Source organism: Aulonocara stuartgranti (genome assembly GCF_965226115.1).
Source record: "Aulonocara stuartgranti genome assembly, chromosome: 8".
Lineage (NCBI taxonomy): Eukaryota > Metazoa > Chordata > Actinopteri > Cichliformes > Cichlidae > Aulonocara > Aulonocara stuartgranti.
Window position 1 is genome coordinate 10,201,842 of NC_138959.1, and position 123,913 is coordinate 10,325,754.

General features: G+C 40.7%; 5 protein-coding genes across 6 annotated transcripts; 3 read left to right on the forward strand and 2 right to left on the reverse strand.

Moving 5' to 3' along the window:
* Nucleotides 1–11,777: 11,777 nt before the first annotated feature.
* On the forward strand, nt 11,778–17,455 carry chac2 (ChaC, cation transport regulator homolog 2 (E. coli)). The gene is made up of 3 exons (XM_082544063.1): nt 11,778–12,122; nt 13,418–13,453; nt 15,582–17,455. The coding sequence occupies exons 1-3, from the start codon at nt 11,988–11,990 to the stop codon at nt 15,978–15,980; spliced, it is 570 nt and encodes a 189-aa protein (XP_082400189.1). The 5' UTR covers nt 11,778–11,987; the 3' UTR covers nt 15,981–17,455.
* Nucleotides 17,456–19,341: 1,886 nt separating this feature from the next.
* On the reverse strand, nt 19,342–73,971 carry psme4b (proteasome activator subunit 4b). Its single transcript, XM_082544317.1, has 47 exons — nt 72,867–73,971; nt 72,189–72,329; nt 69,894–70,010; nt 67,263–67,307; nt 66,918–67,067; nt 66,205–66,268; nt 65,589–65,663; nt 65,346–65,468; nt 65,157–65,249; nt 64,766–64,944; nt 61,755–61,841; nt 60,680–60,866; nt 60,204–60,293; nt 58,124–58,188; nt 57,792–57,942; nt 56,053–56,151; nt 55,679–55,748; nt 53,698–53,765; nt 52,988–53,191; nt 48,886–49,043; nt 48,519–48,614; nt 48,299–48,354; nt 48,108–48,164; nt 47,971–48,026; nt 47,770–47,868; nt 47,615–47,677; nt 47,240–47,335; nt 46,677–46,808; nt 44,547–44,756; nt 44,316–44,452; nt 43,640–43,693; nt 42,716–42,845; nt 40,065–40,146; nt 39,629–39,782; nt 39,089–39,155; nt 38,871–38,996; nt 38,471–38,623; nt 38,217–38,321; nt 37,167–37,258; nt 36,864–36,995; nt 36,466–36,668; nt 34,634–34,719; nt 34,333–34,461; nt 24,792–24,947; nt 23,723–23,861; nt 23,411–23,544; nt 19,342–20,601 (listed from the first exon to the last, which is right to left on the reverse strand). Exons 1-47 carry the CDS (start codon nt 73,070–73,072, stop codon nt 20,467–20,469), a joined length of 5,451 nt encoding a protein of 1,816 aa, XP_082400443.1. The 5' UTR covers nt 73,073–73,971; the 3' UTR covers nt 19,342–20,466.
* An 863-nt stretch (nt 73,972–74,834) lies between these two features.
* Nucleotides 74,835–89,418, forward strand: LOC309713271 (thrombospondin-2-like). The gene is made up of 22 exons (XM_082544786.1): nt 74,835–75,130; nt 75,308–75,500; nt 75,635–75,700; nt 75,809–75,945; nt 76,483–76,998; nt 77,594–77,687; nt 77,800–77,964; nt 78,205–78,381; nt 78,467–78,640; nt 78,950–79,080; nt 79,773–79,907; nt 79,990–80,208; nt 80,315–80,422; nt 80,517–80,676; nt 80,942–81,060; nt 82,024–82,258; nt 82,780–83,007; nt 83,096–83,226; nt 83,339–83,479; nt 83,661–83,758; nt 86,490–86,629; nt 89,049–89,418. Exons 3-22 carry the CDS (start codon nt 75,637–75,639, stop codon nt 89,054–89,056), a joined length of 3,180 nt encoding a protein of 1,059 aa, XP_082400912.1. The 5' UTR covers nt 74,835–75,130; nt 75,308–75,500; nt 75,635–75,636; the 3' UTR covers nt 89,057–89,418.
* A 275-nt stretch (nt 89,419–89,693) lies between these two features.
* On the forward strand, nt 89,694–96,092 carry LOC309712397 (potassium channel subfamily K member 1-like). The gene is made up of 3 exons (XM_082543128.1): nt 89,694–90,464; nt 92,301–92,705; nt 94,463–96,092. The coding sequence occupies exons 1-3, from the start codon at nt 90,113–90,115 to the stop codon at nt 94,765–94,767; spliced, it is 1,062 nt and encodes a 353-aa protein (XP_082399254.1). The 5' UTR covers nt 89,694–90,112; the 3' UTR covers nt 94,768–96,092.
* A 195-nt stretch (nt 96,093–96,287) lies between these two features.
* entpd1 (ectonucleoside triphosphate diphosphohydrolase 1) lies at nt 96,288–118,713 on the reverse strand. 2 transcript variants are annotated; one of them, XM_082543126.1, is made up of 10 exons: nt 118,497–118,713; nt 107,630–107,757; nt 107,123–107,240; nt 103,691–103,841; nt 103,197–103,356; nt 102,874–103,077; nt 102,453–102,710; nt 100,564–100,677; nt 100,288–100,425; nt 96,288–97,789 (listed from the first exon to the last, which is right to left on the reverse strand). In XM_082543126.1, the coding sequence occupies exons 1-10, from the start codon at nt 118,510–118,512 to the stop codon at nt 97,580–97,582; spliced, it is 1,497 nt and encodes a 498-aa protein (XP_082399252.1). In that variant the 5' UTR covers nt 118,513–118,713; the 3' UTR covers nt 96,288–97,579. The 2 variants fall into 2 exon arrangements, with proteins under 2 accessions (XP_082399252.1, XP_082399253.1); XM_082543127.1 differs by lacking the exon at nt 118,497–118,713 and adding an exon at nt 108,801–109,030.
* Nucleotides 118,714–123,913: the final 5,200 nt, after the last annotated feature.

The window sequence follows — 123,913 nt, forward strand, 5'->3', positions numbered from 1 at the left end:
GGGACTGTGTATGAAATCAACTGTATAATAAATAAATAATTTTATCCAGCCCCAAAAAACAAAGGTTTTCCGCACTGTGGCACGGCACAGGTCTCACTCGAACTTAGAGATTAAGCTATAGCTTTGAGTGCAACTCAAGGTACTTTAAGAATATCACTAGACTGACTGGACTGAATCTCCAAAAGTTGATTCTGTTCATCTGGACGTAGCGTTTTATGGGAGAAACGTTTCGTCACTCATCCAAGTGACTCCTTCGGTCTTCAGTCACTTGGATGAGTGACGAAACGTTTCTCCCACAAAACGCTACGTCCAGATGAACAGAATCAACTTTTGGAGATTTACTTTCCTGGATGATTGAGAATGCATCAAGATGACTGGACTGAAGTTTTATTTACATCATCTTTGGCAGAAAACATCTTGGATCTGTTCAGCAACGTCATTTACATGTATCGGATATGCTTCTTTGTAGTGTGAAGGAAATTCCTTGTTAATAAAAAGAGAAACGAATCAGCTCAAAATAGCTTAGTTCATCCATATCTTACTCCTTCACATAATTTGCTTTAGAACACTTTGCTCCCTTTCCCATCATCCTAGCCCAGACATGTAAATAGATTTCCGAGCCAGCTGTTTCTGACTGGAACATCCTGTTTTCCACGAAACCACTGGCCATGCAACATTAACAGATTGTTTAATATCACGTCACCTGCCAAGAGATCTAATGCCTGCCAAGACTTTGCAACATCGGCGCAGAACATTTCTTACAGATGTCCCCTATCAAAAAATATCTTTAGACAATAAACACAATCTAATAAAAAGTCAACACAAGCATGATGAACACTAAGATGTTGTTAAAACAAACAATTTGTGTATGACAGTAGTCCATCATCATATGCAGGGAGTATAAAAACACAAATGGGATGAGTGCAGAGCTGTTTTTTGTTGCTACTTGCTACAAATGTGCACAGTTTAAAATGTAAATGAAGAAAATGTTTAACTGTGCTGCTGTATTATGTGTTACCATCAGTCAAGGAGAAAAAGTAGGCTGTGTATTATCATTTTAAAATGCTCTTAGAATCAGTGTTAACCCTTAACCCAGAAGGGTTTTCAGTGTCATGGTAAATGCTCGGAAGTTATAGCAAAATCTGTAATATTTTTTTTGCACTAAATCAAAAGTAGACTCAATGGCCACTTCTTTAGGTACATCTATTGTGAGATCATTATATTATCTTATGCCATGTTAGCCCTTAATTAAAGATTGTGAAATCATTATGTAGTTTTAGTTTGCATTATTCTCCTGAATTAGAAGAAGGTGATAACTATTACATTTGTTAAATTGATTTGTATTGAATTAGACTGCTGATTTATTGTGAATGAATGATATTGTTTTATGATTCATTATACTGCTGAGGTATAAGAAATACTGTTTTCAGAGAGTCATCGCCTTACTTGTCTGATTAGAAAAGAACAGAACATACTGCACAGGAAGCCAAGGTCACAACTTAGGCGCCGTAAGAGAGAAAGAATGTGAATGTTTAGGTTTTTATGACTAGGTGGGGGCCAACAGAGGCTATAAGAGGTTGAGTAACCCGCCACCATTTTTGAGATTTGCTGTGACCCTCTTCATGCATGTCTCCCCATCTGGATGGTTTATGCTCATAAAGTGTTGAATTGTATGGAATAAAAGATTGTTGATTGAGCATTTATACACCGAGTATTGTCCTTCCTTCAGCCCAAAGATTAAAAGAATTGGGAGGATTTAACACTATTCAACCACTTGTTAAGGCAAATATTTAATCAGCCAAACTGCAACATGGCACCAACTGGTAAGATGTTCCAGAATGGAGAAGAACTTTGATTTGAATGACTGAAGGTGACATGGTTGTCAGTGCCAGATGGGCTGGTCTATTTCATAAACTGAAGACTTGCTGGGAATTTCCCCACACAAAAAGGGTAAAATATCCATTGAGGAACCTTTCTCTGGAAGAAAATGTCAGAAGCCAGAGATGAGAGGACAAACTGCTTGGAGCAGATAGTGTCATGGCACTAGGCCCGTGAACATGTGAACAAGTGTTTTGTATTTTTGTCCTGAGGTATTGGGTTTCATGTTTCAGGTTTCCATGTTCCATGGATCTAGTGTTTAGTTTTTCCTAGTTTAGTAATGTTAATTTAATCTTAGTCTCCCTTTGCCTTTTGTTTGCACTCTTCACTTCCCATCGTCTGCTACCACAGACCTGACATACAGAAAGGCAACAGTAACTCAAATAATCTTTATTCACAACCAAAGTATGTAGAAGAGCATCTCTCAACACACACGACACTGATTCTTACAGCAGTCCACTCCTGTCAGTTATGAAGAGCAAACTGAAGCTACAGTTCACATGATTTCACCAAAATTAGACAATACAAGACTGAAGAAAAGTCGCCTGGTCTGGTGAGTCTCGAATTCTGCCGTGATATTTGGACGGTAGGGTCAGAATCTGGTGTAAAAAACATGAAAGTATGGCTCCATCCTGGTTGCGGTATTGTTGCGGACCATGTCCATCCATCCTAGTAATTTTTTTTAACATAATGACACAACCTTTGCTGACACTGATATAGAGGTAAGGTGATATCACCTCTGCTTCTCTCTTTTCATGATCAGCATTTAGGGTTTTTTTTCTCTTAATAGAACTACTCGGAGTTGGAAAGAACTTTACATTAATTTTTTGAGAACGTGTTAACAGGCGCCTCTATCATCACATGGACCCCAAATACTTGCCTTTTGTTACTGATAAGACAAAGGAGAAAACAGCGCTCATCACCCATAAAACTTTTTCTTTATAGGCCTATAATCGTTTCTATTATTACATCTACAACGTTTGAAGACAGAGGGAGAATATCAGTAATGCCAATGCGAACATGATTCTCTCATTCTGTTGCTTTAATTAATCAATGCTTGTGCTGGTCCAACACTTTCATAAATTAGGTCTTTGCAGTCTCAGTGCAAAAAGTGAGTCAAAATAGATAATATTGACTCGGTAATAATGACTTCCTTATCTAACAGTCCTTCATATCATCATTATTAGCTGTTATACCCAGAATAGATTCACATTCTCGGGCAAGAACAACAGCTGTGATAGATGTGGCTGCATTCATTTCAGCATGAGCGTGTGAGAGAACTCTGACGAGTCATATGAGCAGTTCAGGATCAAACTGTCTCGAGATCTCGGAGCCCAAAACGGCCCATTCAACTCTGCTCTCTACATATAGTGGACTTTTCATGGCTCAGCAAGCCAATTCTTCACTTTGGCTGCTGAGATGGAGTCAGGGGTTCAAGAGCTTTTTTTGTGTGTGGAAAACCACTGATGCCAGAGTGAGTCAATATGGAGGAGACCTTTTGGATGCGTTTTGTAGACCTCAATCGCTGCAGGAGAGCAACTAAATATTGCAGGTTAGTTAGATGATCCTGCAGGTGGATGGTAGGAAGAAAAGGTTCAACTATCTGAAGAAATCTCTTTTCAAATCTCAACAAGCGAGAAAACGACACTTTAAAAAAAGCAACAGTGGTAGTGCATGTCTGCTCATTATGAGCAATAAAAGAAATAGTCTCTGTAGATAGGAAATTCAGAAGGGATCTTTTCTGGCTGATTGTTTGAGTTGGAAACAGCAATTTAAGTTGAGCTGCTCAATTATTCTGTCTTCTCCAGGATTTGATGGAAAAATGGGTCTAAAACAGTGAAACAGCTAGCAGACACATTGCTTTTATCATATACCTGTGTATAACATGGATGTTTGCACTAAATACTCGCATGACAAAATTATACTTTAGTGTCCAGAGGTTGTCATCAATATTGTCCCCGTAAGTTCATTTAAATGTCAAGCTATGTGTGCTTGGAATATATCCAAAGGGTTTTATATAAATGTGGAAACTTAAGACTGGGCAAATATTTATTTTTTTTTTGGACTGGGGGAAAGAAGGGGAGAAAGAAAGAGGGAAAGAGAAACAGCTGAGAAGAGGGACGGGGGAGAAGGGCAAAAAACAAAAACCAACGGAACGGGCAGAAAAAAAAAAGACAAAGAAATACATATATCAATCACCTGGATCACCTGCTGAGAAAGAAAAAAGAAAACAAGCAGAAGAGAACAAGAGTAATAGAGTAAACAACATCACAATGATATATGGGAATATGACAGTAAATACTAAATGTTAAACATTATTGTGCAGCACATAAGATCAACAGAACACAGTGTGCTTTGAGGTAGGAGCCAAAAAGGGTGTAGTTTGTGGGTGTGATCACCCGTGTGTACACCTGTGAGCATGGACGCGCTTGTTTTTTGTTTTTTTAAAAGGTTCCTTCATGTAATAATCTGCTAGAGGGTGTGGGGGGGCCACAGCCCCGTCCTCCAGGGCATGAAGCAGGTATGGAGGAGATCAAAACTCCAGACATCCAGAGGCCCCCAGAACACAAGAGACCAAGGAAGACCAACAGAGGGGCAGCCGCGCCACTGTCCCAGAAAGAGCTGAGGAGAGTCCCAGATGAGGGCTCACTCAGCAGCCACGGAGCAGAAGCCAGGGGGAGTTGCAGTGACGCGCCCGTGAGCTCCGCCGGCAGCCAGCCGTGCCTGAGTGACCGAGCCCCAGGCCGAGAGGCCGGGGGCACCCCACCTCCGAAGTGGCCCGAGCGAGCCCCAGGCTCCAGGCCTCGATAGGCGGCCGCCAAGGAGTGAGCCGGTGTGTACCTGGACGCCCATCCTCGGACACAAAGAACCACCAACGCACCGACGTCTGAGGGAGTCCGCCACTGGCAGGGGAAGTGGTGGTGGGGGGAGATAGGCCTCCAAACCTTGGAGGGCCTGAGATGTCCCCAGAGAGGTGGCGTCTGACACCCAACCTGACATATAGACACAGACATACAGGCACACACAGACACAAACATCCATTCCCACCCTCATGCTCTCATATGCACTTACTCCACACTCAACCAACGTGGAGACAGACACTCCCCAAAGGTACTCTACGAACCGGGTCTAGGTACCCTTGCCCCTGGAGGGGGGAACTGCACCCAGACCCAGGTGGTGTTACCCTTTTCCCTGCGGTGGGGGGAGGCAGACCGCCCCGACTCCGCAGCAGCAGGGAGGCCCCACACTCCAGACCGCAGTCGGACGGCCAACTCCTCCTCCTAGCCCCCCCGCTCCAGCAGGCCGCAGAGAATGGGGGTGAGAGAAGACTCCAAACCTCCCTCCACCCGCTCATTGTAGTGTTGATGCATGTGTGTTCTAAGGTGCATTTAAAACCCAGGAGGGCATGGAGCTACCTGCCAGAGAGCAGCAGGTAAGCGCATAGTCCCTCCTGCTAGCCCTCAATGTCTACGTGTATTTAAAATTGAGAGGTGGGCAACGACGCCAGGGGTGAGGTGTACACCCTGATGGTAATTTGGACTCCGTGTATCGTGCCCACCCCCAAGATCCTATATGTATGTGTAATGAGAGTGTGAGTAATGTGAATGTCTAAGTTGTGGGATAAAATTGAGGCAGAGGCAGCCAGAAGGGGACAGGGGGGGGTAGCCTCCTCTGCACCCTGGTGACATACCCCTACTCCAAGGTCCTGCATGTGTGGGTGGTTGCGGTGGAGCGGGAAGGGGGAGGCAGCTGGAGATGGGGAGGGAAGGAAGGGAGGGGCAAGTGATCCCTCCCTGGGGCCAGCTCCCCCGCTGACCCCAGTAGGCACCCCCATACTCCGCGACCCGCCAGGGAAAGGGGGCCCAGGCCCATCCAGACCGGGGCCCAGTGCAGCAGCGCCTCCCGGCCCCACAGAGCCCGGGACAGTCCACCCAACCCCACCACAGAGAAAACTGCACCCACCCCACCATCCAAATATTGTTAAGAGCTAACAGAAAGACTCTTTTTAGATCTGGGAATGATATTTGACTAGCATGAAAGATGTAAATTTTGGCTTTCCTTGAAAGAAGCTTGTAAACACAGTAAGGATATAACTTACTTGATTTGCCTTCTATCTGACAGCCAATGAAGGTAGTAGAACATTTTTGTAGTACAGTTTCTCTTTGCTTTCATTTTATTCCTTTTCTTTGTCAGGGCCCATTCACAGAAACATTGATCTCCTCAGAGAAAATAAGCCTTTTTTTTTTAAACCAGATTTACCCGCTAGCTAATTTCCATCTGCAGTCAGCAGACAGGTACACAGCTCCATACAGCTACACATGCAGTATAACACGTTTTATCAGCCACTCCTTAAAGCTGTAATTTTCTTAGAGGTTTTATCAATAAGTGAAAAAAAGAGTAGCTTTAGTAGTTCTGTTCATTTTTTCTTACTTACCTTACACTTCACCTTGCTATTAACTAGATTTGTCCCCTCGTGTCTTAAGAAGTGTCTTAATTCCACCTTTGGCATAGATTCAACAAGGTGCTAGGAGAGTGTTGGTGACTGTGAAGGCAATTTGAATCCAGTGAACTCATTGTTATGTTCAAAAAAACTAGTGTGAGATGACTTGATCTTTGTGACATGGCGCATTATCCTTCTGGAAGTAGCCATTGGAAGATGGGTTCAGTGTGGTCACAAAGAGATTAAGATGGTCAGCAGGAGTTTCTACTAAGAGGTCCAAAGTGCAAAGCCCAAAGTTATAACAATTGTTTGAATTACTTTTGCCTTTCTATAAGGTTGAAGTAGTCGTGCCATTCTCGCTTTCATCCAGAGAACAACATATTTTCTCTTTTTCGGACTATTCTTTGTGAACCTTAGAGATGGTTGTGTGGGGAAATCCCAGTAGATCAGACCATCAACTATGCCCCATTCAAAGTCACTCAAATAACCTTTCTTCCCAATTCTAATACTCGGTTTGAACTTCAGGAGGTCGTCTTGATCATGTCTACATACCTAAATGCATGGTGTTACTGTCACGAGAGTCAGGAGCTGAACTAGTGTATCTAATAAAGTGGGTAGTAAAATCACATTACCTCTACATTTAAGAAAATGATAAGAACAAATGACCAATGAAATTCACATGTTGGATTTCTTCAATTTGACACCAAAGAATGATTAAAAATATTTTTTTTTCTAGAAGAAAGACTAGACAGTTGTCAGGCATCTTAAAAACGCCTCTCGGCACTTATTTGGGCAGTAGTTTTGAAGGATTTATTTCATTTCAGAGCACCTATAGAAAAAACAGACAAATGTGAGCGAATGCCACATAAAAACTTTGCCCTGAAGTAAAGTTTAAAGAGCTTTGTATCCCATGGAAGATACAGTCCTACCACAACGTGCTGTTTTGGAATTTGCTCTTAAATTCCAGTTCAGAAATCTTCATCTCTCTCTTACAACATTGTTTATGTAAGTAATTCTCTCTCCCTAGTTAGAAAAAAACTGTTGGTAACTGGATGGTATATTTATTGTAAAAAAAATAAAAACTCTTGAGTGCAAATTAATAAAGCTGGCCAGAATCTCTCACACAGTATTAAAATCTCTTTGCTAGAACACACAAAATCAAAAGAAGTCCTGAATGCTGAGAGCTCCATTTAACAAAGAACAGCAGTGAAAGAGGCCTCTTAAATAGAAAGAAGCCTTGGCACAAAATACAAAGGACTAAGATGGCAACAGACACATTTTCCTGGATTTTTCGTCTGAACAAGAAAACCCACTCAGAGCTGGAAAGACAGTACGAGTAAATAGACCATGGGGAGCGTAACTCGTCTTAAAGGAGCACTCCTGTAATTTGGTGATGTGCCCCCCTAAAGCTGAGACACTCACAAGTCACAGATTTTTTTAAAAGTAAGTAAAACAGAGCCTCATATACAATATTCTAAATTTCAGTCCCCAATTCACCATGAGAAATGAATACAAATGCCCCAAAATTTCAACTGCCATGCTTTTATGATTTCTAACGCAAGCTTTCTAGTCAACAAGTCCTTCGAATTAAATGTCAAACTACATCATCAGTTCATAACCTACAGCAAAGAAAAGCTCTTTGTTCTGATATTTCCAAGGAAAGGATAACATCAGTAAATTAGGATTCACAGTGTATTGAACCTCTTTTACACGACTACAACATCAAATGTGAGGTCAGGGAAAAACTGGTGGTTATGAGGTTAAAGGAAACCAGTGCTCTCTGTCAGTTGTCAAGCATGATACAGTCTGATCCATCCACATAGATTCAACCTGATGTGGCATTATCTGATTTACCCCTTGGTGTGTTTGCTACATGTTTTTCAGTAGGGTTCATCATGTCAAGGAAACTGACCCAGGCAGGTTGAATTTTTGCGAGCGAGCACAATTTTGAGAGCAAAAAACCGATCAAATAACACAATTCTGATTCAAATGCAGTCTTCCAACGTGAAAGTGGGCTTGCAAAAATGAACAAAATTCAGAGGGAAATGATCGAGCAAAGAACTATCTTGCCCACCTCCCTGTCGAATAAACAGAATACTCTGCAGGAGGAGAACAGGAAGGTTTAGGAGCAGCTCTGCATTTGGAGAGGGAACACAAAGAGAGGAGGAGCACGGGGAGAAGGAGACTGAGAGGAAATGCTTGTCAGAGAAGAAGAAAGCCTAAGAGAATCAAATTGATGTAACGTGTATGGAGAAACTGGGAGAAGAAATAACACAGAGTGAAGCTGTGCATGCATAGCCACCTACATACCAGCACAGAATGATTGTTCTGCAATGATGACATATTTGCTTTGATTATCTTGTTGACATAATGAGTCTTTTGATTAAATCTGGAATAAAGGGTGGATTACTGTAGATTTAATTGATAAGATATGTAATGTTTATGCTCTGTACTAGAATGTGTTAAAGGGGAAAATGGGTTTCAGATTGGTACTGATTAGATAGAGGAACAGAACGTTTACACTAAACGCTATTTCCAGTCATTTCTCATGCGTTATCTTCACATTCGCTACAACATCTTTGTTTACCATCTACCAAACAGGACACAACAAATTCACCTAGAGAGGAAATGCATGTGTTTTCTTTAGTCGAGTAAATAAAACATGTTCTTCATTATGAAAAAAGAATTAGCTTCTTTTCTTAGAACACAAACACGATGCAGAACAAACTGTTTAGACTTGCCTAAATGTCTATGTTGTTTGTCACTGGAATACAAAGGTAACAAACAACGAGAACTAACACAAGTAAATATTTTCTACGGCACGTAGCTTTGCAGGTAATTGAATGTTTATTTATAATTTTTCCAGTGACTTCGGTTGGGCATCTTTACAGCTGTCTATCTCCAGTGCAGCACACGCAGCTCTCCCGTCAGGTCCTGGCATCTAACTCTAATAGGGAAGGCGTGATTATACGATGGAAATCAGCTGTGTTGGTCTTCCGCTGACACCAAACCCCGAACCCACTGCTCCACCCCTCCCCTGCTGCTGTGCCACAAACCACACCTCGCCACACTAATAAAAGTGTCAAAGATAGATACAGCATAGAGATACAGTTTGCAAGTTATTTGTGGCATTGATTCACAGTCGCCTTGTTGATGTCAAATATTAGAGGAGATTAGCTAGACTACTTTGAACTAAGAACTAAGAAGAATCTTAAATATCTTAAATATCTTAAATAGCCACTTGTTTTAACTGAGGAAAGCAGAAGAGCACCTCTGAACCTCGAAGCAAGTGGACTACATCAACAGCAGAAAACCACATGGGTGCTCACCAAAACTGGATAAAAGAACACTGAAAATATGGTAAATGGCCTGTATTTGTATAGCGCTTTACTAGTCCCTAAGGACCCCAAAGCACTTTTTGCAACCAGTCATCCACCCATTCACACACTGGTGATGGCAAGCTACATTGTAGCCACAGCCACCCTGGGGCACACTGACAGAGGCGAGGCTGCCGGACACTGGCGCCACCGGGCCCTCTGACCACCACCAGTAGGAAACGGGTGAAGTGTCTTGCCCAAGGACATAAGACTGTCCAAGCCGGGGCTCAAACCGGCAACCTTCCGATTACAAGGCGAACTCCCAACTCTTGAGCCACAATCGCCCCAAATATATGTTTGCTGTTGTGATGAATCTCCATTTCTCTGCAACATTTGGATAGTAGGGTCTGAACTTTCTGTAAGTAACATGAAAGCATAGATCAATCCGGTGGTGTAACGGTGTGGAGGATATTTTCTTGACAAAATTTGGACCCCTTAGTACCAATCAAGCATTGTTTAAACCCCACAGCCTGCCTAAGTATTGTAGCTAACTATACCCATCTCTTTATAATCACAATGTACCCATCGTCCGATAGCCGCTTCCATCTTGATAACACACCATGTGACAATCCAGTCCAGTCATCTCAAACTGATTTCTTGACCATGTCAGGGATATGAGCTAACAAATCTGCAGCAGCTGTGTGAAGCTATCATGTCATTATGGACTCACTGAGAGATATTTCCAGCACCTTGCTGAATCTGTGCCACAAAGAATTAGAGGCATTTTTGAAGTCAAAGAGGAGTCCATTCAATACTTCCAAGGAGTGCTTAAATCGCAGATGAGTGTAAATACCTCAATTCACATGGTGCATTTACAAAACAACATACTTTAATTATAAAAGTAAAAGATAACATGCGGGGGGCTAAAAAGCAAAAAGAATATGTTTTTGAGTAGATGGCAACAGGTTTTATGACCAACACAGTTACTGTTTCCATTTTTTTTTCCAGTTTAGAGCTGACTTCTGATCTTCTGTCACTCAGCGATCAGCTCAGCTACCCCAAGTTTGGCTTTGGTTTCTTGAATAAGGGTATCTAAATGGTGGATATTTCCTCAGCTACCACAGCTGGGGATTTCAGCTATTGAGCTGCATCTCCAAACTGGAGTCTCAGATAAAAGATTTGCTGACTAGCTGTTCTCAGAGGCAGGGGAATGAGCATGACATTAGAGACCATATTGCTGCTGTCCACTTAATTTGGTTCTGAATCAGTGCTCTCACGGCATACATGAAAGAAGCGTGCCATGACACACTGTGGGAAATAGAAACTCAGCACCCCCTGGTGTCAGGATGAAAGCCCTGTGTTATCTGTCCCAGCTCATGTTTGAAAAAAGGCCACACAAAAGAAGAAATGAGCTGAAAAGAAATCATGAGAGCCATAGCCTAAAATAAAATAATCTTGTAGGGGTTTAGGGTACATCGGGTAATAGGTGAACCCAACATTCGAGAAAAGACGAGATTTAAAAAAATAAAAATAAAGAAGGAAACAAAAGTTTTGTATGTTATTAAGAGTTAATTGTGACTTTTTTTTGACAAGAAAAGGTCACATTAACACATCCATTAATCGTTAACGTCCACGATTAATATCATACAATAGTAGACTAATCTAATAATATTTCTGTCTTGTTTGTTTTATTTTTTAGTTAAAAAAATAAAGTTTGTTGAAATAAATTGATGTGAACCTAAACTAAATTTATCCCACTGTACTGAACGGTAACAAGGAAGTCATGGACATATTCAAACTACTTATTACAAAATTATAATCTCTTGCTATTTAGACATACATCACGATGACAGCGTTTCTTGCTTATCTGTACCGTTTGGCCTAACTAAAACCAGCACAGAAATAGCTACAAACATCCGGAATTGTGGCTTCACCTTCAAATTAAAAGCAGGTGGCCCGAAAGCATTTGCAAGAAAGTGATACGGCATATGCTGTAAGCACAACACGGTGCGAAAAGAATGGGTATCATTTGATTCAACAACCGAAAAGTCATAATTTAGCTTTCTTGGCCAAAAATGTGCAGATTCTCCAGAATTGTCATTTAAACTGAAAGGTATTTAGTGGAAGTGAAGGAACTTACGTAATCCGTATTACTTGACAGTTTGTCCGCTGAACACGGAACCGGTGCTTCAAGCACGTTTTCCTGTTTTTAGATATCACCTTTACTCATACAGGTGAACACGTCAGCTTTTATAATGCTGTAGCTCTTGTTATAAGTCGTAGGCGTCGCGATTACAGGTGACTATTTCGTCCAGCTCACCCGTCCTTTTCTGTTAGCCTAACCTCTCATCATGTGGGTGTTCGGTTACGGCTCACTGATATGGAAAGTAGATTTTCCTTACGAGGAAAAGAGAATTGGGTACATAAAAGGCTTCAGTCGCCGGTTTTGGCAAGGCAGTACCGACCATCGAGGTGTACCGGGTAAGGTGAGTATACCTTGCTGGCTTTGGGAACTGATTCATAGCGGCCAGAATGAAAAAAGTACTACCTGATGCAATGTTGCTACAGTGTATTTTAGTGCACGGCAGACATTACTGAAGACACTTCACTTCGGCTTATATTATTACAAAGTTAACGCCTTTATGTCCTAACCTTTATTCCTTATAAATGGGCTAGATGTTGCCCTTTAATATTTAAATCCATGTTAGCAATATTCCCCCTAATATGGCGATTTATAGACTCCTGTAATCTTATATCGGATTAAAACCACAACTTTTCTTTGTTTGCCCAGCTTTAGAAAACGTATTCATTTTCTAATGTAATTCTAATTTTATCCACTCTTTTTCTCCTGGTCTGCCAAGCGCTGCCAATCAATACGTGTCCACCTCACAGTCTGGCAACCACTGCATTATAAAGTGTACAGGTGATATTATACAGTGGAGGAAATAATTGTTTGTTTTTCTGCTGAATTTGTAATTTTGATCACACACAACGGAATAAACAGTCTCGAACTGTTTACGGTGAGATGCAGAATATCAACCAGAAATTCAGAAGTAAAAGCTATAAATTCATTTGCATGTCATTGATTGAAAGAAGTATTTCATCGCCAAGCAAAACATGCCTTAGTACTTGGCAACTTGAAACTTCAGTTCCCCCCACAGATTTTCTATAGGGTGATTGATAATCTTTTTATTTCCTTCATTTCCAAATAATGTCACCAAAAGTTGTCACCTTCTCACCAAACCTACTGTTGATTGACTTGCAGTCCATTACAGCTTTGTGGAGGTTTACATTCTTATCCAGCTCTTAGGTCTTGCCTATGGAGGTAGAGAGGTTGGGATGGAAAAACCCGATTTTATGGACAAGCATGCTTTACAAATATAACTTGAAATCAAGCGCATCTGTAATCGATTGATTGTAATCTGTGTACCACATGAACACAGAATTCTGGCTAGATTATAGGAGATCAAATACTTATTTAACTCAGTGACATGCAAATCAATTTATAGTGTTTATGTAATATGCTTTTTTCCTGGACTTTTGGTTGATATTCTGTCTCTCTCCATTAAAATGAAACTACCATAAAAACCAATTAATGAAAATTTAACCAATTTCTCTGTAAGTGAGCAACATTACAAATTCAACAGGGGATCAAATAATTATTTCCCCCACCGTGCCTGTAACCTTTCAGAAAGATCCCATTTCCTGCAATATGTGTGCTAACCAACTTGCAATTTAATGACAAAGCCATTTATTATGTGTGTTTGTGTGTTCTTTGCAGCCTGGCCGGGTTGTGACACTCGTGGAGAATCCTGAGGTGAGTTATACCCCCTTTCTTAACATCAGGGTGCAATAACAATTTCTTTGTAGTGTGCCCATGACGTATTCCTTTATTAATCAGTCAGTATTAAAAAGTCTTTATGATGTCAGAAAGAAATAATTTGTGATTCCAACCACAAATTCAATTAATAGCTTGACAGATGAGCAGAACCATTCATTATCAAAAATTAATGGAAACGAAAGAAACGATAATAGAAAAGAAGAAATTATATTGGTCATATTCTTGATGTTTTTCCATAAATACGGACTACATACTCAAAATAGCCCCCATTTGTTTGTTCTTTCCTTCATTGACTGGTAACTTCATTACATAATAGGTACAAGACGTATGCCTTTATTGTAATCACTTTGATGTTTGCATTGCAGGAAGCAAACAAAATTACATGTTATTTACACAGTAATGAGAGATTATTACTACCTGAAGGTCATAATCCACCTACCTTGTTATGTATTCTTGTTTTATTGGCTATAATTAAGACAAGAGTTGGAGTGTGAAGGCGATCAGTGTACAAAGCTGCACAAATTGGATTCCACTTCAGAGAGAACTTTTTGTGTTCACTTACATGCATAGAAAGTGCTATACTTTAATTATAAACAGTTTTGCAGAGTTTCGTGCTTTTACAAGGCAGACAGGAGTGAAAACGGCGCAGGAAAGAAGACTGTCTATAAACCTCTTATAGACAGTACTGTACAAAAGTCTTGAGTGACCCCTCATTTTTTTTATGTTGCTAGGAAAATGGGAAAGAGACTTCTGGAATAGTTCTCCAGATGTCTAAAGATGTTTCAGAAGTCTTTTTTTTGGATGTTGGCTGCCTTTTGTTCTGTTCTCTGTCAAGGTGATCCCACTCTGCTTTAATAATCTTGAGGTCTAGGCTCTGGGGAGGCCAATCCATGTCTAATAGTGTTCCAGTGGCAGTCTGTTGCCAAATGCTTCCCAGATAGTGTTTTTATGTTGGATCAAAGTCTGACTGTACTTTTCAATGCTTATTATTACATAATTTTGATAAGATACCCAGTACCACTGGCTGAAATGCAGCCCCAAACCACAACTAAGCCGTGTTTCACAGATGCCAACAGATACTCAATGTTGTACCTCTCTCCTGACCATGTCTGTACTTACTAAAGGCAATTTGAACAATCCAGTTTCGGTGCGACAACCAAACAAATAAAATAAAACAACAATCTCTGAAAATGATCAACGACTGGAATGAAAATGAGTGAAAAAGCAGCCAATGTCTAGAAGGAAAAAGTTTGAAAGACTTCAGAAAGCCTGAAGAACTGTTGCTCAAGATGTCTTTAAAAAAGAACTTGAAAGTCTGACTTCTTAAAAGCAAAATGTCTAAAAATGAGGAGTGGCTTGAGGATTTTGCACAGTACTGTAGTATGAGTTGTGATGTAGTAAAGCATGGCAGGAATCCGTTTTTAGAATTGACTGATAAGTGTGATAAGTTTGAAATAAATGCTGAAAACTATCAATTATAGTTTCTTGAAGTCCAAGGTAAAGTCCTTGGATGTTTGCAAACATAAAATACAATAAGAAATACTCACAGCGTAGAAGCAAGAGAGTAATTGATTATAATAATTTTATGGGTGTGAGTATGGTTAGTGTTTTTGAACATAACATTGGTTATGTCAGTTATTTTTATTTTGACTTTTATTGTGACTTTAGACAAGGTGATTATATATCATCATTTATCAAATGTAAATACTAATACATTTACCGGACACTTTATTAAGGACATGGGCATTGGTAGTGGTTGGAACCCTTTTTGCACTGCCTTAATTCTTCAAGGCATACATTCAAAAGGGCTCTGGAAACATTCCTCTAACATTTTGGTCCACACTGACATATTTTCTCTGTTTTGAACTATTGTCTATAAACCCTAGAGGTCGTTGTGTGAGAAAATCCCAGTAGATCAGCAGTTTCTGAAATACTCAGACCAGTAAGTTTGAAATTCAGTAGGTATTCTTGTCTACCATGTCTACATTCTTAAATGCACTGAGATGCTGCCACCAATTAGATTTGTGTGAAGAAGCAGTTGAACAGGTGTACCTAAGAAAATGTCATCAGGTTATGGACCTCTAAGCCATTTTGCTTTCCTCAGGGGTGTGTTTGGGGTGTTGCCTACAAACTGCCGACTGGCCGGGAGGAAGAAGTGAAGCGCTACCTCGACTACCGAGAAAAAGGTGGTTATCAGGTCGTCACGGTGACCTTTCACCCCCGTCCATCACTCACTTGCTCGCCAAGCCAGACGCTGATCTACATCGGCTCCAAGGACAATCCCAACTACCTCGGCCCCGCACCCCTGGAGGAGATCGCCATTCAGATCATCAACTCTACCGGTCCAAGCGGGAAAAATACAGAGTACCTGTTTCAGCTGGCTGACGCCGTGAGGACTTTTCTGCCTGAGGACTCAGACACACATCTGTTTTCTCTTGAAACTTTAGTAAGAGAGAGGCTAGAAAACGGACAGAAAAATTCAGTAACAGCAGTTGATTTTTAAAAAATGTCTATATTGGGCTGGGTTCGTCACATGATCTCAGGGTTTAAGGTAAACTTGTCCAATAAAGATGTTTGTTACATGTAGGATGGGACATGTTGACCTCATTAGTTGACTAAATAATGTTATTTTGTTCAGGATTTCAGTGCAAATAAATATCCACTGAAAGCTGCTTCAAAGTAATAACACATAAACTGGTATAGAAAACATAAATTACCAAAAATGTACAGATCGCAAGTTAAGTTTCAATATAAATCCCTACAGAACAGTTTCAATATATATGGTTTAAATATAGGTATTTAATATCTGGCGTTGACTAGCCAAGATGAGAAAGAATTGCTAATGTTATTGCATATTAGTTATTAAACATTTAACACTCAAACCTGAGCTGCTTCATGTCTGGTTTAACGTTTATTAAATATAGAGCTAAAAGTCTTGAGCCAACCCTCATTTCTTTATATTTTGTTAAGAAAATGGGGAAATGGGTACAGCGATTTATTGAAATATGGAAATATACTATGGGATGTAAAAGCAGAGTATAATTCTATAAAGCTTGAAAGTCAATATTCAACATGACTGAACTCTTAGGCAAGCTCGTCATTTCTTTAAGCATTCTTCAGGAATAGTTCTCTGAGCTTGTTGAAGGACATTTAAAGCTCTTCTCTGGATGTTGGCTGCCTTTTGTTTTATTCTGTGTCAAGCTGATCTCACACTGCTAGAGGCCAGTCTAGCAGTGTGAGATCATTAAAATGAAGCTATTACCGCATGATGGATATGAGAATATATCAGATTTTTTTCCTATATCTTAAGACATGACTTTCAGATACTGTTTATCTGCTGTAGATATTTTGTCTTTTCTCCTCAAGTTGTCCAGTTTCCCTCAAACGATAGGACACACTGCACATTCATGACAAGCTATGCCAAGTTTTCAGCTAATAGCGCTTTGGAAATCACCTTGCTGGTGCTCTTTTATTCCTCTAAAAATGGTCAGGTACAAGGACTGGACTTAAAGTGAGTGAAAGAGCAGCCCATGTCCAAAGAACAAGGCTTTTAGAGAACTACTGCTCAAGCTCACTTTAAAGAATTTGAAGAAAATCTGGCTCCTTGGAAGTAAAATGTAAAGAAATTAGGGTTGGCACATGTTTTTTGCACACTCTAGCTCTAAGTTGGTTTCATAATCAGACACAAAAACAATGACAGATGCAGCTGCAAATTAAGTGCTAATTAACCTTTGTTAGCATGGTAAACACTGTAAACATTTCACTTTAGAACTTTAGAAACATCAGCACCGTTAGTACTGTCACCGTGAGCATGTTAATGTTAGTGTTCAGCTCAATGCACTGCTGTGACAAATGACAGCCTTTCATTGTCAGTGTAGGCTTTTCTTTTCTGTCTTGCTATGGTTAGTCTAATGTGTTCCTGAAGTATTCTACTGAACCGTTTATTAAAAAATAAAACCTTATTGCAATTAAAATATAATGACGCCCCAGTTATTTTTCCTTGTTTTTTTTTAGTAACTTTAATAAAATAAATCTAAAACTTGACAAATCGGTTGAAACGCTGTAATAAATACAGCTAAAAAAATTGTCCAATCTGGTAATGCAGCTTTTCTAAATACAGCCTATCTCTCTTCCTGCTATGATGAAGTAGTTGTCATGAAAATCACTTTAAGCAAACACACATTGTTTAGTCTAACCTTTACTTACTCTGTGTCAAGATTAGTAGTTCTAGCACAGGGGAGCCGGCATCGGCTGCTTCTCATTCTGCCTGCCTCCGTCTCAGCACAGTAAACACATCAAATTCAACACGACTGCATCAGAAAAACATCAACAAGCAGAATAAAAGAGTGACAGCTCGAACTGTGATTCCATCTTTAACACACACACACACACACACTCAGTGGGACACAAGTGGCTATTTCTTCTGCTACATCAACCTACCTTTGCTTACTTTACAGTCATAATGTTACAGTCTTTAGCGTACTGTGGACATAAAAAAATGAGTATCATCAGAAGCAATACTGAGGTAGGCTGCAGGTTTCAAACAATGCTCAGTTGGCACTAAGGGGCCCAAAGTGTGCCATGAAAATATCCCTCAAACCATTGCACCACCACCTGAACCCCTGATATAAGGCAGAATAGATCCAAGCTTTCATGTAGTTTACATTAGACCCTACTATCCAAAAAAGCAGAAAAAGACTCATCAGATCAGGCAATATTTCCAAACTTCTGCTGTCCAATTTTGGAGAGCCCATGCAAATTGTGGCCTCAATTTCCTCTTCTTAGATGACAGGAGTGGCACCTGGTGTGGTCTTCTGGTCCTGTAACCTATGGACTTCAAGGTCCGACGTGTTGTGTGTTCAGAGATGCTCTCCTCCTTACTGTGGTTGTACTGAGTTGTTATTTGAGTTACTATGTCTTCCTACCAGCTCAAAGCTGTCTCCTCTGACCTCTAGCATCAACAAAGCATTTTCACTGAGAGATCTGCTGCTCACTGGATATTTTGTTTTTGTACCTGTCTCTGTAAACCCTACAGATGGCTGTGTAGGGATTCCCAGTAGATCAGCAGTTTCTGAAATACTAAGACATACAACTATGTTCAGAGTCACTAAAATAACCATTTCCCCCCCCTGCTGGTTCTCAGTTTGAAATTCAGCAGTCCTTCTTGACCATGTCTGCATGCTAAACTCAGTTGCTGCCATGTGACTGGCTGATTAGATATTTATGTTAATAAGCTATTGAACAAGCGAACCTAATGAAGTAGCCAGTGAGTAAATATATCCTGATGGACTGGTGATCTGTCCACTGTTTACCCTCCTTCTCACCCAATTTAAAGCTAGAATAGGCTCTAGTCCCTCACAACCCTGACATAGATGAGGGGTTAAGAAAACAGATGGATAATTATTAATATGTAATCTATGAAAATAAGTCAAAACACAAAGTTTAGACACTTAAGTTTTTCGAGCATTCAACTGTAGAATATATTTCAAGTTTTAGCACTAAAAGCTTTTTGACATTGTGCATTCAAAAAAACAAAAAAACAAAAACCCTGCTCTTTTCATGTCTTAATCTAAATCTAAATGACTCCTGTGCGACATACAGGAACTTGTTAAAACTCAGACCTGAGATTTTACTAGGCTGCAGCAGTAAAAGGGGTCTAGCTACGCTGGTGCTAATGTGCACAGGCTCTAGTAACAGGGCGCAGTGGCACAAAACTATCCTCGCAAGAAGAAGCTTTTATGTTTGAGCTCTGCACAGAATGAAGTGTACTGCTATGTGACATGGCTGTACAGAGATAAACAGCTGGTGCTTTATACAGTCAGCCAACCCTGCAAACATGCAACACTCAAAAAGAAGCACCACACTTTACAAATAATGCATTTATTTCACAGGACACGGTAAATTCTCAGTGCAGAACTAATGCAGAACATGACAAAATGTGGCCTATAGAAATATGACACCATTGTTACTGCAGGTCACAGATTTTTATGATCTAATATGATATATACAATTTTTATTTCTTCTTTTTATTTATATAAATGATATAATTAATGTCAATATGAGGTATTATATATCATGAGTGCTTTAAGATAGCTTTATAAGTGTTGGATACAATATAGCTGTAGAAATACAACAACGATAATTTTTAGATTACAATTTCACAAATATTCTCTGAATATATTGCATACATCCATCCATTTGCTTATCCTTTTCAGGGTCGCGGGGGGCGCTGGAGCCTATCCCAGCTGTCATAGGGCAAGAGGCAGGGTACACCCTGGACAGGTCGCCAGTCTGTCGCAGGGCTAACACACAAGGACAGACAACCATTCACACTCACATTCACACCTAGTGGCAATTTGGATTATCCAATTAACCTATCCCCACAAGCTGCATGTCTTTGGACGGTGGGAGGAAGCCAGAGTACCCGGAGAGAACCCACGCAAACACGGGGAGAACATGCAAACTCCACACAGAAAGACCCCGGCCTGATGGTGGAATTGAACTCAGGACCTTCTTGCTGTGCGGCAACAGTGCTAACCACTGTGCCACCGTGCTGCCTATATTGCATACATTTATATATATTTATAATTTCACACATGAACATTATCATGAAGGAATGTCTTCCTTGTATTTAATAACGTGCACAAGTTAGAACTCTTTTAAAAGTACATACCGGAACAATGATGATTAGCAATAAAAAGACTTTCTCAATATAAACCAAACCTTTCCCTCTAAAGTGGCCACCTTTGACTAAAAATACCATGCTAGTTAAAAATTTGAAACCATTTTGCCCAGGATTGCTTACTTGCTGGGTTTAGTGAAGGCCAACGGTGGCAAGTGAGGTTCCAGCGGGAGAGCGCCCTGCTAGCATTATCAGATATTATTTTACAGGCTGCACAAGACTGGAGTTCCCAGCCGTTGTGTAATTAATTTCTCTGGTAGTGGTCCTACATGGCTTACGAAGACCTGGGAAGGCAGGAAATTTCTGTCTAGGCGTAATAACAGGGTGACACCAGCAGGTCTGTGAGCACGAGCAGCTGATCGTCAGTGAAGCACTGTCGATGCTCCTGCCAGTTGTCGTGGTGAGTACGCCGAAATTCTGACAAGGTCTTCTTCACCGTCATCTTTGGGTAAGAAAATCAAAATCATCATACATAAACATAATCTAGGTGAATGCAGTGTGCACATTTAGAAACAACACCACAAAACACAAGTGAGTTTATCAGCTTTACTGTATTTACTTTATTGGGTTTTTTCCTGCTGTCTTTCATCGAAAACATGGTGGATGCTCATATTAAACCTGTATGAAGACTGAAATCTCTATGATGCAATATTTTTTTCCAATCTTAGCTCTGTATGATATCCTACAGAGCTCTAGTGGCTGGCGCTTTGGCTGTGAACACATGAGACCTGTTCAAACTGCTGTTTTCATGTGAAGGGCAGCCAATCAGAACAAAAATGGCTTAAAGGAGGGAGGAAGGGACCTAAAAGAGTTTGTTTTACACAGAATATGAACTGAGATGCGGCAACAAGGCCACATATATGGTAAATATTTGGTAAATAAGTAATGATCTGAACTATGAATTATGCAAAGCTACTTTTTTAGCATCCGAGAATAAAAATAAACATACATCTTAAGTATCATTTTTAGAGCATGATTCATCACTGCACATTTGGTCCTCTACACGCTAACAAAGCTCAACATCCCATTCATGAAAAAATACAATTATCTGCCTCATTGCTAAAGCCCTGGTGATACATCAGCTGGCTGATATCGACCAATCACAGATAAACTGGTATCTGCTTTTTGTTGACCAATGAAGGTATCATGAAATTAGGGACACGATCACTTATTAGTCTTTTTAAAAGGACACAGCTCAGTCTTCATAATTAAAAAAAGACCAACGAGGGCAGTCTGATGGTACTTATTATTTTCAGAATTTCTATAAAACAAAAAAATTGACTAAAGTAGAAAAACGACGCAGATCAATCCATCATGAATAATAATCATTAGCTGCAGTCCACTAGTTAGGCGTTTGTATCATATTTAATTTAACAGGATTTTCAGCAGAGTGCTTTTACAGGTTTGGTATGACTAAAATGACTTAAAGGGAGCCAATGTTTCCTCCACTGCTGTGTGCATGTGGGAGAAAGAGAAATACCTGGTGTTCTCATGCCTTGATCTGAGTTCAGTTGAAGTGTTTACATATGCGCAAAAAATGCTGACTAATAGCTCTGAGTTGTTAAGAGGGCTGAAAGGGACCAAGTGTGAAAGCATCCTAGATTTTTATAGAACACAATGCAGAAAAACATGCCTGGGATCATATAGAAATGGTGCCTTCACACAACACATGCAACAGAGCATACATCCAAGTGTATTAACAAACAGTTACTTTATGAGTAGTTAATAATCTTCCCCTTTTCAATGCAAACAAGTATTTTTTATTAAAAAATATGCAGTATATAGCTCTATGTGGTATATGCAGTCTATATAACTGTTAACTGCTCTGTACCAGAGGCCTGAGAGTTTGTCCGCGTTTGTCTTTTTCCATACACTGGTATGTATAACAAAAAGGTAACAGAATAATTTTTAATCTGGCAACCACAGCAGGGAAAATAGGATTGTTATTTCTCAAGTGTGAATGTAAAGATATTTGGCTTCTAGATAAACAAGATGTAATGCATGATTCAAGGCCAAACTTTTATGTAAACTAATATACATGAGCCCAAAGTGTTGTGCTGTTTCTCGGTAGTGGAACAATTCCATTATAGTCTGTAGTAAAGTCCTGCAATAAAACGAATGTTGATAGCAACTGTTTTTCTTGCTTCATTTGTTTTGAACAGTGAACGCTCATACCCACCCTTGATTACAGCCACTATCTATTACAATGAAGCCTACACTTAAGTTTAAGTACATGAACTGCAAATTCAAAAGTTCCTGTTTTGGCTGGTAAATCCTCTATCTAGAGACACATAATGTAAAATGCAGATTAGCAGCTGAAAATATTTGCAGCAACGATCTAAACTGTTTACAATAATTAAAAACTAATTTGGAAAAATAATTTATTCATTGCACACTGTTAGAAACTGTTGTTTCTAGTTAGCTAAGAATGAAGTATAAAGTTATTTGGCCAAAGAAGGAAAGTCAGTAATTAATCTGATGATGATGAGATGATAAGAACACCTTCCTGACTTTTTTTTTTTTTTACATGTATTTTACTTGTATCTGTGATTACCTATGTATATGGATGTGGTTCACAGTAGTTTAGTGATTCTGCAGCAATCGTGCTAATTGGCAGCATGACTGTGAGGATGACACTGTGCGGAAAGTTGGTAGCCAAGTTTGCTAGTATAGACTGATAAGTTAGCACTCCGTTGACTTGCCAAACACTGACATCTCTGACTCCAAATAACCCCAAATGTGGGGCCACGATCCTACTTTGACACGTGAAAATATGAACACCAGGAGCTCATGGATACGGATATCATCATTATGGATATCTCCACCTTTTAAATACAGCCTATGATTTACAGTAACCAACATATGTGTCCTTTACTATAATGGGCAAAATATAATATTTCTACCAGATTCTATTTTTTTCCGACTAACCTTTCCGGTAACAGACATGTTAATCAATATTTTTACAAATACAATATTTTAACTGTATTTTATTGGATTTTCTTTCTCATCTTTTTCACTTTCCTATGGGAGAGGCACTAAACCATCGTCATCATTGGCTCCACACCACTATAATGTATTATTCAAACTCTGCTCTACGGATTACATTGTATGTATTCTTCATGCCTGAAGTAAGACCAAAGACACAATTTTCTCCTCAATTGGACAATGAAATTGTATTCTTTCAGCTCACACTGTTTTGAGCTAGATGTTTATATATGAGTGTGTGTGGTGGGGCTAATGCGTGCGCGCACCTCTATAGGCTGTGGGTCATTGAGATGGCTGCTCAGGTCCATCAATATCTGAGGCATCCAGTCTGGGACATCATAGGGGCTCGACAGGATGCACGCACTGAGGCCGAGCACTCCAGCATGGCGCCGCACTAAATCTACACACACACACACACACACACACACACACACACACACACAAAGGGAGAGTTGAAATAGCTCTTCGAATCTCAAGGTTCACATTTCCCCTGGGATAAGAAAGGGTAATAGGGCAAGTATTATTGTGATTGCCTCACTGTGCAATTGTGACGTGCACGGAAATGTGTGTGTGTGTACCTGTAGAGGCCAGCTCCCCTCGGGCCTTGGGGAGGGAAGTCTGACTCAGCGTCTGGAGCTGTGTCTGCAGACTGGAGTCCAGAGGGAAGAACTGGCACTGCAGTAAACCACTGAGGGTGGTGCATGCCATGTCCCTCACCTACAATGAGAAGGAGAAAGGCGGGACAGGAAGGAGAGAAAGAGGGAGGAAAAAACAGGTCCTTGAAGATCAGAACTGACAAATAAAGAGTGCTGTGGAGAACACGAGGCATTTTTAGAGGCAAGGAATGCATGTGCAATTTATTAAGGGAGGCGAGCCCAAGGAGATCGGTGAACAGCAAGGTACACGGGACAGATATAAGCAAAGGAAGGGGAGGAGGAGGAGGAGGGATAGATGCTGAGCTGAGCTGATGTAAAATTCAGTTGCAGAACATCACTGCCTTCCTGCATCACTTTGCATAAATTATGAATAAGCTCTGAGTGATGGTTGAGGCACTGTAACAGACAGTGATACGAGGACAAAGCATTAATCAACTCTACACTCACACAGTTAACAAAATATTAAGAGAAGGACCTGTGTTGGTAATTTAGACAATTCAATTGGAGTGCAGGGGTTATTGATTTTCACCTGTGCTGTACATCCAGATCAATAAACGTAGACAGTTTAAAGGGTTTAAAAGCAAGACAAGTGGGACATTGATTGCTCAAAAGCTGACATTACTCAATATTTCAAGAGACTTCTGTTCTCCGAGAACCAGTTGTAAAGCTTTTTTTTATTCGATTCAATAAATAAACATTAGTAAGTAATTTAGAGGATTTAAAGTCAAGACAAATAAACAATTATTTTGAGTTTAGCTTGAATCTTATTTTTAGATCGTCCAAGCTGCCACAGACAAAGAGATTTCAGGCAGCCACAGTACTCAATCAACATCCCTGTAACTACAGTGAGCACTGAGACAGACTGTTATTTTTAAGCAATAACTGTGAATGGAAAAGATGGATTAAGGTTTAGGTTAGAAAAGCAGCCCTTTATTATCTCCTGACAGAGATCCCAGGGGCTGTGTTAAACCAGCGCTTGTGAATACGTTACCTCAAGCTGCTCATCTAGCAGCAGCTGCATCACCAGTTTTCGAATGCGGAGAACCTCAGCGGGCACACTGAGCAGAGTAAACAAATTGTAGAAAACCATGATCTGGAGGTAGGTCAGCACTGAGAAGCGTGCATGCCATGACCTGCTGCCTGCCATCTAAGGAGAGAGGAGAGAAAGAAGGGATGAGATAATGAGAGACAAGTTGGAGTTTGTACTGATGCCCGAAAGGCCCTGAAGGTGATATATTGCTCATAAAAGATATATAAACTCGAGTACACAACATCTATATGTAATACTTTCTCTTTTCATGCAATTAAAATCTTTCAAGAAGCATCTGGATGACTCTGTGAGGCTGTGCCTGCGCAATATAAGTATGCCAACATATTCATAATCGCACATCTATTTCACTAAGTATAAATATACACAGAATGTGTATAAATAAGGGTATACCGTATACACCTACCATATTCTATACCACATTCTACACCACTTTGGTGCATTTGGTTACACTGTCTACATTTTAATGCAAAATAAAAACACAGATTGCAACAGAAGAAAGACATTTTGGAATCTGGTGCTGGCCATACCAGCAAAGACCTAATAAACAAACAAACGGGCTAATATATATCATATTTATGTTGTTTCCTGATGCTTCTCAGCTGGGGTTTACAAGATTTCACAAATATCTACTCGTTATCATCCAAATCAATGGTTATCATAATAAATATGTAAACAGGCATTCTTATCATGACTCTTGACCATCTGTATCCATAAACTAAAATATAACTTAATGAGGAAAAATTTTCATCCATCTGTCCATCCATCTGGGTTCAGGTTACCTGAGACAGCCACACCTCCCTCCCCGTAGCCACCTGATCCAGCTCTTCTGGGGGATACCAATTAATTCCTAGTAACCAGTAAAGTGACATAATGTCCTCAAGGCATCCTTGTTCTGCCTCCTGTCGGTGAGGCATATCCAGAACACTGACTCCTTTCGATGTGGAGGAGTTGTGGCTCTACTCCAAGTACCTTCTAAATGACCAAGGCCATCATCCTATCACTAAGGCTAAGGCTAGCCTCCCCTTTAAGGAAGCTCATTTCAGCTGCTTTTATCAGTGATGGATGTGCAGCCAAACATGAAGCAGCTAAGAAAAAAGGTTTAAAGCCTCATCTCAGGGCTAGTTTACCGTGCTGAGCTTTTTGTTTTACAAATCAGATTTGAGAGTTGTCAGCATGTACAAATAAATACTCCAGAGGGGTAGCCAAGATGGTAAGACATGCTTCAGTAAACTATGTAGGAGTGAATGGCATTAATATCGAATAAATTATTTCATTTATTAAAGGTAAATAAACCTTTTTCATGGCACTGTAGGCAGAACAGTACTTTTCTCAGTGTAGTGTATGTGCTTATAAACCTTAATAAATTAAAGCTCAGACCTGATGATGACTGCATGAAAAGTCAGTATTAGGGTTAGGTTACAAAACCTGCTACAATCGATTCTGAAAGTCTGTATCAAATTTCTGCTGCCTACAAATTACCATAAACAGTTGTTGATCTGCAACTTTTCATTGTTTGACACTGTTGATTACTGTATTTTAAAACTTAGACTCTTCCAGTCAGGACTCTCTGGGAGAGCAGTGGCATGGTTCTCAAACTACCTCAGTAACAGGACTCAGTGCATTAAATCTGACGGTCTATGTTCTGACTTTGTTACAGTGCACAACGGAGTGCCACAGTATTAGGTCCCCTTCTATTTATCATTTACGTAAACAATCTTAGTCTACATGTGCCAGATGCAAACTTGCACTTCTATGCTGATGATACAGTTATTTACAGCTGTGGTTCAACTCTTGTCCAAGCCATTGACTCCTTGCAGAAAGCCTTTTCTGCTGTCCAGCATTCATTACTTCAGCTTAAACTTTTTCTCAACGCAGACAAAACAAAGCTCATGTTGTTTTCTAAATCAAGGAGACGAGCCCAAACAATCCCATCAGTAACCACTCTTGAAGGTAATAAAATAGAGTTGGTTCACACCTATAAATATCTGGGAATCTTAATTGATGACTCGCTTACCTTCAAACCACATGTAGAGAATCTTGTGAAAAACCTGAAGTTAAAACTGAGATTTTATTTTCAAAATAAGTTGTGTTTCTCTTTTAATACAAAGAAGCGGCTTGTTGCTGCAACATTCTTGCCTGTGCTGGATTATGGTGATATTCTACAGTGGGGCAAAAAAGTATTTAGTCAGCCACCGATTGTGCAAGTTCCCCCACTTAAAATGATGACAGAGGTCAGTAATTTGCACCAGAGGTACACTTCAACTGTGAGAGACAGAATGTGAAAAAAAAATCCATGAATCCACATGGTAGGATTTGTAAAGAATTTATTCGTAAATCAGGGTGGAAAATAAGTATTTGGTCAATAACAAAAATACAACTCAATACTTTGTAACATAACCTTTGTTGGCAATAACAGAGGTCAAACGTTTACTATAGGTCTTTACCAGGTTTGCACACACAGTAGCTGGTATTTTGGCCCATTCCTCCATGCAGATCATCTCGAGAGCAGTGATGTTTTGGGGCTGTCGCCGAGCAACAGGGACTTTCAACTCCCGCCACAGATTTTCTATGGGGTTGAGGTCTGGAGACTGGCTAGGCCACTCCAGGACTTTCAAATGCTTCTTACGGAGCCACTCCTTTGTTGCCCGGGCGGTGTGTTTTGGATCATTGTCATGTTGGAAGACCCAGCCTCGTTTCATCTTCAAAGTTCTCACTGATGGAAGGAGGTTTTGGCTCAAAATCTCACGATACATGGCCCCATTCATTCTGTCCTTAACACGGATCAGTCGTCCTGTCCCCTTGGCAGAAAAACAGCCCCATAGCATGATGTTTCCACCCCCATGCTTCACAGTAGGTATGGTGTTCTTGGGATGCAACTCAGTATTCTTCTTCCTCCAAACACTACGAGTTGAGTTTATACCAAAAAGTTCTACTTTGGTTTCATCTGACCACATGACATTCTCCCAATCCTCTGCTGTATCATCCATGTGCTCTCTGGCAAACTTCAGAGGAGTTTGGAGTCTGACTGTTTGAGGCTGTGGACAGGTGTCTTTTATACAGATGATGAGTTCAAACAGGTGCCATTCATACAGGTAACGAGTGGGGGACAGAAAAGCTTCTTACAGAAGACGTTACAGGTCTGTGAGAGCCAGAGATTTTCCTTGTTTGAGGTGACCAAATACTTATTTTCCACCCTGATTTACGAATAAATTCTTTACAAATCCTACCATGTGAATTCATGGATTTTTTTTTCACATTCTGTCTCTCACAGTTGAAGTGTACCTCTGGTGCAAATTACTGACCTCTGTCATCATTTTAAGTGGGGGAACTTGCACAATCGGTGGCTGACTAAATACTTTTTTGCCCCACTGTATATATGAATGCTTCTGCTCAATGTCTTCGAATGGTTGATTCTGTGTATCATGCTTCTCTGAGGTTCATCACTAACTGTAAATTTCAGACTCACCACTGTGAGTTATACTCTCAGGTAGGATGGCCTGCTTTGGTAAGTCGGAGGAACTCTCATTTATACAGTTTTATATTTAAGGCAATACTTGGGTTGCTGCCTTCTTATATATGTTCCCTGCTTGTAATGAAACATGCTGGTCGGTATTCTCTTCGTCTGCATGGTTACTTATTGCTTTCTGTTCCATTTGCCCGAACTGAACTTGGTAAAAGAGCTTTTGTCCATTTAGCACCCTTGGCCTGGAACAAACTGCAGAAGGAATGGAAAATGACTGAATTCATTTCATTAAGTGCTTTTAAATCTAAACTACGAATCCTTGAGGCCAAGTCCATAACATGTAACTGTTTCAATTAGATTGATTGTCATTTTAACTGACTTTTTTATTTTTATTTGAATTTTATTGAATTTTATTTTTTATTTTATTCATATTCTTTCACTTATTGTTGCATGTGTGTTGTTGCTGCCTGTGTTTGAGTAATTTCTGTAACTGTGAGACATCTGCTGCTGCCTATCTTGGCCAGGTCTGTCACGGCCGGGCGGATCGCACACAGTAATTCGGCGTGCCCGTGTGGCGTGCTGGCTAGACCCAAGCGCGGCGAAGGCTAGCGGTGGGTTTGGAGCAGACACGCAGTTATTCTAGTAATGACCTGAGCACGAAGCGTGGCTTCGGAACGGTCGTTACAGACAGAGAGCGAGCGGAGCCGGGAAGAGGAAAAGGATTGAAAGGGGTTGTAACTCACAGTTGCTGGATCAGGCGGAGACTGATGTCGCAGAGTTTCGGAGCTCGTGACACGAGGATACTGATGTCTGAGCGGCGAACAGGTGGGTGGCGTCTCTCTTTTAACCCCGGCCCCGTGATCAGCTGATCACAGCCGATCACCGGCTGACAGGACCCCCCCCCCGAGGACCGGCACCCGACGGGCCAGGACGGCGGCGACGGAAATCCGAGATGAGGGAAGGATCCAAGATGAAGCGGGACGGCACCCAGGAGCGCTCATCAGGGCCGTAGCCAGCCCAGTCCACCAAATACTGGACCCCCCGGCCCCGGGGACGGGAGTCCAAGATCCGACGGACAGTGTAGACAGGACCCCCATCGACGATCCTGGGCGGGGGCGGGGCCCGGGAGGGGGGCGCCAGTGGGGAAGCGACGTGCCGCTTAAGCTGCGAGACGTGAAAAACCGGATGGACCTTCATGGCGGGCGGAAGCCGGAGACGGTAAGCCACGGGGTTGAGCCGGGCGGTGACTTCGTACGGGCCGACGAACCGGGGAGCGAGCTTCTTGGACTCGCCGCGCAGCCGTAGGTGCTTAGTGGAGAGCCAGACGCGGTCCCCCGGCTGGAAGGGGTGACCCGGGCGGTGGCGGCGACGATGCTGCCGGGTGTACAGAGCGTTGGCCCGGGAAATGGCAGCCCGCGCCTTGATCCAGGCCTGGCGACAGCGGCGGACCATCCGTTCAGCAGCCGGCACGTCGACCTCCGCTTCCTGATGGCTGAAGATAGGAGGTTGAAATCCATAACAGACCTCAAAGGGCGAGAGACCGGTGGCGGAAGAGATGTGAAGGTTATGAGACAACTCAGCCCACACCAGGTAACGAGGCCATAGCGACGGTTGGGCGGAGACGAAGCACCGTAAGAAGCGCCCCAACTGTTGATTGGTCCGTTCAACCTGCCCGTTGGTCTGAGGGTGATAGCCGGACGAGAGGCTGGGAGACGCTCCAATCAGGCGGCAGAAGGCCTTCCAGAACCTGGCGGTGAACTGTGGCCCCCGATCGGAGACTATGTCCTTGGGGAATCCGTGAAGCCGGACGACATGGTCCAGGAGGAGCTCGGCCGTCCGTTTGGCGGAGGGGAGGCCGGCCAGGGCGACCAGGTGCACCGCCTTAGAAAACCGGTCCACAAAGGTGAGGATGGTGTCAAGACCGTCCACAGATGGAAGGCCGGTAACAAAGTCAAGGCCGACATGGGACCAGGGACGTCTCGGCACCGGGAGAGGGTGAAGGTCGCCAGCGGGTGGCTGGGTGGAGGACTTGGCCCGAGCACAGGTGTCACAGGCGGAAACGAAGTCCCGGGCGTCCCGAGTCATGGAGGGCCACCAGAAGGCACGACGGAGGAGCTGGAGGGTTCTGTCGGGCCCTGGGTGACCAGAGAGCGGGGAGGAGTGAGCCCAGAGCAAGGCCTCCTGACGGCACCGGGATGGCACATAGAGCCGCCCAGCTGGGGTCTCCGGCGGAGGCGGTTCGGCGGTCAGGGCGTCCCGGATAGAGTCCTCCAAGGGCCACCGAAGGGGGGCAGCGAAACAATGAGACGGTAGGATAGGTCCAGGGTCTGACGTGAAGTCGTCCTGGGTGAACTGCCGGGAGAGGGCGTCTGCCTTGGTGTTCTTGGAGCCAGGGCGGTAGGCGAGGTGGAAGTTGTACGGTTCGAAGAATAAGGCCCAACGGGCCTGCCTTGGGTTGAGCTGCTTGGCAGAACGAATATGGATCAGGTTCTGGTGATCAGTCCAGATCAGAAACGGTTCTTTCGCTCCCAGGAGCCAATGCCGCCATTCTTCCAAGGCCCACTTGATGGCCAGGAGTTCCCGGTCGCCGACACCATACCGTCGCTGCGTGTCAGAGAACTTCCTTGAAAAATAGCAGCACGGGTGAAGTTTTCCATCCGGGCCGTGTTGAGAGAGGACGGCGCCAGCGCCAACATCGGAGGCATCCACCTCCACCACAAAATCTCCGGCAGGATCAGGGTGGAGCAGGACGGGAGCTGTAGCAAACCGACGGATAAGGTCTCGGAAGGCCAGTTTCGCACCAGGGGGGAGGCAGAAGGGCCTGGGCAGGTTAGCTGGTCTAATGAGGGATGTCAGTGGCGCGACAATGGTGCTGAAATTGCGGATAAAGCGCCGATAAAAATTGGCAAAGCCCAGGAAGCTCTGTAGCTGCTTAAGGCTGGAAGGCTGAGGCCACTGGGTCACGGCTTGGAGCTTTTGCGGGTCCATGGTCAGGCCATTGGAGGAGATGGTGAAGCCCAGGAAGGTAGTGGACCGTTGATGGAAGGCACACTTTTCCAGTTTGCAGAACAGCTGGTACTCGAGCAGCCTGCTTAGTACGGCCCGCACATGGCGAATATGGTCCACTTCGGTGCGGGAGTAGATCAGGATGTCATCCAGATAGGCAAACACCCATCGGCCCAGCATGTCCCGCAAGACATCGTTGATCAGGTGTTGGAAGACAGCAGGGCTGTTGCAGAGGCCGAAGGGCATCACCAGATACTCCCAGTGCCCGTTAGGGGTGATGAAGGCCGTCTTCCATTCGTCCCCTTCTCTAATCCGCACCAAATTGTAAGCGCTGCGTAGGTCTAGTTTGGTGAAGATGCAGGCCTGGGAGAGGGAATCGAGCGCGGTGGATAGCAGAGGAAGAGGATGGCGGTTCTTAACAGTGATTTTATTCAAGCCTCGGTAGTCTATACAGGGGCGAAGCCCGCCGTCTTTCTTCTTTACAAAGAAGAACCCCGCAGCTGCAGGGGAGGTAGAAGGGCGAATGAAGCCCTGTTGGAGAGCCTCAGCGACGTACTCCTCCATGGCTTTGTTCTCTGCGGTTGACAGCGAGAACAGGCGACCACGAGGAGGGACTGCTCCCGGGAGGAGCTCGATGGCCATGTCGTAGGAGCGATGAGGAGGGAGAGCGGAGGCTCGCCTCTTACTGAAGACCTCGGACAGGTCATGGTAAGCCGGAGGGATCCTATCCAGATCGACGGGCTCCGGGGGTGACGCCTCTTCTGACTTTGAGTCCTGTCCAGTCCGGAGGAGAAGGCAGCGGCGTGAACACTGGGGACCCCAGTCCAGGATCTGGCAGGAAGACCAGGAGACGTGGGGGTCATGTCGACGGAACCAGGGGTATCCGAGGATGAGAGGAGAGGAAGAGGCCGAGACTACTAGGAACCGGATCTCCTCCTGATGATCCCCGACAGACATGCGGACTGGCTGGGTCTGGAACTGGACCGGGTAGGGTTGGAGTGGTCGCCCGTCTACTGAGGTCACCGGGAGAAATCGGTCGACGGAAGTCAATGGGATGCGGAGCCGAGAGGCTAGTTTTTGGTCGATGAAGTTCTCGGCGGCTCCGGTGTCCAGGAGGGCTTCGGATGAGAGCTGTTGGTGTTTCAGGTGAAATGTGACCGGTAACAGAAAACGAGAGGGATCAGAGGAGTGGGAAGGGCCAGGTGGGACACCCCCGCAGTCTACCTGGCGTCGTCGTTTCCCGGCCGTAGCGGGCACTGGGGACGGCGGTGTCGAGCTGATCCACAGTAGGCGCAGAGGCCCTCACGCCAGCGTCTCTCTTTCTCCTCTTTGGGGAGTCCACCCAGCTGCATGGGCTCCTCGCTGGATGTGCTGCTTGGGCTAGCCGTGGCTCCATCAGAGGGGGGAGGAGGTCGCGACGACGTGGTCCGCTGAGGCTGGAAGGGTTTTAAGGCCCGAGGGGCATGGCGAGGCCGCGACATCACGCGTTGGTCGATCTTCAGGGCAAGGTCCACGGCCTCATCCAAGGTCTTTGGGGCCTCACGGCCGGCCATCTCGTCTCTGATGTAATCAGCCAGCCCCTCTAGAAAGATGGAGCGCAGAGAAGCATCTCCCCATTGAAGCTTAGCAGCCAGGGTGCGGAATCGGGAGGCGAAGTAACAGACTGGTCGGCCGCCCTGGCGTAGATGAAGCAGCTGTGACTCCACTTCCACTTCACTGCTGGGGGGAACGAAAGTCTTTTTTAACTCCTCCACAAACAGAGCATAGTCATTACACGCTGCAGACTTATTGTTGTAGAGAGCCGCGGCCCATTCCTGAGCCTGGCCAGACAAGAGAGAGGTGAGCATCGCCACTTTTGCACGGGCAGTGACGTATTTAGTGGGTTGACATTCAAACATCATGTCTAAGGTGGCGAGCAGTCCATCAGGCCGGCCGTCCACTCCGTTCCACTTGTCGGGTAGTCCGATCCGGGGTTCAGCGCTCACCGGCGCTGGCTGACGTTGCAGCGAGGTGACGGAAGAGGAAAGCTGGAGGACAGTTTCGGTGAGAGACTCCATCTTTGTGCTCATCCGATCCACCACACCGCGGAGATATAACACTTCGGCTTTCAGCCGTTCGAATTCCGCTGGGTCTACATGCGGCTCAGACATCCTGTCACGGCCGGGCGGATCGCACACAGTAATTCGGCGTGCCCGTGTGGCGTGCTGGCTAGACCCAAGCGCGGCGAAGGCTAGCGGTGGGTTTGGAGCAGACACGCAGTTATTCTAGTAATGACCTGAGCACGAAGCGTGGCTTCGGAACGGTCGTTACAGACAGAGAGCGAGCGGAGCCGGGAAGAGGAAAAGGATTGAAAGGGGTTGTAACTCACAGTTGCTGGATCAGGCGGAGACTGATGTCGCAGAGTTTCGGAGCTCGTGACACGAGGATACTGATGTCTGAGCGGCGAACAGGTGGGTGGCGTCTCTCTTTTAACCCCGGCCCCGTGATCAGCTGATCACAGCCGATCACCGGCTGACAAGGTCTCCCTCGAAAAAGAGGTTTTCAATCTCAATGGGATCTTCCTGGTTAAATAAAGGTTAATAAATAAATAAAATTGTGCACAGCACCAGATCCACATGATAACCTTTTGGTGTTCGATCAAAAATAAAACAAAGCAATAAAGTAAGGATTTCCCACCAAATGAAACTATTCCTTTAAAAAACTGTTTACACCCAGGACTTCCCAGAACATAAAAGATTTATGTTTAGGTGAAGGTGAAACTAAAAAAATGTTGCAATGCTTCCTCATCCCTTTGATGTGAAGGTAGTTTTAGAACCGCTATTTCACAACAGGGGTACCACTCACATAAAAACTCACCGCAGAAAATCTGCAAGCTAATTAAAATAGCATAGGTTGTTTTTAGTCTAACACAATACCTTGGGAGATTAGGCTTGGAACATTGACAGCAGGCAGGTGAGGCAGTTGTGAGTGTGTGCTTTTGCGAGTATTTCTGGATTTGTGTGTACATATTACCTCTTCCAGTGCAGCCAAAACCAGAGGGATGTGCTCAGGATACAGCAGGCCCTGAGACATGAGAGAGAGACACGTGCGCGCATCCTGCTTCATCTCATCATAGCTCTCATCAATCTCCACCGGGGCAATCTGCAGGGGGAGAGAGAAAACAGAGAGAGAGAGAGGGAGAGAGGTAGAAAGACAAGGAGCAACGCACCATTTTGAGTAAATGAAGAGAGAAATTGAGTTTAATGGGCAAGTAAGATTGAGTGGGTAATAATGCTGTGCTAGAACCTGTGTGTGTGTGCGTGTTTGTTCTTACCTTGAAGAGTAGAGGCAGGAGCTGTAGCTGCTGTTGAACAGGAGTGGTAAAGGTTCGCCCTGCACTCGTCATCAGCCATTTTAAGACTGCAAATAGCACATATATACACACATAAACACACAAGGAGAGTTTGAATTGCTGGCAAATGATAAAAAAACCCCACAGAACTGGAGCTGCGTGGCTCTGGTAATAAAACACAATCTATCATTATTTAGTATCTAATGACTTGTATAATTCCACAGCCAGATATTTGTCTGTATAATGGAGATTACAGTAATAACAGAAACCGAAAGAGCAGCAATGCACAAATACTGAGGCAAAAAAATGAGATCTAAATTCAGTCTGTGGCAAGCTACAAAAAAAAAAAAAACGAAGCAGGCGTGACTACTGTAATACAATAAAATCTGCAAAAATAGTTACAAAATCTTTAAGTTCAAATAACATTCTATCCTCAATCGCTAGGTAATTTTTATATGTAGAGGTTTGCATATGTGTCTCTCTATCTTTCACTGGAAAAACATTCTGCATAGGTATTAGTTTAAAGTATTTAACATTATAAAACTTTGCCAGTGGTGCCTATCCTCTTTCATCTAATGTAATCTATATAATGGTCTCAAGAATCATTTAATCACAAAAACCTCTCATGTTCAAAAGCATGTATTTTACCTCATTATAACTGAATGTGAATTACTATTTAGGGTTAGACAGTTGAGCTGACTGTGACTGTTAACTTTTTTCTATTTAAATGATTAATCTGCTACTTGAAGGTATTACTCCGTTAACATGTGATTTTCAGTAAATTAGAAAATTCATACACAATAATATAAATAATTGACCTTTGACCTCTGTGTTCATGTCGTCTGCCCACCTGCCTGCTCATTTTTATCTTTATGTTGAAATACCACTTTCATTTTTTAATCAGTAATTCTATTAGCGGTTTTAACTATTTTGATTATTAATTCACAACAATTAAACTGCTACTTTTAAGGTTTTCATACTTTCCTTAGATCGTTTCACGTATTTCTATTTCAGCTAGCTATTTACATTTTTATTAGTAACACCTTATATATGTTTTTAATCAATGCTGGTAACAATTGCAACTCTTTATCTGTTTTGTCTGGATAATACATTACTCAGCCATACAATTAACTAATAAATTCAATTGCTCACCTACATCACTTCAAATTTTGAATTTTTATTCTTTTCATTTCAGCAAGCTACTATCTTTGTAATCAAATTGTAGTTCATATTTATGTAGGTTGTGCCAACACAACACAGCTAGACTCAAAAATGGCAAATTCATACTTCTGACTCTTTGCTGCATTGTCTTTCCACTATAAATGTTATGCAGGAACACTCCTTCATCGAAAAGACAATTTGCTTCTGAATGCTTGAAATTTCATTTTGCCTGAATACAATTGGTTAAATTAGACTAGCCTCTATGACGAAAGCAAAATCAATATGAAATGTAGTTTAAATGACTTCCTCATGTGACCTGGACAAATTACATATTATACTAAAGAGACCTATCCAAATATTGAGTTGGACTCCTTTCCATAATTCCTTTTTGACATGCTTGAACACACACGGGCGAAATTTCCTATCGATCTACACCTCACTACCGTTTAAAATAAATTTGAAAGGTGAGATCAATGAAGAATCACAGCTTTTAATTTGGTCCATCTAGTTTTAGTATGACTGTCTATTTCACCAAGAGAACAAGCTTATATAGCAAGAGAGAGAGAGAGAGAGAGAGACATGCAGCCACTGTCTGTCCCTGGCCTTCCTGCCTAAAAGACACACAGTTTACTTCTTTTCATCCACATTCTGACCCGTCTTGAGTAGTTTGACAGCCTGGGTGCGCTCATCTGTCTCCTGGGTGTTCTCCTCGTGTACGTGGTTGTGGATCTCCGGCTCCGCTGTGAGGGGCTTGAGTCGCTCTAGGACCCGTGTGATGAATTCTGCCACATGGGGGGAGGTAGTGGGCCGGGTGTGGGGCAGAGCCACGTCTATCATGAAGATATAGGTCAGGACACTGGAGAGAAAAGAGCACAAAAAGGGTAAGGGAGCAGAAAGGGGAGAGATGAGAGGGAAATACAGTACGGGAGCAGATGAGACAGAGTTAGAGATAAATAACGAGCCTCTAATTTGAACAACCCAAACAGTACACACAAGCTAATGAGATTAACTCATTTAGACACAATTATGTAATGCAGAATAAGTTCTTCACCTGCCAATGCGCTCCCTGACATTTTTATACACCTGGGTGAGTTTGGGCTCCAGGTAGGCTAGCAGCCTGTGCAGCAGTTCAGAAACTCTCCACTGCTGCTGAGCCAGACCTCCCTGAAGCACATACAGCAAACTGACAGAGACAAAGAGAGGGGGCAGATGGAAGAATGGGGGGTCGTTGTGTTATTGCGGGCATGTCTGCTCAGCATACGTCAGCTCAGGTTACTACTGCAGCCTGAAATCAGAAACCTCTTAAATACTGCAAATACTTTGTATGCAGTTATCATGCACACACATACATTACCTGGCATCTCTGAATGAGCTGCCCTCTCCGCTGAGGGGGCTCTCCATCAGCAACTCAAACAGCCAGTGGAGTTTCCTGGGTTCTCTTCCCTCCTGTTGGACAGCATTCAATACGAACAAAAATAATTTTCATTGGCTTTTTATTGTTTTGTTTTTGCATAGTCATAATAAAAAAACTGGATAGCTCAGGTATAGCCTTATGCCCTCATTGTTCCAAACAGCACGTTTTATGCTCCAATAAGAAAAGGCAAGAACAGGTTATGGTAAGCAAAGCCGTTCTGTTTAATTCAAAGGAATGTGTAATGAATAACACAGTCAATAATGCAGCTAAATGGACTGTCATTTATACAAATACCTAATCAGCCAATCCAGTGCATTTAGGCATGTAGACATGATCAAGGTGACCTAGAGATCAATTTGATCAGAATGGGGGAGAAAGCTGATTCAACCATCTCTAGGGTTTACAGAGAATGGTCTGAAAAAGAGAAAATATCCAGTGAGCAGCAGCTTCTGGGAAAAAATGCTTTGTTGATGTCACAGGAGAACGGGCAGACTGCATTTCTTTCTACACTCTGGGCCCCTTAGTACCAGCTAAGCATCGCTTAAATACTGCAGCCTATCTGAGTACAGTCCTCTGCCTGGTGAGTATAAATGCTTAATAAACACAGATTTAGCAGACCTAATATCTAATATCTCAACTTGGTTTTACTTGTTAGGGTAGCATACTCGCATTAACACTAAACATAGTCAATCAGTTGTTTTCACATACAATGCATACAATAGTACAAATGTGAGCCAGCACTGCACTACCATAAAGGAACAATAATAGAATAGCAAGGAAGAGTTTGTGCTTTAAAAGGTGTCGTCAAGGCAAATCTGACAATTTTCACATGCTCTGTAGATTTTTAAAATATCAGCTTCTGAACATCTTATTTAGCAATTAAACAAAAAAATGTTTTTTTTTTTTGTTTAACAGGGCTTGTTATACTTTTTATAACAAGCCCTGAGTTATCTTCACTATAGTGGATTTGTATGCATGTGAGCAACTCACACAAGCAGTAGCGATGCAGGTTCCCCAGTCTGTGTAGGTTTCCACTGTGATGTTGGTTAATGCCGTCTTGATCAAAGGGCACAAAAGCTGCCATAACTTTTCCACCTGAGGCACACGCACACATACACAATAATGGAAGTTTTTATTAATATTGACTCTTCTTATCAAAAAGTGGTGCAGTGTGTACGTTTCTCACTGTGTGTGTGTGTGTGTGTGTGTGTGTGTGTGTGTGTGTGTGTGTGTGTGTCCAGTACCTTGCCGAAGCTCCAGTGTTTACTGCCTCTGATTAACCCTGCAGTAATCTCACACACACAGCGCTGGGAGCTCTCATGGGGGTCACTGGCAAGCTGCTCCAGGTGAGGCCGTAGTAATGGCAGGAATGCGTCACCATAGTTACGAAAGAGCCCCTGCCAATCAAGCATGAACATGTGAGTTTGTGTGTGTGTATTTTTACCAGGAAAAAAGGGAGAAAAAAGGAAAGCAGGGTTTTGTTTGACGCAAGTAAACCGCTGCATGATGGAGAAAAATGAATCACAAAAGTTGATGATAGAAAATGCAGCACTGTGGAGTTCGATTCAGCCTTGGCTAGTGTCATTATGCTGCGTCACTACTTTGTATAAGGTCTGTCAGATCGATTGAGGATGACAACTGCACCTTGAAGAGGAGAAAACGTCGAGGGTTGAAGCTGTCCTTTCCTTTCCGATCCTCCAGAGAGAGAAACTCGATCAGCTGATCAATAAATTCTGGGTCCGAGAAGTATTCAAAGATGATCTTTTCACCCTGTGTGACACACAAACACAGCCAAAATGTAATAATAGGTATAGAGAGGCTTCGCTGAATGATTCTGTGTGTGGCCCTGTATGAGCACGCACCTCACTCATCTCCTCGTATGGCAGGTCATCTTTTGGCTTTTCCGAAGATGCATAGATCATCATTTCTCTGAAAGGAGCAGGAGACAAAGAAGAGGCTGCGATGATTTATAGATAACAACACAAAGGAAAAATCTGGATAGACACATACTGTCTTCAAACAAGCAGCAAGGATAAATGAATGATTATAAAGTCAGTAGTCAGCAAGGCGTCTGAATACCAAGACAGAAGACAGGCACCCAGCGCTATACTTATACATCAATTCTTCTATCTAGGCCAGACAGTAAGTCGTTCCGTCAGCCTTATCTGGGACAGGCTGTGACAGAAGGCGAGTTCAACACCCTGCTAGTTATCCATCCACTCAGAGCCGCGTCATCCGGCACTTAGCCACACACGCATAAACGTGGTCACAACGCCACAAAGCCAAGCATCAAATCAACCACGCAGTTAAGTCAATCAGCTACTTAGCTCCTTGCAAGCAAGCAGTTAATCAGCCTTTCAGTTTCTACATCCAACGCCTCATCTCTCAGTCAGGGTCTTCACCTCGGCCACGAGTAGTATCCCCAGTGTGTCTTCTCCACAAAACACTGAGAGTCCCACTTTTCCTGAGTCAGAGGTAGGTTGTTGCTGTCGTACTGCAGCCAGCGATTTCCCTCCCGATCCCCCACGCACAGCCCATCAGTTTCCTCGATCCCACCTACAAATACAAAGCAATAACAGAAAGCACCCTTTACACTCATACACAAGAGTGCTATTAGTCTTATTTGTGGGGGAATGTGTGTTTGCGGTGGAAAGCTCTTGTGGTTTATAGCAATTTTTAAAGCAAATTTAGATGTTATTGTTTCAAAGTGGTTGATTTCAACTGATTATAACTATTATCTTATTAAAGTTTGAAACTAAAAATCCTGCTTTAGAAATAAACATGAAAGCTGAATAATGTAGTTGGTGGTTGATTGTGTGCATTTGAACATAAACTCACTGATATTTGATGGCTTTACGGCCACTTTCTTACTCAGTCGTTTCAGCTGCTTCAGGATACCAGCCATTGCCGAGACTGCAACCTAACAGGTGGGAAATATTACCCAAAACAAGAGTGAAACAAGTTTATCATCGTAAGTGTTGCCACAAACTGTAGTGACCCTACTTGACCTCTACAGGGAGACAGTTTTAGCCACAGTCACAGGGGATCCTTTAGGGCCAGTAAAAGTGCTGTGGGTATTAAAAAATGCTGACACTACCGGCAGTCGTTTGATAGCGAACTGGAGAACAGCCTGGTCTCAGTGTTGTAGCTAATCTTTGAATTGCTTCTGCTTTTTATGATAGTTTTTGTGTCTTAGCTCCATTAAATTGCACTTTTTGCACAAGTCTCTTTTTGCTTAGCTCACACTCTTTTCTTTTGTCTGCGCTGTTCAGTTATGCTTTGGAGAGGTATGACATTTTGCTCAATCACACACCTGAATACAAACAAATAACTGTAAAAGTGAAACTCTAGCTGTGTTTTCAATAAATTCTACACTTTGCATGAGCCGCTTTTACCGAGAAAAAAATAAATAAATAAAAAGAAATGGTTGTTGAATGTGCAGATGACTAGACTGCAGTGCAAAAATATATATAATCATAAGATCATTCATTACCTCTTTTTGCAGTCATTGTAACATTTTTAAATTTTCTCTTTTTTCATTATTAAAAAGGAAGAAGTATTTTGTCTATATTTTGGGTAAGTAGCAGTAACTGCAAACTGTGTTGCAAGTTGTGATTTGAAAGCACAACAGATTCTAACTGGATTTCAGTGACACTTGCAGGTATGTTTACATGCTGTTTAATGGTCTGCAGCTGAGCAATTAATTATGTATCCTGCAAATTGATGTGAGCACAGCGCTTTTACACAGCAAGTGTTCGGTTATCCAACAAGCTAATGAGCAGGACAAGAGAAGTTAAATAAAAAAGGGGATTTTAGCCAGAGCGCTAATGTGCGTTTTTCAAAACCTGCAGCTCTCACGTTGTGTAGCAACTGCTGTCTGGCTCAGTGTGACCACCTTCTGTGCTCGTGATCCTCTGCTGATCTCACAGCCTTATCTAGCATTTTATCCCATTATATGTGTATTTGTCAGTATTGATGAGCAAATTGATTCTTGACTCATGCCCAAAAACACAGTGTCTGGTCTAGGATTAAATCTGATTCCTCTTGTTTTTGTGTAGTTGCTTTTAGTCTTTGTGGCACTAATTTGCAAGCTGCTAAGAGAGGAACAAAGAACAAGAGATATTTTTCACTTATTCAGATTTCAGTGATAATATAATAAAAAAACAATTCAATTTTAAGTATTGTGCAGTTTATGCTGTGAAAATGGAAATGGAAAACCTTGACCGTGAGTTTGGGTGAACAGCCACATCTATTTCCAAATCATCACACACGGTGTTCCACAGGGTTCTGTTCCGGATCCTGTTTCACTTGTATTCCATTTTCTCTCTTTATGTCAGCTTTTGTGATCATTTACTCACATCACTTATCAATGTTATGCCAGTAATATTCAGCTTTACATCACTTTTAAACCTGTTTTTTTTATTATTATTTATCTTTAAAAAATCTTTGAACTGTTAAAAAAAATCATGAATGTTAGATTATTTACTCCATCTGAATGAAAATAAAAATATAGAGATCATTATTTATGCCCCAGACAGCCTGGTTCCCCGGGTTATTGGAAATCCAGGATTGCTCTCTAGCTACGTTAAAGTACACATAAGCAACCCGGGGGCAAGTTCTGATAAAGAACTGGTTAAGGGTCTGGTTCGTTTTTGTTTTCATCAATTAAGAAATATCAGTAAACCTCCCCGTATTATATCTAAATGTATATCTAACTCATACTTTTGTTTTATCTCGTTTGAACCACTGCGACTCAGTCTTCGTCTCCCTCAGTAAAACCTCCTTGGGTCTACAGCTTGCACAAAAACGATGCTGCAACAGATCCTTCAAGTGCTCTCACAACACACCTCTGCTGACCCCACGGCTCCCCATTAGATTCAGAATTCAATTCAAAATTCAGTTTTCCACCTTTAGGACCTTGCATGGTGAAGTGCCCTCCAACATAACTGAACTTTTGTAGCCATATGTCACCAGCAGGACTCTCAGGTCTTATGATCAGGCCTTGTTATCCTTGTTATCCTCAAATCTAGACTAAAACCTAAAGGAGACAGAGCCTTTGCAATTGTAGCCCCCTTCTTTGGAACACTGACTTCCTTTCTATCATCTATAAACTGAGCAGATGTCAAAAAACACCTTAAGCTTAATTTTTTAAAAGTAGCAATCAGGTGGCATTTCATTTTATTTTATTTTATATTTGTTTGTATGTGATTTGTGAAAGGCACTATATAAATAAATTTACTTCCAAGCTTACTAAAATCTAATATGCCTTGCAATGGTAGGAGCTCACTGGTTCTTCAGTCATATGAGCTAAAATTACTATTAATTCAACCATAATGACTCTGATAATGATCTGGGTTTTCATTATAGTTCAGCTTTACTATAAAATGCTCGGATTCCCTGCTATCTGACCCTGGCTTGTCTGGAACATACAGTGTACTGGAAACTTCACATGAACCAAAGCTCATACAGATATACACATACACACAGACCTTGCGTATGCTGATGGAATCATGCACGAGGCTCTGTGTGAAGTAGAGGACAGCGTCAGGGGGAAGTGGGTGATCTTCCCTCAACAAGAGAGATAGCCAGTCTGTGGCCATGTGCTCAAACTTCCAGGGTCTGAATCACAGGCATATATAAAAAAATAAAGAGTTGGTAATAATAGAAATGCAGTTCTATGTCTCAGCTCTATTTTCTACTGCCAAGCATTACAAGCAGCACAAGCAGACAGCGTCACATCCTGGCTTCTTTCCATTGGCTCTACATTTTCAAATTGATTTTAAGATTCTACTAATCACTTTTAAAGCTTGTCTGGGCCTGGCCCCAAGCTCCCTAGCAGAAATGTTGACTCCATATAAGCCAGTCTGCAGCTTTAGATCCTCAGGTGGTTCCCTTAGGGCTACTCCAAACTCAAAGCTTAAATCTAAAGGTGCTTGTGCTTTTACCAGCAGGTCCCCTAAACTCTGGTCCCCTCAACTCTGGATGACCTACAGTACTATGTAGCTTACTCATGCTGTTTTCACACAGAATCTTTGGACAGTTTTCTGGAGACTTGGTTTGGATATTTTCCAGGTTTCACATGTAGCACACAGAAGGAAATAGTCGGTTTCAAACATATTTGCACTACTGGAAATACTTCCTTGGTTTAGGCAAGAGAGATGGCTCGATAAAGCTTGCAGGAGGTAGCACACATGACATTCAATGTATTTTTTATGGCGGAATTCAACATCACTTAGACTTTGTACTAGGGACTTGGCAGGTCAAAGACGGATCAATGTCAAATCCGACTGTATTGGATATTTGGCTCTTTGTGCACCTCTGTAGCGTAAACAGAAATGGAAGTTTATGTGTGAAAACAGCTTTAGTGTATTCTAACATCTCAAAACACATAAACAGTTGGAGAGAAAACCTACAAGTCTCTGTCTTCAAGGCAGTCCAAGAGGTCATTGACTAACTTTTCATATTTCCTGTACAAAATAAAAACAGGTGTTGGTTAGTAGTACCACCCCCGGCTACTAAACTACCAAAATTTTATATATTACAAACCTAATAATATATTATAGGAATATTCGGGTTTTGCAGACACATGACCACTAATCACGTAATGTTAACATGTCTGCCATTTTCAAAATGTGACAATCATGGTGCCAACATCAATCAAGTGATCAACTGCATTAGGGCCCAGTCACACAGACTTAGAGCCTGGAACCACTGGTGTAGAGGGGGAAAGTATTCCCAGACTGGCTATGGCGCTGAGGCACAAACCTTCTGCATTTCCAGTTTGCTTCATATATTTTCAAGTAATTAGCAAGTATTTGCAGAAAAATTTACCCCCCCCCCCCCCCCCCCCAAAAAAAAAAAAAAAAAACTACAGGTAAATGTGGCAACCCACCAGCAAACCAAACCATTTCTCCCAGCAACCTCCACAAGCCACTGCCAACCTGTTAGGGAATACACATTTTGGCCTAGCAGCCAGTGGTGGCTGTGTCATGTTCAATATGACAAAAATATAGAATCTTCATGGGATATCATGCGAAAAACTTCAAAAAGACTTTCAATGAACAAGAGAAATCTACTTGTTATCCCTACCGTGCAGCAACCACATTTCTAATTCGCTGACGCTGAAGCCCTTCTTTTATCTCCTCTTTGGATGGTGCTTCTAAACAAGGTGTGGGATTTTTCGATTGTGCAATCTGAATGGCTACTTCTACACATCCCTCAGACACCTAGAGGTAGAAGTGGGCAAAGGGGAGCAGCACACAGTTACAAAAAGTATCAGGTGATGGTAGCATTTTGATGGTTAATGATCACTTTGCTCACAGTGAAGTTGACTCCGATAGTGTCATGCTGGCGAAGGATCCTGTCAGTGATGTCATCAAGCAGACGACCGATTGAGGGTTTTTCCAGGCTCATTGTGGGTGATAAGCCGCAGCGGACCAGAGCGGGCCACACCTGCCCAACCCATTCCCAGTCCCTTGCACTGGCCATAGGAATACCACTGTACATACCCAGAAGGCAGTACAGAGCACCCTGTGAAAAAATGCACATGTGTACAAACATTAAAAGAGATACTAGGTGTATCTTTGCAGCTTCAAAAATTTGCAAATGATGGTCATGTTTTTTAAATATTTAGAACATTCTTGTGATATTATGTAATGATACTATAAGTTATGATGATGATAACTGTAAGTGTGCACTTTTGCAATGTGCTTAAGAAGCTAAACATGTTAAATCTAATATTTACGTGTTTACATTGGGCTCCGCAAGTGCTGAGTGATTTTGTGGTTCTTCACAGTTCTGGGTTCAGTAACATTTGGAGCATTGATTGGAAATTTCAAGGCGTCTCTATGTAAATCTTTATTTGGTTAAACAGTTATTCTCTGTATGGGTTATTAACATGTGGAATTATTACTATTAATTTTATTGTGTTTTAAAGGCACTAGAAACCAGCATCACAAACTACCTCAGCCAAAAAATGCTGCTGTGTGTCACCTGCTTCATGTAACATAGTTACCCCATATTTATTGAAACTAAATTAAATTCGTTAATCTTTTAGATAATTGACAAAAAGTTCATTCTTATCATCTGGATGTAGTGGGAGAAACATCTGAGACTGCTGACAGCAGGTTTCCCCAGTAATATAAACAGTGCATCTCCACAATGACTGAAACTAGCACCACTGACAAATAATGGGCCGTGAGGTCCGTTTCTTGATCATTAATATGCAAATTGTCATGACCATTGATCAACAACCACTGATTAATGACCATTGATCAATGACAATTGATGTGGACAAGTGGGTGAAAAATTTGTCTGACAGACAACTCACCCAAGCAGAGAAAAACATCCTTGCAAAACGGTTGAACTTTGCTGTGGCACTGTGACAAATCCCACTGATGGATCTGATCACAGCCACAGAAACAGCAATTCGAAACAACAACATTGCAGACGTGGAAGCAGAGCAACCAGGGGCACTGTTCAATCCTCGAACAGTGTCTTTAAATTGTTTTTGTTTGTTTTTTTTTCCTTATATATGCAATTTTGACAGAATTTCAGGTCAAGCATCTTGCTTAAAACCACATATTCTGTCAAATACTATAAACAATATGATTATGTTGCTAGTACAGTTATTTTTGCCCAATTACACAAATGAATGGGAAACAATAGAATGAAACAGCAACGTAAACCATTTTCACACATGAATATATCAGGATAAGGCTGCATTTGTCCTTTGTGACATTACTAGAATTACTCATACATGTGGTGAAAGTGTGGAAAAAGTGCGCAGGATGACATATGGTAGCTGTGAATCATCCAGCGTATTGTACAACAGTGAAATCTGTCACAGGTTTTGTATGAGGGAGCTTGCAGGATAAAGACCGGCTAATCTGTGATCTGACAGTGTCAAATTTTTATCTTCATACGCACCCCTGTTGGGTAAGTTCAAGAAAAGTTCAGGGCTGCAGTGAATGTGTGAAAATGGTTTAAATCACATTTTTTTGCTTAGAATACCAGGCTTACACAGGCCAGTGCTGTAATACAGAAACTGCAAAGCTTCTCCCGTGTATACAAACCACAGCTGGTGATAATAGTGACTTTTTGTCTAGGAGTTGTTCGCATTGCCATTGCTATTTTCTAAGTACATTGCACAGAGGACCCACTGTTTCATTAAAAAATGGCTGTATAAGGTTAATAATGACTCCTATACTGAAACATTTTCTTTTTGAGATATAAGAAGATATCAGAAAGAAAGAGGCAACGATGTAGGATGGGTCAAGGCCTACTTGCCAAAAAGGAAGCAGTAAAGCTTCCAAAGCAGTGACCAGTGCAGGACAATGAGGCCACCTACTGAGGACAAAATTTAGCACTACAGATGACGTTTCAGCACCACAGAGAGTGACCAGTATGACAAACAAGTGATGCATTCCTATGTGTTTGCATGCACAGTACCTTAAACTGCTGCTGCGTGACACCAGTGTGTTGTGGCGACAACAGTTGTAGGATTCGGGGAATGAGGTCTCTGTAAGAGAAACTATAGGTTCCCAAGGCAGCCATAAGCACATTCTGTGCCCTGCTGCGTACCTGCAAGGACGAACACACACACATAGTTTTACAGATGCACATGCATGCATTCTCACACTTTTTCGCTTATATCAAAAGTGCCATCATGAATATAGAAGTCAGCAGATCAGTTCTTCATTAACTATTTAATTAACTCTGTCAAGTTACGTGATTTGTTTTGTTTATTTGTGGTTAGCAGGCCTGCACAAGCAGTTACAGACAGACACATTTTGGAGGTGATCCAAAACTGAATTGGGACGATTTGGAAGATTTTGTCATCATTGTTAGATGGGACATTTTAATATTAACAAATATTAAAATATAATATAAAAAAAAATCACACACTAGTCCAGATCCAGAGACTCAGTTCTTGCATGGTGTATAAGGAAGGACGTATGATGTTATTGTTACATGATTTTTTTAATGTGTGTTTTACTTTATTATTTTTTTACCTGGCTATACGTGCTGGTAGAAAGCAGCAGCAGATCACAGAGCAGATCCTGATGAACCACTTTATATTCACTCCCCTCCACAACCATCTTTCTCATCTATTCACACAAAAATACAATCTTCATTTAAATTCTAGATTGCATGTCAATTATGACTTTTTTTGACATCAGACTTTCAGTGGTTAAGTAAAAAAATATGATAATATACTGAAATATCTATTAAAAAAATGTGAAGAAAATAGTGTTCTCAGTCAAATTATTACTGTGTTGTTTTGGTGAATCATGAGTGGAAAGTTATGTTTACACCGGTAATGTGTACCCTTTCAAAAACCCACCAATATTTTTTTCATGACCAGGCAGTGTTTTTATTAAACAAACCTCATGCTGGAGCAAAATCCGGTCAATGAGTAGAGCTCTAATGTGCTGCTTCTTCCCGAGAAGCTGCAAAAGTAAAAAAGCAAAGTATTGAAATCACCTTGTAAATGACTCATTGAAACAAACAACCAGTAAGTTTGTGTACTTTTCCAACTCACCCTGTTTTCCATGGACTTCTTGACGAGAGTGAAGCTTTTCCAGCGTGAGTCAAACTCCTTCTTCTGAGTGCCTCGGAAAAACATGAGGTCACTGATGATCTGCAGTCAGGCAGACAGACAAAGGGTGCTGTGAGACCTTTGCAGGCCTGCTGCAGGATAAACTAACAACATTTCATATAAAGAATAAAAAGAGAAGGATACCTTAATAATGACAAACAGTGACTTTGTATCATCCTCTGAGTGCTCTAAGATGTGATCTGGATTAAGAGAAGTGGATACAGGTAAATTATGCAAAGACATTTCAACTGGATTGTGGTGAAGTTAAAATCTTCACTCACGTAGCAGCAGTCTCATGGTTTGGCAGATAGACTCTCGGTAGTTCTCCCGTGAAGCATCTGGAGGGGGAGGGATAGAAGAAATACAGAAGCCCCGTATGGGCACAGAATACAGGATGAGTGGCCGCATTGCCAACAGAAACTAATGGGAGATTGAGTGTTTGTAAATATGTGTTATGTGGCTGTTTTCATACCGTAGTCAACACCTATATACAGCTTGACCTCCCCAAGATTCACCATGGAAGAAACTCTGACAAGAAGCAAAGTGTAAGGAACAAAACGTGACAAGATTGCATGATGTTTTTGTTTCATATATACATATATATATGTGTGTGTGTGCGCATGTGTGTGTGTGTGTGTGTGTGCGTGTGTAGGGGGTGTGTGTCCATGTGTGTATGCAGGTATAGGGCTCACAGGTCGGATGCGTGTGGTCCATCCAGTGGGGGAAGCAGATTTCCAGCTCCAAGAAGGCAGTGCTGCACAATAGCGAGACTCTGCAACAACTCCTCTCTGGGAATCAGGCAACACATGAGCTCACTGAGTGCGTGTGTTTATATGTTCAAGGAATTTCTGAATTTCTTGGCAGCTGAATTTAACATTCCCCTTCTTTACCCCTAATTAGGCTTAAAAAAATACAGATATTTAAGACTGAAGTCATGTAATTTATGGAAGCAGGCAAAGCTCATTTATCACTAATGACAGGCTACACCTTTATTTGTTATCTTTGTGAGTTTGCCTAATTGCGTCTGAATACTTAAAACTGAGAGAAATGACAGTACACCTGCTCATTGGCTGCTCTCCAGAGACGTGGCCCTTGATTCGTTGCAGCTCAGGGTGCAGGAGGTGGGACAAAAGATGGAAAACAAAGCTTTCCTCCTCCGGTCCAGGCACGTGCCAACACACACCCAACGCTGCCACATCTCCTGGTCTGCCCCAGTCCTGGAAAGTCAGGCAGAACATTTTGTCAGATAGTTGTAGAGGGTGGCTGCCAGTTTTTCCACTGGAAGAACTGTCAGTTAAACCAGCACAACCAGTCAGCCTCAAAACCACAAATTTGTGTCATCAACTGGTATTTAAATGCTTAAACACGTTAAGCATAAGGTCAAAACTCAATGGAAAATAGGAAAAAAATGACGCAAGAGACTGGTCTACTATCATATGAAAGCAGCTGAATCCAACTAGCGAAGCACTGAAATGAAATTAAAAAGAAATTCAAGGAGAATGAATCTTAAAGTACAGAATCGGTGACTGTGAACTGCAAATGAAAAGAGGTTGGTATTAGAAATGAAAAAAGAAAGTAAAGCAGTGAAAAACAACAGAGGAACATAGCTGTAATTACTGCCATCAAGTCATCAAAACAAACACAAGAGCCCAGCACTCCTGCGCCAAAATATCATCAAGATTTTTTTTTTAAAGAAAAAAAGAGTAATCCAGACATATTTTTTTTTTCTCTCGGGGAATGAAATAAACAGTGAAGGAGAAGGAGCTCAGCAAATCTCCAGCTGTCATAAGGTATAAAGGACATTTCAGACCTTGCATTAAAATGTAGTAATTTTGTTGCCTTACAGGAATTTTCCGTAACTTTTAAAGAGAAAACTTCAGCACAAAAAGAGGACTTGGACTTATCCAGGTACCGTCATATTTAACCCTGGGTTTTCAGTGTTATGAAGGCGATTCACTTCTCAGCTGGTAACATTACCATAACAACTTCATGCCATCTTCAAGATTAAAAGATTAAGATTAAGATTTAAGATCAACAGGTATGAAGTCACTGCCTACTAACCACTTAATAATCTGGAATATAGCATCACCAATCTGTGATGATGCCTCAGACCTCTGTGTACAGACTGTAAGAGGATCTGCTTTCATAATAGCGTCTAAAGCATTTCCCAGATGAGCATCAGTAATAAATATAGATTCTTAGATGCAACTTTAGTGCTGCATTTTCCTGTTGGCTACAAACAATTTCATTACTCTATAAGCATTAATATATGATCTTAAAACCTGTTGACAATTGACTTGTTGATCGAATGCGCAAATTACAATTAAATCTTTAATATTTAATCTTTACTCTCAGACACTGGAACTGCAGATGAACAAATAAAAACTAAAACTGTCTCACGCACCTCTAAATGTTAATGGAATTACAACTGAGTATTAACAGGGAGCATTGATACCCTGTTAATTTACACACTCAGCATTTTTGCCGATTTTCCTTCCTGGCCTCAAATAGGACAGATTTTATGAGTATAGTGCATGTTTTCCACCCTTGGAAAAACTTTTAAAGACACTTTTTAAAGACACTTATACCACTAAATTGTCAGAAGCAGCTGTGTTGCTTTCAGTCTGTACTATGTGTGTAAGCTCCTTATATTTCCAAATCGTATAGTTATATCTTATTTGTAAAATCAGTCAGATCCAACACTTGTGGCTTATTTGGAAAACCTTGTGTTAACCCTGTATTCACTTTTTAGATTTATAATCACCTTCATGAGATAGCTCAGCCTGATTGCTAGAGGTGAGCAGATTGACCCAAATATCCATAGTATTGATACCAACGCTGGTATTGGTAGTGGATCGATACCAGCGCTATAGGACTGATGCTTTGTTTCTATCCTCAGTTCAGTATGTAACCCACTGAATACTGTTAAATAAATTATAATTTGGGAAACTGCAAAATAGTTTGAGCCTTTTTAATTTTGAATGTCATTTTGTTATTTTATTTATAGCCCATTGCACATTCAAAGAACAGAAGTTGACCCGAACGCTTGAAAAACTGAAATGTGTGATTTGTTGTATGAACTAATTGTGGAAAGGAAAAATCACAGTCATTTAGCAGTCATTGATAATGTGTTCAGAATTTAGAAATGCATTGTTCAGTTCATAAACTGAATAACAAACACAGATACATTGTATATACAGAGCTAAACTGTGTAACTGAGCCACTTTGCCAACTTTTAAACGATTCTTTATTTATTTAGTGTTCCTCATTGTCCTTTTACTTTATCATAGCTTATGCAGCTTCACAATAAAAGATTACCACTGATAAAATAATTTTATAATCTGCCACAAACTACAAAAAGCAAAACCCAACACAGGGCTGAAAATTTAGTACTACTGCTAACTACTGGCTGCTAAGTCAAAATATCTAAATACCACTGTCATATTTATCTGTATTACCTAGAGTCCAGATTAACACTAAATAAATATTTTTACCTAGCAGATTCATCATAATATTCTTTTGGCTGCTCCCTTTAGGGAGTCTCCACAGCAGATCATCATCCTCCGTCTCACCTTATCCCCAGCATCCTCTTGTGTCACACCAACACTCTGCATGTCCTCTCTCACTGCATGCATGAATCTTCCCTGTGGTCTGCCTCTTTTCTTCCTGCCTGACAGCTCCACATTCAACATAATTTGTCCAATATATCCACAATCCTTCCTCTAAATGTAAACCCACTGTCATCAGTGACAGGCTGAATTAAATTAGTGAGTGTTAGCACTTCATAGTGTGTACTCTGCAGCTTTTTTGGGCTCATGGAATCTGAACTTATTCCACTTTTTCACATTTTTGGACACTGTTATTTTATTATTTTTAGTTTTCTAACAGAACATATTCAAGTTACAGTTCATTTATGGATTTAGGGTTGGTGTTACAGAGGAGGCTGCTAGGGACAGGGGGAGATGGATGCACATGATCCACTGTGGCACTGAGCTTTAATTTGAGGAGTTGAGCAAAAAATTGCATAAAATTGCATTGACCTTTACAAAACCACAGCTTCCTATTTCATGAAGAACTGTTTTTTCTTTGTTTATTCCTTTCTAAAAATATATAGATCTATCCGTGAGAGGTATGTGGCTCATCCACTGTGGATTTTTCAATCACAAAATGTTGGTATTGAGGGATTTGTTTTATAAATAAATAGGTAACGTTTCAATACTGCACAAAAAAACAAATATTAGAAGTTATTGTGGAAAGAAAAATTACGTGATCCCCTTGGATTTCTTGCTTTTGTGACTTCCAGCTTTGGGAAACTATGTTTTTAATTTCCTTGAACAACACAGATGTGGTTATTTTTCATGCCAGAGTACGGGCAGTATTGGCCAGAATATGGCCCAGAAGTGTAGCCATTTAATTTAAATGTGAACTAGGCTTTATAAATGCAAAAGGAAATTGCATTGCAATAATTAAACCTGTAAGATAGCATTATAAATTAAAGGACAATACAGAGCAGCTGTAATGGTTCAGCTTGCGGCCTTTTACATTTCCTTGAAGATTTAATCATTTCCTGTGACTCACTAAATACTTTAATGTCTGTGAAAACAGCCAGTTCGCCTGCGCGGGTGTTAGTGAATATGGCATAAGGTGAAACTAAGCAATTAGAGTCAAGGAACTGCATAGGCAGGTAAAATGGCTCACTCTGCTCACATCATAGACGCCTCACGTCACATACTTTCCCAATTTAGTGGTCTATTTATGCTGCAAAATTTCCCATGTATTTCTTTGGCTTTTTAGGTTTTTGGCTGATGTTTCAACCCCTCCATCACTCGTATGTCTACCTGTGAGCAGCTGTCTGACTGAAGAGGGAGCAGCATTAGTCAGTATAATCCAGCGGTGTATTTACTTTAAATTTAATGAAGGCTTTCAGATTGTCATGTTAGAATTGGAAAAGTCCAACTAGTGGCAAAGTTTTCCAGCGACAGATTTAATATTATATTATTTCAACAATAGCCATACAACATGTGGAACTAGAGGCAAGGAGCTGACTTTAACTTCAGCATCACTTTATAGGATTAAATAATGGCGGCCGATGTTTTCTTTCCTATCTTTTTGTGCCATATTGTGTGTGTGTGTGTGTGCGTGCGTGTGTGTGTGTGTTTACCCAAATAGGGAGGTCAGTATCAAAGCTGCCAGAGGTGCTGCGGTACTCAGTGGGATAGATGAGGGAAAACGATCGGAGTGTGTGCTCCAGAAGACTGCAGGCGAGTGTGTACGCCCGTTTGCAGCGCAGACGCACACACACACACAAGATCCGCTCCAGGTCGCCTTGATATTTTAACATCTGTTTGCCATCCACACGGGTTACCTAATGAGAGAACACACACACACAGGAGTACATGAACACACAGGCAATTCACTGGAGAGTTGTGTCTTAAATATTGAGGTTCTCCAGTAAATCGTAGCGTCTGGCGCGCTCCCACTCACGGTAAGCTCTCAGGAGCAATAAAACAAACCTGAAAGAGTATCAATATTTTCTGGTTACCAATAAAGCTCTTTGCAATTTATGACTGCGCAGGGTGTATGATGCAAAAAAAGTCTTTTGGCTGTATTTCTTTTTTTTTTTTTTTGGTTCTCACAATGTCACAACTATAGCCTTTTAAATTTAAAAACAGATAAACACACCAGCCGGTCTCGTACGTTTTCAGTGTTTTCCACTGAGGCATCCCCGATGTGCAAATCACTCAAGCAGTAGTGAGGAAAATTAACTTCTCTTAAAGCAAACAGCCATTTCTAGATTCACAATAAAGCCTTGTATTGTTATAATCAGTCACACGCATTACGTTTTTAGGAGTGTGTGTGTCCTTCTCTCACCTCAGAGAGCAGCTGGAGATTCCACAGCAGCTCCTTATCCAGCTCATCTTCACTCTGCAGCTCCTCATCTACAGACACACACACATAAACAAGCTGGATTATGTACTTCACTGCTCCCCAGACAGATCAAGCTCCTACTGTCGAATTTTGGGATCAAAATTGACTTGTTTGGCCATGTGAGCTGCATAGCTGGCAGCCTATTAGTTTACCTGTATAAAATGCATCTAAAGCTGTTTTAACTAACTTAACTAATGTTAATTAATAATCACTAGTATAGTTTTTTTTTTATTAATCTGCTTGACAAAAATATTATTTTTACCACTTTGAGGATCTTATGGTCCAAAATTTAGAACTCAGCTTAAAGTGCTGCTTACTCTAGCATAGTATGTCAAGTCTTGTTAAAGCGTTGGTCTAATTTTGACGTATTTGACACAAAATGTAAAAAACACAAGCCAGTTTTATGCAAAAGTGGGCACGTGAGTGAAAACAAGTAAATAACACACTTTGTTGTCAATGATAGCCAGTCAAAGCCATCTCTTAAATGTTATGTTACACTTTATTACATTTAATTTAAGTTAATGAATATACTTCTTCAGATTATTGGTGCCCCCTTGGAGGTGATGGTGATAGTCAACTGAGCCACCCTGTCATCAGGGTACAACATGTGAGTCATTAAGGCTCCTTTGTGAGGCACTGCCCCACCATGCCATCATGCAAGTTGTTGAGGTGAGACAAATCAGAATTTGAATGAGGGCTTCATCACCTGGACAAGCTGATAGCTGGTCTCAAACTTCTATTCAATAACAGTCGTTCACAGGGAACATGCTTGCCTACTTCTCCTTATAAAATGGAACTTTGGCATCCTCGAAAGAGTCTCCTTTCTCCTTTAATGTGCACACCTGAGTCTTATATTGTTGAAGTGGCTCCTATGTTACGCATCTGCAGAGTGGTTGTTTGGCTTCTCCGATGTATGCACTATTTAACAAATTTATTAGACTACTGCCATCACTAAATCTACAATCTCATGTTGTAACACCCCACAGGCATGGAAAATTATGCAACTTGGTCCTTGTAAAGGAGTGTAAAGCGTTATATGCAAACTGAAATGTCTTCAAGTTGCAGGTTAAGGTAACTATGAACGTGGAGACAGGAGCCAGAAGACCAATAAAACTTTCAAGTAAAACAGCTGTTCCGATGTATATCACAAGGAAACTTTCCCTCCAATCTGCACATGTCACACATACTATTAACATTTTCTCATTTTAAGTTCATGAAATGAAAGCTGTCAACTAGCATTTAAAGAAGCGGGCACTTTTAAAGTCAAACTTCTATCTTCATTTATTTTCCAGAGTCCACTAAAGTGATTTTGCATGATTCGCAGTTCAAATTCCCCCCCTTGTCTATCTTATGCTGGGCCTTGGCGCCACCTCTGAGTTCATCCACTGTCTGAAACCAAGCATTTAGAGCAGTCTGAAGTCTGAGCTTTTGACTCACAGGGATTACTTGTACATACACTGACCTCATTATGTGAAATTTTGGCCAACATATTTTTTCCAGGACTGCCCAAGCTTTTGCATACAACTGGGCTGAACACATACATGAGCCAAGTCTCAAAGTTAATTCACGCAGTTTCTAATTTCTTTCTAATTTCCCTTAAATTTGTCCCACTTAGACACCACCAGTTGCTAAAGAATACTACTGTTAGAGAAAAACACTTGCTTTTTACAATTTCACTTTAAATTCTCTTATGACCTCATACGGTGTCTTATAATACCTCCTAATTGCTTTGAGATCATAAATGAACTAACAGTGTTCTACAAATTAAAGAATGAAGATTTTTATTTACTTTGCAAACTGCAGGTTTCATTTATCACTGAATGAATTCTGAATTAACTAGTTTAACGCTTATTGGAACAGCCTTAATGCAAACAGAGTTACATTACTACACACACACACTGAACTGTTGCACAGTTATACTGACTGTCAGTAATGTGGGAGATGATGCTGCAGCAGTGAGGGACAAACAGTCGGAGAGACTCGGAAGGATGACACTGCAAACAGACACACATGTGCACATCCAGAAAGTACACACATAGATATGCACACATACATTTAGATGCCCAAGCACAAACACAAATACATGCATAAGATCACAAACAGTAAACCATCAAAATGAGGCCATAACATAGTAAATATGCATGTAGCTAAATTGAACATGTTAGTGGAGAAAAACTGCATTTTCCAACATCTTAAGCACATGAAATCTTTGTTTGACATTCTTTAATTATCTTGAATGAAAACCTTCACATATTGTATAAAATGGAAATTGAGAACAAGAGCTAAACATATACGTACCTTTGCTGCAGCTCTGCACATGTCAGCCACCATCCTGCCTGACACGCATGTCTCGAAGATGTTTGAGGTGGCAAAGTTAAACACTTTCTGCAATGCAACCTAACGCAGAGGAAGGATTTAAGAAGATCGAGTGATGTACTTTATTAATGCTATTTTCATTTATTTATTTAGGGACAAATATTAGAAATAAATATCATTTCTCAATTAATAACCATCAAATGAGACACTTTATTTGGTAAAGTAGAGACTAAAACAATATAGAAACTCCATTCATCCCCTTTGACCAAGCACTTGGCAACAGTGAGATAAAAAGACTCCCTTTTAACAGGAAGTGACCTCTGACAGAACCAGGCTCATAGAGCGGCAGCCTTCTGCCAACATTGTTGAGACATCCAATTCTCTGTCTGCACTTACAGTGTAATTAAGGGATGGATCAGGGTCACATGATCAAGCCCTAGCTATTAAGTATAAAAGTCTGCCTCATCAGTCCAAATAAGGATCTGGTACCATGGGAGAGAGGAGACCTGGAAACTAGGAATCACAAGTAAGCCTGCAGTCTGACAATGAAATGCTCTACTGGGATAACACGGCACTATGAGGTCTTTTAAGTACAGCAGAGCTTGGTCACTCTGTGGGTTTTGTATGTGAGGGGAAGGATATAAACTAAATCCTGGATTTTCAACCTGCTCTCATTCTCAGTGGAGTTGTGGTGGTGTGTCTCAGTTACACACAAGGTGTCCTTGTGGTAACACAAGGTTATGGCATTAGAGAGATGGAGGCTGTTACTCATGTTTTTCAGTGGGTAGGTTTGCTGTAGTGAGGAAGTGTTATCTAAACCTCACCAGTGAGTGAAAGTTAAAAGCAAGTGGAAACAAGTGGAATTAAAGTGACACAAAGGTGCAAACAAGCTGCAGACAATGGTCTCCTGGCTAATAAACCTGTGGCTTATGCCCCACCGCCGTCCCTCTTTTGAGGTCTCTGAGAAAGGACTGTTAACGTCTCTCGGGGGCAATGCATCAAGGCACCGATGCCAAAAGTCACCTTGTGCGTAATGGTGAGACGCAGGTGGCATCTGAAAATGGCATCATTTGACGTCCTGAGATGGGAATGCGTCAGGACTTTACAGGAAATCAGTGAAAAGAAGCTGATATTGAAGAAATAGGATCATCTCTTTCCATTGTCTGTCAGTACTCTCCATGCTGCGTTGTTACATTTTGTATCAGTGGGAGGCTTTTCAAAAAGCTTTTAGAAAAGCCTGATAATAAGGAATTATAATAGTCAAGCCTTGATGTATTAGATACATGGACTAGTTTTCCAGCAGCACTTAGAGACTGTATGCGTCAATCTCTGACAACAATGCACAGATAAGAGAAGGCACTCAAAAGTCCAAGCTTTTGCATAGCAGTAGAGGAGGCCAAGGTAATGTCACCCTGAGTAAATCTGGTTTTAGGGCCAAATACAATAAGTTCTGTTTTCTCTGAATTTCGAAGCAGAAAATTACAAGCCAAGCCACTAAATTTTCACTGGCTGAACTGTGTGATGTGGCTTCATTGCTAAATATAGCTGGATATCATTTGCATAGCTATGGAAATATGTGCCATGTTAAGGTCAGCAGTCTAAATTAGGAGGTGATAAAGAATTGTTTGGGTAAGGTCAGAGTACTGCGGGGACTGAATTAATAAACTTAATTAAAGAGAGAGTGAAAGCTTTGAAAGTGTTGGTGCGTATTAATGCACTACCTTGTATATTTCCAGCGAGCACTGTGTTAAGATTGTGCTCACAGTGGAGGAAAGGCCCAACTCCACCAGGCTTTCCAAATGAGTCTGAGTATCCGTCTCCATCTCATCTCGTGTCTGTTCCAGGGTACTGCTGTCTATCAGAGCAAAGCACCTGCACAAAGACACACACAAATACACAAGCACACACTTAAAACACTCCGCAGTAATGAAAATGTCAACAGCGCCATGGAGAAAAAAAACAAACTGGTGCATTTCAAACAGAGAGACGCATTCGCATTCAGACACTGACAACAAAGCTTTACTAAATGACAGACTTGTTAATGTATCTCTACCTGTCCAGGAACTGCAGAACAAAGTCTTCAAACTCAGCCGAAGCGAAACACAGATCCTTTTCAATCTGTGAGGAAGAAAGGAAGAGATGATTAGTATTTGTAGAATACTACAGTGCGTTATTTTATTTCTTTGTATGTGTGCTTGTCTCGGAAGAAAGCTTTTGAAGTGTAACTCTGACACAGAAAGAGGAGGGTTAACTAAGCAGCTGGCTACCAGGAAAATCCACATCTCAGTTTTTACGCTTTGATTTCTGTAAAGTTTAAAAACATCACGCTATATTGCAATTAGTGACCTTTAAAGGTTCTGGCAGGCAGATTTTGTTGCTGCTGTTGACCTAGCAAGTGATTTCCCCAATTAGCAGTTTTATGCCATGCAACCATTTGTACATTTGGTCTATGAAATATGAAAATTATTTCAGTGCTTTCATCAAACTGTCATTGAGGTAGCAAATAAGTATATTTCAACAAATGTAAATTAAGCATTTAAGGTTACTATTATTCAAATGAGGGATATTACAATGCTAATCATAATAATAGTTATTATTCGCTCAATTGAAATGATGTTATTTGTTATATTAATGTTATATTAATACGATGCTACAGTTTTGTAAAATATCCAGCGCTAGTAACTAATTGACGCCTCAGTATTGTATGTAGGTGGCAATATTGTGTCTTATAACACAGGCTGACACCCACTGTACAATAGATATAAAAAGGAAAAGGGACTGTAAATAGTGTAAATAAAGTGAGTGTTTCTTTTTCTTCAGTTATTATGAGTAGCACAAGAAGAGTATACGTCACTTTTATAGTATCAGTGTCACCTTCTGGCATTAAGCAGCTATTAATTATGACTTTATTAATAAACATTTATTTCATAATTGCCGTGCAATGATGGTGAAGCATCCAAACGTATGCTCTGGCTAATACGCAATTTAAACAATGGGCTGACTGCTTAGTGCACTGCAGTAAACCGGTCTAATAATGGTGCAAACTCACAGCTCACCAGTTAATTTGCTCCTTAATGCAGTTATCTAGTTATTAGCCAATCACATGGCTACAACTCAGTATATTTAGGCTTGTAGATATGACCAACATGACCGGCGGAAGTTCAAGCTGAGCATCAGAATGGGGAAGAAAGGTGACATGGCTGTTGGTGCAAGACAGACTGCTCTGAGTATTTTGAGAAATTGCTGCTCTACTGGGATTTTCCCAAGCAAGGGTTTAGAGAAAATGGTCCAAAAAAGATAAAATATCCAGTGATCATCAGTTCTCTGGGTGAAAATACCTTATTGATACCAGAGGTCCGAGGAAAATAGCCACACTATTTTGAGCAGACAGGAAGGGAAGAGTAACTTTAAAGACTGTTCTTACAGCCAAGATATTCAAAAAAGCATCTCTGAATGCATGTCGAACTGGGAAGTAAATGAGTTGCAGCAGCAGAAGACCAGAAGAGTAGGTCCTACTCAGGTCAGCTGTGAACTTTCAAGCGAGGATACAACCAGGAATAGGGTCACTAAAATTGGACTGATGAGTCTCAATTTCCAGTTAGTAGTGAGGTGTACCTAAAGATGAGTTTGGGGAGTATCTCTTGACTTATTCAGTATTTCTAATTTTATGCTAAGTAGTGTAATGGAATGTTTAATATCACGGCATGGACATAATACTCAAACCCATGGTTTAGGTATTTGCAAAATAACAGTAGACTATTTTTGCTTTTGGACAAAATCAAGCTACAATGTTGCAACAGAAAAAAACAACAGAAACATACCGACAAACATATGTCATATGGATCCTCCAAATATTGTAATTCGGTGTAGAAAGGGAAAGTTTTTTCTTCTTCTTTTACTTCTTCTCTTACCAAATAATTGTTGTCTCATTTTGTTAAAATCCCAAAGGTTTAACTTCTAATTGTAGGCGGTTTAAGTGCTGTAGTGGATGCCAATTTATCCCAGAGTTTTAAGAGTAAATGCCAAAAGCACAAGATAGCCCCGAGTTACAAAAACTTTTGGCTCATCAATATGTGATTTTAGACTCTCCATTATGTTTAGTTAATCTTTGTTAATATGTATCATGTGCATACCTCTGTGAGATCATTGCGCTGGGAGGGAGCAGACGAACAATCCACTAAAGGCACCAGAGTGGTGAAGGTGGTGATGAACTGGAACGTTATCTGGACAGAGAGACACAGCAGGTGCAACTTATCAATTTACATCATCTGACATGATCACGCTGCATGTTAAATACCTCACCAGATGTCGCTGCAATAACTTTTTCAAACGCACTAATTTATTCTGGTGTGATGGATTAATATAGTCTGAAGAAAATGAGCACACTAGAAGAGGGAACCAATCCATTTTACAATTCAAGCAGAAACTGAAGACTGAACCGCATTAATTGCAAAGTTCTTCAAACCGAGCTATTCATTCCACTTTCAGGAATTATTAATTGGAAAGACCTGAATATGTAACAAAAAATGGGAATTTAATCAGTGAGAGCTGCATTGTCTACTTGTCTAACAATTCTTCTTTATTCCTCATCAACGCATCAATTACTCACCATACACTTGCTAAAGTCATTGGGGTCCACCCCTGGCAGAGAGCCCATAAGCAGTGGGAGCACGTGCACACGGCCTTCTGGGTAATGGTTGTTAGGGGAAACAAGACTGCGAGCCATCCCAATCATGCAGCTGAGGGTGGCAGTGAGGGTGTGCGGCTCAGTCAGGGTCTCCATTGCTGCATAGGTTCTGTTGTACGTGAGACACAAGGATGATAAATAAGACAAAAACAGTTTGGATAAAAGGGACAGTGCATGCTGATTTTCTAAATAAAAGTGTACATTAATTATTATTAATTTTGATTTTTGTGTAAAGCGACAGTGCATGTTAATGGACATCAGTAGAAAAAATATGAAATATGAGATAGATATATCTCCACCCTTCCATTGAGACCATTAATCAATGGATCAGCTCCGCTGCTGGATTTTTTCCCATTATTTCACACCACACTAGGATATGCCGTATTCATCTACCAGCACTTTGCAAATACATTTTTGGTGCAAAATTATTTCTGTTATTACTTTTTATCATGTTTTGAAGAATCAAACAAAGAAATTTGAAAAAATTTTAAAAAACAAAATATTCCACTGAAAAATGGTTACAATAGGTAAAAGAACTGGACTGAAAAAGGGGTGAAAAAGCAAGTTTGAAAGACCTTCAGAAGGCCTAAAGAATGACTGCTCAACACCACTGCGCACATCAATTTGGAAATCCCAGAAAAAGATACTTCTATCTAAATATTGAATAATGATCCAGATTTAAGATTTTGTACATTATCAAGGCAAACACTTTGAAACTGTCCATCCAAAGGCATACATCAAGCAAGCAGTACTTGTAACTAATACTGCTTAATTTCCCAAATCAAAACAAATATAACTGCAAACAGTTTCCTATGTAAATAACTGTTTTTCCAACATTATGCTTTCTTTTTATATTCACTAAAACTTAGACAGCACTTCAAAGTAAGGCAAAGAATGATAAAAAGCAGCAAAAAAAATCATTAATATTAATGATGTTACACCAGCATGTTTTTGACAGTACATCAAAAGGCTTGATGGCTGATATCCATATACTTACTTCTCAAGAACAGGTGGTATGACAAGCTCTGGTGTGAGGAGAGCCAGGTTCTGAAGAGCGTACGCTGCATCTGTACTGTCAGTTTTACTGCAAATCACCAGGAGAGGGCAGATGAACAGTCGTGCACATGCAATGCAGCGACAACAACAACGACACACGTAGACACTAATCACAGATGACCTGTCTTTGTCCAGATTAGGCAGAGGCCGAGGAGGCGAAGCGACTGAACTCATTAGCGAGACACAGCAGTTAGATAACTGGCAGGCAATTATTCAGATGGAGTGTTTGTTGGCTGTTTACATAGTTACAACCCAGGGAACATTGATATGATGACTTGAGACACCAAAGCAAACACAATATGACTCATGTATATGTAACACCTTTTGTCTTAAGCCAGTTTTAACCTTGCTGTTTGGAGGTTTTAGGGATCCAAAGGCTGACCTGCCGATCTTCATATTAGCTGGACACTTTTGGTAGCTGTGATACTCGAAACAGCAGCAGTGTTATCATCGAGATAAAAAGGATAGTTGGAAGATGGAACCAAATCTATTTGTGAACCTGAATTTTGGCTCAAAAAATAAAAGAAAGTCGGGAGAAATTCTCGTCATTAAACTCCGGTGAGCAAGACCATTAATTGGCTCAAACTATGCAACAGACTGCTCACACCAACACCCACAATGACACCTATGGTAACTATTTCTGCACGAGTGGATATCATTTCTATCGGACTTCCCACACAGGGTCGCTTGCATAGTCTTTGTTTTAAATGTCATGTTACAAACTATTTTTACAGAGTGGCTCTACCTAACATCTAATATAATCACTATTTATTCTTTGTGGGGGGGGCTTTTCATTAATGCTCATTTGTTTGTTTCCGCTGTTTTGACTTTTTTTGCTCATAATTTCCTGCTGTACTATTTGTTTGGTGCTTTTTTCGTACGCTTGGCTTTAAAAGCCGCTCGTGTTGTTTTGCTGTGTTTCATGTTCATAGCAATTAGCACAGCTTGATTATTTTCTCGCTTGCTTAATGGTGGGGAGTTAATATTTTGTTAGTGTAGTGATCCAGCTGTTAAGAGAAAAATGTCCAGATTTATGGAGAAGTCACTATATAAGCTTATCAAGTCAAGTCAAAATTAGGAACAGCATGTGAGTGTGTGTATGAGTATGCCTGTATTTACATCTGTACTGTAGCCCTATGCATGCACATATGTATGTATCACAAGTGAACTGTGTAGAAAAGCAGTTTAAAGTGGACCCATTACACTTTTCCTTTTTTTTGTCATTTCTACATCATTACAGATGTTCCTATTTACAGTTTTTTCTGATTGCTTAAGCACATTTTTTGTAACTATTGGCTAATTTTGCAAAACTCTTCACACAAATAAGAAAACCTGTCACCCAATAATCAAAACATTGTAGTTCTCTTGCAAAAGCAAACACAGCTAGATTAACTCTTCACACCTTCGTAAAAATGGTGTTTCCATATCAAACAGTACACACAAGCCATCATCTCCTAAGCACACAATGCGCCAACTGCACACTGATGGTATGAATACAAAACACATCTGGCTTTTGCTTTCTCTGTGCACAAGGTAGGCTATGTCAGTTTGAGCTCATACTTCTGTCATAGATCCATAAGCATAGAGGGATCCAAACTTCAAGTACTGGTGTTTATTCAAACACATCAAAACAAACACAAGTGGTTATTTCCAAGTATAGGATTATTTGCAATCGCCATAATGACTATATGGGTTACTTGGTCTGCAGTGAACATGCTTCCTCTGCCCCCAGCATCTGGTCATCTAGCAATCTGGTCATCTAGCAAAAAAATAATTTCCCCCAGGGATCAATAAAGTATTCTGATTCTGATTCTGATACTGTAAAGTAACAATTTCAGTATTTTTACATCAATGGTATTGGTGTGTTTCTCATTGGCATATGGCAGTGCTACAAATCTTTGTGCGAAGTGACTGTACTAACCGATTCTCATTTCAAGATGTCCTTATGGTACTTGCTACAGTGTAGCGGCTCGAGTTGGGCTGGACCCGTTGGCCAGCTACCCTCAGGGTCATTCCACGGTTGATTACATGGTCCACTATTGTAGCTCTGATGTCATCAGCAATTCTATTTCTTACTCTTCCTACCCTTCCTCTCCCCCCTCCTCATCTTCCTCTCCCCCCTCCTCGTCTTCCTCTTGCTCCTCCTTGTCCTTGTCGTCCTCTTCATCCTACTTCTTCACCTCCACGTCCTCTTCCTCGGCCCCCTCTACTTCTCACTCTTTCTGCTCCCTCCATTGTACTCCGCACACACAGCTTACCTGTATTATAGTGCTTAGGCTGATTGCAAAGTGAACTAATTATCTAAAAAAGTTTTCACATGTGAAAGTGTGCCAGACAGTTGGCAAATTAGTGTTAATGATAGCCATACATGTGTATACTTTTGCTAGGAGTGTGTTGGAAATTTGGTAATTGAGTGTTGTGTAGTTAATTGTGCCTACAGTTTTGCAAAGTGTGTGTTACAAAATTGCAAACTGAGTGCAAAGCAGTTTTTGTGCTTTTAGTTTTGCAAACTCAGTGAGTGGTTTTGCTATAAGTCTGAATAGTTTTAGAGATTGTGCTACAGGAATCACAGTTAGTGTTTAAGCATTCAGAAAAAACTGTAACATAGTCAAAGTTTCAAAAACTGAGGTAAGCACATGTAGTCCCTGGGAACCAGTGGCTTGGACTTCATCCTACTCTAAACATCCACTTTGATACAGCTTTTTTCAGTTCTTGTCTCTCTTTGAAGCCCCACCTACTTGCTGTTCTTTTGGTTGTAAGGGGCAGCCAATCAGAAGAAGGCATTTAAGCCAAAACAGCTTGTTTCAGACAGTAGATGAACTGAGGGGCAGAACCAAGCTCCAGTATAAGAAAATAGGGGTCATTTTGAATAGTTGATAAAACAACGCTAGTGATAATAATAGCTCCTATTTAAAGCCTTCATTTGGGCTAACAGCCATCAGAGTGCAGTACCTGAACATAGCCAGAAGGGAGGCTCCAGTGAGGCTGCGGGTGAACTCCTGCAGATCCGCGTCTGTTAACTGTTGATGCTCAGGGACCAGTGTGATCCAGCAAGGGGAAGCGTGACGTTCCCGGTGCACACGGCGCACAACGCTCGCTGGAAGACGCTGAAGCAGCCTCATCAGTCGAGACTGCAGACACACATTAGACATAAGAATTATCACCCAGAGCCACATTCACAGTCTGCTGTGAGCAGATCTGAGATTTCCTTCTGTTATTAATCTGCTGCGTAAAGAGAGCCAGCCAAGTCCCGAATGACAGGCGATAAATCAAATGAGGAACCGAAGATGGAGTTTCACATAGTGTGTGCATGTTTGCATGCGAGTGAGAGTAAGAGGCTTACCTGCCAGCGACCGTGATTGGATGGATGGTAGAAGGACGCGATGCTGTTGAAGAGGCAGGTCAGCTCTTTCTGTGCAGGGTTTCCTGGTCCACCCTGCAGGGGTATATAAAAGAGCAAAGTAATCAGTTGCAATGAAATGTAAATGTTTTTTCTTACACATTTCGCCAGAAAAATCTAAAGACTGCGTACCAGAAGTGCTGTCACCCACAACACTATGTATCCAATGTCATAGGAGTTGGTAAGATACCGAGGTGACACCATCTGACTGACCCCAACTGGAAGGTTCAGACTTCGTAGGATCCTGGTGAAGATCTATCCAGACATGCACATATACAAACAATAGTTCCACTGCTCTCACACAGCCCATGAGTTCCCAGTAAACCACATTTACGGGAACACTTGTATACAAACATAATTCTGCTAATGACTCACTGTGGGAATATAAGGGGTCCAGTCCACGTAGCCTATGTTATCATTGGCAAGGCGAGCAAACAGGTTCACTAAGTGCTGTAAGAGAACATTAGGCAAACATTCACTGTGAGGACAAAGGATGTTTCCACAAGTGAAGTGTGTCATCCAAAAAAAATGGGAAAAAAGGAGACGAGATGCTGAAGAAGAGAGGAGGAAATGTGCAAAGCCAGGCCACTGTGGCCCATGAAGCTGAATGGAAACCAAAGTGGAAAATCTTATCTGCGCTGAGTGGAAACTGACAATCCTTTAACAACATTTCAATCATTGCCATCGGGAAATGTAGAAATCTGTGTCATTTGGAATTACTCTGCACTTTTAGAAAAATGGAAAGCTGCATGATCCATCACACAATAAATTAAAACTTTTTAAAAAATCTGCTGCTTGGTGTGACAGATTTAAGAAGAATTTTGAGAGGTGGAATTTTCATTAATTTTGACTTCACTGTGGCTTAAAGAATTCCACTTTCAAGCCAGTGAACAGTTTTTAAAACTAAGTGTCAAATGATTTCAGAAAGAGCAAAAAGTGCCTGAAGTATTGAACGCACGTGTGTGTGTGTGTGTGTGTGTTTGTGTCTTACCCCTTCCCAGCTTGGCTGATTTTGCAATGACATCCAAAGATGCATTAATTCATCAAACCACAACCTGAAAACACACACACATGCAGAAAACAGACCATTACATTCACACCCAATGACACACACACCTGAGGCTTTATCCCCCTCATCAATCTCAAGTTCCCCAAAATATGATCTCATTCCCTCCCCTGTATATTCTGGATGAGAAAGGAAAAAAAAAACTGAAGTGGAAAAATAGAGTATTAAAGATGATGTATTGTGGAAACTGTGCAGAAAGTACTTATGAATCCAAGAATAAATCCAGACAAATAGTTTGCAAAGGAGTGAATGAACTAAAGAATGCACTGAAGGCTTTGAAGAGGCTTGGTAGCTGGAACATGGCCATGAAGAGTGCAGAGAAAGAGGGGCAAAGATTTTCCAAAAAAAGCAAAATATTAGCAAAACAAAGAGAGCAAGGAAGCACTGCTGATGCAAGAGGAACACTATTCATTAAAGCTCCCAGGAGCAAAGGTGTAAATGCTTACAGAGCCTGAAAATGTGGCTATGCATTTTGAACATTACAAGAAAAAGCCAAATCCCTTAAATGCTGAGATTTACTAACAAGTTAAACATATTGTACCTCTTTGTGTACCCTTTGTGTCAGCTCTGGCTCTGACAAGCTGTACTTGGAGGATAACACTGTTTCAAACCAGAGCCATTCAAGTTGGCCCACTTACTGGAAGCCCTGGCTGTGTCCCTCCGGGGGCATGATGGTAGGCAGGAACAGCTCCATGTTGCTGATGGCCTTCTGCATAACCACATCAAACACACACAGCAGGGGGCGCCACTCATCCAGCATCTCTTTGGTGGATGATGCAGGGAAATACCTAAGAAAAATCATTAAAAGATACGCAGAAACACACATATAACAAAGATAGACGTGAGCACCAATAGATGCAGACAAGCAAAGATGGCTAAAGGTGCAAATAGACACAATGATCTACAGTACATAGCTCAACTGAAGATCAAAGCAGCACATTATCTGCTGCCCAAATTATATGATCACAGAGGATGAGACTTACAGTCTGCAGCTTTTGATCAAAGCTTTCAAAATGTGGTCCACGGAGCTGCAAATAAGCACAGAGAGGAGGTGTGAGTGTGTGCGTGTGTCTCAGCTATGCTGTGAGATCCACATGTCCTCATCAGGAATAAACAAACCTTCAACATTCAGACCACAACTCAGATTTGTACCAGCTGTGACTGCAAGGCTGGTATTGTTTTCTCTTTATGAGTTTGTGTGTGACTGTGTGTGTCTGGCAACAGATTATGTCACACACACAACAGCATCGCAACCAAGCAATACACGGTAACAAAACATAACAGGTATGTACATAACATCCGAACAAAGCCTCGCTTTGGTGATGGGTGTGGTCATAGTGCGGTCTGATTACAAGTCAGTACTTTTTCAAAGCATTAAAACAGAACCCAAATCTAAATATAAAATATTTAAAACAGTAAAGCAGGAAGACCTTTGATGGTGATTACACAGATTCACACAGCTGTAAGTTTCCAGTGCGGCCACTGGGTGAATTATAAGGAGTGATACTGCTTTTTAATGGAATGCAATATCCACTCCTGAGACACTTAATTCTTTGTGGTAAAAATTTAACAAGGTGCTGGAAACATTCTTAAGAGATTTTGGTCCATATTAACATGATAGAATCACACAGCCGCTGCGGATTTGTCGACTGCACATCCGTGATGTGAATCTCTTGCTCCACATCCCAAAGGTGCTCTATTGGATTGAGTTCAGGGACTGTGGAGGCCATTTGAGTACAATGATCTCACTGTCACGTTCAAGAAGCCAGTTTAAGGGGATTTGAGCTTTGTGGTATGGCATGTTGTCCTGCTGGAAGCAGCCAAGATGGGCTACACTATGGTCACAAAGGGAAGAACATGGTCAGCAACAATACTCAAACAGGCTGTGGTGTCTCATCGATCCCCAGTTGGTACTAAGGGGCCCAAAGTGTGCCAAGAAAACATCCTCCACAGCATTATATCACCATTCTGCCCTCTATATGACACAGGGCAGAATGGATCCATGCATTCATGCTTTTATGCCACCTGAATGTTGCATCAGAAACTGCTACTCGTCAGATTAGGCAACGTTTTCCCAATCTTCTCTTGTCCAATTTTGGTGAGCCTGTGCAAATGTAGCCTCAGTTTTCCTGTTCTGAGCTGAGAGGAGTGGCATTGGGTGTGGTCTTCTGTTGCTATAGCTTCGGTTTGATGCAGTGTGCCTTCTGAGATTCTCTTGTGCATACAGTACTTTCTTTAAATTTGAGTTGCTTTTGGAGCCATTCTCCTCTGCCCTCTGGTACCAATAATGCATTTTCAACCAGAGAATTGCCATTCACTGTCTTTTTTCTCTTTTTCAGACCGTTCTCTGGAAACCTCAGAGATGATTTTGTGGGAGAATCCCAGTAGATCAGCAGTTTCTGAAATACTTAGACCAGGCCATCTGGCAACACCAACCATGCCAGTTTCTAAGTCACTTTTATCACCTTTCTTCCCCATTCTGGTTTGAACCTCAGCAGACTGTATTGGTCATATCTACATGCCTAAATAGATCGAGCTGCTGCCATTGGATTACCTGATTAGATAATTGGTGTTAAAGAGCAGTTGAAGATGTGTATCTATCAAAGTGGCCGGTTAGTAACTGGTGCAAATGGAGTGAAAAGCCGTGGCTACAGTCTATGTTCTTTAGGAAAAGTTTCTTCATGTCAACCACACAAGGATGTTACTGGTCCAGCACAATACCTCAGTAAAACAACTGTGATGCTGGTAGGTACTGTAGTTATGATCAGTGTAGTATATTAATGTAGAATATATACCTGTAAGCCAGAAACCACAAAGAGTCTAATCTGGCCCACTGGATGACTTTGCAGAGTGTAAAAAGTACAGAGATGGAAGACATCATTTTAAGATTGTCACTGTATGGATGTTTATCTTGAGAATAGTTCTCTGGAGTGTTAATGTCAAAGCTGGAGGGTCGAAGTGTGTTGACTTTTGTAGGCTTACTACCAAAAAAATAAATAATTACACATTGCCTACAACACTACACTGGTTAAATCAAGTGGTTTAACTTACAGTAGTCTTTGTTTGTAACTACAACAAACTGTTCAGTGTGTACTTGCAGTTCTTTAGAAAGGGAAAAAATATTTTTTAATAGGTGATTATGAAAAGGTTTTAGGAGCCTGGCCAATGTGGGATAATCTTGGGCTGGAAGAAGCCAGTTGCCTAAAATGAGTTTGATACCTTCGGTTCAGAGAGCCCAGCAAGCTGTTTCTCATTGTTTCTACTCCCTCACCCTTTTTCCCAGTCATGGATTAGGCCTAGTCCTAGACTAAAGGAGAAATACAATGAAGATATCATTTGAAAAAAAGGATTTATTCTAGGATTAGGCATAATCCATGTCTCAGAAACTGAGCCTTTGAGTTTGCCGGTTTGCTGGTTTTGTGTTTACTGTTGTAAGTAGCTTCATATTTAACACACAGACATGAAAGTAGCATCAATCTTCTCATGTCATTTTTGGCAGGAAAGAAAGCAGGTTTCCTACTGTGTACGCATTCTTCTTTAATTCAAAACACATATCTTGATACTGCACTTTACCATATGTCACAACAGCTACAATTAAATATAAAGCTTCATACTTAGGGAACCAGATGAGCCCAAGGTGCTCGGTTTTAGAGTAGAAAACCCTCTCGTAGAGATCATAGAGCGGCCGCCACGGCAGCTGGAGGTCATCCCGTGATAGAAGTTCTTTCTTCCTGTTTGAAAAAGAAGTCCGTTATCAGCTGTCTGGCCTATTTATAATGCTTTTACAAGGGTCCTGGTAGGTTATTAGATATTTAAGCCTCTAATAATAATGTCATATTGAAGTGAAAGACCACAGGGCGTCTGAAAGAGTCTGTAATCGTGGAGAAAATGAGTCACTGCCTCACAGGCTGCACTCAGCATGATGACTGCCATCTTATTGGCATGTATGCAAACACAACGCTGTGATTCTTTGTATTCAATAATGCATAAGTGGACTGACAGCAGCAGGCATTAGTAATTTGCAGACGTAGATTCACTTGGTATAAAATAGTCATGATCCAACATTCATAACACTCCACTGTGAAAAAAAAAATTAGACATGTTTAAGATCTAGCAGTGGGCATAATTGGGTTTCTGCAGGCTAACCATGCATTGACTTTACTTTTTGTTGTTTTCTTTTAAACACCTTGTTAAGCTTTTAGATTGCACAGTAATGGTGTGCCCCTTACGAGAACTCTAAGCTTAAAAAGGAGCAGTTTTTTTAATCCTCCTGAGAACTTCCACTTTGCTCTCTTTGTGCTTTTGTATTACTTTGCTCTTTGTAAAATCACAGTTTTTAAGGGATTGAACCTCAGAAATAGGTTGAGAGTCTGTGCAGTTGAGAATATGCATGATTTCCACAACCTCTAAATCCTCCCCACTTATTCATCTAACAACGATGGAACAAACTCTCAGTTGGGAGATGTGAAAAATGAAGGAAAGAAGAGAAAATGACGGCGAAATCCAAAAGATGAGAAAAAAAAGCAGCCTTTTGAGACCTGATGCTCATCTCTCAGCTTTGAAACCTGGCACTTCATATACGCTTAGCCCAGATCTTTCTCTTTTCATCTAATGGAAAACACTCAGACAAATGACGTCTACATTAAGAGGTTGTTTTGTGATGGATGTGAAAATCCTGAAAACAACTGGTGACAAATGGGAAGTGATTAATGTGACCGTCTTGGAGAAAACCCTACTGTCGCTGGAGAAGTGACAAATTTGATCTGAGAGACAAAAGCATCGCTTAAAGAGTAATAAATGTTAAGCCAGCATGCTTTATTGTCCCTTGTACTTACTTTCAGAGTGTCTTTGAGTGCATTTGTGCGTGTAAGGAAATTTAAACTTCCGCTCTATGGTTGTAAGATATTAACACAATATACCAACCAAGTATCAATATTTTACGCTACTTTAAACTTCCACTTGACATTTCAGAGGATGATCTGGCATTTATTGGCATCTGGGAAACACATAGGAGATATTTTGCAGAGATCCTTTGTTTTGTTTCATACCATTTGTTGACAAAGGGCAGATTTAACTTCTATATTTTCAGTTTAAATGTGTGATTTTATACCCAATGGGTGAAAATTTTGAGCTTATTTATTATTATTTATTTTTTTTAAATAAATGATTTGTGATTCGGGTTCAGGCTCAGACACAGATGCAGCATTTTTGAAAATGATTTGGTTTGATTCCCCCCGGGTCTGCAAATGATTTGACTCATCAAATGACTGTGTTACAAATAGCATACAAGTAAGTGCAAAATTTCACTTTAACACGCCACTTATGGTGCATTGATGTTTACCAATCGTATGGCTTTCTGTTCTCATTTTACTAAAAGGAAGGAAAAGAGAGGATCATGCAGAGGAGTTAAGCTTTCTCCTCAGCGTGATGGTGGCTTTCATCGCCATAAAAATGCTGTACAATACTTATATATGTATTTCTGGTTTATTTATTATTTTATTTATCACTTATTTTACTGTGCAGCATTGCGTCTATTCTTCTTTCCATCTAGGCCCTGAAATTCGTCTTCCCATGCATTGCATCATGGATAATTCAGGCTTTAGGTTTTTCCAAGAAAGTGTTAAATATAAATGAATTAAATAATAAATAACTAATTTTTAAGTTTTGAAAAATGATCTTTTTTCTGAGATGCAATTTGTAATTGCCATCACACATGAGTTCCCTCCTAATACGTGTTCATGAAGGCAAAAGGTCTGTCGACAGTTAAATTTATCATAACTCGTTTAATTTCGAACCAATATCCAGCTCGTTCTGTTTGGTATTTTTTCTGAGAGGATTTTATGATTTACCATGACCCCCTCACCCCAACATCCCTGTTTAAATTCGTGTACATTTGCATTCACACCCACTTGAGAAGCTGAATGAGCAGCCTGGCATAGCTCTGCATCATGTGTGGCTCCAGGTTTGGGAGCGTGACCAACTCATACAGCAGCTTGATGAAGAGGATGTGGTCATCTTTACTGAACCTGCGGCCGTACAGCTTCAGAAACCTAAGGGTGAGAGAGGACACTGAGCGAACAGGTGATCACTTCCTACTTCCTACACTTAACCTATATTCTGAAACAGTGAATAGGCTTACACAGCTACAGTGTACGACTGTCTCAACACTAAACCTAATCTATTGAACTTGAGTTTATGCCAAGTCACACAGTGAATTAAGGTTCGGCCTTTAATTAAAGTTATAAGGCAGAACACTATGCCCTGATGTCCTCTTAAGGCAGACAGGTCAATAACACCAAGTAGCTGCTTCTTTAAATGCTTTTGTGCACTAATATTCCTGGAACTCCAGACTTAAGAATACAGCAAAGGACACTTTTAAAGTTTTTCCACCTATAACCACAGACAGATTGCAGTCTATTTCAAATGTAGCAATCAAATGTACTATCTGATGAACTTTGCTTAACTCTGTCACAATTTTATTTTAAGATGCAGGCAATTGTTAAGCCCACTGTTATGAATCTTTGGCTATGGGTTAAGTTACCTTTGGGTAGTCTTAAATCATACGCCAACCTTGCTTCAGTACTTACGAGAAAAGTTTCCTGGACCAGAAAGCGACCCCGGGCCACAGCTCTCTGAGGAGGACAGCTCTGCACAGGTTCGCTTTGATCTCCGCCAACAGTTCCGTGGCCTCCCGGTCCAACCGGTCAGAGTAAGGCAGCAAGCCATTATACACAATCTCCTTCTGAGGAATAAACTCAGCCATATCCCTGCCCACAGTCATTTCCGCTGTCATACAAGTCACTTTTCTGTTGAAACTGTGTGTAAAATGGTAAAGAAAACCTTTTTGTTGTGCCTCCTGGGAAGTGCGCAGCCGAAGTTAGTGGGCATAATCCGCTGTGTCCAGAAGCCGGGCGGAAGGCAGGCGATCACAGAGGAAAGTATGTCACGCTAATTGAGCCGGGCTAAGCCCTGAGCGCAGAGGGGGCCGGTTTCGCTCAGGCTTGCAGTGCCGGGCGCTTTGTCAACTCTCACTTCACACCTCATGGTTGCCCGGTCGCCTTGGGCACATGGGTGGGGGAGCAGTAGGGTACGTGCGCTGAGCGTGACGCACGGCAGGGGTTTGAGAGAAATGAGGTGCTACCGGTTGATAGAAATTGCGTATTACTCTGAGGTCAAGCTTTGATTTCAGCACCACCGAGTCTAATAACAGAGGCCTTTGATATATGAAGACCTTCATGCACTGTGTAAATGACTCGGATTCATTCAGAAAATCGTCACTCTGGACTACAGATCCCAGAAGCGTGCGCGTTGCAGGCTAATCTGCAGAATATCTGATAAATGGATTAATGCTGTCCTGTTTTACTGACCTGTAGAGCTACTGACCTCGCAGTGATTGTTACTGAGATAAACAAAGGGTTGCACTCTGTCAGATGAATCAGCACCTATCTATCTGCATGCTACACACTTATTTAACTAAGCAGAAATGAGCTTAGATCATATATAAATAAAGGACAGTCTTTTACAAGTCTCATCATATCATTCATGCCTACCTTTTCTGTCTTATGACACCTTTATCCCCAACCTTTTCCATTCTTGCTTCACTGTGCACTCGTCCATGTAAATCCTTTTCCTTTAAGCCCATGTAATTCTCTGACCACTATGCTTAGAGTGGGGCGGCAATTGCAGGTCATTGTCTGGCTTGCCTGGCACTGAAGTTTCTGCTCACAGCAAGGACTTAGACTATAATGCAGAAGCCCTTTCAGTTCTCTGGTCTAGTTACTGTTGGAGAAATGGGGCAATTGCTGCAACACCACCTCGCTTTTGTTAAGCTGCCTGATTGCATAAAGTGCCCTGTTTCTCATCCTGCCTCAATCTTATTAAAGGTCTTCTTGTTGCTTTCAGTACTACCTTCTGGCGATAGCCCCTGTAGCCTTCAATCAGTTTTTTTGAGACCATAGTGGATGCCCTCTTTAAAACTATTTTCTCCCCATAAACACAGTGTAAGACTAACAGAGTCAGGACTTTGAGACAGATCCCAGAACAGAGTGTGCCTTCCGCACAGCATATCACTCCAAGCGTGTCACGCTAGACTCTGCCAAGTAATCTCACCCAACTCTACCTTTTTCTATCCCCTCAGATCTTATTACTTTTGGGCTTTTTCTGACTCCCAGAGCAGTGACAGCACCTGCTTTCACTGTCTCCGTCACTGAACCACTTCCAGGAAGAAACATGGTCTCTGTTCTTATTTGTTCTCCGCTGTGATGTTTCTAGGTATCTGGAAATAGAAAATTTGTTGGGATTTTGTGTGAGTGTGTTTGTATGGGCACAGGCGCATGCATGTGTGCACACACATCTGTGAGATTCATTAGTCCACAAGTGGAGTGTACAGATGGAAAATGTGATTCGGGATGATGATGCCTTTTTGACTCAGCAGGGAGAAGACCAAACAGAGAGAGATCCCAGCCGAAGTAGATGTTTTTGTATTCCATCAGTTTTCTCGTAGCTCACAATCTTCTGCACACAGCACTTCCAAAAGCACACACATGCAAACACACACGCATCGAGCCTCTAATTTTTGCAAAGGATTTATGGTAATGCCAGTTTTCTCGCTGCTAAAATATTGGAAAATTTGTGCAGCCAGTAACAGTGTGTGTTTGTGCCTGTGTGCCTGTTTCGGTGTGTGAGTGTGTGCATTCGTGCATGCAAGTCTCATTTTGGAGAGTGAAGAGTGTAAATGATGTGTCTGGGAAACCTGCATCGAGACGTCAACACACACACAGACACAGTTCCTTCCATCCAGCTGGGTTCCTCGCTGGGAGATATGCAGCCTAGTTCATCGCCAGACACACGGGTAAAATATGGCCCCTGCTCCTGCCACACATACACACACATACACAGACACACACACTCTCAAACAAATAACACTGTTTGAGATTTCTCCCGAACTAACAAAGCTGTCTGCATGTTTCTTACTCAGATTACTCTCTTACCAAACCCATCCCTTTTTTCTTTTCTTTGGATGATTCAGTGAAAAATTACTGAGTGAACTGTGCTGGTGATCTTCACTCTGGATACCAAGGTGAGAAGATAATAAAGGAGGGAAGCAATCAAGGAAGAGGAAAAGGAGACATTCCACTACAGCCCCTGCGGAGCTGCAGCAGGGACGAGCCTACTGGCTGTGATTTCTAGTCAGGAAAGGCAGAGGAGCAAGGAGAACGCAGGTATGCATGGTTATTTCTCTCTTTTTGTCCTTCTTTTTCTTTTATTTCCTATGCCTGAGATCTGCTTGGATTCTATATAGGAGGTTACTTTCTATATTTCAAGGTGACTGCATGTGTTATTTATGTGTAAGCAGGAATGGGTTATCTGAGGGGTCTCCTTCAGCTTTTGATATTCCTCTATGCAGCAGGAGTGTGTGCAGGTACCACACATATGCATCAGTACAGTTGCTCCGCCTGTTTCTTTATCATTAAAGCAGAATCATATCTAAATCTTGAAAAGCCCACACATACTCGTGCCTCCTCCACAGGTGTGGATGGCGCAAAGGTCAGCAACTTGTCATCGCAAATCTGTCTTCATCCGTGTGAGGACCTGTTTGGCTTGCTCACTGAGATCCATGGCCTACGTGTTGTGACCAACAACCTGCTCGAAGACTTGGATAGAGTAGTAAGATGCATAAAAGCATGCACATTTATCATGGTATTTGTTAAAATTGTGTTTCTTATTGCCTGATGGTACATTATTTTATAGCAGCATGAGCAAGAATTTAAATATTTTTTAGCAAACAGGTTAAAATGTTGTGTCATTTTTAAGGTAAAAGTAACTTTAAACATGAACATTTTTAAATCTTTTTTTTTAGATTATTTTTAGATTATTTAAACCAGTAATAGTCCATTTTCAATAACTATGTGTTTACCAAGGTTGTAATACACTTTTTATTCTGTGTCATCACAGAAAAGTTGACTGAATTTAAATTCTGAGAGTAATTCTTTTTCCAGTGCAAATGGCACAAATAAAGGATTTTCTGTCAGGAAGTACTGTGGTCTGTGGCAAATGCCTCTGGGGGAAAAAAAAAAAAAAAAACCAAGAGGAAATCTCCCCACAGATATGGCCCACAGTAGTTTGGCTGGTCTCATTCAATATAAATACACAATAATACTTTCTTATTTGAAAAATGTATTTAGCTAATTTTAGTATTTTCAGTCCAAAGAAAATGAAGAGATACGGATATCTTTGGATGAACTCAGTAACAGACATGGCAGTGGTACCAGCAGTGGCAAAGGGAAAGGCCATGGGAGAGGCAATGGGAACGGCAACAGCAGCAGCAGCAGCAGCCACGGCCATGGCCACAGCAACGGCAATGGCAGGGGCAATGACAATGGGAACGGCAACGGCAGCAGCAGCAGCAGCCACGGCCGTGGCCACAGCAACGGTAGTGGCAGAGGATATGGCAACAGCAACGGGAACGGCAACAGCAGCAGCAACAGCCACGGCCGTGACCGCAGCAATGGCAGTGGCAACAGCAGCGGCAGTGGCAATGGTAATGGCAACGGCAGTGGCATCAGCAGCAGCATCAGAAGCAGCCGCAGAGGTGGTGATGGTGACAGCAGTGACAATGATCTTGACAGAGACAGTGAGGCATGGTGCGTGCAGGATGGACGAGTGTACGAGCAGGGGGAGGACTGGGAGGTTGACAGCTGCACCTCCTGTACTTGCCAGGTTTGTGCTGAACAAATCTATTAACTACAATAACTGGGGAAATACCATGCAAGCATTTAACTGAATTAAGGATATATAAGAGATAGAGAGCAGATATTAATATCATCATCTACACCAGCAAAGTAAAATGGAAAATTATAAGTGACAACCTTTAACATTAAATTAATCTTCAAGGTAGCTTACCAATGTTTTTATACACAAGGACTTTGGTTGACGACTTGACTGCTGCAACTTATTATTGCTTCGCTTCACTCTAATACTTAATAAAAAGCAAATATGCAGCATTTTAAAAATGTCCAACTGTTCCTTTAAACGATGTTTACCAATTGGGGAAGTTTCACTTGTATGCAATGTGGTTTCATTTATTACCAGAAGTTCTATATTTTATGCATGCTTCATCCTCATCCCTACGTCTGTTTCTTTTTATAAGAACCATTATTTTTGTTGAGGATGGGATGAAGGATTAGCCTGACTTGTTATGACTCATGAAAACATACCATTCCTTGCAAGAACTGGCATTCAGCAAAACATCTGGATTCAATAATGTGATATTGTTAGAAAATCTAAATGTATCAACACTGGACTGTCTTGCCAGGATGGAAAGGTGGTTTGTCAACAGGTGTCATGTGCTCCTGTGTCCTGCATCAATCCGTCTTTTGTCGATGGAAGTTGCTGTCCTGTCTGTCTTAGTGAGTATCATTTTTCTGCAGCTGGGATTTTGTCTTTACATGGATGCCAAGATTAATAAATATAATAAAAACACAACAACAACAACACGTCTGTTGTCTGTATGTAATAAAGATGATGAAGACGGCTGGTCCCCATGGTCTGAGTGGACCCACTGCTCCGCCACCTGTGGACGTGGAGGGCAGCAAAGGGGTCGATCCTGCAATGGCATCATGCCGTCCTGCTCTGGCCCGTCAGTCCAAACCCGCAGCTGCATGATGATGAAGTGTGACCGCAAGGGTAAGGCATCACTCTGCACATCGGATCTGTCACCTGTTTCAGCTTAATGCTCTTTTAGTGACTGACTGAGCCAAGTCCTATTCAAAACAGTGAACTGGCAATTCCCAGACGGCGAAAATATGAAACCTCAGACAAATGGAGATCGTAGAGATTCTAATTGTAATTGGAAACATGTTTTGTTCTCTGTACGCTGCTGAGCTGTAGCGGTGGTCTGACTTTCTTTTGTCTTTATTTGTCTAGTGCGTGCTGACGGGAACTGGGGCCTTTGGTCTCCTTGGTCTGCGTGCACAACCACATGTGGAGAAGGAAACATTACACGGGTCCGTCTGTGCAACAATCCTCCACCACAGAAGGGGGGCAAGGGGTGCACAGGTAGCGCCATGGAGACACAACCTTGCAACAACACGCTCTGCCCGAGTAAGTAGGAGCGCACAGCTGCACATTTGAAAGCACTCATACGCATTAAAAGTGGCACAAAGGTAAATGATGCATTTCGGTGTAGTTGCTGGAGGCTGGACGGCCTGGACTGAATGGTCAGTCTGTTCAGAGACATGTAACGGGGGCCTCATGAGTCGCCAGCGAGAGTGTGTGAACCCCGCCCCTCAGAACGGCGGGAAGCCTTGTGCTGGAGATGCTGTGGACTATGAAGGATGTAACAAACAACCATGTCCTTTAGGTAAACCTTAACCTTGTGCAGCTGTACCAACTAATGTTATTCTACATGCAGGCTAAGCCTCACATACATAGAGAACCTTAATCCCATTTTATTGGAGAGAACATGTTTTCAAACAATTGAGGATTAAGAAATAATATCCTTCACTGTTTGCTCTGCTTTATTCAATTACAGAGGCTTAGGATAGAAAAGAGAAATGATTCGAATATGAATTCCTTCAGAATCATTATGGTGCAATTGACCCACACTTGAACAATTTGCTTTGTGACTAAGTGTAAAAGACTTTTATGTGTAAATTTTTATGCATTTCAGATATGTGCTTGCTTTCTAATCCTTGTTTTCCTGGGGTTAAATGCACAACGCATCGCGATGGATCATGGGAATGTGGACGCTGCCCGTTGGGTTTCAGTGGTAACGGCACTCATTGTGAAGATGAGAATGAGGTAATGAGATTAGACACAGGATCACACTACACAATATGAGCGCAACAATGGCCTAACTTCGCTGATGCATGGCGTAGGAAAGGTCCTCCTCAAAATTCCTTAGCATAATGCTGCATTTCATTGATTTTCAGGGAGTTATCTTTATTTCCTTGCAGTGAATTGTGGCCCAACTTGACAAGGTCAGCAGGGCCGTTTCCAGTGATGATAATGCCTGCCTGTCAGTTGGTTGCATATGTTAAAGTGTCTCTATAACTACGGAATGAATTATTGGGAATTTTTTAGACCTTATGGCTCCCAGATGATGCATCCGAATAACATTGGTGACCAGATTTTTCCTCTAATACCACATTTATGGTTTTGATTTAAGTGACAAGACAGCTAGATGAACTACCAAGAATTTTGGTACAGATATTCATATTCCTCCAGAGATTAAGAACTTTCATCAGTCATTAACTTTTTGCCTGATGGAATCGTTTTGTCAAAACTTTAATTTTTCCGATACTTATCTGAAGCGCTAATGACATTTCCAGAAGTCAGTGGACTCATTTTTAACTTCTCTGACTTAGTAACCATTGAAATATTCTGTAGTCTGATCCTGACAAAGAGATTTTCTTTCAACACGCGTAACACCTTTGTACAGTTCATGTTTGATATGCTGAACATGGATAATCTCTCAACCTCCATCTCTTCAGTGTGAAGTGGAGGGAGTGTGTGTTACACTGTGCATAAACACAGACCCTGGATTCTACTGCCTGCCCTGTCCGCCGCGCCATAAAGGCACTCAACCGTATGGCCTCGGTCTGGATGAAGCCCTGAAAACCAGGCAGGCAGGTGTTTTTCTCTTTGCTTTGACCTGCAGTCATTAACCGTAGAGACTTTTGGATTCTCAAAGAGCTGCTCTGTTTGTAGGTGTGTGAACCGTATAACCCTTGCAAAGACAACACACACACTTGCCACAAGTATGCTGAGTGTATATACCTTGGCCTGGCGTCTGAGGTCTTGTACAAGTGTGTGTGTGCGGTGGGGTTTGCTGGCGATGGCTCCCTGTGTGGTGAGGACTCTGATCTGGATGGCTGGCCCAATAATAGATTACCCTGCAAGCAGAATGCCACCTATCACTGTGAAAAGGTAAGATATCTACTTCAGCGTGAGCTAAAATCATTCAGACTTGTTGAGAGATACCCGAGCTGCATTCTGGTTGGATACCATTAATCTTTGTTGTGACTGGCTGCAGGATAATTGCCCCATGCTGCCAAACTCTGGACAGGAAGACCTGGATGCGGACGGACAGGGCGATGCCTGTGACCCTGATGATGACAATGATGGCATCACAGATGAAAGGGTGAGACAAAACCACTTTAAAGTCGCCATGATTGAAAACAGGCGTGTCTTGCCGTATGCAAACATCCATGTGAATGTGTGTTTTTTTGACACAGGACAATTGCCCGCTGATGTACAACCCTCGGCAGTTTGATTCTGACAGGGACGGGGTTGGGGACAGCTGCGACAACTGTCCATTTGAAAGCAACCCTATGCAGACAGACACTGATAACAATGGAGAGGGAGACGCCTGCAGCATCGACATAGATGGAGACGGTAAGAACAACTCATTGTACCAGGCCTTGAATGTGCAGCTAGTCTGCTTGGAATCAGGATCAATTGGTGGTAATAAAGTGACAGTGCTGGCAATATAATAACTCAAAAAAAGTAGATATGAACTTGAAAATATAGATGAAATTGAATTTACCGAAACATAGCCTTGATGTATATTATTTGTCTGGTTATGTTCACAAAAAAAAATTTTTTTTTAAAATCAGTCTAAAGGCTGTGTATGTGTGTGTGTTTCTGTCTATTCTTTCAGAGGTTCTGAATGACCGGGACAACTGTCCTCTAGTCTACAACACCGACCAGAGGGACACAGACCTGGATGGTGTCGGAGACCAGTGTGACAACTGTCCACTTCTACATAACCCAGACCAGGTTCTTGAAAAAATCAAGTTTTCAAACATTTTTTTCTTCTGACTTACCCCCAAAACCCTGTCAGATGAATCTACTAATCTGTTTATGAACATACCTTTTATATTTAAATAAGTGCATTTGAGCTCATTTTAAAGTTAGATTCGGACTGCCTCCAGTTTATTTTAAACTCTTTGTGATTATATGTTGCTTACAATTCATTAGTTACAGTAAGAAAACTCCGTCACCCATTAATCAACTACTTTTAGTCACTATTATATTTAAAAACTCTTCATTAAATGCTGCTGCCACAGGTTAGCTAATGTTTAGAAAGCTATTTTGTTTATTGATGCTTTGAGCTAGCAGTTCCAACTGTGAGACATGTTTTAGTTAATTATTTCCAACTTTTGATTTTAGAGAAATATTTACTTATTATGTTTAATTAATAATTTTAACTGATAATTCATACAATTAGCTAACGCTTGTAACTGGTCGCCATATTTTTAGCTTATCATTTCCAGCTTTTGGTTGGATGGATGATGATGATTTGGGCTTGTTTTGCCCAAATCATAGGGTCTGGTCACTTTATTGAGTCAACCATGAACAAATATGCATAACATAACAAAGTATTCTATCAAATGTAAGCCTATCTCTCCAACAGTTAAAGCCTGGCTGGAACTGGGCCATGCAACAGTATAATGATCCCAAGCACAGCAGTAAATCTACAACAGAAAAAGAAAGTATCTAGGTAGTGCTATAGTCCCAAAACTCAACTTGATTGAAATGCTGAGGTAGGACCTTAAGAGAAACCGTAAGATTTAATTTCATTTAATTGTGACCTCTTTTTTATTTATTTATATATTTTAGCTAATTTCTCATCTAATCCGAGCCCCCAGGCTAATACAGAAGTATTCCCTGCACTAAATAAATAATGCTGTTTGTAGTGACCCAAAACATATTATACACTACATCCACATGTGTTGGCAGCTTGACTCTGACAGTGACCTGGTGGGAGACATGTGCGACGACAATGAGGACATCGATGAGGACGGCCACCAAAACACTCTAGACAACTGCCCCTATATTGCCAACAGCAATCAGGCTGACCACGACAAAGATGGAAAGGGAGATGCTTGTGACCATGACGACGACAATGACGGTATCCCTGATGACCGTGACAACTGCAGACTGGTACCCAACAGGGACCAGGTAGACTCTGATGGTCAGTGTTGTTACAGCTGAGCTATCCTATCCTAGTCTACCCAAGGAGGCAAAATAGAAAGTAAACAGGGATGTTTCAAATCAATAAAAAAAAAGTGAGCAATTTGATTTCATTTAAAAATAAAATAAGACCTGATTCCCATTCTAGCCAGTCATAGGTGTGTCAGGCTTTACATAGCTAATATCAAAATACAGACATGAACAAATAGTTTGCTGTCACACAGGGAAAATAACTTGTACAATTTATGATTAATGGATTTTGCAGTCATGAAATAAAAGTTTGTGACTATCAGTCCAGTTTCCATTGCTTTAGGTCATATTGATCTTGGACATCAACATAAACACTTAATGGCTCTCTGTAGTGTAATTAATAATACTTAAAAGGTTGATCTATCCACCATCATACATGGTTTTCTTAGTACATTTTCATGTTATCTTGTCCAGTTCTTTTCCCCCATCTTGGCAAAAAATAATAAGGAAAAGTCAAGTTACACTTGTTCTCTTTTTTCTTTATTCTTTCAGGTGATGGCAGTGGAGACGCATGCTTTGATGACTTTGACAATGACAGTATTCCAGATGCGTTGGATCCCTGTCCCCTGAACCAGGATATTGGGTCTACAGATTTCCGGAAGTTTCAGGTTGTTTTGTTGGACCCTAAAGGCACCACGCAGTCTGACCCCCTCTGGGTCATCCGCAGCCAGGGTACAGAGCTGCTGCAGATTGCCAACTCTGACCCCGGGATCGCTTTAGGTGAGATTAACCATAAAAAACACTAAACATATAAGACATATAATGAAAGTGATTAGTCAACATGAATAATATTCCTGTGTCTGAACAGGATACGACAAGTTCAGCGCCGTGGACTTCAGTGTCACATTTTATGTAAATACTAACCGAGATGACGACTACGCAGGGATTGTGTTTGCCTATCAGTCCAGTCAACGCTTCTACGTTGTCATGTGGAAACAGGTGCGAGCTGAACACTGACTCTTAATTCTCACAAGCAATAAACTTAAAATACATAATAGAGAACATGTAACCATTTCTCTCCACCACATTGATTTTTTTTCTGTAAGCGCAGGTGTCTCAGGCCTACTGGGAGAAAAAGCCAACCAAAGCTTTCGGCACTGCTGGAGTCTCAATCAAACTGGTCAACTCAAACACAGGACCAGGGGAGTATCTGCGCAATGCTCTGTGGCACACAGGAAACACTAGACACCAGGTTAGAATGAGTAAACTCATAAATCTGCCACCTTTTTATTGTGCTTTCAGTATCATAAAAAATACAAAGAAAATCTTATCTTAAAAGATAACACTTTCTGAATATTAAATTGTTTGGCGCAGTAAACATTAGATACTCTGGTAAATATGATTGTCCTCCGTGGCGCCTGAATATGTTTCAGGTCAGAACTTTGTGGCACGACCCCAATAAAATTGCCTGGAAGGACTACACACCCTACCGCATGCACCTTATCCACCGACCCAAGACTGGGTTTATCAGGTACAAACCATAATGTAAAGTGTCACCACAACTGTGGTTTGATTTATTATGGATTATTGATTCTTAAAAGAAGCAGTGACCCCAGAATATGCAGCATATATTCATTTCTGACAGAAGATATTGCTCTGTGAAGTAGTTATACTTCTGGGTTTTTCCATGAAAGATCAGTGAATCCTCCCACCTGACCCACTCAGAATCAACTTAAAATATGATTAAATACAGCTAGAAGATTAGCCTCGTATCAAAATGTAGGAAAAAGAGACTTTTCATATGCTATCCCGTAACTTGTTTTGACCAGCAACCTATCCCACATGATGATTTAAGTATTAAAAGTTTATCCCAAATGCACTTTTTGAAGTTTTCTCTGACACATGTTTCTCTTACTCTACATCATCAACATTTAATTGGGCCAATGTTGCTTTGAAACTATGATATATCCCATGAGATTGATGCTCAAAGTTGGTTACAGAGAAAATCATGCTGACAAAAAATGAGATTTGGGCTTTAGCTTGTGACACATGGAGTGGGTGTAAAATGAATTTTGCTGTTATTTTTAACAGAGCTTAGATGTCAGGCCTGAAAATTTCTTGTGGCTAGCCCCTGTAGTCAGGAAGTCATGAGGGTTTAGATATGCTAGAGCAAAATAATATGATTAAAAAGTGCGTCCTTATCTCCGACAGTCATGTGAAAAAGAACGTTTTTCACAGGACTCTTTGCATTCCTTCTTTAGCAACAATAACTTGATGTTATCATTTTCTGTTTGACGTGATCAGTCTCTCACGTCCTTGTGGAGGATTATGGCCCGATCTTCTTTACAGTGGTGAATCGGCTCATTGAGGTCTCCGAGCATTTGTTTAAGCACAGCTCTCTTAAGGTCTCGCCACAGCATATCAATCAGGTTGACGTCTGGACTTTTATTGGGCCATTGCATCACCTTGATTCTTTTCTTTTTCAGCCATTCTCCTATAGATTTGCTAGCCAAGCTGTAGGTGTCATATAGATGGTGTCAAGTTTGACTCTAGAATACTTTGGTATACAGGGAAGCTCATGGCTAACTCAGTGGCTGTGCGGTGCCCAGGTCTTGTGGCCGCAAAACATATACAAATCATCACACCTCCACTACTGTGCTTGACAGCTAGGTTGAGGTAAAGTCTTTTGCATTACTTAAGTCCTATGGAAGCAGTAAGGGTGTACTTAGTTTGTCACAGGACTCATGGCAAAGTTTTCAAGTTTTATCATGACTGCATGACTTTTGATTGCCTGTAATGGGTTTTTTCATAGTATTAAGGCAAATTTTTTACATGCTTTCATTAGATACACTTACACAATAACCTAAGTTTAAAAAAAACCCCAGATATACTGAGATGAAACATTTGTCGCTCGGCTGGTTTTTTGTATTTGGAACCTGGATTTAATTTATATTTTTGGGGTTGAGCTGTCATAAACAGCTGTCACAGCTGGATTATGATCTTGGAATCCACCAAACTTTTAGAATTAGATTGGCAGGTTTCCTCAGGAGAACTCGAGCTCTTTTCTAGTGGAAACAACTGAACATTTACAGCTGAACATTCAGGTATTATTGGCTTGGCTTTTATAGGACCATACCAGTATTTTTTAACCCACGGAATACATTATTGCCTATTATTTCCAAAGAAACCTCTTAATTTTAAGTCAAAATCCAACTTGCAGGCAGGAATTTTAGACATTTGTGATAGCGCTGAACATGCCTGTGTATATTTGCATGTATGGCAAACTATTAAAATTAATGTTATTATAGGTAAAAAATAGAAAAATCTGGGCATGTTCTTTGAAATAAAATTTTTGTGGCCCAGTTCAGTTCATGTAGGTTTTAGTGCAACAACAATCTGCAGAATGACTTCTTCAATCTGTGGAAATCACATTTGTGTCAGCCTGAAATGTTCTTACACTCGAGGACATCATCAATCTCTAAGAGTTATTTTATGATAACAGTGTAATTCACTTTCCAAGTCCAACCCACTTCTCCTCAACCTGCCACATCTACTTCTGTTTAGTTGTATTTCTCACTAATAGCCTGGATAAAAAAAAAAAAACAACAACAAAATAAAAACAACCCCAGGCTATGAGTTCTCTGTGCTCTGTGCTGTTTATGTGCAGATGGGGAAAACAACAGCATTGCCATAGTGAGATTTCCAATCTGGAAAAAACAGAAGTCAGAGAAAAAAGCTGTTATGTGACAGATTTGAAAAAATACTCTTTTTTGATACATGCTGTGGCAGTGCTGCATTCCTGTTACTGAATGACTGTACTGGAGAATGAATGTACAACTGTACACTAAGTGAATGTGAGGCTGAAAAGAAGCTCCTGCTCTTTGACTGTGAAGGACGGACATGTATTGATATTTTGGATACTTGCTCCAAAGCTCCATTGTAACTGCTATGAATATATCTCCAACTGACATCACGTCCTCTGTGATGTCCGTGAAAAAAAAGTTAAGTATGCAACGTCAAGAAAAACGTAAAGTGTGAATTTATAGTAACTTTGCGAAGGACAAGCAGAAAAAGAAGAAGAATAGAAAAGATACCTCAAAAATGTCCTTGATGATACTATTTGAAATTGAAATGCCTTTAGTTACTTTCTGCAGGTTATCTTGCATTTTACTTATGATTTTAACTTAAATTTAATGTGAACATGGTAGTGTTGTACTACGGCTGATTTGCACTGGGTTGGCTATACTGTGCTTCCTTTGCAGGGTGGTGGTGTACGAGGGCAGGGACATTTTGTCCGACTCGGGGGCCGTGTATGACCACACCCTGGCTGGAGGCAGACTGGGACTGTTTGTGTTCTCTCAGGAACATGTTATCTTCTCAGACCTCAGATATGAGTGTAGAGGTAAGACATCCTGCTAACACTTTATATTAAGTGAAACAAAAATGTGCCTTTTTAGTAAAGTGCAAGTGAGGAATGGATCAGCAATGGCCTGATAGTAAACGCTCATTGATAGTTCCCTAATAAATCCAGCTCTTGGCATTCCATGTGAAAAATATTATTTACTAAAGAATCAACTGGGAGATCCTGTGTTAGTGAATCATTAGGTACCGGTGAGTTCATAATTATCCTTGCCTTAACAACTTGCCACTCTCCTCATAACTCAATACAGTAATTACTTACACTGATTACTTGTTGCTCTTTTTATGTGGCATCAAGGACCAAAGCATACTTCAGTGGTTTCTCATTATTTCAGGTTTACCTTACCATTAATTACCCCCTGCTTCCTGTGATTATGCACAGATTATTAACATGTTATTATATGACTGGCATGGTGAAGGCAAATTTTAGTGTAAGAAACGTAAATAAGTTGTTCCTCTAGTAGTTTCTACATTACATTTTTATGGTGTTTGCCTTTATTATGTTACAAAGAATTAAGTTATTCATATAAGTGCGTTTGAATGTTGAATACTGAGATACTTTTTGAGGACCCTGCTCTTTTTAAAATTTATTAAGTAATTATGGACTACAGGCAATGGAGGAGTCATGCTGAAAAAATCTGTAACTACTAAGTAACTACTTTGTATGAGGTTTTGCAGCAGTACGTATACAGATAACTGCACTAACTGGTCAGTTCATTAGGTACAATTTGCTTGTACTGGTTTGGACCATCTTTTCTCTTCAGAATTGCCCTAATTCTTCATGCCACAGATTCAACAATGCGCTGGAAACATTCCTAAGAGATTTTGACATGAACATGAGACGCAGTTGCTGCAGTTTTATTCACTGTACATCTACAACGTGAATCTCCCGTTCCATCACTTCACAAACATGGTCTATTGGATAGAGACCCTGTGTCTGTGGAGGTCATTTAAGTACAGTGAACTCGTGTTCGGGAAACACTGTGGTCATAAAGGAATGGACATGGTCAGCAACAATACTCAGGTCAGATGTGATGATTAAATGATACTCAGTTGGTACTAAGAGGCCCGAAGTTTGCCAAGAAAATATCGCCTACGCCATCACACCAACAACAACGTGAACTGTAATTGTAAGGCATGATGGATTCATGTTCTCATGTTGTTCACACCAAATTCTTATTATACCATCCAAGTGTCAGAGCAGAAATTGGGACACATTTCATCTTACGTTGTTTAATTGCGGTGAGCCCATGCAAACTGTAGCCTCAGTTACCACAGGAGGGACACCAAGTGTGGTCTTCTGCTGCTGTAGCCCATCTGCTTCAAGGTTCAATGTGTTGCTCCTCTAGATACCTCGGTTTTAACGAGTGGTTATTTGATTTACTGTTGCCTTTTTATCAGCTCAGAGCAGTCTGCCATTCTCCTGTGACCTCTGGCATCGACAAGCCATTTTTCTCCAAGAGAACTGCTGCTAACTGGATATTTTCTCCTTTTTTGGACCATTCTCTGTAAACCCTACAGATGGTTGTGTGGAAAATCCCAGTAGATCAGTCGTTTCTGAAATACTCAGACTAGCCCATCTGGCACTAACAGCCATGCCACATTCAAATGCGCTTAAATCACCTTTCTTCTCCATTCTGATGCTCGGTTTGAACTTCAGTGTGTCCTCGTGACCATATCTACATGCCTGAATCCATTCAGTTGCTGCCATGAAATTGGCTGATTAGCTATTTGCATTAGCAAGCAATTGACCAGGTGTGTCTAACAAAGCAGTGAGTGTATGAAGTAATTATTACTTAATAACTTATTAATATAATACATCCTAGCTTGTTCTTTATTTACTATAAAGTCCTAGACCAGGAGTTATTAGGTAGGTACTGATGAATTTTTCATTAGCTATAAGGTCATTCCTGAAGCATTCCTCACTCATTCTTTAGTAACTAAGCAAGCTTTTGAGTCAGTTAATTTTGCCCTCTGCTGCTGTGGGTGATGTATAAAACTTGTAAGGTGTATTGTACACCTTAAAGGTGGTACAATACACCACCTTTAAGGTAAAACCTAGAGTAGTTTCCTATCTGACGATCAGGCACCTCTTAAAGATCACAAGATTAGTATAGGAGAGAAAAGGGGGGCGGAGTCCAGCAGCACAAATCTGTGGCCATTTTTTTTTACACTTTTCGAAATAATTGTACCTTTTGTGCTTTAAACACTTTATTAAATTAATTTATCTACTTTTTTTTATAGTGGAACCATCTGAAATGTATTGTCATATCAGCAACTGTACAACTGTCAAAAAGTGCAATGTTTTCTGTGTTGAACTTACCTTACCTACTATCACTGCTTCAGATCATGTCTCCACACAGCAGTTCCTAAAAGTGGCTATTTTTCTTTTTGATTCTTAGATAACTGAATTATTGTCTCGGGATAATTTGGGAATTCCACAAATATCCACCAGAGAGAGAGAGAGGATACACCAGACTCAGGCGTTAATCCAGCCAAGACTATCAATTAATGACCATCCTCTATCTGTCAGCTTTGTATGCAGCAGTATTGATTTCAGGCTGTCTCATTCACTGTATATTACTGCTCTGACAGCATCTCTAATGACTGTAACTTCTTGTTGCTTTTCATTTTGTGCTTCCCTAATGGCTGTAAATAATTATTTATTGCTAGATGCCAGACATGAGAGGGAAAGATGCAAAGATAAATTGATGATGGAGTAAGTGGAGCACATGTCTGGCGGTTACTTATCAATAAAATGTTTTTTTTTAATCAACTGTTCCTTTTTTCTTTTCTGATGACGCCAGTAGCTCACAGTATGCACACACACACACTCGCACACACACGACTGTAGAAACATGGTCTCTAGCGTCTTCTAGTGGTAAAGGTGTTAATTACAAACAACGAGGATTTTCAACGCTCTGATAAAACTGTCCACGGGGATATGGAGGAGTAAAAGTGTAAGAAAATGGAAGCACACAAAGTTTAGATAACACATAAGTTTATTCAAAAACAGTGTTTGAATTTTTTTTTTTAGAATAATAAAGAAGAAAATGGGCTTGGAAAGTATAGGGTGTATCCTAACCCCTATAAAAGATGGTCTTTTGGATTAAAATGATGTTCTGCTGTTTTAATAATGCAAAATGTATGTTTGGTCGCAGTAAATCTGGGTCACCGAAGAAAGCTGACCTTGCTCATGATTTATTAATTAATTTCCATTGACTCAAAACAGAAAACCCGTTCGACCGGCTTGAGAGGGAAGTGCAGTTAAAGACGCACTCCACCTGGTAAGGTGAATAAGTGACGTCACCACTGCCCTACCACTGAGGAATGAAGAATGAGGAAGACGAGTCCATCCACCGAGTACAGCATAGAAGTCTCTACCAAAAGATTCCAGGATTTCTATTTATTTAAATTAAACTGAGTACTTTTTTTTTTTTTAATAAACAAACTTTAAGCAAGTGGGATGGTACGCGGGTGCACAAGAGGCGCGTGCCGTCGGTTTATAGACAGGCACCAGTCAGCGTTGAATTTCGGCCTGCTGGTTGTCGCTTACATCCTTTACCTCATCGTCGGCGCCGGGATCTTCTCCGCCATCGAGCTGCCGTACGAAGACGCGCTCCGGCAGAAGCTCAAAGCGGATCTACGGGACTTCCTGAGGAACAACTCCTGTGTGTCTGACGCTCGCCTAGAGGAGCTCCTGGCCCGCGCTCTCGAGGCCAGTAACTATGGAGTGTCCATCCTGGGTAACGACACCCAGCGTAGCTGGGACTTTGTGTCCTCCCTGTTCTTCACCAGCACCGTGCTGACCACAACAGGTGAGTCCAACGGATACAGGTGTTCAGACTTTAAAAGCCTTTGCTTCGAGAGTCGAAAATGTGAGTGGCCCATTTAGCTGAATAAATGTAAATTTGTGGCACGCTATATAAACAGGTTTCCTCGCTGTAACTAATAAGTCTATGGTTAAAGATCCCCTGTAGCCACTTTTAACACATTGGAAAATAATGTGGTTTGAATAATAAATGTTTAGGATGTTCATTTTTTTCTTTCCAAAGGAGAAAAAATATAGTAGTTAAGGGAATGAATTATTAACTGCATTGGACTTTAAATAACCTTCAAGCTCAGACAAGTATGTAGAATTACAATAGACTAGCTTTAAATTTCAGTTTATCCAGTTTATCGCATGTCACTGAGCAGTCCTTACCTTTAAATATAACCTGTCTCCTTCCTCTCCTGTCCTGTGTTTCTTACATCATTCTCCATCTCTCAGTGAAGTTATCTCAAACTCTTTTCTCTCCCTGGGAAATACAGCAGCCGTACCTTTTGCTAGCAGACACTGTGTGACAAACTGCACACAAGCAGTTTGTGTTTTTACTGATCTTTGTTGAACTTACAGAAACATTGCATTTGAAATGACCTGCCACTTACAAAGGATACTTCCTTTCTGTTCGCTCTAGTGATGGATACACAAATAGGAATATCTTTTCTGTTTTACCGTTCCCTCCATTTATCCTCAAATCGATTTGATGTTTTAAGGCACGCAGTGAAGTGAAACAAAAACTTCCCTCAAACGTGTTAAGCCTAAAGTAACAAACCCGTTTTAAAACTGCAACGAGAAGAAAGTACTCGTAAAAGTAAAAATGAATAATCAAATAAAGCACAGATGCTGGAAATGTTTACTAAAGACAGTAATGAATTTGTTACTTTGTTACTGATATACTTTTCTGTTACCTCAGTTTAATGTGAGCAAAGAGAAATGACATAAAAATAGCTCCCTTGGTCATTTGGACATGTACGGTAAGTGAACTAACAGTAAGCAAGCCGTGTTAAATGATGGAGAAATTCAATATATCATGTAATAATGTTTTGTGTATTTAAGTCAAGATTAACCAAGATGAGAAAAATCCCTCTGCCTAATTTTATTGATCAAGGTCTAGCTTAAATGTCCTTTTATAAATAGTGTGTGTTTCAAGGTGTCTCTATTACATGTATTGTTATTGTATTGTATGAATTTTGGTCCAGATTCTATAAATAATCCATGAAAGCAGTATTTGTCCTGCCTTTCAGGGCCTTTGTATAAGTAATACACTCAGGAAAGTAGTATTTTTATCAGACATATCAGTAAATGCATCTCTAGAAGAATAAATCCTTATCTCAACTCATTTGTTTTTTTAAGATAAATAAAAAAAACGATAAGTTTTTGTGCAAACCTTCAGCATTTGTCACCAACACTTCTTGAGGGTGAGACTTTTATGTTTATATGAATGCATGAATTTATTTATTTTTCAGTTTTCTGGAGGTCTAGGAGGACCTTTGAGATATAAGTTTATAATGGCTATATTAGCATTTTAACAGAGTAGTTGTTGCATCACATACGACATGGCACAAGTGGTAGCTTATATTAACCAAAAGGAAACTAATAGGCAGCATGAAATCATGCAAAGTTTACAGAGGATATCCTAAAAAATGTTAAAAATAAATAAATTATTTCTTTATTTCTATAGCCTGCTTCATTTTAAGACTTGACGAGTCTTGTTTGACGCTAACTACAGTTAGTTTTCACAAATCCCGGGTGAATCCTGGAGGAGAATTCCTCCTTTTATTACTGTAACTCTGTAATTTACATAGTGCTGCATGTTTTGTTGTGTCTTCAGGTTATGGCCACACTGTTCCTCTCTCTGATGGGGGGAAGGCTTTCTGTATCTTCTACTCCCTCCTTGGCATCCCTGTTACCCTCTTCTTCCTCTCTGCTGCGGTTCAACGGATCATGTCCGTGGTCACACGTCGTCCACTGTCCTACTTCCATCGACGATGGGCTATGTCTAAGGCACACCTGGGAGTCATCCATGCTGCCTTCCTTGCCTTCATCACGACCCTTATCTTTGTAATTATCCCTGCATGGATCTTTGTCGCTCTCGAGGAAGACTGGAACTTCCTAGAGGCTCTGTATTTCTGCTTCATCTCTCTGACAACTATTGGCCTTGGAGATTATGTACCAGGAGAAACTCCCAGTAAAGACGTAAATCCACACCCACACCTCTACCGGCTGGCCATTACAGGTGAGTAGAATTTAAAAAGGCAGTCACATTTTTTTAATCTAATATATCATGAAATAGATCATTTATGTTGTAAAAAGAAACAATTAAATATCAAAATCTGGAATATTTTTTGGGCTTTCTCTTGCCTATAAGATAGTTTTTAGTGAAAACAGAGAAGACGCACAGTAAAGGCCTTCGTGTCTCCTGCTCAACCTCTGAGCTAAACCGACACCTAGAAATTCCTGACTTTTAATAAAATATCTATATAAATACACCCTTTGTTCCAAAGACACAATGTGTAAAATGCCATCTATCATGCTACAAGGTTATTGGATCATTAGAAAATAAAAAGAAGCAATTCAAATATAATTATGTTTTCACAACTAAAAGCTGTTCTATTGATTTAAAAAGTCAATAAACACATGGAGAATCAGGCTCAGTGACTCTGAAAATAAGGTAAACGTCTTCTGATATTCATCAGAGTTTTTCTAAGAATTGAGCCACCCATTCATGATCTTCCCCTTTGCTAAAGTCAGTCAGCAGGCTAGGCAGGATATTCTAGACATCCTTCTCCCCAGTTCCTCCTGCCAGATTACGAGGATTTCCCATGCCAGATGAGATATATAGTGTGTTTTGAGTCTATCCCAGGGTCTTCTCCCAATGGGACCTGCCCAGAAAATCTCCAAACACCTAGTAGGCATTGTAAGAAAATGCCTGAACCATCTCATCCGGGTCTTTTTAGCATGGGGTAGCAGTGCTTTCACTCCCAATTCCCACCAGCCATTACTCTCTGTTTGGACATTGTAGAGAACCTGAACAACTTATACACAGGTGTGCACTACTTTCTTCATACAACAGTGCAAAGTGGCTTTAACAGGAGTACAAAGGGGGGTGGAGTGCGCAACTAAGCAAGTAAACAAGAACATCACAGTTTCTGTTTCTAGAGTTAGGAAGCTCCCTAAATGATAACTGTAAGAGCCAGATGCTTTAGTTAGTAATACGTAGTGTTTTAATAAACCTTTAGCTTTTTGGCAATTTTCTTTAAAGAACAGCCTTCATTTCTTATAACAAAAATACTCTGATGAGTTTTAAAAGAGAATGACTTAATCAAATCCATAAAGGTGAATGCTTCATATTTTCTTCATCATGTGCATTGGATTTTAAAGATTTTCATGAGGTTTAATGCTAATGTCAGCATGCTAACATAATCACACTGACAATACTAACATGCCAGTGTTCACCAGGTGTGATATTTACTTTGCTTGCCAGTGTGGGATAGTATGTTTGCATCCCTCCATAACTTATATGGAGGGATAGGCAGTTGTATTTTTGGGCATCTGGCAAATGTAGATCCAGCATCAGCTCGTTAGTTCTGTTATCAACTCTGAAGGCAATAAGTGCATAATGACTTTGCTGTGGGTGTTCATTTTGGGGATGTGTTTTAAAGCTTGTAAGCTGAAAATGATTGCCTGCTGCGTCCAAGAATGAACAAAGGGAACTGTTTGCGTTGAGGGCCTGACAGATAATTACTGAGGCGAAACATGCTATTAATCTCGTTAAGCCAAGGGGTTCTTCAGAGTCAGGTTATAATTTTCCGTCGGCTCCATGTTGCAGCGGCTCCTTTCACCGTGACACCTTTTTTTTCAGTTTTGTTTGTTGGTATAAAAAATTCTAGGTGTTCCTGTAACAGTAGTAATGTTACAAATTCATCAAACAAAGCAGTCCCTGTTATTTTATCTGCACCTTTTATTTACTGACCAATAAAATTGCTCTTCCAGTCTACTTGCTGCTGGGCTTGGTGTGTGTCCTGGTTGTGCTGGAGACATGTTGGGAGCTTCCCCAAATGAAACGCCTTAGACATCGATTTTATGAAGAAAACCTTCGGGAACTGGACTCAGAGACCACCAACATCATCGACCGTGATCAATTGAGCGACCAGCTGGCCGATACTGCAGATCATGTGATAGATCACCCAGCAACCATCTCTTCTGTGTCAGAACAGGCTGCATCCATACGACAGAACGGGAAGTCAGCGCCTTACACCCTGGCATCAGGAAGTGCTCTTAACGGAAAACCGAGATGACAGATTGTGTTGGCTTCCAGGGTATTTTAGTACAAACTGTTCTTAAGGGGCTGTGTAATATTCTCCATGCATGGCTGCACAGGACGTACCGGCTTTGACCTCTTTCTATGTCTAGAGTTTATAAGGAGTCTGAACAAATTTATATATATATCACCATCTAAGCAAAGTTATTTAAAAAAGCGATTGCTCTTTTCCATTGCCAAGAATGAAGTGTTTATCAGCATGGCATTGTTTCCACCCTTACTGTGCAATTCCCTGCCGATAGAGATCTTGGCACAGAGGAAGGGCTGGGCCCCCCAAACAGAGGGAAACCCCCACAAGTTTCCATTTCCTGCCAAGTTTTGATGTTGAAATTCCAAAGCAGCTAAGTCTGCTCCAGAGGATTTAACATCCACTCTTGGCACGTTTCATAATCTATGGTGGTATTTGCATAGGAAATTTGCCTTCTTGAAAACAGTAAAGCAGTACCAGAAGAATCAGGCGTGTCGTCAGTGAGCCCTGTGTACATTATATACAGGAATTACAAGAAGATCAGGTGATAGCAAAGAATACAAATGTTTTTGTTCATGGTTCCTTACAAGTTATGATTAGCCTTCAGTTCTTGGTGGAATGTAGAAAATCAAGTGGTAAAAACCCTGCAATGTGTCGCTTCTTGACACTAGAGGGCAGCACTTTCATATTACAGTTGGATTTCCATGAAGCTTTTACTTGAAATTGCTATCTCATGCTGTTTAGGGATGTATTTCTTTAAAAGTGTAACCAAGGTGCAAAAATATGTCATTTTTAACACTGTGGGAGATGAAGGAATATGCCGAAAGACGTTTTAGTAGCAATAAAACAAATATACAATTAATGCTGGATGTTTTATGCCTGCAGTTATTTCTGTTTTACTCACAAAGCAGCTTTAAAACAGACTCAAATCTTGACAATCAGAAATAATTGTTTTTTGGAGGGTTTTTGTTAAGGGATTCAATGAAAAGCAGAACTTTGAAATTGTTGGTTTGTTGTTGTTTTTAATCAAAAATCATTTGTTTTTTGGGATAAAATGTAAATGCATCATGAAACATTAAAGAGAATGAGTGATTATGTTTTTAACAAGTGTAAAAGTGCCAATCTGATTTTTTTTTATAAACTTTAGTTATTTTATTTATACAGTAGTATCTTCACATTCACATGTTCATTATTTAAGACACTTACATGCAGACTGACGTGGGTACAAGCACACTTTCAGGTGTCACACATTCAAACTCAGACATACACACACACACACACACACACACACACACACACACACACACACACACACACACACACACACACACACACACTCTTATACAGGAAATGTCCTTCAAGCAGGGATGCACAACTTACTCCTTTGTGGGAGACACTGTTATCCTTCAATCCGTATGACCTTTAACCTCCCCACTACCTAGTAAAACAGTCAACACAAACACAAACATTTGCAAATGTCCTCTATCTCATTTGCCACTCACACATACTCACAGTGCAGTGCAAAAGTCTTAAGCCACCCTTCATGTCTTTATTTCTTGCTTGGAAAATGGGGGATGGGGTAGTGATTTAATAAAACATACAAATATACATGGAAACACAATAAAACACAAGCAAAAAAACGGTTTTTACAAATGCAACAAATCAGAAGGTTGAACTACTTTTATTCTTTAACCCAGCCTTTTCTCTCTTGGGCAAGATTTCTTGTAATTTTTGAGTAGAAAGTAGTTGTCAAAACTTCTTGAAGGACATTCAAAGCTCTTCTTTGGCTGTTGGCTGCCTTTTGTCCTCTTCTCTTACAAGATGATCTCACACTGCTTCAGTAATGTTGAAATCTGGGCTCTGGGGAGGTGAATCCATGACTGATAGTGTTCCATTGTGTATTTTTCCATCCAGGTATGCTTTTACTGTAAGCAGTATGTTTTGGATCATTATCACGCTAAAAGTTTGTTCCAGACGATGTTGCATGGTGGATAAAATTCTGACAGAATCAGAGCCAGATGCATTTCTCCACTTATCTGTCAAGTCTTTGCTGGATTCTTTCCTATTGCTTAAGGAAATCACTTAAAGATACCTTTCATCTCCTGTAGATAGTTTTTCAGGCCTGCCAGTTCTTCCTTGTCCAGTTTCCTCAATTTATTTAAGGACACATTGCACATGATGCTGAGATATTAAGTTTAAAAAATAATAGCTCTTTGTTGGTGAAAAATACATTTTGTGTCTGTTAAACTGTGTTATCGTTGGCATTTTTCACGAATTCAATGAAAGAAATGTGAACACATGATACATTTTTGCAACAGCTGTTAATAACAGAGTGCTTAAAGATACTATTTAAAATGAGTTCATTGCTAAGTTGTCTGTTTTGTGCTGACAGAACACTAGTTCATCCCTTGAGCTAGGTGTCTTCTTTTATACTTGAATGACTCATAGGTGAGCGTTAAGTGGCTTAAGAAAAAAAAATCCTCTTAAATGGCGAGGTACAAAGACTGAACTGAAAATAAGCGAAAAAGCAGCCAATGTCTAAAGAAGAATTGTGAAAGACCTTCAGGAAGTCTAGAGAACTATTGCTCAAGAGAGGTTAAAAATAATAGTTTGTGTAGGTTCTCAGTCATCAAGGTTATGGTTGTCTATGGAACTTGGAAAGACAAGAGCCTGGACTCCTTTAAGTTTCTTGAAGACGGTTCACCTCTCGCTGCTTAGACTACAAGTACATGTGGCTCCTTGAAAGGAAAATATAAATAGATGAGGAGTGACTCGAGATTTTTGCACATAACTGTACATGCATACATACGCTTCAGAGTGTTTATACAATTTGTGTTTTCTTGGAGCAACGGGGCCAGAATATGCGGAGGGCGAGAAGTAAGAGGAGGCCAATGAGTAGTATTGTCATGATGGTTACTATGGAGACGTAGCCAGCGTGGGGGAGAGGGGGTGAGTCAGGAGCCTCAGCTGGGATCATGTTGGTGAGATTCAACATGTAACCCAGAGTCCAGCCTGCATCACTGCCTTTTATCTGGAAACAAAGAAGAAGGGAAGCGATCGCCATAAACATAAACTGTTGACAAATTCAAATAAAAAGCGTTTAAATTCAGTTGTCTTAAAAAGCCTTGCTACTACTAGAAGATCTTCAGTATGCCAAAGCACTGATTAATGTGCCAGTCCAAACTCTCCTTTAAGTGTTCAACCCACACAAGTAGGGATCAAGAGTTCAGGTTTTTCCTTTAATTTGTCACCAGTCAGTATAGTGAGGTTAACCTGATGTAGCGGCTTATAGTGAAATGCCTTCCTTAGGGTATTATGGGTAATTTCACTCGCACAGCATATGCTTGCTAATTGTAAAAAAAGAAATTCAAAAAGTAAACATTGAAATTCTTACACGAGATGTTAATTAGAACTGTGACTGCACAGTCTGAAACAGCTGCTGGTCTACCCTTCGCTAACTGGGTCCCCCATCTAGCTACAGTATCATCCAGTACCTGTAATAGGCCCCACATTGAGGGGTTCAAAGAACACCAGCAGTTCCAATCAGCATTATTGTGAATCAACGTTTGATGTTAATCCTTTGTTTTTCAAGTACTCAGCCGTGTTATTTATTCATTTTTTAAATAAATGATTATGATATTTGATTACACAGAATCCAATTTGTGTGCATGTCTGTGTATAATTATAGCAGAGTAATAATTGTCAGTTTACAACAAGGAAGCAGACTGGCTGCTTTCTTGTTTTTTTGTTTTTTGCCACCTAGTCTTTCTGGAGTAATACGAAGTAACACCCAAACTAATCCTGTTGTATTGCATGTAGGTTGAACTGGTTTGAGTTTTTCTTGTTATGGTGTGATTTATGTCCCTTTTATCACTGCATTTTAAGTCACTAGAACAGAGCAATGAATTCCTTATCTGCTCACTGCTTTTTTCTAATCAAGGCTTCTTGGAAAGAGTTAAACATTCTTGTGTGTAATATAATTTAACTTTTAAAGGGGCAATTGTGGTTTAACAGTCTCGGTCGTTGTGTCCTTGGGCAAGACATTTCACCCGTTGCCTACTGGTGGTGGTCAGAGGGCCCGGTGGCGCCAGTGTCCGGCAGCCTTGCCTCTGTCAGTGCGCCCCACCCATTCACATACACACTGGTGTGTGTGAATGGGTGGATGACTGAATGTGTAAAGCGCCTTAGGGACTAGTAAAGCACTATACAAATACAGGCCATTTACCATTTTACTCAGAGGATGTAACCACTGATAATGTTAAAATCTTACCAACTTGGCTGTGAGAGAAGGAGGGTGAGTGGCTTACATCTAGATCTACACCCATTAGCAACATACCTGACTAAATAAATCATGATTTCATTTATTTATGGAAAAAAAGCCATCTAAACCTATCCTTGCAAACCCCCCAAAAAAGTAATTGCCCCTTAAACCTGCTGTAAGAACTGGTTTTGCTGCCCTTTGCAGCAAAAACTGTAATCAAGCATTTCCTAACTGTGACAAATATGCAAAAAAACAAAAACAAGAAGTTGTTGTTTACTGCCTGCTTTTTCACAGCACTGCGCGGTAGAAGAAGTAGGTGTGAATTAATGCAAAGTTTAGTCCTCTAGATTGTATACTATATTACAGCATCTTTTAACATGGCGTGAAATCCTGATCCCTGATCCTGATCATTGTTTGTATGGCTTTCTTGATGACAGCATGTGTGTGTGCAGCTGGCTGAGGAGGTGGTTGCTGAATATTCCTCTGAAGTGTAAAATCTTTGCCGTGTTTCATATGAAAAAGGAATTGCAATCTATTTTCTGGCTGCTTGATTAGGTTACGTGCAATATTCTGCGTAGTCTATTTCCCTTGTGTGTTCTGTGAGGAGATAAACGCGAGAGTCTCGTTTTAATCTGAAACCTAAACTGAAGGCTGACTTTGCACTTTACCTCAGATGAGAAGAGCTTTGCTGCTGTATAATTCACGGGCTGTTGCTACCTACTTTTTGAATCACTTTTAAGGTGGTGGTAGAGAGTGGTTCTGTTGTTTTGAGGGGCTTTATGTCCTCTGTGCTTTGCTTTTTACTTTCTTGTTTGAACAGCAGAGCTTTTTGTTTCTGCAAACTGCAAGCATATTAGATGTAGCTGGAATAGATTAGTGTTGTCTGATAAGGGTGCTATGAAATTCTTAAATAACTCAGAGCTTAGTTAGCTCTTTGCATAAAACTTGTGCCCGGTATTTATACCAATGCTTGTTAAAGCTGGCCTCCTAAAGGACAGCTGAATGCCCCAACTGGCAGAGAGGATTACAGTTAGTCCAAGTTAAATGTAATCCTAAATTTTTAAACCACCTTTTACACAGTTGAGGTTTTTCCACACCTGTCACTTTCCAACAGAGACTTAAATGTGTCCAGAAAGATGGATGTTACAGTAGGTATTTGTTTATATATGCACTCACACACACAAGTACAAGGTCAGGTCAGTATGACCTATCAGGTGTGGATGTCTCTCTTTAAGAGACAGGAAAAAGCTGGACAGTGATCTACTGACCTTCTTGATGAATTTTATGTTTGAGTAAGTCACTGCAGTGAAATCATATCCTTCTGTCAACAGGGTGAGGATGTAGGTGCCCGAGAAGCAGTATTCAGCCAGATACTTTACGTTTACTGTAGGATGCTGAATCTTTATCTGTGCAGGAAGTTCAAACGCAAGGATGCAATCAGTGTACATTACAGGCAGGCTGAAGGACATAGATAAGACACAGAAGGGGGTGACTATGACAGAACATTTTTTATGTATATAACCAATGTATACATTTTCTCTGACCTTATCCCAAGAGGTAGCACAGTACTGGCTTAGCTTTTCCTTCACAGTTTCAAGGGGCATGGATGTATCCGTCAAATTGAGGAAGTTCATCACAAAGTAGTAAGCAGAGAACGCCTAAAATGAAAGATGAAAAGAGAAAGCGATGAGACAGGAGGAAATCAGGATATCTCTAGAAAGTGAAGTAATCAATTTATAAATACTACGGAAATTTATTGGACATTTATTGAAATCATTATATCATAATCATAACAATTGCCACTTAAACCACTAAAACGTTTTCCCCCTAAATATTTTAGAATAAGGTATCGGCTAAGTACCCCCTTCATTACAACTGCAAGGGGATGATTTTTTTTTTAAATAAATTAAAATTTTGTTGTTTTGATTGTTGGGGGTGTGGCTTATTACTGAGAGGTGGATCCTAACACCGGTGGCAGTAGCCAATAGCTGTGTGCCAGGTTTCAACATGGCAGGTTTACCACATGTACTGCACTGTCTGGGCATCTTAACCATGTTGCTGGGGTCTGTTGCAGTTATACTATAAGAAATATGGCTAGCTGTGTGATTAAGGTGGCAACAACCGTCAAATTAGTCTTTGCTAATTAAAAGAAATAGTCTGTGGTAGATACAATATTCAGTAGTATTGCAATGATTTAGTTAATTTTTTCGGGGGGTTTTTAGAAGGGAAACATGCACGTTTTCTATTCTATCACTACAACCTAAGTATACTGTCTCTTCAGACTGATTATTGTATCAGTTAATGTTACAAAGGTTTATTTTCTTATTCAGATCAGGAAGATGAGGAAACACAAGCGCTTTTTGCTGAGGCGTTCCACAATTAATGTCAGTCATGTTAAAAACAGAAGTAACTCAATAAACTGGTACTTCGAGGATTGCAGAATTGATTATACTGCATGTTCTGTAACCCCTGTGCACGCCCAAACGGCACGAGTGCTCTGTGCTTCCCACAGATAGATTCTGACTCAATAATTCCAGTTGATCCTCTACTTTGTGATACAGAGAGTGCACACTTCTCACAGAATCGGAATCAGATGGGGTTGCTCAAGGGGTGGGGTAGAAAACAGCATAAAGAGGGAACTTCGAATCAGCATCTGTTGGGTGTATTCAGGTCATAATTTTTCTGATTAATTTTCATTCAGGCTTTATAACATTACTGAAATATTTCCATTTGTTTTCTTACTGGTCTTCTGTTTTGTTTTCTATAAAATTTGCACACACAGTGAATAAAAGCAAATTAGGAAGCCATGTACAGTTATAGATAGTCCACATGATATAACTGCATTATTTTTGTATGACATTTCTTCCATATTGGATGCAAAATGAGTGCCCAAAATGTGTGCACTTGTGTGCATACATGTGGCTGTTCACGAACAAGTCTCATGCTATGGATGAACTCCAACCCCATGATCATAGCCTGCATCTGCTGATAGTAGTCTGTTTTGTTGTGCAGCCTTGTAATCTGCGAGTTGTGGTTAGAGTGGTTAGAGCTCACAGGGGATCTTCAGAGCAGACATGAGCAGTATAAAAGATGGACATAACTTCTCGGACCGAAAAATTAAGCAAATGAAAAAGTGCCCTAAAGCTCTATTCTGTCTGAAGGCAATAGACTTTAGGCACCGTAGGATTCTTTCTGTCTTGACTTAAATAAATACTCTCTTGATGAGTTTATGTCCTCAGTCGCTCCTTTTGGGTCAATAAAAGTGAGGATAGTCGGGCAGTAAATTAAACTTGAATGGGGTCATTCTCACAGATGTGGCAAAAAATGAATGAATAAATGCATGAATGCTAAATGCTAAAATGAGTCACCAGATATACTTGGATGACTGTTTATAAACCAGGTTAAATCTACACATGGAGAAACACTCACTTACCCCGAATGGCCCCTGCAAAAGAGGCTGGAAGACCCCATTGAAAGAGCATCGGCTGTATTTGCAGGAAGTAAAGTTAAATACACTTTTGACAACTTCTTGGCATTCTTGGAAGTTTCCTTTCCCAATGTGATCAAATTTTTCTGGAACTTCCTGAGGTTTCCTGCCTGACACACAGGGGCTGTCATAAAGGACGGAGTAGTTCTTTGTCTCATTGTAGCCTGAGTGGAAACAAGGATCCAATACTGTTGTTGCACCTGACTAGGAGAGAGAGTGAGATAGTGAGGTGCAACAGATGGAGAACAATGAAGCCTAAGTACTTTTGCACATTTAAGAACATTATGGCTCTCTCAGATAAGATCCCATATTTGATTAGTTTGAACAGTTCATTCACAAAACACAGGAACCAAGGTCAGAAGTTTACCTGAGTGTGATTTGCCACCACCATTTTTAACGCTTGGTCTTTTCCGTAGCACAGGAAGCTGTGAGTATACAGGTTATAATCATTTCCATAGAGTCGGAAGTTGACAGAGTTGATGGGTGACTCTGAGCCGTCAAAATCATCGGATATAAAGCTAATTTGAGTAGACGCCCCACCAAGGTCAAGAGCGCCTGTTGTTTTCAAGCCCTGCAGAAGAGGTAAAATAACACTCGGTCAGTGCAGAACCAGGAGTACTGGCACACACAAAGTACGTCTCAGTGTGGACAAATGTGCACGGACCTGTATGTTGATGTGCACAAACTGACCTGTTTGAGACGATCATCCAAGTAGTTGACTGTGACCCACCCGAAGGCACCCTCTTCCTGCCCACTGAGGATTCTTGCTCCCTGATAGGAGAAGGGGGAGTTCCGCAAGGCGTTCTCCACAGCCTGAAATACGTTCTTTGATGCTGAGCTATTCACAATACTGCAGGCACACATGGCACAAATGTATGTGTGAGTCACGTCCACAAGTCAGATCAATACAGCAGCCCATAAATAATATATACATTGTATTGTGCATAATGGCTTTGACAGTAACCTATTCACTGTCCTGGCAGTTCTTGTGGAGATAAATGTGCAAATACGAACGGTTACAAAAAAATAGCAATATTTGCACTGCCAATGCAAACACAGTTTCAGCTTTTAGACAGGAGATAAGCTAAACAGTGTCAGCATGAAAAGCTGTTCACTGTGGGTGTTTTTAAAAAACATTCTTTTCTAGGTTTTATCATGAAAATGTCTAAGCTTGTGCAACATACTCCAGCAGCCTCATTCCTGCTGTGGCTCCCAGATAGAGTGGGGTCTCGTGAGCTCTTTCTTTGGGGACAGTCTCCTCAGCCTCCCCCATGCACTCTTTCAGAGACTCTCCTGCTTTCCATGGTTCAGACGCATAGCTGGAAATACCTTTACCTGTTAAAACAAAAAGTCAGGAGGGTTACTGGGCAGAAATTTAGTAACAATAAAGCACAGTGACAGCCTTGTCTTTACAGCGACCCTTCTTAAAAATTCACTCATCTGTAAAATTTCAGGAACTGTTCTGTATTTCAGAAGGGACGGGCCAGGTAAAGATGTTATTGAGGTTAAATGAACTTATAGAATAAATTGCCTAATACTAGGCAAAGATGCAGCCAGGAGTGCCTTACTAGTTTCAGTTCAAAATATAACACAGTTATGGGTATTTACATGTATATCATGTATGTAATTAATAGCGTTATTGGTAATAAATGACTTTTTTGTAAATGACAACAGTTTAATTAAATTATATATACCATGCTTAAATTTTTAATTATTCTGTGTTTATTTGGTACGATACAGTATCTATATTTGACTTAAAGTCGGGAAGCTGTAGGGAAACACCCAGTTTGGCTGTCTCTAAATGCACTTTTAAGGCTTACCAATAAACATACAATAGCTCCTTTGTTTAGTCCACATAAAAACAAAAATGCCATTCTGCAGTTTTGCAGGTGCCAGACATGCCTTTTTTGCCTGTGCATTGAATTCCTACAGTCTTGTCATCACCATGAGATTGTGTTGGTAATAAGCTATTGTTTTTCATTTGTCTGTCATTGCTTTTACAAAATAACCACGTCTAGATTCTCTGGAACCAAAACAAAAACACAGATAAAGATTTTTCAGAAAACAGAGAGTACAGTTACTAATCGGATGTGAAGGGATTTGGAATACATGTGTAATTGTTTTTATTCTGTTAAAATGATTAATTGGCTTACTGAATACATAGCTACCACAATATTATCAACATACAACAAAACATTAAGCCAAAAACACATCTAGCTCTGTGTATAGTAGTATATTCTTTTGCTCTAGCATAACTTGCTATTTTAAGCTTTCACAAAACAGGCATAGCATTAGTTCAGACAGGCACCAAAGTTAAGTTCAACTGATCTTCATGCCAACCCACTTCAACTAATACCCTCCTACACAGCTACAGTGGCTTGCAAAAGTATTCGGCCCCCTTGAACTTTCCCACATTTTGTCACATTACAGCAACAACCATGAATCAATTTTATTGGAATTCCACGTGAAAGACCAATACAAAGTGGTGTAAACGTGAGAAGTGGAACGAAAATCATACATGATTCCAAACATTTTTTACAAATACATAACTGCAAAGTGGGGTGTGCTTAATTATTCAGCCCCCTTTGGTCTGAGTGCAGTCAGTTGCCCATAAACATTGCCTGATGAGCGCTAATGACTAAATAGAGTGCACCTGTGTGTAATCTAATGTCAGTACAAATACAGCAGCTCTGTGACGGCCTCAGAGGTTGTCTAAGAGAATATTGGGAGCAACAACACCATGAAGTCCAAAGAACACACCAGACAGGTCAGGAATAAAGTTATTGAGAAATTTAAAGCAGGCTTAGGCTACAAAAAGATTTCCCAAGCCTTGAACATCCCACGGGGCACTGTTCAAGCAATCATTCAGAAATGGAAGGAGTATGGGATAACTGTAAACCTACCAAGACAAGGCCGTCCACCTAAAGGCTCAACAAGGGGAGCGCTGATCGGAAATGCAGCCAAGAGGCCCATGGTGACTCTGGACGAGCTGCAGAGATCTACAGCTCAGGTGGGGGAATCTGTCCATAGGACAACTATTAGTCGTGCACTGCACAAAGTTGGCCTTTACGGAAGAGTGGCCAGAAGAAAGCCATTGTTAACAGAAAATCACAAGAAGTCCTGTTTGCAGTTTGCCACAAGCCATGTGGGGGACACAGCAAACATGTGGAAGAAGGTGGTCTGGTCAGATGAGACCAAAATGGAACTTTTTGGCCAAAATGCAAAACGGTATGTGTGGCAGGAAACTAACACTGCACGTCACTCTGGACACACCATCCCCACTGTCAAATATGGTGGTGGCAGCATCATGCTCTGGGGGTGCTTCTCTTCAGCAGGGACAGGGAAGCTGGTCAGAGTTGATGGGAAGACGGATGGAGCCAAATACAGGGCAATCTTTGAAGAAAACCTCTTGGAGTCTGCAAAAGACTTGAGACTGGGGCGGAGGTTCACCTTCCAGCAGGACAACGACCCTAAACATAAAGCCAGGGCAACAATGGAATGATTTAAAACAAAACATATCCATGTGTTAGAATGGCCCAGTGAAAGTCCAGATCTAAATCCAATCGAGAATCTGTGGCAAGATCTGAAAACTGCTGTTCACAAACGCTGTCCATCTAATCTGACTGAGCTGGAGCTGTTTTGCAAAGAAGAATGGGCAAGGATTTCAGTCTCTAGATGTGCAAAGCTGGTAGAGACAAACCCTAAAAGACTGGCAGCTGTAATTGCAGCAAAAGGTGGTTTTACAAAGTATTGACTCAGGGGGCTGAATAATTACGCACACCCCACTTTGCAGTTATTTATTTGTGACAAAATGTGGGAAAGTTCAAGGGGGCCGAATACTTTTGCAAGCCACTGTATGTGACAAATCATAAATCATAAACGGTGTGCCATTCAGGTTGCTTAATCTGCCTACAATTGGTGTGTATCTCCAAGCCACTTTGCAACCCACCTACACTCCAGCTTCTCATTTTCAGGCAGTGTCTGAATTGATTAGTGTGTTATCTGTCATTTTTTTTTTCTATAGTGGTCCTGGGAAGTTGAACAAAATCCATTTAAGATAAGATAAGATAGAACTTTATTAATCCCTCGGGTGGGTTCCTCTGGGAAATTCAATTATATAGACTTAACACAACATTTGAAACAATGGCTGACTCGGTAAGGTGTTCCCCAGTGCCATTTGTCATTTAATATGAAATTTAATGTGGAGGCTTTTTAACGAACCATCAGATGTGTACCCAATAATGCTAATGAATAATTAGTAAGTGGCTATGCTAATCCACCAAGTCTCTAGATGTAAATTTTGATCAGTCTTTGGCTTCAGATGCCCTGCAGTTCGCTTTAAAAGAGCATAAGATTTCAAACTGAATGAAGAGAAAATGAATCACCTTGGACTTAAGGAAAATAGTACAATACAATTATACTTAATTGTAGCTTTTTAGAAGGAATCATTGTTAAACAGGAATGTATCATTTATGACCAAATTTAAACACGCACATACACAAACACTAATAGCTATATCAGTAAATATGCAGATTCATATGCAATTTCCTACATATTAATGCATATATGTAAGTTTGCACTGTCATATGAGAGTATTTGTGCAACATATACTGTACCTTTGACTTTGCAGGAGTGTGTCTGTTCAACTCTGCCAGTGTTGTTATCCTTCTCTGCTGGCCACTGATAAATATAAAGAGCTGTGTGGGAAGATCCAGCATCCAGCACAATCCCATACTGGAGGAGGAGCAGAAAAATAACAAATTCTAGTTAATTAGTTACATGCAAACATTTAACATCAGGGTAATGATTGTATAAACTACATGTTGCCAAAACTGTGGCACCAATCCATGTGAATTAGGAGTACAGTACTTTATAAAAACTAGACCATGCTTTCAGCTGTGAGACTCAAACCTGGATCTGCAACTGTAACTAAAGAGATGATTTAATGTTATTGTTGATATCCGCTGGCCATATTCGGTGGTGGATTTGTAAAGCCGGTTGTACAAGCTGAGGTCATATACTGACAAGATGCCTTATTTGGTTTGTGGACTTTGGCTTAAGATTCCTGTGTAACACATTTGACTCCCACACAGGGAACAGGTCACAACATTTGAGTACTTTACCTTGTACTTTTGGGGGACAGGTTTGTTCTGCAAAACCGCCACCGTCACCAGGGCAACAATCGCTATGACACCAATCACAATGATGATGATGGTCACAGGCGTAGGCCAGGGGTTCTTCTCTTTCATCTCTGAGAGCGTGGGTGGAGAGACAGACAGAGACAGGAAGGAGAGGAGAGGCGAGAGGGTAAAAAGGGGAAGATGGAGACACACTGTTAAGTAGGTATGTGTTTAGCCACTCTTGGTTCCAGATGTGGCATATGTCACAGAATGTGTGTGCTTGGATGTTGGAGAGAAACTGTGTTGGAAAGAGCGTTTAATTGTTTTGTTGTGTTTTGTAACCAAGGGCTTTCTGATTTGGGGTGTGTAAATTGTTGCCAGACTGTTCATTGATTTTAGGGGGAGTTGTTATTTCAGCCACAGCACATTAGAGAGGGTATCTCAGTGGTGTATTTAACATGGGCTGAAAGATCAGATATCCACTATGAAAAGCACTTAAAGAGAACTATTATTGTGGAAATACTTGAACTGTTTATACAACACAGAAGGACAATTGGATATAATCAAAAAAGACAACTCTACCAAAGAAAGGCTGACCTATTAATTCAATAGCTATACTCCCACAAGAGTGTATGAAAACAGTGATTAAAGATTTCAACATGTGCTAGTTATTATTTTGATATCAAATATTACTTTTTGGGTTCTCATTCCTCTTGAAGTACTCTGAAGTATAGAGCTATCACAATTGCTCTAATGGGATAAAGTCAAGATGCTATAGCAGATAATATGCACTTTTAAGTGCACAGTTTCAAAAACAGACAAAAAAAAGGGTATAAAAGGCTGTCTGTAGTCACAAAGCTACTGTGATGGAAAATCGATGAATAAGATACCAGTATGAAAGCAAGCCCACATATACAAGCACACGCATGGTTGTTTGATTATTGCCAGGGCAAACGAACTGACAGATACTGTCGAGGCGCGCACGACAGCTGGCAAAGCAGAAACTGACCTACCGGCAGAGTACAGGACAAAACAGTTTTTCTGCCTACTTCACTAACAGTACCTGCAGCACCGATAGTTAAGCTCACCTCAGTCTACTGTGAGAAAACGCACTGAAAGACTGAAAGTTAAAGCACATTAAACCCAGAGGCGCACAGCGAGCGAGAGCACTTACCTCTGTTGTGTACTTCAGACGGGGAAGGGATAGAGACAGATAGTGAAAGGGAGAAAAAAGAGAGGGGGAGGGTATGTGAGAGAGGGAGAGAGGGTGGAAGTTGAAGAAAAAGAAAATATGGGCTGGACGGGGAGAGGAGAGAAGTGACAGAGGGAGGTAGCCGGGTGATAAGATGAGGAGAGGTTTTTCCGTCGTGGCCGGACACGGATTAGAACAGAGCTGTATGTGTGTGCGTGTGTGTGTGTTTGCGTTGTAGCAGCTTTAAAGCACTCAGTTTCCTCCCCAAGCTGGGACAGCAGAGCTGGTCGCTATGGAGATGCAACTAAAGCGTGTTTGTGCGTATGTCGGCGCGTTCCCGTGTGTGCATGTGAATCCCTTAAAAGGGACTCTCTCTCTGGGAGCTAATGAGAGTCACTCTGCCCAGCACTACTCTTTCTACCCTCTGTTCATTCTGTGGGATGTGTATGAGGGAGGAGGGAAGTGGGGACTCCCTTGTTCGACTGTTTCTTATTATTGGAGACTGTGATGTCATCTCAGTGACGGATCGGAATTCCCTTCTTTTCTGTAAGGCTGTGTGTGTGTGTGTGTGTGTGTGTGTGTGTGTGTGTGTGTGTGTGTGTGTGTGTGTGTGTGTGTGTGTGTGTGTGTGTGTCTACGTGTGGGGTGTGTGTAGAAGAATGGAGGTTGTTGAAAAGTTTGTGTGTGTGTGTGTGTGTGTGTGTGTGTGCCCCTGAACATGACCTGCCTGCAGATTTGTTGATCCATTCACAGATGGTTTCTGTCATTTGTTTTCCTCTCTTGCAACACACATGCACATACATAATCAAACATACACTAGAGAATGATTGCCAACCTTCCTAACTTCAGAGAGCTGTATAATTCAAGCCTTCCCACAATAATACATTACGTACACACTCCTGTAATAAATATCCTGCAATTGGTTCAACATCACTTCCAAGAAATGGCGTTTAAAAGCATTGCCTGTACACCCATTGAAGCAGACTATCCATTTCTAACATTTGACACAGGTGATTTTAAGAAATCCAACTTTTAGAGTTACTTAAATACTGTAACAGAGTATAAAAATACATTTGTCCTGTGGGTCTCCCAAATATGCTGGCTCCCTAAATCATCGCTTGATTGTCAAAACTTGAAGCATCCTTGCTCTGGAATAATGGTAACAATAAAACAAATTAAACGCCCACTAAATTAAAATAAGCAACTTAGATGCTTGAAAAATAAATGTCCAAATGGAGATATTTCAAAGCTTGCAAGTTCCTTGTATTTTCACTCTCAGCTCTGTACATAGTACAACCCAGCACATGACAGTAGCTGTAGACTTGTAAAAGTACATTATGTTAAAACAGTGATAACACATTACCACAACAGACTGACGAAAGGTCAGCTGGGATAGGCTCTAGGAGCCTGAATTTGGAGAAGTGGAAGTGTACAGATGAATGCATAAGTATTGTTTTAAAGCCTATTTCCTATAGCTTTTAATACAGCTTGATGGATATTTCCTCTCTAACAAAGGCTACATGGTAGGAGTCGGAAGAGCAAGAACTTTTTTAAGCCTGTACTTTTAAAAAAGTTCCACATAATTACACTATTTTAATATCCATCCATCCATCCATCCATCCATCCATCCATCCATCCATCCATCCATCCATCGTCATCCGCTTTGTCCGGGGTCGGGTCGCGGGGGCAGCAGCCTAAGCAAAGAGGCCCAGACCTCCCTCTCCCCAGCCACCTCCTCCAGCTTGTCCGGGGGAATACCAAGGCGTTCCCAGGCCAGCCGAGAGATATAATCTCTCCAGCGTGTCCTGGGTCTGCCCCGGGGCCTCCTCCCGGTGGGACATGCCTGGAACACCTCACCCAGGAGGCGCCCAGGGGGCATCCTTGTCAGATGCCCGAACCACCTCAGCTGGCTCCTTTCGATGTGGATTTTAATATATACATCTCAATTTAGTTTTGAACTCTTGCTTTTAAGGAAGTTTGTGAGTTTGTGATTAACAAAGGGTAGATCTGAATCAGAAACTGAGGACACTGCTAGCTCATATGTTAGGGACTTGTCTATCAAAAGTCATCCCATAAAGCAAACCAAGCTTTATTGTCTGTTTGACACTAACGGGGGACCATGATTTACAAAATGTATAACATCCTGTAGTAAAGAAGAGTTATGGCTAGTGGTCGTAACCATAAACTAATAAGGAAAATGTTTACTGAGCCAATGAATCAAGTGAGAACTAGGGAATCAGACATTCCTTTGTATCCCGAGGAGTCTTCCTTGATCAGTGTGAGGATAATCCAGAAAAAAAACTTCAGAATATTCAGCATTCATTTTGAATTAGATGTAGGTGACTATTTTTAATATGAAACAATAAAATGTTTATTATCTGTTGCTACAAGGTCCCACCAACAACAGTGTTATAGTCAGTGTTGGGGAATAACGGCATATATACGTATTTAAAATACAAAATATGAGTAACTTTATTTCATTACAATTACCATTTAAATGATGTGATGAAGTTATAATTAGAATATAGTTATTTTGTTGAAATAAATGGATTACAAGGCAGTCATTTCCTGTTTCATATGTTAGGCTATCCCCTCCCTAATTTTGGTAATTAAATGCATTGCCAGAAACCCAAACAAAACACGCAATAAGAGGCTCTAATGTAAGCATTGGTGGCGTCAGTTACACAATGGACCCATTAGGATGCTCCTCTACAGTAAATATATTGTCTATTCAGGGAGATTTGGGCTTAACAGCCAATTGGTGGAGAAAAACAAGAATTTGCAGGATGTGATTGCTACATTCATGTAGTTGTAAAAAGCATGACAATATATTAAGTAATCCAAAGTATTCAGAATATGTTACTAACATTGAGTAACTTAACAGAATACATTACAAACTACATTTTGGGACATGTATTCTGTAATCTGTAGTAAAAGTAACTTTCCCAACACTGGTTATAGTGAAATAATAGCGACACAGCAATGTATACAGCGGTTCATAGCATTTTATGGGCAGCAAACCACATCTGGCCATTTGGTTTAAATAAACTACTTACATTTGAATCCTAAACATTATACAGTTTTGCCCATTTTGGTCACCAGACACTCTTTAATAAATTACCTATCAGAGAACAGCTTACTGTTTTTGTTTTTCGTGTGTGTGTGTTTTTTGTAGGACTGCTAAAATAGCCCCAGAATTTTTTTTCTTTTATTTACTTACGTGTGTGCAAGCATATGCACATGAAATTCAAGATGTTGACTGATGCAGAGCTGCAACAGACATCTGAACCTTTGGCAGCAAAGCTGCAAAAGCAACAACGATCTTTTTTTTTAATTTTTTTTTTTTTTTTACCAAGCTTTACACAGGGATCGAGTAGTCAAGACCAGCTTTGGATTTCCCACAAAATCGCAAAAAACAGTGAGCCATGATCTTTTCAGGATTTTTATGAACAAGTGCTTGGTGGACTCTGCCGTGCTAATGTGCCTTGAGGGGTAAAAATAAAAAAGAATTTGACAACGTGCCACCATCAAGCGACCCTCAACAAGATGGATTGAAGACACTCCAAAGAATCTGGAGCTTTGGTTGAAAAACAAAGCAAACATTTCGACTTTTTCTTCTTGGCACTGGACAACAGCTGTGACATTTGTGAGTCAAGTTATTCAATCATTCCCAGTTATTGCACATGGGAAAATGAAAGAATTTGAGATTACAAAAGAATTGATAACAGTACGCTCAATGAAAGGGAACACACCAAGAAGTGATTTGCTCACAGAGGTAAATGCATGACTGACCCTCGAACTGAAATGGGTCAAAATGACAAGTGTTGCAACTGATGACCAAATCTGACATAGAAAAATTACGGACTTTTGAAGTAGGTGCGAGATAAAGTGCCTGAAATTAACCCAGAACTGAAATTGGAATTTTTGCATTTTATTTATGGGAAAATATCTAGTAACACAGCATAAGTCAGACGTAAGTACAAAAATAGCCTAGGTAGAGTTCTCCTTTAAAATTGTAAGTAAATGTATAGCATAACTGCTTAATGTCTTAGTTTAAAAATAAATAAAGTAACATATCTTTGTTCCTCTTTAGAGAACCTGCACTATATTCTCTCGTAATAAAACTGAAATTGAAAAAATATTTTCTACCTGGGATGTTGCCACCAGATGCTTTCCATTCACCATTGTGCTTCCTCTCATTTGGAGTTAGTGGGAACTCCAGCAGTTTTCAGTGGAATCATCAACTGCTAGTATCTCCGCCTTTGTAGCCTTGATGGCGCGTGTTTTGCCTTAAATCATGAAACAAATTTATTTCCACCTTTATCGGGGGTAGTTCATTTTGGTTTTCATTTTTCTGCGTATTTAAAGCAGTGTGCTTTGCCACGGGTTCCCAAAATTGCTCCATGACACGGTTCTCACTGTTGGACATGTTGGGCCTTGTCTTGTTTGTGTATGCTAGAAAGGATATGACACTTTTATATCATACGAAAGTTTTGACCTGTATTATTGTAGATGATATGGCAGAACCCTTCTTAAAATTTTCACACTGAAGAAGGAAAAAAAGACAGCATCGATACTGAAGTTTCCACATTAGTTAAGCTCATCAAAAGCTTATATAATGCCACTAACTCAGCATTCCTGTCTGAACTACATCATTTGAGGCTATTCACTTGCTTCAGAAGAAATATGGACTTAATCAAACTTTTTCTTGAGGGCATGCAGCTGCAGAGGTGCAAGAATGAAGCCACATGTTGATGTAGTAAACATTTTTAGAATTGGATCTTGTTCATCTCTAGTAAATATAGGGTCTCATCCTCCTTGCAGTGATGGGAAAAATTGGTGGTTGCCTGGGTATTTCTCTGAATTGTCTGGCATTTTGTAACCAGTAAGAGCTGACTGACTTCCCGACTGAGTGTGTAATGTCTTTTACCTCTGGGTAACCACTTTCGATCACAAGGCGATCGCACAGGTCAACTTGTAGCAAACCTCTGTCCAAGTAACAGTGGTCCAATTCAGACATACTGTTGACAGATTATTGAATGTATGCAAATAATAAGCAGACAGACTGACCCAGTTCCCATTTTCACAGCAACCACTTGAAAGGCAAATGGATCATAATTTCATTCCAAATGTCACAATAACTGTGCTTTTGCTGCAGTCTCCAACAACTGCTTTAACTATTCTGACTGTGACATAAATAAAAGAACAAAACTTGGCATCAGTGACTCACTCCGTTAATTACAAGAGACTCCTACTTATTATCGTACAATATCGAAGTCTAGAAGTGACGTGTAACCAAAGAGTTATAAAGGTGGCAGACAGAACTGAACCTTACCCTGTCTTAAAGTTACTGTCAAGTCTGAGTGTGCAGCAGCTTGGAGCAATTTGTCTCAAAGTCCTCCTTTCATTTGCTTTGAGATTAAAGTGGGGGAAGACTGCGACTTTATATGTAACCACGTAAGAATGATATAGCTGTCGGCTAAAAGGATACCGAAACATGCTGAGACAGAAAATGGGGGTTTACCTGAGCAGAAAATTTGGCAAATGACATCAGAGGAATTCTCTTGCAACATCAACAGGTTTTTACATACGGAATAAGGTTTGCTTTTCTGTGTTGTGAGGAACTTTAATGGCACTGTGCCTTCTCGAATCATTAGAAATATAAGCATAGTCTAATCCTTAGTCTAAAACCAAATATTATTTCCAAACATTCCTGTGAACAAACAAAACTCCCCTCATTACACACAACTGTCTGCCAGATACACACACACACACACACACACAGTCTCCTGTTCCCAAGCATACAGATTTGGCAAGCATTTCCCACACGCCGCCAGTGTTTTCATTTCCGATCCCTTGTAAGCACAATTGTATTGCTGAGGTGGATTGTTCGAACCTCGAAGTCATGACAGAGTGGTGGGAAAAAGATGCCACAAGGGGCCACTGGAAAAGCATAGCATCTGCTATCATTTAGTTGATATGCAGAATTTATTTATTTTTTGTTAACATTAAAGCCTTTTTTTTTTTTATCATGCCCTGAATTTGCTTGAACTTTCACCTTTCAGGATGCAGGCAGTTGAAAGAACAGGGTTTAAAATAACATTTACAGGAACCCCTGCTGCCTAAAGTATGCATGAGTGCTGTTCACATAGACAACATGTGGAGCTTTTATCTATAGAAACAATGTTCAGTAACTGAGGCACATAGAATAACATTAACAACACAAATCCATCCGTACACTCATCTTTCTGTCTCATAGTGATCACTCCCTGCACTTTATGTAGTCCTAAATGTACTTGTGTAAGACTTTAAGAATTTAAACATCATACAAAAAACAGATACAGATTTGACTTAAATTCACAAAAAAAGCAAAAAAACCCCACTGAAATACCTCTTTACTGTCAGTATGTTAAAGAGCACTGAGGTTTGTTTGTTTTCTGAATGGCGTGACACAAAAAAAGTCTCCACCCCTGCTGATGGGAAAATTTGGACTCATGAAACGCCTGTCATAAAGATATGGAGAGGAAGAGAAAGAACGATAGAGGCACATGATTGAGGTTGTTTTGCATCAGCAGATGCTGAGAGGGCTGTTGCTTTACATTTAGTGATGAGTCAATGGGTGACACAGCTAGAGATTTGCTCATGTGGTTTTATAATGACGGGAAGACGAGACAACAACCTGCCTTCGAGGCAGGTCTTAAAATTGTTGTGCTGCTCTGGTGGTTTGGCTTTAATTACTCATAAACATATGTGGACACACGCAGACTGTCTGAACGTACATCTGTGTGTGTTGCATAAAGACAGACTCAGCAGAACATGCCTTAGAGCATAGTAATCTAAGTGTTTGTATCCTCTATTTAACAAAAAATAAATAAATAGATCTGTGGTGGGAAAGTCGTCCAGTTTAAAATGTCTGAAAATTTGAATTAGCATGATTGGTCAGTTTAAAAAGAACAGCCATAAAAGGAAGTCATCAAATGAGGAAGGTGTATATAAACACTAACTGTCAGATGGAATAATTCAAACTAAAGATTACTACAGGTTCATGATACTAGATATCTGCAGTGGAACAGCTGGAATGTTTTGTTTTCAGGTGTTGTGGAGGAAGCATTTAAAACCATTTAAACCAGTTCAGTACCAGTAAATTGTACCGAGCTGCTTGTAAGTGCAACCTGATCCTTGCAACCTGATGAAAACAATGTTTTTTAATATTAAACTTTTAGAATAATGGATTATGTTAATGTTGCACAGGAGCAAACAGAACTTGTATAGATTCTCAGTCGTCTAGGTTGGGGTAATGGAAAAAATTACGTTTTTGAAGATATTTCCGCTGTCATTTAAGAGGCTTCTTCACTTCTAAAAAACACAGTTTGGGTGGAGGTTGTCCTCTTTTTGCAGGTGGTAATGAGGTTGACACATTATTGATTGTTAATGAGAAAAGGCATTAGTCATTACAGTCAGTGGAGGTTAAGGTTGAAACCACTGTGGGAATTTGCCCAGGCCTGTTATTTGGCCCAGTGAGATCTTGTCAACTACAAATTCATGTATTTGCACTCCCTGTTTGGTCATACACCACTACTGTATTTAATCAGTGGTAATTATTAAATCCAGGTTCTTTTTCCCATAGTTTGTTTTTGTCCTCGCTCTGTCTTCTTCTCTCTCCCCTCACTCCCAACCAGCTACAACAGATGGCTGCCTTCCCTGAGATTTCTTTCTTCCTTCCCACTGTCACCATGGGGTTCTCTCTGTTATTGCATGATCTTTACAAAATAAAGCACCTTGAGGCAACTGTTGTGAATTTGCACTATATAAATAAAATTAAATTGATTTCAATAGAGTGCCTCTCCTCCTCACGGACAGGCACATGGCGAAGAGTTTCTCACGCGCATCACAAGCAGCTACGCCAGGGGTGTCGAACTCCAGGCCTCGAGGGCCGGTGTCCTGCAGGTTTTAGATATCACCGTGGGTCAACACACCCGAATGAAATGATTAGTTCATTGCCAGGCTTCTGGAGAACTTCAAGACATGTTGAGGAGGTAATTTAGCCATTTAAATCAGCTGTGTTGGATCAAGGACACATCTAAAACCTGCAGGATACCGGCCCTCGAGGCCTGGAGTTCGACACCTGTGAGCTACGCCTTGCCAAACAACATCCTTGACTTATTCTATGAATTTTTGTTTCTACATGTTGTGTCCTCATTTGTTGTTTATGTTAAGAGGGAGGCAACATCGCCTACTTGGCATATCTATAAATATATTTTAGACTTGTGAATTGTGAAACAGCTGCTTCCTGTAAAGGGGAACCTCTGGCAACATCATATGATGAGAAATGTGAGGAACCATCCCTGCTTGCCATGGGGAAGTGATCTGTCCTTAGTGCTTAGTCCAGTCTGACCTTGCAGGACAGACTGGTGCTGACTTCGAGCTCAACTGGACCAACATGAACTTAAGCAGTAAAAATAACTATTGCTGTTTCAGTCCAAAACAACCCAATGAGTAACCAGTAACACAATGGTGTTTTCATGATTGCTCTGTTGCTTTGTCTTTACACTTTAAGATAAGCTACGTGTCACCAAACATGCACATATGTGACATTTGTACACATTTGTGGTAATGACTACACATTCCTGATGCACAAGCAGCCCGACACTAACCCTGGTACGCTGTAAGGACTTTGAAGAGACAAGTCGTCCAAATTAGGAATAAACTAATTTTCTTCCTTACATCTAGTAATATTAAGCTTTTCAGATTGTTTTTATTTTTAACTGCATATAAAAGTGACTCATTTGTAGTATTCAGAAACACTGACAGTGCATGAACCAATTTCCTGAGAATCTGAGGAAGGTGGAAGGCATTTGACACCAACACTGACTTAACTGGATTTTTCAAACATTTTAAAATTCAATTATTGCAATAGTAACTTTTTTTTTTTTTAAAGAGGACTAGGCTATCCCAAATACTAAAAATGAAAAACTCACCACCACAAATGTAGTTGTACTTCTTTAAATTTGCAGTGCTCACATCATTGAAAATGATCTCTAAATGACTAAAGAATAAGGAGAATAGAAACCGGAAGATAAGCTGAAAAATGTTCTCTAATTCAGAGAAAGCTTAAACTAAACTCATTGATTACTTTTGACTCAGCTGTACCCTTACCCTCCTTCACAGTGATAGAATAATCAGGCAGATATCAGTACAAATACCCATAATAGTTTAACAGTCAAACTGATTAGATATGATTAGCTGGATTCAGTTAATATGATAAAAAATAGGGCTAATAAAAAAGGACTTTGTCTGATAAACTGTGATTAACCTTTCTTAATCATGGGAGTAACTCTGTGTACGTGTGCCACTGTGTTTGTCATCAGCTACACATGGCCCATCAGTATCCCACTGACTCACATATGTTGAACGCACATGAGACATCTGGTTATGCCGTCTGTACGCACGGTCTAACACATGCTGTGGAAAAGTGATCGACCTGCCTCCATGCACTGCTACACAGCTGCTACATTTAGTAAGACAAGTCACACAGTTGGAAGACAACATGCACTCACTTGACGTTTAACGTCTATTGAAAAGACTGCTGCAACATCCTACTGCTGGATACACTGGCAAGGATTTCCTACTTTTGTGCGTGCATTTGTGTGTGTGTACCAGTCAAAGCAGTACACCTACCTCTTTGTGCAGACATGGGTTCTTTCTCAGCAGCCACACAATGCTCTTTCTATTCTTTGCCCCTCTCTTTCCTCTCTGTCTCCCCCTTCCTCTCACTCTTTCTCTCTAACCCTCTGTCTTCCACACACTGTTTCCCCCTCTCTCTCTCTCTCTCGCTCACTCGCTCTCTCTCTCTCTGTGGTAGCACAGCTCTCAGCTCTCAGCTCAGTCTGTTTTCAGCACCTCCTTTCACATACACTCCCTTTATTAGGAGAAGCAGAGCTTCTCTCCTCCCTCTTAACCCACTCCCCTCCTTCACAGGCGCCTTCAGCTTGCCTTCTGTTTGTCCCCTTTCTTTTACTGTCTTCCTCTCCATCGATGTTATTGTCTTTGTCATTTTCCCTCAGTGTGTGTGTGTGTGTGTGTGTGTGTGTGTGGTTACTTATATTCTGCCTCTCTTTTTTAATCTCTTCCACTTCTCTAGCGCTCTTGCTCTCTTACCCTTGTGCCTTTTTAAAATCATTTTCCTTCTCCCTCTAATTCTTTGTCATTGTCTCTGTCTTGTAGAAGTGGGTCAAACATGAAAGCAATGTTAGATCTTGAGTTGGAACCAGAGCTGGAACCAAACCTGGAGGGATGTTCGAGAGAAGTGCGGAAAAGCAGGAAAAAAGTCAATTTCCTGCTTTAATCGTTGATACCAGCAACCCCCTCCCTTTTCTTTCCTTTTTCTTTTTTAAAGATGCAATCTTAACTTGGGACTTGGGGAAAAAAAAGCAAACCAAAAAAAAAAAAGCATCTTAATACTTCTACTGAAATCTCAGATACAGACCCTTTTAAAGATAAAGCGGCTTGGTCATCCAGCACAGGATGATGATTAAACTCCCAGGGTCTTGACATGGACACCACTGCCTGCAAGCTGTGTTTGCTTTTTCCACACTTTTAACAAGGTTACAAAACAAACACTTGGGTGATTTTGTGTCCCAGCTATTTGCACACCAGGGTACACTTTAAGTGCAGCAGTTCAACACCACAGTGCTGCTGCTTGTGTGAGAAAAAACCTGCTCCCATCAACAGAAAACGGAAAATGTATGAGTGTAATATGCATGCATACTAATGTATGCTTTGTGCAATCAGTACAAGTGGCAATGAGGAAATGGTTTGTTTTCTTTATGGTGGAACCGCAGACGTATTATTTTGCTTCGAGCTCTTCCAGTATTTTGTGCAGTGATCAAAGAAAAACATGCATTATTACAGCAATAGTAATTCTCACTTAATTGTATCCTAAATGACAAGCTGAACATTTCCTTCAAGATGGCGATATGGTCCTATTGTTCAGCTTGAATTTGTGAACGCTCCATCAGTCTGTCACTAAATATGAAAATCATCATTAACAGTAAGTATCTATCTATCCAGTGATGTGTGCAGTGAGAGAGAGCAGGGGGTAACTGTTTGTACTTATGCTCCAAGTGCCTCAGCCCAAGACTAATGTCTATAAACAGATTCTGGATAAGAAAAAAAAAACACGAAATCTTTAAGCAAAGGACAAGATTTTTGGTACTTTATGGTTTCCATTTGTAGTTTTTGTAGTTCCATTTGCCAGTTAAATTTGAACATGCTCTGATTGCATTCATGTAATCATTCAAGTTTATAGCAAAACAAGGACCGTGTTCGCCAGAATGCTATTTCAAATCTTTCAGCTAATATAGACCAGCAGATGAAACTGAGGCATTTACCATGTACCAGGACTGGGGATTTAGGAAGGTAACTTACGACTTCATCCTGCATTTTTTACAGCTGGTGGTTCAAAACTCACCAGGGTACCTTGCTATAGTAACTTATCTAAGCTCCTCCAGGGCATGTTGTGTTGGAGAATATGTGCACAAATGAATATGCTACTGAGCAGTTCTCCAAAAAAGAGAACCCCATGGTCTTCATGCATGGGTAACAGGACTGAACTTTTACCTATAAGAAATCCAGATTTTAAGAAGGACATAATTAAGTTAATTCCTAGCTTCTTTCATGTTGACTGCAAGCAATGGGATGCAACTGGGCAAATACATTTATATGCTGACCCTCTAAGAAAATAAGCTGTCTTAGCTAGCTTAGTTTTTAAGATCTGCAGCAAAAGGATCAGACCATCTTGTTTCTTAATGTTAGAGCTGTGATAGTGATTGATAGGTATATTAACTTGCACAGGCTGCATTTTTATTGGCTTTCCCTCCTGTTTTCAAGGCATTTATGTATATAAGGCTTTTACAGTCTTACTGCCTGGCACGATAAGCATTTTCCTATCACACACTGCTCCTTTGGCTGCAGTACTACTGTGACTTTGAGGATGTATTTAGGTTAGGGAAGAAACGATATTCTGTGTGTGTTGAATTTGTGTCACAGGACCCAGATTCACTGACTGACTGATTGTGTACCCCACTTGTTTGTCCTCTGCTCAGTCCAGCTACATGTCTGTTTAGTGCAATTGTGTTGGACTGCTGATCTTTTTGGCGAGAATTCAAAAATTCTATAAGTTATTACAGTTCAAATACTACAATATTCCACATTTCATTAATGGCTGTATGTCAAATTATGGTTGAATTTCAACACCAGCCACCAGCTAGTTATCTTAACATAATGAAAAGTTATATTGAAAACATCGGCAAAACCACACCAGGTTTAAATTTGAGTAGCATAGCTTTGGCAGAGCTGCACTGTGTCCAGTCTTTATTTTGTTTAGATTCCTCCCAAAATGTTTTCTCTGACCACTTGCAGCTGTGCTCTGTAATGATTTGATTCCAACATGTACGTCAAGCTTGTGCAGAGTACACACATTGACTTGTATCAGAATGACCAGACCTTCATGTTCACCTTCTAATTTCAGGAGTCTCATGGTTTGAGAATGTGTAGCTTCCCTGCTTAAAGTGAAACCAGCTGGAAGTGAATGATCACTGCTGTTTGAAGTATTCCATTCAACGTGGGAGCAATAAATATATATTTTTTATCTCATATTCCATAATCTTCAACAGCATGAAAACTAAAAGAAAAGGGAATACGTTTCCTGAGATACTGTCAACTTGTTGACCCGTACACGCAAAGTAGTAAGGTCTTTCACAATACATTGTTTACCAATTTTACAAATTGCTTGAAAGTTTAGAACAATAATTCAGAGACAGACCACAGGATGAGATGGGAAATAGGAGCTTAAAATATTTGTTAGTCCACACATTAGTTTAGCAGTCACCGAAACATGACAATCAATAAATAGACTCCCACTTTTGTAATTTTTCCGTCAATGAAGCAGCACAGTAATAAAACAGAATATATTGCATTCATTAAGAGTTGACATGTAATGAGGGTCCCAATCTAAGAGCAGCTCCTATAATTAGTTTGGTCTAAAAAGCTAAAGTGAAGTCTGGTCTGTTCTGTCTGTTATGCCCCAAAAAAATTCAGTTTCTGATTTTCTCTACTGGCTGAGTGAGGCCAAAAGATAGTTTACTCAAAACTGTGGAAGTGGAGTCATGCTAAGTCAGGAGTCAGGAGATCAGGTAGACGGGGGCCAGACGTTAGAGCCTGAAGGTTAAAGGTCACAAGGAGGAAATGCCAGCTATTAAATAGCCCGAGCAGGGGCAAGTTAATGACACCCAATGTCTGTTGTGGACAAAATTTATTGAATAACCTAGGTCTGAAGTTGTGGGATTTGTTATCTCATTTGGTTTCATTCCGTTTAAGTTCTCACTTTATTCTTTTCCCCCCTTATCAGAGAACTCTAGGTCATTTGTTACTTTAATGAACTGCCTAATCTTGAATCTGTCTAAACCTACTGAACTGGCTCCAAGTAGGAAACCAGTAAGGATCTGTGATTTGCTAAAGAATGTTTCTCTCTCTCTCCGTGTGTGTGTTTCAGTTCTTTCTACTCTGGATGGCAGGTGCCTGCTTAGGCTCCTCAAAAGCTGCAGTGTCTTCCTCTGACCTTTTACTTTCTGCTCTGATGTCTGACCTTCCTCCACCTCATCCCTTGCTAGCAGTAAGACTGACCCCCGTTCCACACTGAGTAAAATTCTTTCTACCTCATCCTGCCATCTGCTTTATGGAGTATAGACACTGGTTGAAAATGTGAGGTAGGAAGTGCTGCTGTCCGGGAAACAAAGGACACCGAGTAGAAGTTTTGTTTTGGAAGTTTTTGGTAACATTACTGTGCATTTTTGAAACTGTACTAAATCAAAGTCAAGACTCTCAGATTGAAGAAACAATTTGAGTTTAATTGAATGACTTTATAAATATAGCATCCTGGTTGTAATTACCTGGTTTTAAACAAGTCCTTATTTTAAAACTACCAGCAAAAACAGTTAAAATTACAATTTTGGCTTCAGTATTTTACTGTGGGGGAAGTTGAACCAAGCTGTCCTTGTCTGCAGTTAATGTTCTACACACAATAGGAGTCTGTAATGTTTTAGTTCATGAATCATTTTGTTGGGGATTTTGGAGGTTAATGGGGCACATTAACCATTTTTGTTTACAAAAAAGTTTTTTAAAAAAAAATGGTTAAAGTGCCCCACTTCAATAAAACCATCAAAGATGACTCCTAGCACTTCTAGTGATGTCAGCTATAAGTCAAGATATATCGTCTGTCCTGTTTGATACAACAAAACTGCAGTCAATATTATAATACAACAGGAAATGAGCTATTCTCTTTGTGGCTGGTTTGCATTTTTTATTACAGTGGCAGTCTAAATTCACTGATATAAAACAGTTGTGGTTTCTTAGCATCAGATTCAACATACTTGATCATACTTATTTTAAAAGGACATCTGTAGCAGTTAAAGGTCTTAACTTGGTTATTCTAAGTCATTTTACTTCAGTGAGGCAAGAGCTGGAATGAATTTCCCATAAAACATCGTGCCCTCCCTTTGACACATCTTAATATCAAGGTCCTCTGATTTCAGAGTGTCACACCTATTCCTCATTATGTGTTAAATTGAACCCAGATATAAGCACTCTCTGGGAATGCCAGTAAGTCCACTCCTTTATGTCCTCTGACACTGGGTGTAGAAAGTAATTTAATATAGTGTTACATCCCCACATGAAAGCTAGGCGAAGAGGGTGGGGGACAGTAACAGTTTGATCCGGGTTGAAATGAAAAGAACGCCAGGAAGAGGTATTTAACACAAAATATATTTTTATTATAATCAATTAACTCAATATTCATATAAACAGTAACAACAAAAAGAGACAGCAACGCTGCTTTAATGATAAATCAGACAGGCCAACCCAAAGAGATGGTGACCACTTCAACAAAGAAAAATATAAGGCTTCAACAGAAAAAGACAGCAACGTCGCTATTAGCAATAACTAGGCAGGCCAAACAAAATAATGGAGGCCACAGACACTTAGGGAAAACCACTGCTCAGTTAAGAGCTACTCACAAAGAGCCACACATGGTGGGACTG

Excerpts from the sequence above, each read along its gene's own strand:
- psme4b (XM_082544317.1), bottom strand. The coding sequence starts at position 73,072 with ATGACAGCGGAAATGACTGTGGGCAGGGATATGGCTGAGTTTATTCCT. Across the intron at positions 39,783-40,064 it reads CGTAAAGCCATCAAATATCA|GTGGGATCGAGGAAACTGAT; the intron begins GTGAGTTTATGT and ends TTGTATTTGTAG. Across the intron at positions 38,624-38,870 it reads GACGTTTTCTCCTCTTCAAG|GGGCTCTTTCGTAACTATGG; the intron begins GTGCAGTTGTCA and ends CTTGATTGGCAG.
- LOC309712397 (XM_082543128.1), top strand. The coding sequence starts at position 90,113 with ATGGTACGCGGGTGCACAAGAGGCGCGTGCCGTCGGTTTATAGACAGG. Across the intron at positions 90,465-92,300 it reads CACCGTGCTGACCACAACAG|GTTATGGCCACACTGTTCCT; the intron begins GTGAGTCCAACG and ends TTGTGTCTTCAG. Across the intron at positions 92,706-94,462 it reads CTACCGGCTGGCCATTACAG|TCTACTTGCTGCTGGGCTTG; the intron begins GTGAGTAGAATT and ends TTGCTCTTCCAG.
- entpd1 (XM_082543126.1), bottom strand. Across the intron at positions 103,842-107,122 it reads ACACTCCTGCAAAGTCAAAG|GTAAAGGTATTTCCAGCTAT; the intron begins GTACAGTATATG and ends TTGTTTTAACAG. Across the intron at positions 103,078-103,196 it reads TGGATGATCGTCTCAAACAG|GGCTTGAAAACAACAGGCGC; the intron begins GTCAGTTTGTGC and ends CCTCTTCTGCAG.
- LOC309713271 (XM_082544786.1), top strand. The coding sequence starts at position 75,637 with ATGGGTTATCTGAGGGGTCTCCTTCAGCTTTTGATATTCCTCTATGCA. Across the intron at positions 77,688-77,799 it reads TTGCTGTCCTGTCTGTCTTA|ATGATGAAGACGGCTGGTCC; the intron begins GTGAGTATCATT and ends TATGTAATAAAG. Across the intron at positions 78,641-78,949 it reads CAAACAACCATGTCCTTTAG|ATATGTGCTTGCTTTCTAAT; the intron begins GTAAACCTTAAC and ends TATGCATTTCAG.
- chac2 (XM_082544063.1), top strand. The coding sequence starts at position 11,988 with ATGTGGGTGTTCGGTTACGGCTCACTGATATGGAAAGTAGATTTTCCT. Across the intron at positions 12,123-13,417 it reads ATCGAGGTGTACCGGGTAAG|CCTGGCCGGGTTGTGACACT; the intron begins GTGAGTATACCT and ends TGTTCTTTGCAG. Across the intron at positions 13,454-15,581 it reads CACTCGTGGAGAATCCTGAG|GGGTGTGTTTGGGGTGTTGC; the intron begins GTGAGTTATACC and ends TGCTTTCCTCAG.